This window comes from Struthio camelus, chromosome 16, assembly GCF_040807025.1.
Source record: "Struthio camelus isolate bStrCam1 chromosome 16, bStrCam1.hap1, whole genome shotgun sequence".
NCBI lineage: Eukaryota > Metazoa > Chordata > Aves > Struthioniformes > Struthionidae > Struthio > Struthio camelus.
Window position 1 is genome coordinate 9,789,230 of NC_090957.1, and position 138,810 is coordinate 9,928,039.

Here is a 138,810-nt window from a genome sequence, read left to right on the forward strand (position 1 = left end):
ACTGTCCTTTCTTGTAGTAATATCATTCATGCTTAATTTTCACAAATAGTACAATGAGAGAGGACCTTCTTTTGTGTCACTGTTTCCAGGGATGCTGGTTAACTTTTAAATGTGACGAGCTATCATGCTGTTAATATTTCTAATGCAACAAAGGATTCTGAAATAATCCTTCGGGGGTGGGGGGGGGGAAACTGGTCTCAACAATGGGACTAGCTTACCAGGTTCTGGTTGATTTTAGACCTCTGGCTGCTTTAAATTGAAGAGAGACTTTTAAAGGTTCTCTCCCTCACCCCCACAGCTTATAGGGAATCTTGCATCAAGATTCTGTCATTCTATATAGAGGAATACTGCCAAATGCCGGGAATGGAAGGGAAATGCACACCAATTAGCTCACACAAGTTATATGGAAATGCTACTTTGCCCACATATGCTGGGGGTCTGGCCCAGGAGGAATTCATGCACTGATCCAGCTATATGGTAGACAGTGAAACCATCCCAGCCCTAGGTACAGTCAAAGCTGATGATACAATTTCTCAGGTACAAGTGGTACAAACAAGTTAGTGAATAGTTATTGAAACCTCCCTAACAGCTCTCCTGAAAGGAATCATCAAGGGAGAAAAAGGGGGTGGTTGCTATACTGGGCATCTGAAGATTTGTTAGGAAAAAAGCACAAGTCCTCAGAGTAGAAGACCACGGTACAGTTTGCTTCATGTTCTGCCCTAGATTCCTATTTGCGAGAAGGTATATTTAATTCCTAACGTACCTTAATCAAGGGAAAAAGTAGCAAATAATAGCTAGGAAAGTTTTGTGCAAGAAGAATACACCGCAAACTAAAGAACGGGTCCAAACACAGCAGCACTAATATAGAGATTTTATTTGAACTGTATTGAGTGTACAGCACATTTTGTTTGTCACAATGCTATCGAACTGATTTCAGAGTTTTTGGCCAGCATATTGTGACGCTGAAACTCACAAGAGCTAAAAGCAGTTTGGACTAATGGCCTGAATTGAAGGGCCAGGAGTACCTAGTTTCTGGCTTCCTTATTGCTTGCAGTCACTCCAACATGCGCAAAACAGGGCCAAAGCCAAATTCTTCTTCCAGCCCAATGGTCACTCTTCCATGTCTGGCAATGACTGCAAGGTACAAGGCAGGAGAGAATGTGAAGCAAGGTGCCTTCTCTTCCCAAAGCCATATTGGTTGTTCCCAGTATGGAAAAGAAGCATAGTCCAAGTAAGTACAGGGTCTTCAGATGATGCTAGCTTTGCTTGCACTATTGGGATTTACAAAACCAGAGGCTGACATGTCAAAGTGCAGGAAAGGGTCATTATTCCATTCCCTCTGCTGGAGTTGTCAAACGATTTGCAAAAAATCCGGGAGATCTTAACGCTGTAAAGTAGTTTGCCTTGTTATTAGACTAAATGCCCTCGCAGGTCCTCTCCCCACATCGCAGTCTCCACTCATGAGGCACAGAATACATAGGACATTTTCATTTAGTTGGAAAGAAAACATACATTGCAATAAAGAAATGCCCCACATTCAAACTGTTCTTCCTCATTATAGCTGCAGATTTCTTAGAAAGGAGGCAGTATGGATACTCCCAGGGGGATCTAGGGACTAAGCAAAAGCTCACCTGAAGCCCACTTTCTTTCTAAATATTTCTTTCTTTCCACACCCTTTTTTCTTAGGATGAATTGGGATTCTTGCTCCCTACTTTAAGGAAGAAGTAGAGAGGCAGTTACAAGTTGGCAACTCTGAACTTTGACCACTGTACAGGAGACAAAAAAGGAAGTAAAATTCAAGATGAATTTTAAGTCGCATTGGGGGAAAAAATCAGAAAGATTGTTTCCATGACTGAACAGATGCCACATGTCATCTCTATCACTGTAGCCTGGTTGTACATCCTAAAGTGAAAAGCACAGACTGTAGTGTCTAGGTCAGCCAGTGTCCTTCCCCACCCTTATTTTGGTATCAATGCTTCATTCTCCCTTCTTCGGGTTACATTAAGTGCACAGAAATATATAGCAGCATTTGGACTGAAACCCTCACATACACCAGACAGCACATTCCAGGAGGTAAAACAACACATTATGGCCTATACCTTCAAGGTATCAAGTTTTCAGGATAAAGAGCAATAGGAAGTGGAGAGCTGAGGGCAGAAAGGGGAGGAGGAGCAACACAGGAACACAAGTTCTGTTTCCATGCCAGGAGAGGATCAGGGTGCCATTCCTGTGGTAGCACCAGGCTGTGACACTACTGCGGACAAAGCAGACGGGCAGAGCAGGAAGTGAAAAAGCCAATCTCCCATCTCCCCACAGAGTGTTGGGGGGCAGGGGCAAAGTCAAGTGCATTCACCAATCGTAGCAGAGCATGAAAACAGGCAAAATCTGCTTGGCCTGTTTTCAGCCAGAATGAATTTCTCTTCAACACTCAAGAGAATAAAATCAATTAGTGATGGCTAATGAGTCTTGTTCACCAAGCTGATCACAAATCACGCTCCATGGAAAGAGAATCTATAAAATTGCTCCAGACTGAGATCCTTCCAAAGTACGTGCTATTGCCTGGAGTCTGCCCTCCTCCTTTTTGTACAGAGCCTGCCTTTGTAGGGGGAGTTGGTTCTAAACATGCCTTTCTATTGCTTTGGGGTACTTTGCACAGGCAATATCTGTTAAAACACTGCTTTCCAGCCCACAGAAGAAAGAGGTCGCAGTCCCCTCTTTAGCCCTAGGTTGTCAGACTACAATGTACGGGCTCACCGGTACCAGAGTGGGGACGCACACCATACTCTCTAATCTGAGCTCCTCTGCTCCAGACCAATAATAAGACTGCTGAAGACAGTGCATTCAAGCTTGGTGTTCAAGTGTTGCACCAAAGGCCTTCACAATTACAGTGGAGGCAGAGTCACCCTTCAAACCCACAAGAGAAAAGGCTGGGCTTAGACAGGTCCCTTGTCTGGCATTCAGCTGGAAGCTGTGGCAATGGGTTTCTTCAGGTGTTGGCTCATGAGCTCCCTGGCACGAGACACTTGGATGTGGTCATAACAGGAGTTACAAACAAGGACAGGGTCGTATAACTGCTGATCAGGGATGGGCAGCTTCAGATGGCAGCAACCAGCGCAAAACACGTTTCCACAATTCCTGTCAAGGAGTAAGAAAAGCAGTCAGCAGAGCGAGCTGGGAACACCACAGCAAAATTTCAGTAAGCACAAAGGATCCAGTTCAGCAGTGAAGTCTCAGCCTTACTTATGCCCAGTCAACACGTTTCTTAAAAGTATTTAAGATGGTTTTCAGTGCCGTCTAACTGGCCAGCACTGAAAAGGGACTCATAGGCATTTACTACCCACTAGAAAGTTCAAAGACATTGGGAAAATGGAAACAAGAACAGCTTAGAAGACTAGAAATCTACCAGGAATTTACATAAAGGAAAGATCTGAAACTTTCTGCTGGGAGCTGAAGAAAACAAACATTGCAGAGATGGGTTTTGTGATGTTTGTGAGAAACAGGCAGGGAAGACTAGTGGAACTGCAGGGAAAATTTTGTTTACCTGCAGTGATGCCTCCGTTTGGCCAGCCAGAATTCACAGTCACAGTTAAAACAGTGCGAGGCCATGTGGTCTGGAACCCACCGTGTGACCTAGAGCAAAACACCAGTCCTCATGTTTAAGTTTGTACACCTCATTGACCAGTGTCTTAGGACCCAAGTGCAGGCTGAGATGTGGCTCTGGACCAAAACATACTAGCCCATACAGGATGTCCCACAGGTCATAGAACGACAGCCAAGAGCTCTGACATCCCATCCACTATATTGGACACAACGGGAACAGGAAGATGCTGAACCTCTTACACCTTGTCTTAAAGGACAAGGGTTGCTGCTCTCTGACTTGCTTCCAACCCACTCTCTGCTGCTGTCGCCAAAGTTAACTACCAAAAAGGAAACATTCTCTTATTCCGCATTTACATCTGTCTGACAGGACATGTACCTCAGTCTCCTTTTTATCAACAGGTTCCCAGCTTGCTTCTGACAAACAGTCTTCACTGTGATCAGAACAGAAGTCCTCAGTGTCACTGCCATCTGATTCCTTTAGACATGTCTGCAAAAAGAGCCAAAGTCACAAATTCCCTCAGCTGCCTCAGAGTCAAAGGTGTTCCCTGCCTCCAGCCATATTCACAGTGCTCATGAGGGGAATGTGGGCAGCTCTGCTATTCCCCAGATGGGGAGCAAAAGGCAGAATTCAGGACCATATAGGACCCATTGCTTGGCCCTCAAGAAGCAAAGGGAGAGCAGACTTATCTCTGCATAAAATGAGGACATGACATGTCAACAAGAGGGGAAAGGGGCCAAAGCAGCATAGGAACAGTCTTAAACATCCACTCCAAATATAAGAAAATGAGAATTGTGGGATGGGGAGGGCAGCATGAGGGAGAAGGTGCAAGGACCATCATTGGCCAGGAGCTTACTGCTGGAGCGGCAGAGGCAGTTACTTACAAAGTCATCCTCGTAGTCCATCGGTGGCTCAGCTGGAGGGGCGCAGAAGTGACGTATGTCCAGCCGCAGCTGCAGCTCTCGTACCTGCCTGCGCAACTGTTCAACCTCCTGCTTGTAGCTGGCCTCGATCTGTCGCAGCCTGTGCTGAATCACATCTGTGGGGAAGGGGAGCCCATCATCGTCCAGGTACAGAGGAGGCACAGGAGAAGGACATTTCGGTGGCACATGCTTGGGACCAGATGCTTGTTTCAGGTGGCAGGGTAGCCATGAACGGCTGGGCTTCCCTGCAGGGCCTGCAAAATGCGTGCCAACATGGCCAGAGCAGACTGAGGGTTTCACACCTTCTCTGGTAGACCACTGGCCACTGAGGCACAGGCCTGGCACCCTCAGCTGTTTGCTGTTCAACCTCTTACTACAACAGCCATAGGAGAGGAGATGTCTGGGTGCAGGCTCCCCATTGGGGACCAATGTCACCATTCCTTGAAAACTGTCCCAGTTGGATCCCAGGAAGGAGAACTCACTGCTTTGGCTCTGGGAAATGGTCTTGCGCCATTGCTCTAGTGGAACTCTCCCCAGTCGTCCAGGCTCCTCAAAGGGCCCACTCCTTCCGGTATCACCTTTGCAATTGTCTTCATCCAGGCAGGGGATGCCCAGGGCAGGGCCTGGGGTATCCTGCAGAGGGTTGCTTGGAGCTAGGGACTCCTGGCTGGGAATGTCTTGACAGGCATTGTTTTTCTTGGGAGAGGCTCCTCCATTGGATACCACGCCAGTAGCCTTCAAAGGTTCCTGGGGGCAGGTTTCCAACTGCTTTCCAGAACTGGTACAAATCCTGTCAAGATTTTCCTGTCCAGAAGGATTTGGAGCCGACTGTGCACCATCCAGGTCTTCTACATATGTTCCGTTTCCCTCTTCTGCCACCAGAGAGAAACTGCTTGCTGGCACAGAAGCCCAGCTGCTCGGCTGCTCGCTATGCCCTTGGTGCTCAGCATGGCCACTAGAACCGCTGCTGGCTTGCAGAGGGGCATTTTCCTCTTGCTCCTCTGCTTTCTGCTGTGTCTCTCCTGCAGCCACCACACTGCCTTCTCCCAAGCGCAGCTCAGCACTCTCAGCATTAGCATGCCTGGGTTCCAGGCCCACTCTGACTTCCTGACAGTGGTTATTCAGGTTTGGATCACTAGATGTGCGCGTCAGTGGGCTGCTGGAGTCGCAGGCTGAAAGCAGGTCATCCATAGATCTTGTCTTTGGCAACCTAGAACCCAAAACCAAAAGTAAATCTCAAAACAGAACTCCTAAAACTTCCCTCGTTTCAGTTGAGTCTGAGATGAGGGAAAGGAAGCAATCCTCATTACAGACGACTGGGGGTGAGAGGGGAGGGGAGGGCATGCAACAGGAGCTGAAACACGCAATGCTACAGTGTGGCCTCAGCAGTCCGCCTTTTCTGGTGCACTGGGAAGCTGTACACACTCTTCTCCAGGTGGGTGGGACAATGCTATAGAGCCCTTGCTCTCCAGATCAAAGATGACAGCTACCACAGGTAACACTGGGCAGAGAAAATATAGTAAGCAAGAAGGGGAAAAAAAGCCTGTGGGTAGGAAGGAACCTGGGTCTGGGCTCCAGTCTCTTACCTGTCCAAACATCTGCCACTAAACTCCTGGCTTTGAGATCCAGGGGGCAAGTAAATGTCCATATCATCCTGTCCTAGAGGATGAGGGGAGGAAGCAGGGAGATACACTGCTGTCCAGACATGCAGCGCTCGTACATGGCACACCGGATGCAGCACCTGCAACAACCATTATGTTCAGAGTTAAACACAAAAGAAAGCCTCTTCAGTCTCTCTTCCGTATTGTCCTTCACGCCTGGCCAGCAGAGAGCCTGGAGAGTTAGGCTAGGAACTTTACTTACCTGCTCAGAGCCTGGCATATAGAGAAGATTGTGGAAGTTCTTATTGCCAGCCCGCAGGAGGGACCATACAGAACAGGTACGCTTGTAAATGTTGTGCATCTCTCGCTCACATGGGCTGTTCCCAAGGAAGGTCCCGTACAGGCAGGAATATGTGTGCTGCACCAGCTTCACCTGCAGCATCAAAAGAAGAGCAATTGTCAGAGCTGTTGGAAAACAGCGTCTCCTGTCTTTAAGTGCAACATCTTCCGCTCCTCTGGGACAGCTCACGTACTTCCCATCCAGCTGGCTACCTCACTGCTGTCCTCTCCATCACACAGGGCAGGACAAAGACAGGATGGTAACAGGAGTCACTTAGATCAGTTGATTGATGCCTTCACTTTAATAACATATCCATCCCTCTATAACCATAACCCATATTATTTGATAAGCCAGAGATTAATAGCTATCACTCCCCTAGGTTTTTTTGTTTGTTTGTTTTGATTTTTTTTTTTTTAATATTTCAGACTTGTATCACTGAGATGCAAATCAGGCTTCTGATCAAACAGATCTACTGAAGCTATCTGAATTCACTGGGCTACAAGGGAACCTGGAGAAGATGTGATACAAAGAAACCAGAGAATATAAGGTTTTCATCACTATCCAACCTGCTAGGGATTCAGCCTGTAATATCCACTGGGAGAAGGCAGAAAGTACAAGCAGCTGAAGAGAAACAGACAGAAGCATCACACATACTAAGGCAGGTCAAAATACCACAACTAAACGGCAGAGCTGGACCTACACCAGTGATGTCATGTCAGGCATTCCAGCAGAAAGTCCAAAGCAGTACTCAAACACTTTCCTATTTTTACAGAATTCAATTTTTGTTTTCCTGCTATTGGAACAGCATAACATGACACGGCCTTCCCTCTACCTTTGCTCTTATCTGGCAAGGAATTGAGATGTTTACATGCATGTTTCTTACCAAAAAAGCTTCATTAAATTCAAAGAGGCAAGGAAATTGCTTCAGAAGTTGATGAACAGCATCCAGCCACTGGAGAAACACTGGACACTGCTCATTCTGATCTTCCACCTTCTCTTGGTGACCACAGCGATCACCAAACTTGTGACCAAAATCCAGCCAGTCTGATTCAACAAGCACTTGGAAGCCCTGTAAATAAAGGAGAAAGTTAACTGCAGGCAACCTTGCTGCAAGCACCTAGCAGGACAAGGCAAGTCCTATCTGTCAGCAGTGCAGGGCTGGAAAGGAGGCTACATTAGTGCTTGGCTTGAGAGCAAAGCTACCTGAAAGCCAGAAATTTCCAAATACAAAATAGCAGCTGTTATCTCTATGTCATAAACAGCTTTGGGCATATGCACAGGTAAGAGTAGAGAAATAGCTCAACCTTGAACACAACAGAATTTTACCTAAAGTACTTCAAGCTGGGCAAGGGTGTGAGCATGAGGTACAGTTCACAGAAAACAGACAGGAAGAGTACATAGAAAAACCCAACACCTACAATAGCAGCTCTGAAGTTCCACTAAGCTGCTGATCAGTCAAATGCAACTCTACTCACGTTCTTCCTCCAGAGACTCAAAAGACAAAAAGCTGCCTTTTAACAGACTCAGATTAACTGAGCAGCAGCACTTATACCTCCATGGTCCTGTAGTAAGGGTCCAGAAGAATCTTTGCCAAAGCTACAATCTGTGGAGTCCTGTCCCAGCCATCTGAGCAATGAACCAGCACTGGACGGCCTTCTCTGTCAACTGCACTGGAGACCAGAACTGCTGCCTTTAGCATGACAGAAAGGTGCTGCAGCCACTTGGTACTCTCCAGGGCTGAAAGCCAGCTAGAGAGTGTGCAAAAAGAAAGGAAACGGTTGCTTAGCTCTCCAGTGAAAAAAATATTTTATCTAAAGACTTTTTGGAGTCCTCAAATGAAAACCACCTCCAAAAGAGGAGTCAACCAGTTTGGGAATATGTACAAAGAATCCAATAGCTAATTTCAGTTTTTCCCAGATAACCACTTGAGGTCTTTTTTGAAACCCTCAGAAAAGGCACACGATCAAGTGATATTGGGTCTCCCAGGGATGCAATTCCTTCTGGATTACCAGGGACTAAAATGGGCAGCATGCAAGCACGACGGGCACCTTCCTATCCCTCCAATTTCTGAGGTGCAACTCTGGGACAGGAAAAAGGAACAGTGAGGTAAAAAATCTTCCAGGACTTTTAACAGATATGGCATCCCATTCAGCTAGAGAGAACAGAGAGAAGGGTCACTTACTTGCTGGGATCTGGCACCTGACTGCAGACAGCACGCAAATATTGAAAACTGTTCCGGATGGAGTGGATGTTGGCCATGCCCATGAACACAACTTCACAGTTTGGATAATACTCTGAATACAACAGAGACAGAGGAGGGGAGGCAAAAAAAAAAAAAAAAAAAAAATCAGAGTGCTGCTGCCATTGCAGCAAGTGCCTCCATACATGTGGTTTGGTGCCCCCCTTTCCCAGCACCGTTCCTAATCTCCAGCAGCAGGTAGGCACTTTTTCTAGAAAAGCCTTGCAGGCCAGCAGCAATATATCTGGGACACTGAACTTTGTAGTAGCGAGAAGGGGAATATGCTCCCAGAGGACGCATACCAAAGCCCACAGGACTTGGCCCAAACTGTGCTCCAAGATCCAATCAATAAAACAGGTTTAAGAGGAAGGTGTTCTGAAATTTGTTTAGCCCTACGTACCTTCACATTCACAGCCTCCTCCCTTTGCTCTGTTGGCAACAGCCGCAGTGTAGGACCTAGCATCAAGAATCAGCAGCTTCTGAGGAGTTCCAGCATTCTCCACACCTGAACACGCAGTCAGGGACGAGTCTGCAGAGATAGCCCAGACTGAGTTTGTGGCACCTCTGCCCCTCCTACGACAGCCTCTCTGCTGAGTATGGGCTCAAAGGCCTGCCCCACATATTACAGTCAATGGATGATATGGCCACGACTACCCGTCTGAATATTAAATCTTCCATTATAACAACCCCATATTCTGATGTCAGAAAAGCAAACACAGCTTTAACCATAGCCTGTTGCTAGCACTAAAATGGAGGAAGCACTGCATAATCCCTGCTTTGGGGAAAGAGGGAAAGGGAATATGCTCTCTCACCAAAGTCAGCGTCGCAGGCCTCACTGCCATCGCTGCTTCCATTGTGCAGCATGCCACCAGATACCTTTATTCCAGGATTCAAGGCACAGGCTTTGGCAATAGACGTCACAAGATACTCGTCATCAGCATTGCGCCAGCCCCACCAACTGATTTCAGGCTGGCTGCAGCGTGCAATCACAGCCCCATTGCGCACATGTCTGAAAAGGAAGCAAGAGCCGAATAAGGACCACTGAAGAGGTGAGGAACGGCCCCAAATTAATTTCCTCATTTATCTACATATAGTCAGCACTTGTGCAACCTTCCTCACTGCTTCATTTACTGCATCTGCCCTTGCAGCACAGCAGTGAAAAAGGGCAGAGCACTGCAAGTAAACATTATTCATAACAGCAGTGGCATGAAGCCCGTCTCTCAAATCACAGCAGTGAAGAACAGAAGATAGCTGTGAATAGAACAGGAGTGGCTAACAGAGCTGGAATGGCTAGCAAAACAAGACTGTAGATGAGCAGGTTGCTGGAGGGTTTGCAGGAGTGGCTGACAGGAACAGCAAGTACCCCTGGATGGTGGCAGCTCCTGGGTCAACCACAACTCGGACAAGTCTTGCTCCCTAGTGGGATTGATGGCCGCAGACCAGGTCTTGTCAACCACTAAAATGAATGGGGAGTTTCTGCAATAAGGGGGATGCTGCCAGTTGTTCTAGTAATTACCCAACTAAGGAATTAGAGAGGAAGAGAATTTTAAATAACTATGGTTATACTTTGGGCAAATCATAGTTATTTCTTGTCATACTATCCTGTTCTCCCATTATCTTTTTTTTTTTTTTTTTTTTTTAAAAACTCCCTTCAGGTAAGCACTGGTTGTTAAGCCATATGATTTATCGGTTGTAAGTTAGAAAGATTAGCTCACTGAGCACCAGACTGGCTAGTTTCTGGGTGGAGCTGCTGTTTATTAATAACCCCTAAAATGTGAACCCTACCCTAGTTGTTACTAATCAAGGCTTGAAGTAGGAATAGGTTTGAAGGTAGGAATAAATGTTCATTTTTCACATGAACATACTAGTCAAGTCATTCACAAATGGCCTAGAAAGAGAGTGGACGATTAGGTGACAAAGTTTGCTGGTGATACAAAGTTATCCAGGATAGTTAACACCTGACTGGAAAAGTTGCCAAGGATCTCATGATAGTAGGTAATAAAAATAGCATATAAAATTTAATATTGATAAATGGAAAGTATTTACAGATAAGCAAAAAGTATCCCTAGCTATGATATGAAGCAATTAGGTATAAATCAGCTGTCAAATCTCAAGACAAAGACTTTGAAGCCCCTGTGTAGTTCTCAAAAAGCCTCAGCTTGGTGCTCGAGAAAAGCAAAAAGGTTAAGAGCGTGTTAGGAGTTATTAAGAAAGGAATCAAGAGCAGAACAGAAAAAGTTATGACACCACATCTTATGCCTGCATCTTCAAAATTACATACATTTCTCACTAGCCCACCTCAAAAAGGAGGGCTAGTACTCAAGTGTAGTACTCAGTGTAGTACTCAAAACATCACCGAGTAGGGAGACAAGGACAATCAGAGGTGTAGGACAGCTTCGCTACAGGGAGAACCCAAAATGGCAATGACTTTCTACTACAGTAGAGGGACAAGAATGGATATGAGAGCATGAAATGTCAAGAACAATATGAGAAAAGTGAGATTAGTCTTATTTTTCCCCAATACAAACACAGAGGAGTACTGGAACGGTCACGCCAGAAGTTCAGAAACAGACAAAAAAATAATTTTCACCCACAATAGTCATACCGGATAGGAGACTCACTGTCAGGGTGATGCGGAAGCAAAGATGCATAAATTGGTTCCAAGGTGCATTAAATTCATGGAGGGTAGGTCCATGAAGTGACCATGAAACACAATCACATGTTCTCCTGGATGCCTCTTTTAGGAAATCTGTAAGCTACTGATTGCTCCAAAGATATACCAGGGCAGAACACCTGCATACTTGTCTCATTTGTTAAACTTCTTCCTTGAGCCTCTACTGCTGGTCCCTGGCCCTTCTCAGAGACAGGATAATAAACTGGATAGCCCCAACACCTCAGTTCTTCATAGTCACAATGCTTGCCTCTCCCTATCCTACAGGGCCTCCTGCAGCAGCTCACTGAAGACGAGCTTGGGTGAGAACATAAAGATGTAGACAGAGCATCTGGCAAACCTCTTCCAACCGTTTTTCTGCAGGTCAACACCTCTGAAAGTAAGTTGCATTATTGGCCAAAAAGGAGACATGAAGGTCTAAATTCTAAAACACAGTGGCACAAACTTCAACCCATCACTCATAGGTTGTTTAGCTGCCAATTACAGCTACTAGATACGCTAGTGAAAGTTTCATTTTCTCATGCTGCTGCCCTCTTAAAAGGGGCTCTGCCATTCCACAGTGGATGGCAGTGTCTGTTCACGTTATTTGCTGTAAGGTAGCGCACTAAGAAAATGCAGTGAGGCTTAGATATCTTTCCAAGAGTGGTATACAATCTCAACAGCAGCTACAACAGTTTGCAGAAATAGTTTTGCTTATAACTGTATTTCTCAAAGACAAAAGTCTCTTTATTCTCGTGAGGTTACTTACCAAAAACCGAGAAAATTTAACATTGCTCTGAACAGCTAGATAATAAAGACTCTGAACTGAAGACTTCCCAAGAAATACTCATGTTCAGCTACGTGGAAACACTATTGTCCTCCTTTTGGTGCCATCCACTGCTGCTGCTTTATTTCGCAAGGTGAACTATGGAGCTGTCACTCCCAGGAGATCTGTTACTGGCTTCAGGATTGTTGAAGGATGGTTTTCACACACAGCAGCAAAGGCTTTGTTTATAACAGTAAACGAAACAGAACCAAGGTGTGAACTTGAGCACTGGCCTGTGATCATCCAAGCTTGTTTGTTAGCACACCCACAATTTTTGACCTGTGCCAACTAGCACTTTCCCAGACAGTGCCCAAGCAATGCAGGTGCAGGTGCTGTGCTGGGGACTGCTCCCTATAGGCTCTTTGGATGTGATGGCACTGTTTTAGGGTGCAGAGAGAGGGTACAAGAGATAGAGAGAGGGTAGAGAGCTGTGTAGATGTGAACTGTGCAAGGCCACTTGAACACGGAGTCAGTACCAGTCTGTTTAATACAATACTATAGACATAGCCAAAAAATCATATTAAATTCAGAAGACTTCCTGGTACCACAAACTTCTGAACAGTGCAACAAATGCTGGGCAGGGGATGGTCTTGAGGTAGCCAATTTCATGAGACATGAGGGTATGCCAATAGAAAAAATAAAACATAGCCAGTATTGATGAGAATGAAGAGATGAGCAAACAGGAGTGAGCCAGCCAAAACTAAGCTAGTGATGTGCTTCCCAAGTCAGGGTAGTACCCACACCTTGACTCTACATTCTCTTGCAAGTCCCCAGCAGGGGCACATGAAGCATTTCAGTTCTCTTCTTACTCAGGACTTTTGTAGAGGTTTTCCCCAAAGAGTAATGCTCCTTTTTCTTGGAACTGGAAAGGTGGAAGGTGCCATAGCATTGTAACTTATGTTTAACTTATGTGGACATAATTATTCCTTAGGGAACCTCAGTTTAGCCTTGAGGACTCAAGACTGTTTCAGAATTCAAAGTTGGAGTATAAGGTGCTTCTACAGTCTATCAGTTGAGCTTTTACTCCCAGATCCATTCAGAACACACAGGCAGAGTACATTTGATATGTCAGTACATGCCATCTGACCTATAGCCATCATCCAAGAAGCAGTAACTAGTAACTTTTAAGTCCTCCCTCTGTTAATCTGGCCAGATGAGCGCTCCTCCACAATGGAAAGTCAAGCAGCTTAGCTTAAAACATGAAGAAAGAGCTGAGAGAGGGTTTATGAAGCTGCCGCCTCTCAGTTGTCACCTAAATGCATCTCAGTTGGAAACCTTTATGCAAGTGCTTTCAGGTTCCAAGTCTCTGGATTAAAGTCCTGGTCCACTCCTTCGTGACCAGAAGGCCTGAGACTGAGTGCTCAGCCATGGAGCTGGAACTCTGTCCGCTGTCTGCCTGCTGCTTCTCCGACACTCGCTGCAGCATGAACACGGGGAAAGGCGGTTTCTGAGCATCTGTGATGAACTGTCTTGCTAGCATAGTCTCAAGGTCTTATGAAAGTGGCTGTGCAGACGGAGTAATGAGGAGTGCCTGGCATATAATACTCATCACCCTTTGTAGTCAGCTAAATAATTAATTGCATCCTTTGCGCTGTTTTACAAATGGCCTGTGCCTGGAGGCTTCTGCTGTGCATCTCCACTGAGGACAGAAAGATAGAGACCTGTATTTCTACCATGCTTAAAAAGCAAAATTGTACTTTTTCCATACGGAAACTGATAACGTTATACCACGTATCTTATGATTTACAGAGCTGACTGTGAACCAGTGAATTTCGCCTTGTTTTCAAAAAATCTCTCAATTTTACCAGATAGTCCTGCAGTTACTGAGTCACTGAGCACTTTAGTGCTCTTGGGATGCATTCACACAAGTCCACTCGTCCACAGAGCTGAGTGCTAGACTGCTCATTTCTTCTCTTCTTCCTTCGTACAGAACAAGGACACTCCAGAAGCAGGCATGAACCTCATGGACTCTGCTGGCCAAAAGACTTCAATCTTGAAGGCAAAGGCTAAAGAATGCATGGAAATTACATATATACGGGCAAGCATGCATGACTTGTCCCATCTTGTAATGCAACTTGTCAGCATCTTGTAATCTGATCCACGGCTGCAAAGGGTTACAGCTCAGTCTATAAATTACTGGGTACCATTACAGAGATATTATAAGACTCTAAACATAATTATTCTAAGAGAATATCAAAAAAGTCATGTCTTTGCCCTCAGGTGGGGATGCAGAGTGGGTCAGTCTCCAGTGCCAGACCATTTTTAGTAAAAGAAGTCACAAATACAATTTACTGCTTAGCTGACTTGGCTACAAAGAAGGAAAGGCTTCACGTGATAACCAGAGTTCATTAATACTTCGCTGTAGAATTTGGCTCTTGCATAAGAACCGACTGTGTTTTTGCCAGCACCTAATAACAAATCATGTAACATGAAGATGTAGAGTTCGGGTACGTGTAAATTCATTGGTTTTGTTTCCTGGTTTTTGTACTTTTCCGCACTTTCCTTTGCGGTGCGACTCTCAAAGCTTTTTGTATTTGGATTTAATAATTGCTAACAGAGAGGCTAGGAACCATAGCGTAGGAATGCTAGGAATCATAGTGTACTTTACAACATGCACAGTGAGGTGCATGAGGAATCTCCCTGTCCACCTGTTCAACTAACCTTCCATTTCTTTCAGGCACGTCACTCTCCTAGAAGATGTTTAATAAGACATCACCCCCAAAAGCTTTGCTTTATTTTCCTGCACAGCCCCTTGCATTCTAAAGTAAATATATGTTATTTCTGGAAGGCTGCTCTGCTCAGGGAATAGGTACTGTGCACATTTACCAGCTAGAACAGAATCAGCACCTTCCAGCCATGTGCAAACATTTTGACCTACCTATTAACTAAGTGTTTCCAAACTCTCAGAACTCAGCTAAAACAAAAATGATTTCCAGTTGCGTATTAAAAGGTATATCCAGGCCCTAATATCTAGTAGACAGAAAAGCCATACAGCAGGCCAATTTTGGCTGAGACTTCTTCTAGAAGTAGCAGCTAGGCAAGTACCAATCCTGGAAAAAGTGTTGAAACTCACAGAAAGAGAACCATAATTCCAGATTCTTGTTGCATCTCCAATATGAATTAAGTCACCCACATCTTTATACGTGACTGAAAGCAGGAAAGAAGCAATAGTTCCTGGAACATTGTTTCTCCCCTCTGGAGAATATCCTGCATTACCATCACAGACCGAGCTCCTAGCAAGGCTCACGTGTGTGCTGGGAGGAAAAAGGGTCCTGACAGCAGGCATGTTTTCAGGTAGGTGGCTGCCTGTGGACTGAACGTAGCTATTACAGTCACCCTTCACTCCACAGCCCTGTACACACGCTCCACTAAGCCTGGCTTCACAACACTGAATACAAAAGACTTAAGGGAAAGGACAGCTATTGGGGGGTCAGTGGGGGAGAGTGTTGGTTTAGTTTTGTTTTTACCTGTATACAACAACAGGGATCCTTTTCCAAGATCTAAATGAAGCCACGTTCTCCAGCTCCTTGTCAGTAATCCAGACAGGAACGAGCAGCTTCTGGGGATAACTGGAGCAAAGCCTAGGAAAATGAAGGCAAAACAGCAAGATGAAAACTCAGCAACCAGAACCCTCACTGGATAAACCATGTAGAGACAGAAAGCAGGAGCTGCTCAGATTTCCCCAAACTCAGCTAAGAAACATGCAGGACTTTGGGTCACTTTTCCCATATTGAAACTTTACTGAAACAGACACAGCCAAAACACACTGAAGAATGAGCTGAGGGAAGATGACCTCCTTCCACCTCAGGCCTCATCCCTGGGACCACAGTAAGAAACCCAGTGCTTCCCAAGCATGCCTTTGGATTTAAGTTTATATGACATTTTAAGGGAACAGTCCTTAATTCACATGGGGGTTCTCAGTTTTCTTGCACCACTTAAAGCCAGAAACACACACAGCTTCTGGTAAATGAAATTCCGGCACTTTCTGCCTTGCAGAAAATAGATAAGATTACCACAGATAAGCTTTACTTACATCAAAGACTTAACTCTGCCCAGAAAGATGGGAATGGTGATTCAGTGAGTGCCATAATAAAATGATATGAGGGAAGTCTAAAAGAGTATCTTGTTATTTGGTAGGGTGTCAGAAATTAGATTCTTAGTATACATCTGAATACATGCCAGTAGTGAGAGGAATGTGAAGTCCCTACCAACCAGATCACCTGGGGAAATTCAAAGCGCATACAGCTAATCAGCAGAGGGGACTCAGCTCAAACAGACCTGCAATTCAAAGGGAGTCCCAGATCTGAATGAGTTAAACGTAAAGCAGTTTGGCCGAAATGAAAGTCCAGCTTAGGGGTGGGGATAGGGAGCAGGGGGATGGAAGAGGCCTCAAGATTTTGAACGTTTAAGTCAAGAAAAATGTTAAAAAAACCCAACTCCAAGTACATTAAGAGCAGGGCAAGAGGGGTGCCAAGGGAAAGAGGTGGAAAGCAAAGCAATATGCTGTGGAGGAGGGGAGAGAGCAATGCAAATAAAAATGAAGCACAGGTAGAAATTCAGGAGAGCAGGGGCTTCTGGTTACTGCTGCAACTGTTCTGCCCTGGGTTTGCAGCATGTGGCTGCATGCCAGGCGGGCAACTCATAGGCTTCAGAGACAAAGCGCTGCCTCAGTACCAGACCAGCTGAACTCCAGGAGCTCAGGCAGACAGGCATAAACTGACAAGGGACATCAAAGAGCAGTCTCAGCTCTAGGCTATCACCCATGTTGCTTAGAAGGAATGTTTCAGGGCAGAAGGGAAGCAAGCCAAAGAGGGGGAAACAACCCATCAGGCAAATTCCAGATGGGAGCCTGGTGTTCCCTTGAGTCTGGCTTATCCCTTCAGTGCAGTATCACAGCTGATGGCAACATGCAGGACGCAGCAGTTAGTGTTACTTGGTTTGTGATGCTAATGAGGACTTGCCTGCCATTTTAGAAGATGGCAGACTTCACGGGGTGTCTAGATAGCTTCTTGGAAAGCCCTGGGAAGACGACAATGGTGGTCCATGTGGTAAGAACAGAGTGCAGAGGGGGAATTTAGGGAGCAAAATTTAAGCTGTCAGGAAAGCAGCTGAAGACTAGGATGTCTGTGATAGCATTCCCAGAAATGCTTCTGATTCCACATGTAAAATTGGACAGGGAATCAGAGAATCCTAATTCCAATGTGTGTTTGAGAGTAATGGCATATGAAAGAGGGCTGGCATCTGTTAAGATCTCGAGGAAATTTCAGAATACTTGAAGTCTGTACAAAAAGAACGGGCTTCACCTAAATCAAAATGGAAGATTAAACATTACAGGAGCTGTCTGAAACTAAAAACTGAGCTGCTATAGCATATCTTTTAAGAGTTCAGTTACTAAAAGTCTGCATCCTTAAGAAAATGATAAGACAGAAGGCAATAATAGTCAGATAAGAAATGAAAGGACAGTCTCAAAAAGTTAATCCAAATGTAAGGAGGGTGCATAAGAACAGGCAACGAGATCAAGACAAATGCATCTGCGCTTCTAAGGCCAGAGTTCCAAGAAATAAAGTAGAGGAACTGAAGAGCCAGAACAAATGAGCTGCTGGATTGTCAGAATCTTATAAACTTGATACAGGGAAGATCATTAGTGATACTCTGAGTTTCAGAGCACGAGCTTTATAGGAAGACCAAAATATGTTGCGGAAGTGTACATGTGGTGCAACATGTTTAAAAAAATGTGAAGGTAAAGTGTGAGGCTAAAAGTCACCAGTATCAACAAGCAACATGTACATGGACTGTAATCCCCAAGCCTAAAGAGAAACAGGAAAGTATTAGGGTTACCCTACCAACCGTACCAGAGCATGACAGGAACTTCATCTGCAATAGGATGAAATTCAGAAAGGCTGTAAGGGCAGAAACTGCAGTAGAAAACTTGTGTTGCTTCCACATAAAATGTGAAAGCGTCATGACATGATACAACGACTGCATTTTTAGATGCCTTCAGCTGCTTCTTGGTGCCCCCAACTAAACAATATGAAAGAGACATAACTTAGTCCTTAGCATGTGCATAGCTGCTCCAAAATGGAAAAACTAGAAAAAAAAATCACTTTGTAACAACGACCATCACACAGTAAAATTCAACAATACTTTTAGAGTGGAAATCCTCCCCACTACAGAGGTAAATCAGCTTCAGAAAGGGGAACTACATAAAAAAGAAGCTTTTCCTGAGGAAATGAAAGGGGGGGGGGGAACTTGCAGGTGATGCTGCTGGTTGTTTAAATACACTATGCGGGGTAATGTAAAACTCAAAAACAAAAAAAAAAAAACAGAAGGAGCTGACAGACTTAAACAGGCAGTGAAAGACAGATTACAAATAAAAGGACGCACTTCAAAGAGGGGAAGCGTTTCTCAAGGACACAAACCTGAACAGCCAAATGTAAACCTAAACTAAAAATAGTAAAAAAGCAACAAGGCGTGTCATGCAGTTTTTGAGAAAAGACATGTTAGAAGATAAAAACTATGAAGACCTTTTGCAAGCATCTTGAAGGTAGTCTGCCTGCTACAGAATCTGAAGGTCTGATAGACGTGCAAGATCATAGCAAAGAAAGCAAAGCCATTTGCATTGGTATTCACCAGAAAAGCACATAAAGACGTTCCCATAACTACTCCTGTTTTACAAGGGACAAGCCAGAGGAAGAGAGTAATATGGGAACATCAGCAGAAGAAATTTTAGAACTAATTGCTAGAAATGAAGATTAACTTATCACCAGGACTAGATAATATTCACTCAACAGTTCTACAGCAACCCAAATGTGCCCCAGGTGAATGATTAACTGAGATGCGTAAGCTATTGCTTACATTGGCTTTAGTGCTTGAGGAATGAAAGGTGGCAAACACGCTATCAGTTTTTTAAAAAGTCTCTGGGGAGAACGTGGGAAAACACTCAAGTCTGACTTCTGCACAAAGCAACTGACTGTTGCAGTCAGTACAAGAGTAAATATGGTGCACTTGGGAAGAGTCAACATGGCTGTTGCGGAGGGAAGTCCCATGTCACATATCTAGAGTTCCCTGGATCCATCACTGAACAAGCAGATACAGCTCATGTGGCTGACAGTGGATTTGGGTTTTCAGAAATCTTTTCACAGGATGCTCAAAGACTCTTAAAACAACTAAAATCCATGAGATAAGAAGAAAGTTCCTCTTGTGAAACAATAACTCTTTAAAAGAAAAGAGGCACATAGGTATAGAAGTTAAATGATCATTTTTCACAACTCAGGAAGTCCTGAAGGGAGCCATATTTGGCCCTGTGTTGTTCAGTATGTTCGAATGTTAAGTGGAAAGAGATGAATGGTGAAGTGACACAGTTCATTGATGGGTGACAGGGCTGCAGCACCCCTGGGACCACACTGACCCACATCACCGAATGAAAAATTTTTTAAACCGTAAGGTCTGATCACAGAATAAGGCAGCCGTAAAACAACTGCATAAATCAACACAGAAAAGGACCAGCAAAGCCTCTTCTTACACAAATGGTAACAGTCATGCCAACAAAAGATTAATATGCAAGAAAACACCAGTTTTATCACTGCAGGTGCTAATGATCTTTGTGGACTTTTTTCCTACACAGTCATATGGAAAATAAAAGCAAGAACGCTAAGTATCACCCTTTTCATACAAGCAGAACAAAGTATTAAAATTTGTAGAAAATTGTAACAAAATAAGAGAAAATATGAATTAAGAGTGGTCACAGAAACGAGGAGATAATATCAACTGTCTCAAACAGTAACGCAGAACTCGGGGCAACTTTTTCTGCATGAAATCAACAATAAATAAAATAAATAAATCACGACTGTAAAGAGATCAAAGCTGAAAATGGATATTAACACTGAAAGCAGGATGAGTATTTTTTCTGTTTAAGGGAACTATGTGTACCCAAATCCCACTAGCTTTCTAACAGCCAGTAAGACAGTTTCTAGCTCAGACAACATGGGTTCATTGAATGGGGTATTTCTGAACATGTACAATTTTCTAGGTTCCCCAAATCACTGAAGTTGCAAGAGCCATGGAGAGATTATGTAATAATTTTATTATTACTGTATGCCGAAATAGAATACTTTTATCAAGACCGAAGGAGTGGTTATTATATGCCTATATGGCTCTAATTTTATGATGGCTGTCGCCAGGAAGAAGACAATAACTCCCAGATAAGAACATCTCAGAACAGACTTGAAAGAAAATGAACAGAGTCATTACCCTGGAGTATCCTGTCTCTAGCAACATTGTTTTGCCAGTGCTGGGAAATAAAAGATAAAAGAACTATAAACAGTTAAAAAGTAACCTGATTCCTGTGAACAGAGGCAGGTGGTAATGATCAAAAGCCAAAGCAGGATTTAAAGACACACTCCCTCAAGCTGAAAGACAGAGCTGGTTTCTGAGTTGCACAAGAAAATTACACCACCTTTAAGATCTTGGGATGTCTGCAGGAAGCTGAGACCAGCCAGGTTCCCCAGACAGCAACTCAGTAGACATTAGGAAAGTAAAAATAGGCCTGCATCTAGCTTGCTGCATCAAGTACTTTCTACCCCGTCTTGTTCAAAAATAAAACATCTGTCTTCAGACAGATTGCTACATTATTGGCCATAACTCCCAGGAAGATTAACCATCTGTGTTTGACTAAGTTGGACTTTCTGAAACATAGGGAATCACATCCCAAAATCTAGTAGTGGGGGAAATACCCGATTGCCTTCACAGACATGGAGTGACTCTAGCCAGGCCGGGGACAGGTTACGCACTCCAAAATTGAACAGTTTAGGAAAACAATTTTTATTTTATGTTCTTAGATAAACTGCATAAATATCATCAACAAAGTCACGTAACAGTCCAAAAGCAATGGGGTGGTCAGCACGTCCAAAAAGAAATTGTAAATCGAACCCCAAATATGGTGCTTGATGCTTGGATTTCTGAGGAAGCACATGAGAGGACAGAAGAGGCACAAAGTTTCCAAATTCCACCAAGGTTTCCCCAAGCCAGTGATCCTGAGGCTTCTCATGGACTCCCCAAAAAACTGGTGATCTGGAATAGTCTGACATACAAATGATGGGGATGCCTTTACTAACAGAAATAGAGAAAAGACTGAGGGATACAAGTCCTTTCAAGAAACGTGATGTAGGGCATTCAGAAATGCATATCAGTCAAAGCTTAATAAAATCCTGCTACTGTTGGCTTAATGCCACCTGCTGCAAAGAATGTGGAAGCACTTCTTCAAGAGCTCCTCTACTCTTAGAGTAGAAAACACAGGTTAGAATCACTGGAGTGCTGGTGGGAAGAACCTTCCAGAGATCTCCACTCCAACCTCGCTCTCACAGTGGGACCATCCCCAACACTAGATCAGGGCAGCCGTGGCTTTGTCTGGCCGACACTTGAAACCCTCCAACAATGGACGTTCCCCATCTCTCTGGGGACCTGTCCCAGGGCTGCATCACCTTCCTGGGGAAGGATTTTTTCCCTAGCGTCCTATCTGAGCCCCTTAAGCTGCAACTTGTGGCCATTGCCCCTTAATATATTATCTGCCACTGCCAGAAGAGCTTGGTTCCGTCACCTTTGTAACTGCCTTTCCAGCAGTTGTAGGCTGCAAGTAGATCACTGTTTAGCCTCTTCTTCGCTAGACTAAACAAGCCCAGCTCACTCCACCTCTCCTTATAGACTATGCTCCCTACACTTCTGAGCATCTTGATAGCCCTCCACTGGTTCATCCCCAGTTTCTCAGTATCCTTCCTCAATTAGGCTGAATGGCCACCCTCCTTGGGGGAAAAAATACCAAGTTTCCACAGTTTCAAACAGTGAGAATTTTAGAGAAAATGACTGATTAGAAAAGCAACCTCGTGATGGAGGAATTCTCCAAGATGCCAAAATGTCTTCGAGGATGAACCACGCCCACCACATTATAAACTGCACATCACAGCATTTACAGCAACTGATGCTAGCTCTGATATTCGGGGTGTATTCCTTCTCCAGTTCCCCGATTTGAAGGCAGGAAGGAAGGAAGGAGGACCTGGCTCATATGTTGATCTGCCTGAAGGTTATCAGGGCCACGGAGTATCAGCAAGTGTCTGATTCATTCACAGCTCTGCACAGGGATTGTGATGGGGAAGAAGAAAAGGAGAGGAGAACGAGGAGAGCCTGATAGCAAACTACTCACTTATAATTGTTGTTGATGTCAGACACTCGCCAGACATTCTGCAAGTCAAAGCCCATCCTCACCAGCTCCATCTCAAATCGGTATTTGACGTGGTCGCCTGGAAGAGCAGAGCATAGTGTAGTTACTGAGAGCTAAGCAGAACCAATGAAATTTAAACATATTAATTGCAGCTTCATAGCAACTGTCAGAGTTCTAGACAGAAACCACAGGCCACCTGGATGGCAGCGGTATTGCTTCAGATGCCAGAAAGATTCGTCCTTCACAGGGGTTCCTCTGCTTATTTTGCAGTGTTAGATCTCAACCTCAGAGCACAAAGCAGTGTGGAAACAGCCTTCCTATGTTATATCTCGATATAAATATTGAAAAGCTCTTGGCTTCATTCATACCCTGTGGCACCAATTGCCACAGGTAAATTTATTTAGGCTAGAGAATAATATTTTCTCTAAAGAAAAGACACCAAGTATCTCCTAATTTCTTGTGTCTGAGACAGGGAAAGAACATGGACTTTACCTTTCCTCTACTAGCTTCTTTTCAGTACTTCTCTTCTGCCATTCTATTCATCCCCCCTTCCCTCCATATCAGCCTGTGTATGGACATTTCATTTGTTTTTGCTCCTCTTATACCAGCACATTTCTCAGTTTAAAGCTAGGTTTATCGTTCATTTTAATCCCCTTTTATTCACGCTGAAACAGTTTAAAAGACAAATCAACTGTAAGTGAACAAGTGAACAAGTTCAAGAGAGGGCAAATTGTTGATCCACAGGAGGGCACCGTGACAATATTGGTATTATTTTTATGCGTTCAAATGTTTTACTTTTGCCTGTGTACGAACGAACCACTTCTCTGCAGACCTGATCGCAGGGATGTCATGGCATTTCTAGGTGTAGGAGAAGAGATGTAGACCGAATCATATTAATTATGCTGCCTCAAAGTTGATTACATTTACCATCCAGAGACAAGATTGCTTGATCTCTCATCATCATTACAATGAAAGTACTGATGTATGGGGTGTTTTCTTCATTCACAAAGAGAAAGGAACAGGAGGCTTATCTGTTGCTGGCTTAAGGGCTCCTTATTGCGATTAGTATTATTCTTTTTACTGTGCTTATTATCCAGCTACATCCAGACATCAGCTGAATATCTTGGTAATCTGGGGCCATTTACTGTATGCCCTTGAACAAGATGGACTTGGGCTATTGTCACAGCAGAATGTAATAGACAGCAATGACTTATGAACAATGGCTCAATTTATATATGCTGCTCTTCTGAACAGAGCAGCATGGTGACAGGCCACAAGGTTACCTGGACGGCAGAGATGTGCATGTTGATCCTCCTCATCAACACAGACTCCTAAGCACCACGCATGGTAGGCAAACGCAAAGAGGTCCTCAGGCTTAGCAGGGCGGGCAATGGCTCGAGTCAGCCTCTTCAGCCACTCCTGGCACTGCTTAAAGGTGGAAAAATGGCACCTGCAAACACATATGTATGCCATACTCAGCAAGTACATAAATCCAGCCAAGATACACAGACAGGGAGCTCTAGTCCGTGCAACAGGAAAAAGGAGTAAAACATTAAATCTTAGGAAAAAAAAAACCTCACACAACAAAAAATACCACACACACACACAGAGAGAGAGAGAGAGAGAGAAACCTTGGCCACAAACAGCTCTTTGAGGGCTTGATTCCAGTAGCAATGTAGGGGGAGATGCCAAAACTGATCACGGCAACTGGCTTGCAGTGGTCTGTACACTACAGCAATAAAACAGATACCTGATTACTTTGGAGTCCTTGCAGACAATGTGAAGCTGGAACATATCTCGGCACTCCACACTTTCCATCATCCTCAAAGGCACCTGCAATGGATAGATGTAGGTCATGACAAGTCATACCATGATAACAGTCATGTCAGCATTGCCCTTAGTTCCATTAGGCCCAGTCACGGCTCTATGAACAATCATCAGCGTCTAGTTAACACTAGAAATCCACTCCCAGGTTTATGAACCTTCATGATCCAGCCTTCTCCAAGAAGTACTACTCTGATTCCTCTTCTGTCCCTGGGCCATCTCTCATTATGGGCCAGTTGTTGACTAAATGACATCCACACAAGCAGAGGAAACCCCTAAACCAAACAAAGGCGGCAATAAAAGACAGCAAGCCAAGAAACAGTGAGAGAAAGCCTCAGATTCCTACTAGCTGACTCTCAAAAGGCTGGCCTCAGTGTAAAAGAAGTCCCACATAGGCTGGCCTCCAAGACACCTTAACAGTCTTAAAAACCCCAAGTTTAGCGCTTAAATGAAAAAAGAACCACAAGGGAAAGACCTGATTATCATCCACAGAACCACACCAGTACAGCAGTCTTCACGTCATGCAGCAGCAGGACAGCAGCTACATGGCCAGCAGTAACAAGCGAGAACATCAGGCTTGGCGTCTTTCAAGAGGCACAGCTCTTGTGCCACAGATCATGGAAGTAGGTTTTGGCCCACTGAGATACCCCAAGGGATTATGGTTCAAGCAGCAAGGAACAGGAGATCGAGACTTACATTGATCACAGAATCCTTAAATTTGATGTGAAGCCGGTAGTTGGAAATGGCGATCACAGCATCATTTGCATGGCCAAGATACTCCACTCCCTCACCCTGCAACACAGTGAACGGGACCTGGAAGAGAGACATCACTAATTCAAGACATATGCAGAGTATTTTGTGCACCGTAAATGCCAAGAGCCACTCTTCTTATTGCCTCTGCAACACACCTTCGGTGGGAGATCAGTAACAGTAATGTGCTTTTTGTGCCCTGCTAAGAGCAGACAACAGCACAAAAGCAGACGGGTACCCGCTCTCCAGTCTCACGTGACAAATCTTCCACAGGTGCCTCAGGAAATACTGAGCAACTACTGAGACTCAGATGATTACCTGCAGAGGAAAGGTGTACAGCGCAAACGCCGTGTATGTTGTCTGCAGGCATTTGGCAGTGAGGGTATCGCGTGGCGGGAGAGGAAGTTATGGTCCCTTTTAGGCAGGGCAAGCACAACTGCCACAAGCAGCGTGACAAAGGATATCAACCTCGGATACAGCTCAGGCCTAGAAAGAGCCCTCTTTGGGAGGTGCTCTGTACAGCTCCAGACAGCACCTGATGAAATCAGAATAATTTGCCTCAAGGCAGAGTCACATGATCCCGCTGTGACATTTAAATTAATGAGACTACTAGCAGCATCATGAGACCCACTGGTCCAAGCCAAGGCAAATAAACGAATCAAAGTTTTGCCCAATGTCTGCTAGCAAGGCTGTGATGGAATCTCTATACGTAGTTATTTGTATGACTGTGATGGAGTTATTGGCGTTAGCAAAAATAACTAAAAAAAAAAATCTATATAACAGATACACCAAGTGTCTGTCTGTCTTTTCCCTATCAGCCAGGACATGCTCTAGCTATTTTTAAAACAGGAGATCCTGGTAGACAGCCAAGTTTAATGGTTTTTTTTTTTCTTGTATTAAAAAGAAGGCAGACCAGGCTAAAATTCATCCAGTCTCTTTTCCTTTCCATCCTTCTTTTGTGCCCCCTTTTCCTTAACTAAGTAAAGTTAAAGTTAAAGTTTCCTTAGCTAAGCAAAGTAAAGCTAGCTAAAGAAAGCTAAGCTTCATTGTTCCCTGGATGCCACCTACACTAGGTGATTTCAGTAACCAATTAGCAAAAATGTCACAAAGATTTATCATTTCAGCCAAAGCCTCTTACTTGCCAGACGGGTCATTTGATGAAACAATTCATTATACTGTAATTAGAACAAGTCTGACCATGTTGCCATTTCTAAGCTATTTCTATGGCTTTGGTATAGGCTGCCTAAAACCAGAATTTCCTGGATTCCAGATTTTATGCGGCAATCATACTAACAATTTCTCCCTTCCTAAGTTACTTGTAGATGTTAATAACCCTCAAGTGGCACCTGTCTGAAAACTGTTTAGAAATTTTAATTATCTGACATTAAGAAACTGTATTCTCTTTATTTCTGCAGTTTACTTTGCATGCTTGCCAACACCGTTTTTAGTTGGCCTGGTTCTTGTGCTCATGCGCCTCTTTCACACAGAAACAGAAGGGAGAGAGATTCTTTAAAAAATAGCATGGTAAAATTGACAGAGGGAAATCCTGGAATAAACTTGCAGATGCCTGAACACAGTTTGTTACCAAGTCAATGGTGTCTTTTTAGATTTCACTTCATATTAAGATAGTAACAATTTATTGAATGTAAATTCCCATTTGGGAGGGGTCAACTTTGAGGTCCTTCATGCAGAAGACCGAAGCAGGTTATGCTCTTTTCCAGGTGGTCTCAGCTCAGAATCATCTTAGAGAATTTGCCTTTCAAAAACTATAGAGCTGCAGCCTTGACTCCGTGCTTCTGTGCCCCTTCGCAGTCTGCGGGCACTTGGCATGTTTCCTCCACAGTCAATCCTCCAGTTGCCACACTTCAGTTCTTGCTTTTATCCGGATCACCATTTACCAAGATGCTGCCAGTCACAGAGCAAACTCAAATACTGCAGCAACCATAAGACCACACAGCGTGAGCTTGGCTAGAGCCACAGGAGGAGGAGAATGAGCACTGGGACAAGATGGCAGTAGACGATGTTAAAGGAAGTAAGAAACACCAGGAGGTTTCAGCTCCCACAATCCAGACTACTATCGTTGCCGCACAACAGCAACTGTACCCGGGTCTTTTTGAAGGGCTTTTTGCAGCAGGAGGCTGGCACCATAAGGAGGTTTCTCTTTCCAACAGCTCTGCAGCAGGAAAATGCTAGGAGCAACGTATATTCGGGCTAGATCAGCTGTTACAATATGGCATGCTATTGCCATACAGAGCACAATCTAGCTCCAATATTCTACCTGTCCCAGAGAGGGCTTATCTCTGCAGCAGTGTCACACAGTGCCACACAGTGTCATAATTTCTCGTTGTCAGCACAGGCAGAGGACAGGGAGTACCCAGAAAAGCTCTGTGCTGCATCATATTTTGCCATACTTCCAAGCGTCAGAGGCAATGCTGTACAAATCACAGCATCCTCGCAGGGCTGGAAAGGCAGCGCCAGGAAGAGGAACAGTACAGCCGTCAGCAGCCTCCATACACGCACCAGGAGCCATCAACCTGAATGTGACCTATAGCACTGATGAACCTGCGGCCTCCAGAACATATCTTAGACTGGAAGCGCTCTCAGGTTTCACGCTACGAAAAAATTAAGCCTGCTGCATCCCAAAGCGGTTGGTTTCAGTTTTCTTACTTCCTTACCTGCAATGACTCTTCCTCTTTCACAAGCTCTTTCGGAGGGAACAAGTCCTTGGCCTGGATATACTCCAAACTGGGAGGGCCTTCCTCACCCTGCATGGCAAATAAAATAAACATTGAGAGACTGGCCCCAGCCTCCACTTCAGTACATGAGATGAAAAAAAGCAAAATCCAGGCTCCTGGATCCTCCTGGCACCCTGATACACTCCCTGAAATGCCTGTTCTGCCTTAGGACAGGACCCCTCTGACACTGCAGGACCCCAGTAATTTTTCCTGTTGTTGCAAATAGCCTGACACAATGATAAATCTTAAGCAGCTAAGTCAAGGCTCTTCCAACAGCCAAACAGCTATACCTCAATGATGCACAAGGGCTCAGCACATCAGATTGATATGACAGTATTTTCTTCAGTCACGTCAAAGGTTACCCCGATTACCTTTATTGTGGAATCACAGCAGAATCTCCGTAACACAGAGGGTTTCCATCTATATTCTGACTTCTACCTACTCTTTTCCCCTGTTACTTTCATAAAGAACTCTGTTATGGGAGTTTTTGTTTTTGCTCTTAGCCAAAGAAATCTGGGAAGCTTTCTGAAGCTTCTTGAAGCTTTCTGAAGAGATTACAAAATGTGAAATGTAACCCCACAACCATTGCATATAAGCACATCCAATTCACAACATGCACTACTGATTGTTGACAACCCCAAAGTAGGGTATTTTTCCTCAGGGCAGCTGAAAACGTCTAACCTTGCTGAGATGGAAACTCTGGAAATCCCATAAAAGCCTCAAAGAAGTGGTCTAGGAGGACATGGAGCTGGGAGGCAAGCACTACAGAACAATGTTGGGAAATGAACTGCCAGGGGAGCATAGGTAGAATTTCCTTTATGAGTCTAACACTAATGTGAGAGAAGTAACACGATTTGGGCTTCCTCCACGTTTGGCAGCCAATCTACCGGTCTCCTAATTTCAAAAAGTAATGACCCGCTATCCCTGGAAAAGTGGACAACAGCATCTCAATTTGGGCCTTGTGACTCTTCAGGCACTTCTGAAATCCCAGTCCTAATGTTTAGCTGACTCTCATCCATATTCTGCCAAACTACCAACTCGTTCCACAAATAAGCAGCTATCCAGACACTTAACGCAGACGTCCATTGCTGAGGATCAAGAACGGTATTGATTTGACATGTTGAAGTATGTCAGTGTAGGAACACTTTCTTCAGAATCCCTCTTAAAAGCTAGTTCCTTCTACAATCTCCCAAGTCTATTCTAATTACAGATCCACTACAAGATCTAGCATTTATTAGGAAAATGCCCAGTTCTGTAAGCATTGAACAACAAACATTTGAAATAAAATACCTTTCCACAGCTAAGTCATTTGGGCTAGAATCCCAAATTTTGATCCGAGGACCCTACCCTTCTGGCTTGCTTACATTTAAAATGATGCCAAATCACCTCATGTTTTCATTGGAGATTAAAAAGAAACTGATTCCAGCATTCCCTTGCACGGTCAGTATTGAACGTTAGACTCGGAAGTATCCTCCTCTTCTGAAGGCTCAGACTGTGGCCCCAAATGCTCCACAAAAGCAGAGCGCTTCTAGCGGATCCATCGTCCTGGGACAATGATTGGACCTATCAGCAGCACGCATCTGTGGAGGCCCGGATGGGTCAAGGCTGACAGACACTCACACCTCATTGCCCACTAGCACAACCCAGTCTGAAGCAGTCCCTGGATATCAAATGTGGAGTGGCGAGAACCTCAGCCTGCCTCCTTGGGAGCTGCTGCAAACACACAGTGGGTTCCAAAGAGGTACCTGCGCACATGCTGTCTGTCTAGCAAGTATGAAACGCATCATCAATCCCCGCTGTAAGCAAAGTCACTTACCCACTTCCTTACCCACTCACCAGGCACCCATGCACAGCTAAGAAGGGTGCAGGGAGATGCATCCGCTCCACTAGCTACTGGTTACGTGCAGTGGAAGCTCTCTGGAGACCACAGGGGAATCAGGGGCCTTGCATACCGCTGGCTAGCTCAGATATCGAGCTAGGAGTCCAGGAGAGCACAAAGGAAAGGTGGAGTGCTGTGAGCTGGTGTATCAGTGCACACAAGCAGCCAAGGAGCAGAGAGAGCCTCTTCTCCAGTCACCACTTTGCAGCTCACAAAGAAATCCCCGCCAGCAGCAGTAACTGGAACAGAGCAGCCCGTGATCTCTCCACTGGTGTCCTTCACGTCTTTCCAGCATGCAGCCTTAGATAGGCAGGGAGCTCAGCGTCTCATCCTGCCACAATCCCTTCCTGGGGAATCAACAGGGTGGGGATCTCAGGACCCCTCTCCTTTCACAACCCTGTGAATCCTTCATGCCCAAACTAATCCTTTTGGCCACAAGACCTTCTGAGGAGCTTTCTGTGGGAAGAGGTCTCTGATCTCCTCTGAGCATAACTCCTTTTCCAGAAGGTATCAAAGGCAGGGAGCTCAGGACCCACTCCTACTGTTAAGCCTTCCCAGCAGTGTCAGTATGGCAGAGCGTCTTGCATACTCTTTCATATTCCTTTCTTGGATGGTGCAGTTAGGGTAAGAGCACAGAGATCCCCTGGGGTCTGCTGCTCTCACATGGTAATTTTCCAGCTACAGGCAGGGACCAGCTGGAGCCTACGTGGCACAGCACACTCATTTGGGCCTTCCGGCTGATTCAAACCACCGGGCCAGTCACTGCTGTGCCCTTGGGCCCAGGCAGGGGAGCAGCACAGGAATGACGGGGACCATGGCTTCTCCCAGGAGCATGTGGATTCAAAGAGGAGAGGATTCCCCCTTCACAAAGGGCAGGCCACCAGGACACAGCAGCACATCAAGCCAGGCAGATCCAGAGCAGGGAGGATCTGCAGGGAGCCGAGCCTCAAGGACAGGCCAGATCTGGGGCAGCTGGCTCAACCTGGGAGCTGATGAGAAAAGCTGGCTTACAGCCCTGCTTGCAGACAAGGAGCAGACAGGCTGCAGGGAAGAGAGAAGAGAAAAAGCACTTACAAAGCAGTTGAGCATGGAGCAGGAGACACGGCCTGGCAGACTCATGTTCATTTCCAGAGGCGGCAGCTGGGCCGGGCACACACAAGCAGCATCTCCTTTCGCCGGCCCTTTGCTGCTGCCTGCAGCGGCTCCGAAACAGTCACACACTGATCAGCGCAGCTTACCCACTCCTCCGCGAAGGGCAGGAGCATCCCTGCTGCAAGCGGCCGGAGCAGGTGCGCCCGCTGCTTCGGCTGCTGCTGACAATGGAGGGAGGGAGGGCGGAGGACGGCCAGACTCCACCTACCTCCGAAGGAAGCAGAGTACTGCTCTGCCATCTAAGTGTCTCCCTGCCAGACTAGACAGAAAATGGAGAAACCGACAGAGCCAGCCTGAAGGGATCACCCCTCCTCTCCCCCTCCCGTGCGGAGCTGGCATCCTGCTGACACGCGGATCCCAAAGACACACACCCCCTTTTCGCAGGGCTGCGAGCAGAGAAGCTTGCTGGGAGATGCAGTCCGGCGTGCAGCGCTCCTCCCCAGCAGCACCTGCCACACGCCTTGTGCCGCACTGATGGCGCGTGCAGGAATGTGCAGAACAATAGCAGCAAAGCAGCTTTGTGCACCAGCAGCAAGCCTTCCTCCCCAGCATGCACTTGGGGCTCAGGTGCTGGCTGCTGCTTTCGGACATCCAGCCCTAGAAGCCGGGTCCCCTGCTGCAAATCATTGCTTATTATCCTCCTGGCAGCACGGCAGCTCCTTCAAGTCCTTTCCACAGGGTCAGGAAAGGAAGGACAAAGAGACTGTTGTCCCACTTCCACAACCTGCAGGCTTTGCTAAAATATTCCTGAGCCTTTAAGTTATTCCTCCCCAGGAGCTCCTGTGTATACAATGGGATTAGCTGGATGTTTTCAGCTCCTGCCAGCACTAGAACACCTGTGCTCATGTGCTGGTGTAGACTAGACTTCATGGGGCCGCCAGCAGCCCTTTCCTATCACTTGGACAGTTAGCTCCAATGGGAAGTTTCACTAAATCCAGTTTAGCAACGCTTGCGGACAATAAGGAAATGCCTTTGCTGCAGGAAACGCTGTGGGGCTGAACGCATAGCTCCTTGCTCTGGTCCCTCAAGAGCTGTTGTTAGTCAAGGCCATGAGCAAACAGCAAGTTCCCTAGCTCACAGCTGAGTCCATCTCAGAAACCATACTGAGCGCAGCCTCTCAGAAAATATGACATCTCCATCTCTATTACCAGCTGCGATTCTGCCCTCTACGTCCTACTGTTGAGGAGGCAGCTGGGATTATCTTGGTTCTTCTACCTTAACACCTCAGTTCAGGCATCAGCAGCTCCTGACAGAGAAAACTGACAGTGAATAGGATCCCTGTTCCAGACGATTTTCCTGGCGGCTGCACTGGAAGCCAAAGGGTAAGAATCAGAGCCCTAGGGCGTTCTATACAGTTTGGTGACAGAGATCAACATGCATAAGACAGAAATAAGGACGAAAAGTGAGAATTTTTTGCTCAAAAAGCAAAAGAAAAAAGCCTAGCCCTTCATTAATCCTCAGAAGGCCAGGCCCAATCATACTAGCTCTTCCACTCTGAGACAACAGCACCCCATCAAAACAGAACACCACCTGCAGCCATTAAGCTCCTCACATACCTGGTGGCCCCACAGTCACCAACAGACAGCTCTAATTAGCAATACCAAGAGCATCTCAAGAGGTCTTCTCAAGTCAGATAAAGGATTCGGGCATTTCTCCACAGAAAACTGAAAGGTTAAATTACTCTGAGCTGCCTTGCTCAAGAGACAGCTTTGCAATACCCAGGACTGCTGCCTTTTGTCACTGCAGGGCACCAATGCCCAGGCAAAAGCTGTTCAGAAACCAAAAATACAGACTACCCCAAAGTCCACAAAGTCACGCAGGCTATGCTGTTGAGATGCTGAAGGAGAAAAGTCTTAAAAGAAAATGCTACCATGCCTGGTAGCATGCTCCCCACCCTGGCTCCACCATTTATGTGGTGGCTGTTACCTGGGTGGACGGCACACGCTACCCAGCCCCAGGGGCACTCGACTCCAGCCGGTACCCACAGGCTCTTCTGTGATACAATTGCTGAGCCCTACACAGGAGACACGTACAGCCCTGCATGTATTTGCATTACACAGAAAGTCAACATATAATGAGAACAGAGGTTTGTTGTCAAGGTTACTGATTTGTAACTTGTTATACTTGGCCAAATCTGAGCACCAGGAGTGGTGTCTTGCTTCCCTCAGGTCCTCCTTGCAGGCAAATGCCAGCAGTCTGCTAAAAAACAGAAGTAGAAGGTGGTAGAAATCTTTCGCTCTAGAAAAAAAGTGTAGCTATAAAAGCTCCAAAACAGACTTTTTCTGACATATATCAGGAGAAAAAGTAAGAAAGTCAATAATAGCTGAAACACAGAAGTATCTTAGGTAGAGTCAGAGCATACATTGCTTTTTAATATCTTGAGCGTATACAGCATGAGCGGTGTTTCTAACACATGAGAGAGAAAAAAAAAAAAAACTGGACAAGTAGGAGATCTGCTCTGACCTCTGGTGAGGTTTTTAGGACTGGCTGGTCAAGATGGCATGTGCAATTCAGGGCCTGTCACAGGACTGACTGTTACCAGCTAGGGTTGCTAAGGGACCTTGACAGCTCCAAGTTGCAGCTGGGCACAGTTAAAAGGTTGATGGCTCTCACCTGCGCTGCTCCTCCCTTCCCTCCATGCGTCTCTGCTTGCACGCTGCAGGCCTCAGAGCCCTGCAGGTAAACCTCTTTAAGGTCCCGGGAGGGATTTGGAAGCTCTGAAATAGCATGCTGCTTGGTAAAGACAGGATTGGTGCTTGAGGGGCCATCCTGCAGCCTCCAGGGGAGAAGATATTCCCTAAGTGGACGTGCCTGCATGCACCAGGAACCTGGTCTACAAAAGGGGAATTCACAAGGGCAAACGGCCATTTGCTCCCACACATCTAGGGAATCTTTACTCAGAGCAGCCACCAAGATGCTAAAATCTCTCGTGGCCTGGAGCCAGTCAACCCACTGAATTATATTCTTTTGTCAAAGGCAAGGCTCATTCTTCCACAAGACAGGTGAAAAGCACGGTTCGAAGAGCAGCTAGCACCTGCACTGCACAGTCACCTCTTAGCAACCTGTCCTCCTTTGTGGGTCTACAGCACAATCTCCTGTCCTCACAAATGACAAGCCATCCCAGCAAAGATCTTCAGTGCCCCACAAAGCTTGAATGAAATGCACACATACTGAAGGGGCCCTAATGCCTGGCGAAACACAGGTGCCAGCATGTATCACTAACAGTAAGGTGGAAGCAAGCAGCCAAAAGATGCCACTGCAGAAAAGATCTTTGGTGCCACTGCCACCATCCTGGACTCAAGTTTTTGAATAAAACCATACCCTCCCCAATCCTAATATATCTTTATCCTCCATTTATTTTTGGTACCACAAATAAATTTGCTGTAAATACTCCTCCACTAGACAGAGGGCACCACTTCTATCACTTTTGCATATTAACAGTGCACTTTCAGCACAGTATTGCACTATGAGAGAGTTCCCTTTAGAGAGAAAGGAGGGAAAGCAAGGGGTTATGGAAATGGATGGCAGGGATATGAATCCACAGGCTTGTCCCTGGTAGCGCGTCTGTCATACAGGCTGCCCTGTATGACAGAGAAAAAAAAAAAAAAAAACACACAGGAAAGTCAGCAGAAGGAACCAGCTTTCTCGAGCAGAGGCTCCCATGACATCCAGCAGCAAAAGGATGGGAGCAGGGACAGCCTAACAGCCTATGGCTCCAGAGGTCATGGAGCCTTTGCTGCTGAAGGCTGAGACGCTCCCAGAAGCAGCGGTATTATCCGGGTAGTCTAGCTTATGTCTGTCCAGGCCTGAATATTTTCCGTGAAGATTGAGGTAGGAACTGGGTATCTAGATCTTTTTACAGGTGTGTTGGGAGAAGGAGATGAACTTAAATACAATTTATCTCATCCTGAAAGTTAAAATTTATCCTTCTCTTGCTTAGTGTAGATACTTATATCAGGGTGAGATGAATTGCACCCCGAAGCACGTATTTCTCTCCATTGCCTATATGGGAAACCTAGACAAGCAGATGCAGACAGCTGACTACCTATGGCCAACAGAACTTCTTGTTCTGCCTTCTCTACTTCCGTTCTGGGAAGGGCACCTTTGCTTCAGGTGTTTCTACAAAAATAGTTCATCTCCTCAAAGCCTAAGGAGGTTCTTAGTGAACCGAAAGACTGCTGAGCCACTCGTGTGGCCTCCCAGAAATAAACCCCTAAACTAGTGTGAGGGGGGAGAGAAGCTATTTTATACATAGTGAATCAGGTCCAGGGTGGCAAGCGTCATTTTTTGATCTTTACAGGATCACAGAAGTTACAGATCTAAGAATATTGCGCATTTACTATTTCATCAGAAAGCTGCCCAGAGGCGAGCACATAACAGAAGTATAGAACAAGAATCTTTTGGGAAGAGAGGATGAAAGGATGCAAGTCAAGCGCTAGCAACTTCCACATTCCAGCAAGACAGGAAAAGGGATGGCTAAACTGCAAAACCCCCTCTAGGCTAAAAGTCCTGGTTCCCTCTGAAGGGTGAGAGTCATCATGTAAGTCTACATATCTACAAGTCCCAATATCCACAGCAGCTGTGGAGAACAGGGAATGCTACAGCGGTAGCCATTTGGTGCAGGATAAGAGCTGAGCCCTGAATGTCAGCAGAGTAGAACAGTTTGCACTAACTTACCTACTGGATTAGTTTTAAGTAACATATAAAGGTGCTGGCTGCTTGTTAGAACTTCCATTAGCCAGATTTAAGGATTAAGCCACCACTAGTGCTGTCTTTAAGGACGTTTTCAGCAGCAGCTAGCTTTTGGAGGAAAAAAAATGAGGAGAGTCTGACTACCAAAGCAAAGCTTTTAACTGATGCTAGACTAAGCCTCTGTAGTAACAGAAAGGGCAGAGCAGCTGGTGATCTGTGTTTGGGGTGCTGCTGAGTAAGGTTTTGGGGCATGCCCTTGCAAACTACAAGAAAAAAAAAAGCAAATATTTGGAAAGGAATGGAGAACAAAACAAGAAGTATGGTATAAACTCCAAAGTGGACACAAACCTTGAGTGTTGTTTGATGTTCCAGTCAAAGCATCTCAAAAGGGATACAGTTAAGCTGGAATCGGTCCCGAGAAGGGTGACAAGAACTAAAGATATCAGCCAGCTTCTGTACAGAGAACAGTTCAACAGACTAGAGCTCTTCAAACATCTAAGGGAGGTATGACAGCAATCTACAAAATCAAAGGGCATGGAGAAACTTACAGGCAACACCGCAGTTCACCGTTACTTCCAACATAGGAACTAGGGAGTATGAGATGAAGTGATTAGGGGTAGGTTCACAAACAAAACAAAAGGAGCTACTTCGTGCAATTCAGTAGCACAACTCTTTGCCACAACGTATTGGAACTGTGAACATTAACCTGATTTCAACAAGCAGTTAGGCGAATTCCACAGAAGAAAAAAACCATCAAGGGCTAATAAAACATCAAGAAATTACTGCTGGATTATAAGATTCCCTGAACTGCAATTCCTGACAGGTTGGGAGAGTACACCAGAGACGTTTCACAAAGCTCTCCCACAGGTATTCGCTGCTGGCCCCAATCAGACATGGTATTCAGCTAGATAGGCCTTTAACAGACCCAGCATGGTCTTTTGAATGTTACCTGGAGGGTTTTCTGATATCACGTATATTCACTTCCCATCCTCCCTGCCCTCTCCCAGAGATTCGTGGACTACAGGATCTCAAAGAGCCATAGACCAGGTCTGCTGTTATCCGTTCATCATCTACAGATATTTTATGGCATTCTGAACATTTGTTCCCCTGGGACAGAGGTGAGCACAGTAAGTTCTTTCCACTTCAGTTACTGTGAAACGCAAGAGGTTTTAGCCCTGAGAGCATGAAGCACGACCTTTCTAATTCTGCAAAGGACACTCAGGGAACCAAGTTCTATACGAAACCAAGATTGTTCCGTTGGGCACAGACATCGGCCTCCAGCCTACAGGCAGCTCTGCCTCAACACTGGGAAATTGGAGTATGTTTCCCAATTTCCCATCCCCTCTCTAACCTGGGTATGAAAAGGCATGGCCAGAACCAGCAGGCCTCAGGACAATCTCCAGCTTTAGTCAATTCTCAGTCATGAGCATGCTTGTCTTCAGAAGTTTTGAAATGGACAAATTTTGAGGAGCTGATTGCTTTTGCAGGGATTCAATATGACGAAAAAGCATGGTCCAGACACTTCCAAGATCCCCTGGACTGCTACTGAGTTGTTCCGTTAGAGATGCAAAAGAAAAGGAACACGGTTATCCAGAAGTTAGTTAGCTTCTTCAGTGCTGCCACAACATCTGGAGTGTTCATGTTACATTACAGTAGGAAAGTTTTCTTAAAATAATCTAATTCTATGCAAAGGAAATGGCTATTTTTTTCAGTCATATCCGGATACATTTGCATCAATTTAATCTCTGTCCCATGCAGAGAAATTATTGGGTCTTTAGCACTTTCAACCTGAAATCAGGATCATTCCAAATTGAAGCACAAGAGACATTATCAGGTAATAAAAAGGGTATACTTTCATCTCTCTACTCCAAAACGTGTTATTCTACTTAAAGCATGGCAAAAAGTGCTTTCAAAAGAAAGTCGTTCTTGAAACCAAATCAGGGAGTATGAGAATAGGGGGCTACATCAGAAATGCTGTGTGCACAACTAGTGGAGCTGACAGTTCAGTTAATTTATACAGCAAATTTCACCTTTCTAATCCAGTTGTTAAAAGATCACATGAGGGACAAACACACAGGATTCCCGTTCCTCACTGCTTTTTTGAGCAGTCTGAGGTTCTTTTTGTTTTTGCTTTTTTGTTTTTTTTTTGTTTTTAAGTTTAATATAAATTTTCATATCCTCAGATTGAATTTCCACCTTTTAATTGTTTCCGCTGATCTTCTCTGCACTACTTCCAACTCAGTGATCTGCTTCTGATGGCAGTGAGTGCAAAGCTGATCATACTACTATATTACTGCATTAACGCACAGATTCACTGCCTGCCTACTTTAAAATATAAAGATTGCCACGTCTTGTGTTCAAATTCCTGCTCAGTTTACAACCCTACAGACACTTTTATCACATCTTTCCACATTACTGGTCTCAAGCCTTCTTCTTCTCATCAGATGTGTGTGCATTTTGGATTATTTCTTGCTGGAAGCAAGAGACACATTTTATTGAGGCTTATCAGCAATCTGGCTATTTCAACTGTGTTTCAGTCTCTCCAGACTCTTGTATACCATGCTTTTCTGTCTCAAATTATTTTGAAGTTTCTGCTACTTTGGCATCACTGAAGCATGTTACTAAGATGGTGTTTAATTTTTCATTGAGAGGTGATAAATGAACAGAAGGAAAAAACCCAGCATTAAGTTTTAAAACAAATATAAACTGATTAACCAAGAGAAACTGGCTGGCTATCTCAATAGCCCAAGGAGGCAGAAGAAGATTTAGAAAATTCCAGTCTTATTAAAATATATTGGAAATCAAAACAAATCACAAATCTAAAGATTAATTCATACTACCAACAGCATCTTGTCTGGAGTAATACTTCAGAGTTTTTTATATTATTACATACAATACAGAATACTATAGCACTCCTGTTTCCCATTCTTGTATTCATTCCCACTTCTTGTACCCTGATCTCCTCCACATGGCTCAGTCTCTACTTTGGAAAAAGAAAGAGTTCACGTTAGCAAAGCTTATCATTTCTCACGTTTCAAAACATGCTCTGAAAAACCTGAAAGAACCTGAAAGTATTAGCCTTTATTCTAGAGAGCTGAAGAACGAACTGTAGTACCATTTCATGTCTGTAACTAGGTTCTGGAATCTGAATAAGCATCTCAGGCTGACTAATATCACCATCCCCCATATGGAAAAGCCTACACCAAGCTGAGCTAGCCATGACCTAACACTCTGCCTCTAGACTTGAAACAGTAAAAAAAATCTCCTTTCTTACAATCCATTAATCAATTTTTGATACAGGGAACACCACAAATGATTACACACATGCTACTGAAATCACCCTGCCTCTTTCATTTCAGTCCTTCTCTAAAACCACATAGGCTGGGGTGGGGGGGGAGAGGGATTTAAAAAAAAAAAAAAAAAAGTAAATCAACATGTGTTCTTACCTACATGCAGCACTCCCAGAGTTATTCTTTCATGTACACTCACCTTAACACATAGCCACGCAGTGCAGTGCCACATCCATACTGGGCATCCCCAAAGCTAGATTCCCTCCCATCCATCCAGCCTTGAGGCTTCTCAGCCTGTGCTTGCCAACAAACAGTTACAACACTACCTCCTCTACCTCTTAGCAAGCAATGCTACATGCTTTTTTTTTTTTTTGGTGTAGATCCCTTTCTCCTATTTAGATCACTCCCTTTTTCCCAACCAACCTTCAGTTATGTTCCCCAGTTCAGCTAATGTGAGTGCAGTTCTCAACTCCTCATGAATACATTTAGCAGCAGCACAAGACTCAGAGACACAAAGAACAAAAGACACAAAAGACAGAGAAATTAAAATATGTACTCACCATCCTCAAATACTCTCCAAAGATCTTAGTTCAAGCACAGCTCAGTTTCTTCTTGTTGATCCACTAGACTCACCTAGAGCAAGCAAAAGAGAAGTAAGAGTAGAAGCTTAGGTCAACAGTGACGATACTGCAGTATAAATACATTAAAAAAAAAAAAAAAGAGAGAAGAGAAAGAAAAAAAGGACTGCTTTGCATGATACTACCAAGAACCCAATATCCTCCACTTATCATTGCTAACCTCTATCTAGCGCCCTTTTGAGGAGCTGCTGGAAACCAGGTGCACCATCATGTGGAGACACCAAATTCTTTTGGTCAGTTAGCATATATAGAACATGCAGGACTTGTTACCCATTAAAATATGCTGGCCAGCACACCTTGGGAGCAGGAACAGAGCTTTGGAAGAAGTAATTGTGTGAGAGAGACACAGATGAAGAGACTGGAGTAGATAAGGCTTCTTCCCCATACTCCTCTTTATTTTATTTCCATGGACACTCAAGAAATTAAGCGGCATGCACCTCCAAATCTAGCAAAGGGCAAATCTCAGAAATAACAGTTGGAAAGCTTGTTAACAAGGGAGAAGTATTTCTTTTCATCTTTATGTTACCCAAGAGCAAGAAAAAAGGAACCAGGAAGAAACATTCTTCTTCTAGACAACAGAACAGATGCTCAACTACTGCCTCAAATAGGGGCACCTCATCGAAAGAGAAAAAGCCTTAAAGCTTTCTATAGAAGAACATGCACTGAGGGAGTTGAAGGAAGAAAGACTTGGTCACTTTGGTTCAAGGACTTGGGGAGGATCCTTCTTGATAAGGAATTTGGGTGCTTGGAGAACATCACTGGTATCTGGGGGGGAGGGGAGGGAGAAGGGGAATATCACCTCTAAAATAAATCTCAGCTACCTAGAAAGTGGGGCAGGAAGCAAGCACTCAAAGCACCAGGCAAAAACTAAAACCTACCCTTCTGCTAGCTCACCCCATAGCAACCAGCAGGAGTGCTCACAGAAGGTGTTTTGTAGGGAGAAAAAAGCAACGGGCAGGGTCCTCGTCTGAGATGCTCTCCAAAAGACACTGGAAGGTCCTACAGGTGTTCATGGGATTTGCAGAGAAGAAAAGAGCCTTCCCTTAAATTCTGCCAAGATTCTCCTGGACAGGATCAGTTGCTTAACGACTTCTCTTGTTCATCCAAATTCTGCCTTTGCTGTGCTCTTTCAGCCCCCGCCACAGGACTGGTTGAGTAATTAAACCTTGCAATTGGAAATAAGTTGATCATCCTGTCGCCGTTACATGCGTTGCCTTCTACTGGTGCTGTTCACACAGCTGTGCCAGCTCTTCATCGCGAACATAAGCACCATTCAGATCTGCAAACTTGAATCTCAATAGTTTTTAAGAATAATGTTTTATGAGGGCAGGGGGGAGAGCATTGACCATTTAAGTGTGGGCTAAAGATGGCTTAGACCTCAGTTAAATCCAGGTTCTGACAATTACCAGCAATCAGCAGTATGCCAAAGCGCCACAAATACTCAATGGCTTTGATAGGTTTTGCCACCATTTGGCATAAAGTTTTTTTTCCTCCTTAGACCAAAGACAAATGTCAACAAGAGTAGATTTAAAGAAAAGTAACTAAATATCTCACACAACGTACGGCAGCTGAGGATTACTCCTCCTTCTGCCACTGAGGAATCTGATCAACTGCAAAAAGATTTTCTGAACATCTACTCCGTGCTTTCTTTCCACTCGGGGATTTCTTTCCCACCAGGGAATTAAGTGAGGTTTGGTACCTACATGTCAGAAGGTCAAGCTGAACATCCAGAAGAAATAGTCATTTTTGAAAATCAATTTTTACTGTGAGCAAGAAGCATGCAAATCTTTCAACATTTCTACGGGATGCTGGAGGGAGTTCTCCCCCTATTCCTCTACTTCTTTTCAAAGGCTGCAGCAGTGCCATCAGGTAAGATTAATTACCTTATACTGTCAGTTTGTTTCTCATGGAAGGACAGAGGTAAAGAACAGAAATTTAGAAAGGCTTCACACTTGCACGCTGTGGTTCCCTACATTTAAAAATAGGTTAAGAAATTTCAGGAAAATGTGAAAAAATACAATGGGATCAACCTTTTTCCAAGAAAACAGAAAAGCCAAATACTGCAATATCCCTTTTCAAATCTAGCCTCTTTTCAAATATAAGAATGTTTTTTCTTTCCACTGTTTAGCAACGTGACCATATAGATCAAACTTTATATGAAAAAAAATCTAGCAACTTACAATTTCACTAGGAAGCTTCGCTGAAACTAGTGACTTCCAGATTAGCTGAAAAGTATAACTGGCAAGGGAAGTAAAATGTTAAGCAGGCTTTGTTCATTAATTTGAAGATATCTAAATTATTGATAATACTGAATGACATACGAGTACTTTTTCTGCAGTACACTTTGTACCAATTTATTAAATCTTTGCTAATGGCTACTTCAATTTTTCACTTCCTCTCCTATACAAAAGGAAGCTGATAGTTGTTACAAACTGCAATTCTCTTTCACTACATCATGTTTGAGGATGTTCTTCCTCTCTCTCCCATCCCCCAAGCTATTCTTGAAAGCAAGTTGCCCAAGAGGAAACCAGTTCATTGCGGACGAGACTCTCGTAACTGCATTAGCTAAGCACGCAGGAATGCCGCGTCTCCTCCGCCCCCAAGGGTTTCCTAGTCCCTCGTTCCAAGACGAGCCAGAACAGCAACGCAGCCAAAGGGGTTCCTGAGGATTTATGAGGCGATGGGAACAAGGAGATACCACAAAAATCCAAGCGCTACTCACACTGACAAGGAAAGCCTAGGGCCTCTTGCACTACCAGAACTACATCTGGCCCAGTTAAGCGTCTTCACTCAGTTAAAAGACCCATCTGCTAACCATGCTCTGGTGAAGCTCTAGCAGGTAACTTTACTCAAGTACTTTTGCAGATTCGTATTTCCCTCCACTGATATCCCAAACATATTCCCATTTAAGTTCTCCCTACTTCAGGGCTTACTGTGGTGCTCTTTCTTAAAGAGGCGCCACATTCAACTGGTTCCCCACTCGGCTGTTAAGAGTTTCAAGGCAAGTGGCCTCCAGGCCTCACGCAGAACACGGCAGCTGCCTAGGACTGCTCAGCAATCCCCAGCTCACCAGATCTCCAGGCTGGGCTGGGACACCTACCATCTCTCATTTGAAAGTCAAACATTCAATATTGCAACTGCTCAAGCAACAGTTTCCCATGCAAGATGTTAGATTCCCCCAAAATCCTGCTTATGTGAACAAGACCAGAAACCTCCCTAAAATCTAAGTCATAGGACTCTACCTCTGGTGAAGCCCAGCCAGTGTGAAGGCTGAAGCTGCTGAATTCAAGCAAAGAGGGGACGAGAGACAGGGACAAGGACAAGGATGGGGAGGGAGGGGGAGAGGAAGGAATAAAGCTGGAAAGAAGTTAAAAGAGCACAAACCCCTTTCATGCATGGACTGAAACCAACACCCAGAGTCTCATACTATTCTGCTGTCAGCACACACTTGTGAATCTGGCAAAGCATGGGTTTCGCACCCCACGAGTGGTGGCCCACCTAAGACGACAGCCCACTGCTGCTGTCCATTGCTCAGCTGAAGAGAAGAGCAGGATGGGGCTGACAGTGCTGGTCCTGCTGAAGGACCCAGAGGGTAGCAGGCTGGTGCTGCGTGACAGAACTGGGCTGGGGGAAAGAGAGAAAAGAATCCACTTCGCTTTAATATTTTTATAGCATGTGTCTTGCCCTAGAATTATTAATTGCAGAGCCAAACCATCATATGATAAAGCAGCATCAGAACTGAGATTAAAAAATTGGAATTTGCTCTCCTCTTAGCTCTGTTGTCCATGATTCACACAAACATTTAGTTACACAACAGTGTTATTTCCTCAAGGGATCTTTGCCTTAGTGCAAAGCATGGACAGAGCATCAAGGCCAAAGCACAGTAGGACAGGGAAAGACCATTGTTTTGAAAACCTCTGCCCCCATTTGCTGCAGATGGTAGAAGTGCTGCAGCAAACACAAGCCGGTTGCAAGAGAAGAGCCTTGACAGAGGAACTGAGCTCTGCCTGGAGAACCAGTCCCACCCTCCTCAGCTACGGCTCTCCTCCGGGATGCTCAGCCAGACTTTCCCAGACGATCGTGGGCTATTCTCCATTTTCTGAATTCCAGCTTAAGACCCAAACATCTGATTTGCAAAGTCTGAGTGCTCAGTTAAGTGAAGTGCTACATAAAGTGTACGTGCTCTGGAAAAAACAAAAAAACAAGAAAAAAAACACCAAAGAAAATCCAGACTGTAAAAGCAACTAGGATGTCAAAAATCAGAAAGAAAACACACCTATTCTCTTCTTAGCATCTTCCTGCCTCACAGAGATACTCTGAAAACATAACTGCTTCATAAGCATGTATTTACAGCAGCATCACAGACAAAAAAGCTCATGAAAAGCTTAATAGTTCTGTCTCCAGTATGGCTTGATTAACTATGATGAATTAGGCTTAGGAAACACTGAATAATAAAGAAACGTACAGCCACTCCCTATGAGCGCCTGCTGTTTGCACGCTATGTGCAATAAGGGTCCTTTGGGAGAGGGAAGTAACGCCTGCTGAAGAGCTGCGCCCGCCTGCCTAGGCGCAGGAACCTTTCAGCTGCACACACACAGTTTTGAGAAGGTAGGAAACGCTACAACCGCTGCGTACAACGTTACAACCTCATTAGCACGGCTGTAATACAATTCTTGGCATGCACCGCAGATGAAGCGGGTGGCCCCCCTCTGGCAGTAGGCTGCTCCACACTTCCCATTAGGAGACCTGGTTTTAATTGCTTATAAAACTTTGCCAATTGTTTATAGTTGGAATGAAGCTCTCCACGCTCGGTGCCTGCCTCGGGCAGAGATTTTTTTTTTTTTTTTGATTTCAGCTAAAACAGTTTTATTATTTCTAGGGAATTTAATGGGAAAAACTGTCCCAATATTAAAAAGAGAAGGTTAGAAGAAACAACCAGGAAGCCGATTAGCCTTATTTTGATCCCAAATAAAATAGAACAGTCATCTCAGGACTCTCAACTAATTAGAGACTAAAAATATAATTAATGTCAGACCACGTAGTTGCATGCAAAGCAGATTGTATGGGATGACCTTTGGTATTTTAGGCGAAACTACACATCCAAGCGCTGTTTCTAATGAAGGCCACTAACAGCTGGTCTTTGAGCAGATACTGTTTTTCTTATTATTATTATTTACTTTTAGCACTGATGAATAAGTATTGTTCAGGGTAGCAAGATTTAGGAACGTCATAGTAATGCTAAAGTCTGAAGGGAAGTTAGCCAAAGTATTCAGATTGCTCTGCAACAGTAAGTGATCAGAATTTAACTACCTGAATATTGGGTACAACCAGAGACAAGGCATGAATTCAAAGAATAAGAAATATCTAGAAGAAGGACTGCCGGAGAACAACAATTCATATGCTTTAGAGATCCTTACAGTCAGCTCAGCATGAGCTGCCAGATCAAGGTGCTGGCAAAAAACAAAAACAAAAACTACTGCAATATTATGTAAAAGCAGTTACCAAGTAGAGGCAGTGAACTGACTGTATCTCTAGACACAGCATCATTTGGGCCATGGCTAGAACTCTGCCTCCAGGTGGCCAAACCTAAGACAGCAAGTTCAAAGCAGAAAGACAAAAACGATCCAATGAACAGAAGCAAACACAACCTTACGCATGCAGCTTTCTAAAAGAAAACTTAAAGATATGACTTGCCCAATATGTTTAAGTATTGATGCAAAATATACTCAGCCCCAGGCAACTCTGCTGACAAGGATATAAACACAATCCAAATGCTGGCAGACAAAGTTTAAGAATTGGACAAATTCCATCAAGCTTATGGGAAGAGCTAGTCTTATTGCTGCTTAGAGTATTTAAAATGCAGCACATACTTTTTTTCAGGTTTGAGTTTATGAATCTCCTACAGGCCTCAGAACAAGCAGAGCAGCCTGCGATGCCCTCAGCATACTCCAACTCCAGCTGCTCTCACCTAGCAGAATGACGATTTGAGATTTACAGATGTTATTGCACATTCAGAGTCAACCTAACTGTGAGATCTGGGGCACATAAGAAATATTTTCCCAGGCGAGGAGGACTCTTGCCATGCCTCCGTAGGAGGCACTGAGCATGGACTACCCATCCTGAGTACCAGGGAACTGTCCCACCTAATCAATTTTCAGACATATAAGGGACAAGACGCACATTGACAACATCTCGCTTAGCCCGTGGCACAGAACGTACGCCTGAAAGCTGGAATACTCCAGCTTAACTAAAGCCATTGTGGCAGCTGGAAGAATACAATGGCTTGCAATCCCCTTTTTGGCCTCCCAATCTAAGAGTCAGTAGATGACTGAAATGCCTTGAAGCTGTTTCCCCTTGCGTTAACAAAAAAAAAAAAATCCACCCAATACAAATAAAAACTTACACACACACACATTCTGAGACATCTTTGAAAAATGATTGGGCTCCTCCTGCTTCAAAAGCAGCAACATCTAAAATTTCGAGCAAGGTAATTGCACCCAAGCAATTACAACATGACACTTAAATCTGCTCTTTGCAGAAGGACCGCAGAGAGACACAGGGGAAAACTGCCACAGCCAGAAATGTTTCTTTCTGTGCAGCACCATCCTAAGGCAGAACTTTGCCTTTTGGCCCTTAAAAACATACCAAGGGGCTTGGACAGTGAAGGTGATGAACGCAACAGCCTCTGTGAGGACGCAGAAGAAATAGCGTATTGTTGACTCCACAGGAGAACAGTGCAGGAACGAAGCCAGGAGACCACAAGGATTTTGTTAGGAATTTCAGCTGTGCTGGTGGGCTGAAGAGGCCAGGCTAGGAGCAGAAATGAGAGGCAGGAGGCCAGCGCTGTTATTGAACGTAAATGTAGGTAACATCAAGAGAGACTACCATATGTATTTTAGCCAAGTTGAGTTTGACTGAAGGCTAGATGTTCAGGAGGAGAGAAACAGTATACCCATGCCTTAGCTGCAAAGGAGGGTAGTTGAACGTGTGCATATGGGTAATATTACTTGGAGTGCAGAGGAATAAGAGGACGGAAAACAGAGCCATGTGAAAGCCTCAGCGAGCAAATCCCTAAAGGAAGTCCTGAAGGAGCAACAGAGAGCCAGGAAGAAACCTGGAAGAGGAAGTTCAGGGAAGAGATTTCAGGAGCAAAACTGCAGAGGAGTCAGATATCTTGACAGGTCAAAAGGATGAGAAACAAAAAATCCAAGATTTTACCAAGTTTAAGATTTTTGCACCAGCAGTCCTGGTACAGCGGGTAAAACTTAGATTGAAGAGACGAGGGACTTCAGTCTGAACACACTAAATTCAACAGGCTTGTGAGGAAAGGAAGAAAAATCATAGCAGGGGTGAGTAAGAACAGAAGTGAGCTCTGTTTTTGAGAAGAGAAACTAAGTTTCAGAGTAGAGTGAGAAGTTAAGCATAAGGATGGGGAGGAGAGCAGCGTAAGGGAGAAGAAGAGACAGCACAGGGTAAGAGGCAGGAAGAAGGATTAGAGGAGAATGTGTGTCAACGGTAGGAAAAGGAAAAGAGTGCTGCAGGAAATGCAGTGAGACAGAAGGGGATGTTGATACAGTATTTTGTCTTTTTTCTCCTGGAAGAAACAAAGTTCTCTGCAGAAAAAGGAAAGGGGGAAAGGAAAATGGGGGGTTTTGAAAGTCAGAGGTGTTCAGGAAGCAGTCAAGAACATGAGTTTCGAGCTCAACAAAAGCCAAAAGCTTGTTTAGTGAAGAACAGAGCAGAGCTGAACAAGAGACTCAAGCATGTAACGCAGCAGACAAGCCTGGTCACAGGAGTGCTACAACAGACGCTCCACAGCTAAAGCGAGAACAAGCGCGAGAAGTTTTGGCATTGCAAATACATGACAGGAGAAATGGGTCAGAGATAGCAGAGCTTGGGAAGAACAAGCAGAAACCCCAGAAGGCAGAGATGCTGGCGGGCAGAGGGGACAGAAGGTCCTCCATGAGGTGAGCTGGGGTGAATGACACCAGGGCAGGGAGCTGCACTAGGGCAGAAGCAGTTTCTGGATTTGTGCTGGTGAAAGCTGTAGAAGTGAGGACTGCCAAGGGCAGAAGAAATGGAGCAGAAAAGAGCCAGCCATTGAAGGAAAGAAGGTACGATGCTGGAACGTAGAAAAGGGAGTGGAAAAAGCTGGAGAGGGAAGCAGACAGACAAGATTAGGGCTAAAGGGAGGGAAAAACACCAGAATTTGAAAAATGCCTTACTTGATATGCTTGGCCCAAGATATGCACTTAGCGAAGACTTTCTACCAATTTCTCCATGCTTCAGGCCCAAAGGATAGCTTAGCTTGGGAATACTATCAAAGCAATCTCATGACGACTTAATTTCTGAAAGAATGAAAATAAGGATGAGACAGGAGAGAAAAAGATCCTTACAGCACACCCAGGCTGCGGGAGAGCTCAAGCCCAGTTTTTCCTCCAGCACCATTATGCTTGTCCCAGCCTTTCCTCTGCCAAGGTCACCCTGCAACACCTCACTGATGCCAGGAGTCAAGAAAGATGGATACACAGAGAAGCCAGTAAGCAATTCACTTACTTACCATGTGCAAGGCTGCTATGCAACGGCAGAGCTTGACAGACTCCAGCTCTGAGGGTATCTCAGGAGAGAAGAGTACAGCACTGCCACCCAGGAATGATAAAGGTGTGCATGATTACAGGGGGAAAAGACAGAGCCCAGGGCTTTGTCAGACCCCTAACAAGCACTACTATCCACTGCTACAATAATCCTAAGTGCATTTAATTTCAGCAGCATGCCTGCCTGCTAGCCGACTCCTCTGTTTACATTAATGACAATGAAATTCCAGTCTCGGAGAGAGACTTTTAACTGCAAAGAAAGCCCCAATTACCAAGAGCGAAGATAGCTTGTGTACCTTTCTTAAGGCCATGTCCTTACTTTTAGGAGTGGCAGGGGGAAGGGGAGGGGGATGGGGGACAGCAGTGGCACCAGGTGGCAGCAGCACACCAGGGATGCTCCCCTGCCAGGTCAGCCTCTGCCTCCTACTTAATCTTCTCGGACAGACAACAGGGCCTGGCAAAGGCTCTGTGCGATGCCACACACACTGTCACCGTTGCCCAGATTCACTTCCAGTCGCAACCAGGCGAGAAGCTGAGACACCAGCAGAGTGAGACTGGGCCCTCATTCATTTCAACGGGACATGAAGGAATCAAGGTCTTATCATCTAAATCATGACAACCATTTTTCTATCAAGAATCCCATCTCTCCTTTGCCACCCCCACCCTCCAAACCTTCAATCCAGATCAGGCAGAGCAGGGATTTGAATCCAAAGCTCTACTTCCAAGCTGAAGTTCGTAACCACTAGACTAAAGACGACAGGAAGTACAGCTTTGGCAAGCTTTTCTAAACCCCTGCGGTAACTCTAGGCCGTTGTTCTCCAGTTTTGTTTGCTTTTCTTTAAAAAGCAGTTGGGACACTTCAAGTTACAATTAAGCCTTTATTCAACTACAAACAATTGCCTGGTCCCTACCCAAAGCAGCACAGATGGACGCATCCCAGCTGTAATCCAGGCTCCAGATCCTTCGCCTGCAGCCCTGAAGAGAGGTGCCTGGACTCCTAGTCCTCTGACCCCAATTTGCTCAAGGCAGAAAGGAGGGATCCTGCTACAGGAGCACTGCTGCTACCCTTGGGCTGTTAATGTGGAGGACCCAAGGTGGTTCCTCATGGGTGGGCTGCGAGGAACAGACAGGCCAGCTGCCTGCAAAACAAAAGTTGCTCTCAAAATGACCAAGAGAAGAGTGAGGAAATACTTTGTCCCGCAGGGAGAAAATGGCTGGGCTCCTTGACACCCAGTCTTTGGCAGCAGTGTTATCTCCCTCCATACTGCTCCATGTTTGGATTTTAGCTCAATCTCAGGAAGGAAGCAGCAATAGCTTCAAGGAAATCGTGTCTGCACTACTGAGGTCACATCCTAAGTTTCCAGGCTGGAGAAACACTGTTTAAGCAGGTCTCCAGACAAACATTCATCTCTTCTTAAGCATCAGAACTGTGAGCATTTTAATTTCCCTTAATTTGTGGAGTCCTCGATAACTGCAGTTTTCTTTGAAAGACGGTCTTTGTGATTGCAGGGGGGGGAGAAGCCTGAAATATGTAACCCAAATGCACCAGAAGGCTCAGAAATCAAAAGAGAGAAAGACCTGAAACGTGTCGTTTCCTCCTCGCCCACTATCACCCTCAACTTTAAGTTGATCCCATGATTTTGGAGCACCTGAACTGCAACATGCTCATAGCAACCTTCTGGATTCCTTTAGAATTCCAACCAAACAGCAGCACAACTATTACAAATATAACTTCTAATATTCTTTCACGCAGGGGAGCGATCGAGGTGCATGAACATACCTATCCAGTGTTATTTTAGAAATCTTAAGGTATCTAAGGCATCTGCCTGAAGCCAGAAGATAGGGGACAGGACCAATGGGGCAACCACACCCCTTGGAAATGATATGAGGAGGCCAGGAAGGATATCTAAGGCAGCTAGACTGGTATTAGAATAAACTCATACATGCTTTTTGGCATGTAAATCCCACTTGCAATAGACAGCCTGTAGAAACAATATCTGAAAGAAAAAAAATACAGCCTTTATTCCAAGTGATCACATGCCCTGTAACAGTCTGCAACATCACTGGGTTTCACAGACCTAAGACGGTCACGCTTCTAGCTCTAGCTGCATCTCCTCAGGCTTATTCTACACATGCTGCTAATCAGAAGTAGACTCCAGGCCAAAACCTGTGCAGTATCATTAGCATACAAAATTTCTAGGAAAGTCTGTTTTCTCCAAGGGTAATTGCTTCTGTGGGAAGAAAATGAACATTTTTTAGCTAGCTGCATAAACACATACATGCAAAAGCTACTAATGAATTCAGAAGAGCTCAGAAAGGACAACAGAACATCAAGATTTCTTCTCTCGATTCGCCCAACAGTCCAAGTCACCCAAACCAAGCTCAGTTTCCCTGGCAGCATTCTCACAACCAGATGTACCAACAAGGAAAGGGAGATCCCGTGCTGGTATCTGAAATGCTGAAGCAAAGTCAAGCAGCTCTGAATGAAGTAGGTAACATGCATTTCTGCTGAATGCTTCTCTGCTCACTGTGGAAACCTAACTCCTCTCTAAAATTTGCAATAATCACATCGTTTTCAAATTAAATTTACAACTCCACCTTCTATAGGAAGAATGCTCAAACTACTATCATCCACTCAGGATTGCTACCGTCAAGCTACAGCAAGGCAGATGATCACAAGACGAGGGGAAAACCCCTGACAACTGTTTCTAAGAAGTTAAGAGCTCGTTTTGGTGACATGTTCCAAAGTCTTGTGCTTTTTGATGAACGTGATTGATTAGGCCAATAGCGTTTCTGCATGAACTGACAGGTTTGGCTGGGTTGGTCAACAACTTCCCTGGACATGTGTCACGACAACAGCCTTGCTGTTTGCTTTCTCTGTGACACTGCAAAGAGCAGCCTCTCTGCTTCACATCCTCACTGATTCTATTGCTAATGCACATAAGGAATCAACTTGGAAACCTTTGACTCTTGAGGCTTTTTCTGTGGTCGATAGCCCGCTGCTCCCTTCCACTACCAAGCAACACCTAACTTATCCTTTAACAATTCCTTCCCACCCCAAATCTCTGGTTTAAGAGGATTACATTAGAATCTCTGGTCTTCTTTCATATCTAGGCATCTGGATCCTTCAAAAAAGTTTTCCACTTCAGCAATGGAAAACCATGTCAAGGAACTATCTTGCACAGTAACCTGCTTTCATTAATAAACTTACCTCAAGCTATGCAGGCAAAACAGCAAATACAGATGAGCTTAATTGCTACTATCTCTGCTCTCTAAGATGAGTTCAATCATTTCTAAAAATAGTTTTGTCCATGATGCCCTCTTAAAAGACTCTTGGAAAGGGAAATCCCCAGCCAATCAATAAAAGGAAAGGGAAGGCAATTTGATATACATATATATAGAAAGTCCCCTGCTTATCTACCAGTAAGAGTTGCAAAAATTCACACCCACTGTCCTTTCCCCACTGCCAACTTCCACTAGGACATGGTATGAGGACAGCCACGTGACAAGCTCAACACTAAAAGCAACCTAAAGCATTTACACTCATTTGCTGCAATCCACACAAGCTTTTTTTTTTTTTTTTTAATGCTAGGAACAGAGACTTGGATTTATCACCTTAAATAACTGAGTGTATTAAAACTCATTAAGGTTCAAATTCCTGCCTCTAAGAGGTTTAGTACAGAAAGTGAAATACATCAGACTTACTATATCTAAACACAAAGAAACTCCTCAGAAGGCAATGGGATTTATATCCTCTTTGCTTGAATACGAGGTAGTCACCTCTTTCCTGTCTCTGCATCGCTGACAGAAGAAATTCCATGCCTGCTGAAATCAGCAGCAGATCCATAATTTCAACTGAAGCCAGATTTCCCCCAGTGCTGCTTATTCATTTCAACACATGCACTGCAACACAAGGCCAGAACACAGGGCTGCAATACAATAGCTCTGGATACCAGTAGTAATGAGAAACAGGCAAAACAGAAGGCTATTTCTTTGAAAGGAGTCTGATTCATATCACTCAAGGAGGCATCGTGCTTTCCATATTCTGCTGCTCCAGCAACAACCCTTTGCTCTACAAATGGGTATCTGCAATTCAAGCGCACTGGTATCCTGCGTGCTGGGTTCCGTGCACTCCAAGGAACTCCAACAGATAAAGGAGGTGCCAGTTCAAGCTCTGCTCTTGCCTGCTTCATCATGAGCAAAACATGCTGAAAATCTGACTTCCTCTTTTTATGAGGATCAGACCTACTGAACCTTTTCTGACAAGTTGAAGTCACTTCCTCTCATATTTCGATAAAAGAATGCAAGCCCACAGACTGCACTGTGGGCATACTTCCGCAAATTCCCCTAGTAAAAATAGCTATGGAAAAAGAAGGAAAGACACAATGGAAAACAAGATGAAGAAAGTATGACAGAAGGTTTTACATTTCATTAAGTTTCTGTTATATAAAACTAAACTGTTAGTCCAATTTACCTCTTTCATCTCATTTTGTGACAGCAACAAAAGCTTTGCACTGCTTTCTAATCAGTTGGGTCTGCACAGAACCTCTGTGCTGAACAGCAGTTTTATCCATTAAAATAACCTCCATTTACTCTCCTCACTGCACAAAGCTGGCTCTATCTAGGATTATCTTAACCAACATCCAAAGGCATCCCCTTTCTGATGGGGAAGCAGAGGACAGGCAATAGCAAGGTATCTGTCTTCCCTCTGGCATGCTAGGAGGCATGACGCTCCCAGCCCCCAGGAAAGGAAAGGCAGAGAGCAGAGGTAGCAGACAGAATATATTAACTTTTAAAATCAGAGGAAGGGGAGAGGGCAAAGAACGGAGTAGGTAAGAAATTATCTTGTGTCAGCCCAAGAAAGTGCAAAGAACAGGAGGAAGAAGTATGAGTCATTTGCATGCTGGCACATATCACCCCTGGCATCAGCTCCCTCTGTCTCTCTGCATTCAGTGTGTGCTGGCTGCGTGCCGGTACCCTGGCATTCCCTTCAGCAGCTGCCTGCAATATGTCTCCAGGCCTCCCTAAAACGAGCACAATACCTTGGATGCTAGAAACTACCAGGAATGGTCAGTGATGCAAGTTAGCCAAGGGCAAGAGTAAGGAGGACAATTACCAATTCTTCACGCAAAAGCACTGCTCATTCAACTCGCCTTCTGATCATTTATTTGCCCTAAAGTACTGCAGGGGCTTCCATGTGTGCCCAGCTCTTCCGTAAGTCCATTCTCAAACATCAGACATGCACTCCTACTGCAACTCCATTGAAATATCGCTTCGTGCGCCAAATCTGATCCCTCACATCTTCTGCAAGCAGAAAAGCCAAAATTTCCCTCCAGCGCAGTTCCTCATCCTACCAACCAGCTGTGCCACAAAAAAAAAGTATCTGCTCTTTTCAGGGGTTGGCACCCTGATACTCAGAATATCACGACACCATACAACAACACAGAGACAACATCAGTGCTTAACGTTTAAGGAAAAGATCAATGTTGCCCAGGTCAAACCTCCAAAAGCCAGTGCCTCCTCAATGCTTCCGCTTGGTATTCTTACCAAACACTGCAGAAACCTATTTAAAGGATCGCAACTGCTGGGCTGGTCCACAGAAATGAGGCTGTCACAACAGGTGGGCTACCATCTCCAGAAGGATCACAGCAAAGCTCTTGCAGCAACAACCTTGTTTAAAGAACTGCTTTCGCTGTAGGCGGAGGAGTATTTCACATTGCCCTATAACATGGTGTGATCTGGTAAAATTACAGGGAAAGTCTGGGACTTCCTCTTAGGTCCCCTCGGGGATTTCTCACATGGCCTCCAATACCCATGACCCTCCCACCACAGCCCCTATAGGACCTCAGATAAGAAAAGAATCATGCACCCTTGCTGAATTCCCTCTGTACGTGCCCTTTAATTACAACTGCCACTACAATGATGCATTAAAGGCTCAAAACCCCCAGAAAAATAGGGATTTCACAGCTTAAACAAGCACTTCTCCTTTGAAATCAAGGGACTTTCTTGTTCCATAGGCAGCTGGATCCAAACATGAAAGCCCAGAGTACATCAATGACACACATTCGGATCTCAGTATCCTTTTCACGGCCTGAGTTAGGGGCAATAAGGTCATTAAAGGAGCACTAGTGTGGAAGCTGGAGCAGGAGAAAGTAAAGGATATACAGGACCCTCAGTATTGGGTTAGCCCAGTGATGATAAACCTCTTTGATATCTGGTAACAACATTATTTTATAAAGGCACTGTATCTGGTAATAAAATTATTTTATAAAGGCACTGTATCACATGAGCACTAGTACCAACCCAAATCTCACAGTGTCTGAGCTGGAACCCTTACCAAAATCCACCAACACCTGGTTGACAGACTCAACTAGGTCTGCAACTTTTACATGATGGAACAGGTAATAACTCTCACTGATCTGAGCCCTGTCCCCCTCCCTGGACAGTCTTAGCATGGTGTTATTCCCACTTCCTGCACGACCCTGCTGACAAAATGGGAAGAGGCGGCACACAGAGAGCCCATGGTACATTCCTCCATGTATGGAGGAATTTTTTTGCTGCAAGTAAGATGAGACTTCTCTTTGTTCAGATCCCTTCTCTATATCCACGCTTACTTGCTGGGTTGGCATACACATCCTTGGCCAAATCATCAGTTTTCTGGAGAAGGTATACAGAGAACAGGGGGCACTGGTAGCTTTCCTTTCCTAGAGTGGGTGCCTCTGTCAGTTGTTTGCAAAGGCTGTACCTGCCTATGAAAATGTAAGCCAGTAGCTCCACTGACAAAAACAATATTAAGCATTTGCTTACTTTCCAGAACCAAAGGATCTCCTCCTGCTTGCCAGGCAGGATATGAATGGCTTTGTGCAGGTGAGAGATGCTTGCAGAAAGGACCTAGAAGAATAAGGCACATTGTCTAGAAGCACACAGGATTCAAATATGCAACAAGAAAAACTGATACCCCAGAAGCAGGAAATAAGAATTAAGGCATCTGCAGGGATCTCAGCTGTCTAACCCTTTCGGACCGTAGGGAAATGGCTGCCAGGAGCAGAGCAAATATACCAGCAGGCAGGTCATACACTAATCATACCAGAATCATACCACAATTTAGCAACGGCTCTCCAAGACATGATGGCCTCTGTTTTAAGAAAAAAAAAAAAATGCAGCACTGAGCTATAACATCAAAGGCAACAATTCTCATATACAAAAGACATAAAGGTATCGGGCTACGCCAAACTTTAGAGTTGCATCACTTCTCATAGTGAAGGAGCATCACAGAAATAATGAGGCGCTTTCAAGGCCCCAGACCTATCAAAAGGAGCAGAAATGTTGACAACAGAACTCCAAAAGCTTGAACAAGAATCATACGCCAGTACAGTTAGAGGAAAAAAACCTGTAACGCCCCAGGTCACTAGTGAGGTATAGCAGACACAGCATCTCTGCCTTCTGCAGTATGTAAAGCATCTTAAACTTCTGATGCGTCCAGAGGAGCTCACTGAATCCTACTTTCCCATGCATCTTCCCACCAAACCTCCAATATATAAGTTATAGCTATACTTCCCCCCAACTAAATATAGCTTTTTGCCCCCCGAGGCACAGACTACTGCATTTAGGGGACAGATACTTGTCTGACTCCAGCTCCCCAACAGCCTGCCACACTTTCCCAAGTACCTTCATTGAAGTGTTCTCATTTAGGAGGTATCTGCACCCAGTTTTGAGACACTAAACAAGACAGTGGTTTCTCTGTTTCACATTAAGCAGTTATACCAACAACTACCTGGTTCTGTCAAGCTGTGCTCTGGTAGCGCTGAGTGCTGCACGCCAGTCATGCTCCAGTGATAAAGCATACTCCTGCAGATTACTTTAACAGATTAAAACAATTACTGTATATCCAGGCTGTACAGCTTAAAGAGAGGCAATTGAATAGACTTATGCTGGATTGCCACAAGGCACTCATCGAGTTTGAGAAAGCTGGCTACTTTAACAGGTTTACAGAACAAAACAAAAAAATTCTTAAGCTTTCAAAAGAAACAACACAAACTGTATCCCTTGCTCAGGCCAGTTCTCATTTTCAAAAGAAAACATCAGAGAAAGACTGGCAAAGGTCTAAGCAACTGGAGCTGATTTTAAAATACAGAAGTGCCTTACCATAAAGCTACCACTCACAAGCAAGTACCGTGACCAGGCAAGTTCTGCTAAAATGAACAATTCCACAATTTCATTTTACAATGGAGAACTGGACAGGTTGAAAAAGGAGCAACAAGTCCACTTTCTGGTAAACACTTTTTGAGCCATGCAAGAGAAGAAAGCTAAGCTCTAGAGAACACATTGCTGCGAATGTGGGTTTAAGTTCAGATATAAGACTTTGCCCCCAAGCAGATAAGTAGCGAGCCGTTTCTACCTGCATCTCTGCTGCCAGGACGGGATCCTCCAAAGAGGGGTGGAGCTCATAGTAGTTAACAACAAACTATTGCTGCAAAAAATCACCAGAAGTGGCTTCTTGCTAAGTCTCGGGAAGAAGTGCCCAACATATGGCCTGTACTTTGCTATCAAGAGTCTCATCAAGCTCATTCCTAGCTAACCTCTTTCCCAAGGAAAAGACTGTGCCAGTCCTTCACAGCGCAACCAAACCTGCACCCTTGCAAGAGAGAATGCAGTATTTTTTTCACAGAAAAGCAAATACTGGCAAAAGCAAACCTCTGTGGTGCATGTCAAGTACAGCTGACCTTCATGGGGTTTGTAGTGCATGAGATCAGCTGTATCAAACATGCTGTTGAGCAAACACTCCACCTAGAAGGTAAGTGATACAATCCACGAGGGAAGGACGATTTGGTACTGTTCTAAATCAGAGGCTCAAAGGAATAAGACACTTAGAAATAAACACAAAAAGGAAGCCTCTGAAGGTGGTAACTTAATATGTGTTGAAACAGAATATACAGACATGTAACTCTCCTCTCTAGAGATACGCCCTGGACAGGATTCTCACTGTTGAACAAGAAGGTCGAGAGATGTCCTGAAATGAGAAAGAGCAGCAAAGTTGAAACAAAAAGCAACAGTACAGTTACAGCACTGTTAGGAACAGGAACCATCTGTTTAGTTTTGTTTTGCTGTGTCCCATTAATGTTGTTATCTCCCTTAGGAAAGGCAAGGCACTGCTTTCAAATATGCAATACACACATCATCCAGGTCTGCAGAAAGATGCTGCAAAACAAATCCCACGCAAAACCATTAACTACTTCCTATGAGTTGATCACAATCCCCAGTGAAGCACAGCTCCCTGGGGAAGGGGAAGGTGTTCCTCTAGCTCAGAAGCAAACCCAAGAGCAGAAAGGGAGGTTCCTTGCTAAAACATTAGTCAAAGGAAGGTCGAATATAAATACACAGGAAAAGCTGCCTTTTAGGGAACTGTGCTGGAAATTACTCACACACAGGTTAGTCAAGGAATCTCAACAGACCCTAAACCTCCCCGTGTATCACATCCCTCACGGCAGCAATAAGACTGGCCAAACCAGAGATAAACGAAGCAAGCTGGAGAGAAACAGATACAGGTAAGATATGGGAGGAGGCTGTTGCTCCACAAAGGACTCCAAGAACTTATTTTTTCAGGTTTAAAGAGAAGGGCTTCCCTGGCACTAGCACAAGTTTTCTGACAGGAAAAGAAGCTCATTAGAAATGGAATTCAACCACTGAACACGTTTCAGTTTTATTTTGAAATCATATCCCCAGTTAGTCGCATTAATTTTCCTGCACAGACAAAGGATCTTGCACCTCCTTGGTGTGTAATCATAGCACAGTGTAGTAGCAACGAGCACCAGGACTGTTTCCTTTCTCAAAGGCTCTGAAGCTCACTGAAATTCATTATCTTTGATGAAAAGTACACCTTATTTTCTTGGGCTTGGCTCTGCACCTCGAGGTGCCAGATGAGGTTATATTTGTTGTGAAGGCAGAGCAGCAGTGCAGAGAGCAAGACAGAAACCAAACAACATGCACTCTAAAGTAGCTTATAAATAGTAAATGCCGGTTCAGGCCTAATCATCTGATCCCTCCTAAGGGAAATCCTATCCTTTCAGACTGTTGAGAGAGTACGTAACTGTACAGTCTCCATAGGATTGCTAGGAAGGAACAGAAGGGAATCAATTATACCAGAGTCGGGCGCATTCAAAGAGCACGGATAGAATTCCTGCTTGCTTAGTGCAAGCACAGGCATCTTCCTGAAGACGGAGCCAGAGATTATGAACAGGGATTAATTTGTCATGCTAATTTACTAAAAAGTAAAGTAATTTTTTTTAAACAGCTTTCTTTTCCATTCATCGTCATCTAGAAAGGACTCCAATCTAGTTCTACAAATGTTGACATTTTCCTGCAAACAGTGATATACAAAAGTCTCATGATAACAGGCTGCATCAAAAGCCAGAATCACTTAAACAGAAAATGATTACTGAATGAACCTACATTGGAGGGTGGGCAAGTGAAGATGGAGGAGAAAGGTACGAATTTTCCTAATTACTTGGTAGTTATTAATTTCTTGGGAAACATTCATATCCTGGAAAATTGAGCATGATGTGCAAGTATACGGCGCTAGTAGTTTTCTCCCATTCAGCTTTTCCCCAGACAAAAATAATTCCAGGTAATACCAGGCTATTACCGAGCACACCATCCCCCCTCAGACGACAATAGCATCTAAAGACCCGCTAGAGATACAGAATAGAAGCGAAAGTAGCTCCGTCTTAAAAAGCGGGAAGAAGCCCCACTCACAATGGTACATGAGGAATCCTCACGTGTAACGTGGACAAGAGTCATCCAGGTCTGGTGCCAACCTTCACACAAGCAAAGCTCAGCAAGATGCAGGAAAGCATCACTGCACACATCATCCCATTCACTTCTACCAGAGCTGGTACAAGGGCCACTTTGAAAAGCCCCACATGAACAAAAAACAAAAGCAAGCCAGTGAATATCTTGGCAGATGGGGACAACAATAAAAGCTGACACAGCAACATCCTCCAAAGCCTCCACATCATAGTAAGATCTAGTCCTAATGTTTCTCTTGAATCTGGGAGTTTTTTTTCTTCTAAAAAAAGATTGCTGAAGACAGATTGGACAGCTAACTAAGGAAGCCTCAGCAGGACAGAAGGACTGGAAGGATATTGTCACATAATAGCAATGACACAACTGAGGAAATTTCCTTGTTCAGGCTTTCAGAAAAAAAAAAAAATTAAATAATTTTTACTGCCAGAGTAGTCACATTTCTGCGTTCTTGCAGCAAAGGAAAGGGGAAAGCAGATATTCCTAGAAACTAATAAACATCAGCAGAAACTTCAAATATTTTTCCCAGTCTTTACCTTAGCTTGTTTACTTAGATAGCCTCCCTCCAGTGAAGGCCCTGAAAAACATTACGACCACCTAACACCCTCCTGAGCAGAGCAGACCGTCGGACTTCCCTGGCTGCCAGCCCGAGTGCAATACTTGGCATTGCAGTGTGTGTACGCACGAGTGTACATACACACGTAGATACATGGCATATATATATATATATATATATATATAATTTTTTTTTCCCTGAATAGTCTGCATTCTCTATTACTAGATTCAAGGCCTTATATCAGCCACACCAAAAATATAGATTGTTTGAGCCAAACTAACCAAATTATCCAAGCCACTGTATTGTATCCCCATCTCTTATTTTCCACTCCTCTAATCTTTCAGTCAGCACATACATATGACAACTTTTTCTCACCTTTTATCCAGTTAACCTAACCCTCATAGATTGTCTCTGAACATCCATTGGCCTTCACAAAACACATATACACCAAACCTGGGTATAGTAGGGCAGAAGCATTTGCACCAGTGCATAAGCAGAGGTAACATATCTTCTCTTACGTCTCCACAGTCACAGTTAAGTATCTAAAGATCACATTATCGTGCCTGGCAACAGTCCTGCTCTCGGTGCTCGTGTTCCTCACATTCTGGAACCAAATCTAGTTCCATGCAAAAGTTACTGCTTCCTAAGACAGGTCTTACTCCTCCCTTGCTTCTCTATTCTTATAACAGACTATGTTTTCCCGAATCGTCGGCGTTCTCTATGGCTTGATACAAGGCCTCATATCAGCCACACCAAAAATATAGATTTTTTTCAGCCAAACTAACCAAACTATCCAGACTACTGTATTGTATCCCCATCTCTTATTTTCTGCTCTACTCTTTGAGCTGCTTGTGCACTTTATTAGTTTTAACTGTATCCTTCAGGTCATTGACAAAAACAGAGTAATACTACCAAAACCTGACCCTTATTAGTCCATTAACATAATATCCCCAATAACAATCCTTCATTCTGAGAGCTATGAATTTAACATACTTTAGTATGGGCTCTTTGGGGTTTGCACTCTTTCAGTTCATTCTGCATGAAAACACAAAGGCAGTCTGTCAAGTACCTGACAGAAATATACATTTACAGTGCATATGTATGTATACGTTTTTATATGTAAATGACAACCCGCCACAACACTGCCTCCAACCAAGTCACAAAACTTTAGTCATGAGCAGTTTCAACCATCCGCTTGCTCTGGAAAAATCAGAGAAAGCTTCTCCAGCAACCACAGGCTTCTAACCAACAAGCAAGAGACACACTTTCCTCAAAAACAGCAACACTAGATCAGCAAGCTCAGATGGGAGCACAGAGTGAATCCCACAAGAGCAACGCACCATGAGATGCATCACGGTCAAAATAGCCAACTCCAAGCCATGACCACGATACACACAGCTCGAGGAGCTCCCACCAGCAAGGTGCTTCCAGGAGGGACCTTTACACAAATTGCTTCACTGGCTTTAAAGCTAGGTCCCAGCAAGGGCCATCAGAGAAGCGTATCAGAAATGGAAGAATAGCAGCAGAAATATTTCCCTCCCACAGCAGGGTACGTGCACAGACAGCACAGTGCAAGCACCCTCTGCTCTCTGAGCACATCTTCATATTGACCTTTCAGCTCCAACCTATTGGCTGTATTCAGACAAGGTTTTTTGCAGCTTGGAAATTCTCCTTTCCTGCAGCGGGGTACACAGAGGTTACAAAGGGGCTCACAAAGGGCTGCAAAAGGCTCAAGGCAACAACGCAAGTCACTGTTGCCACACTGTTTATAGTCGTTGGCTACAAAACCAAACCAGAGCCTGAACGTGGGCTGACACCACGGCAAGGTGCCTCCTCCCCGCGTCCCACTCCCAGCTCCGCTCCGGAAGACCCTCCACTCAGCAAGCCAGACCCTCTTTCTGATCCGGCAGAACCCCCCCCCCCCTTTTTTTTTTTAAATTAAATAAAAAACAAAAGTAAAAGCGATTTTATTTTCCGGCTGCACTCAGCCGGCTGCCCGCCCGGCCCTTCCTGCCGTCCCTCCCGCCCGGGCACCCCGAGCTGCAACGGGGCGCAGCCGAGGCCGGCCCGGCCAGAAGCGGGGCCCGCAGCAGCAGCGGGCAGGCTCCGGCCGGGCAACGCGGGCCCCCCGCCGCCGGCTCAGCCCCGCCCCCGCGCCGCGGCAGGCCGCTGCGCGCCCCCCGGGAGACGGCGCCCGCTGCCAGGCCCGAGGGGCGGCCCCACTCACCGGGCGGCGGCGGCGAGGCGGCGCGGGGCCGGGCCCGGCGGCGGCCGCCGGGGCGGGGGGGGGGGGGAGGAGGACGGCGCGGGGCCAGGCCCGGCCGCGCGGAACGGAGGGCGCCGGCCGCGGAGGTCTCACCTGGCTCCGTCCCCGCCGCTCCCGCCTCTGCCGCGTGCAGCTCCCCGCCCTGCCCCCACCGGCCGCGCGGCACCGCCAATCGGCGGCCGCCGCCGCCGGCACCGCCGGCCAATGAGCAGGGCGAACGCGTCCCCGCCCCGGGCCGCCGGCCGCCCGGACACACCCTTCTCCTGTCCCGCAAGCGTATCCCGTGACCCAGCTCAACGCACGGCGAGGGGCGGGACGCGGCGCGCGGCACCCAATGAGAAATCACAGCGCGTCCCGGCGCAGCCAATCCTTGGCCTGTCAACCCTTCACCTCAGAAAGGCCGTTCGGAGGCGGGGGGGAGAGGTCCTCGCGGCGCCCTGCGGAGCGGGGGGGGGGGGCAGGAGGGATTGCAGCCACCCTCCGGGCCGGCCGCGGGGCGGGAGGCGCCTGCGCAACCCTCCGTTACCCTCAGCCCCCCCCCCCGGTAACCGTCCCCCCTTCCCCCGACCTTCGCGGCTCTGAGCACAGGGAAGCGGCGGCCCCGGGCCGGTGGCGGAGGAGGCCGCGGGGCGGACACGGCTGCTCCTGGGACGCGGGGCCCGAGGCGGGAGGGGACGCTGCTGCTGCTGCGCCGGAGGGGGCTCAGCCGTTGGAACCGGAGCCTTTGGGCCCGGCTCGGCCCCGTGCTGGGCTGCTGCTCCTGTTACCGGGGGCAGCAGGGACCGTGCCCTGCGCTCCTCTCCTGGCCTTCGCCTCGCCACGGCGTCGCAGTCCTCCCTAACAGGCCTGAATAAGGAGGAGCGCATCCACATGGATATTTCCAATTATATTATTTAGAGTTTATTTAGACTAATTAAAATACATTACATGTTCCCAAAGTAACTTAATGCCTCCTTGTTCTATCGCTAAACACTGCTCTGTGCAGCCTTTAACAGCTTGCGTGATGCATATTTAGCTGCTGTTTGCAGCTTTTACGCTTCCAAAGGGGCTGGATGTCAGGTCCCTTTTCCCCACAACGCTTCCCTATGTTTTCCCATCCGCAACGTTATTTCTGCGCTTTGCACTGAGGTCTCACTGTATGCTTCACCTGTCCACGACTAAACGGCCGGAGTCACGCAAATAACGTATCGCTTCTGACCTCAGTGACCATCCGTTCTCACGACTCTCACCCCCGCTCCGCTAATTCACTCACGGGGCAACCTCAGGCTTTCTTACAGAGCGGACGCTGCGTCTCGGGCGGGCTCCTCTCCAGCCCGAGGACCCGCAGGATGCATGGGGCCGCCCCGCAGCAGGAGGGGGGCTGACCTACCCTCGGGCAGATGAAGCTGAAGAGTGCCTTCTCGCCGCAGACACCTGGACAGCGCGGCGCGAGGAAGGGAAGAGCCTCACTCAGCCCCAGGCAGGTTTGGAGGGTTGCTGCTCCAGCCTGGCGGTGGCGGAGGAGGCCGCGGTGCAAAGGTGTGTGCAAAGGGGAGGTTGGTCCTTGGCCGAGAGGATGGCTGCATCTGCCTGGCCCTGGGGCCAGGAGCTGAGATCGCAGCTGCTTCTGCCTGTACAGCCAGCCCCCTGCCAAAGGCCGGACTTGAGCAGCTCTTAGCGGCTCTCCTGCTGTTGGTGTCTGCCGCCTGGGTGCTCCAGCACCTGCCCTGTCCCACTGCTGACCGGCATGGGACAGCGCGTCGAGGCCACCTGCCCCTCTGACCTGCCCCATGCCCATCTCTGAAAGAGGCAGGGAGGGCTGGGAGCCTCCCCCTTAGCCAGTGGGTAAGCGCTGGGTGGCACAGTGCCAGAGCAAGTTAAACACGTTAGTTGTGCCCCGGGAGTGGAAGAAACATGCTGAGAATGTGCAGGATGAAATCAGTGTTGCTGCCTGGCTGCAAAGGGCCACAGGGCTCATGGGCACATGCTAGATCAAGCAGGACCCACAGGGGTTTGGATGGTGTACCGCAACGGGCCCAGGAGTAGGGCCCAAGCGGGGAGGCAGGAAGTGAGCATATTATTAACTTACTTCCGTTTTTCCTTGCAGGGGAAACGGCAGCTCAGGCCATCGTCGGAGGGCTGTCCTTTGGGTGGTGCACACTGAGGAGTGATGGCGGGTAAGTGCACGCTCAGTAGCAGAACCGGGGCCTGCTGGGGTCCTGCTCGCCCTGGCCAGCCCGACGCGTGGGGTGAGGCAGGGGCAGGGCAGGGCAGGGCAGGGCAGGGCAGGGCTAGCCTCGGAGTCCCAGGCACTCGGGGACATGTCCCCTCGGGGAACTTTCTGCTGGTGTGTGGGAAAAGAGAAGGTGGGCAACGGGGGGAGAAGCACCTGGGGTGGAAGATGAGGGAGGGGAGCACCCAGGGGAGCACTTGGGCTGAGTGATTGGGGGAGGGAGAGCACCCAGAGTTCGTGACAGGGAAGGGGGAGCACCCAGGGTGGGTGATGGTGCAGCAGCACCTGGGGTGGGCGATGGGGAAGGGAGATCACCCAGGGGAGCAGCCGGAGTGGGTGATGGGGGTGGGTAGCAGCACCTGGCGTGGGCAACGGGGCAGCCGGAGCTGTGGCGTGGGCGGGTCCCCGCACTGATGGGGCTGTCCTGCAGACAAGCAGCTCCTGGAGGTGCGGAAGGCCTTCGTGGAGCGTGTGGGGAAGCATGTGATTCCCGGGCTCCTGGACGACCTGCTAGCCCAGCGGGTGCTGAGCTCCGAGGAGGTGGACGTGGTGCAGGACAACTACACACTGCGTGCTGACAAGGCCCGCTGCCTCATTGACAGCGTGCGCCTGAAGGGCCACAAGGCCAGCAAGATCCTTATTGACAGCCTCAGGCAGCGCGATGGCCTCTTGGCAGAAGAGCTGGGTCTGGACGCTGACTCAGGTGAGCGATGCAGGGTCGCAGCTTACCCTGGGTCTTCCTGCTGGGATTTGCCAGGCCCTGGACATGCTGAGGCTCCTTCTGCTGCCCGCTGGGGTCCCAGAGGGAGGCTTGGCCTTGGTGGGGCTGTTGGGAGTCCCCAGTGTTACTGTACTGTGGCACTGTGTCCTCCTTGCCACGCTGCAGGGACAGGACTCCCTGGGGTGACAATCCCCCCAGTGCAGCTGAATAAGGACCCCTGAGGGACAGAGCGCAGCTCCACTTGCCTGTGCACAAGGGACAGTCCCTTTCTGCTGCAGCCGCTTCCTGGTGTAACTGCAGGACTTTGTGCTTCCAGGGCCCCCTTGCATGCAGCTAGCCTGCCCCAACACTGAGGTCACCCCCGGACCCTCTGCCACCATCCAGGGCCAGCAGTGGATCCAGCAGTGCTCCCTGAGCGAGTACCAACGCATCTGTGAGAAGGAGGGAAATCAGGTGCTGTGGGTGCAGGAGAGGAGGTCTGCGAGCACAGCCCTACCACCCACCAGAGCAGGCAGGGGCTGCTAAGGGGAGCCAGGACCCTCGCTGTCCTGGGAGCAGGGCAAAAACTTTGGGGAGATGCCCTGGGGGCACAGAGGTGTGGGTGCTAGGCTATTAGCTGCCTCCCAAGAAACCCCCTGCACCCACCCACAGCTGAGCCCAACCTCTCTCTCTACTTACAGATCTATCCCATATACCTGCCGCTGGAAACGCGAACCCGCAGGGCCCTGCTCATCTGCAACATTGAGTTTGAGTACTTGAGAAAGCGGTATGGGGCTGAAAAAGATATAGAGGGGATGACTAAGCTGCTGGAAGGACTGGGCTACAAGGTGGAAATCCACTGCAACTTAACTTCCCAGGTATTGCACAAAGCAGCCAGCACCTGGCCCAGGAGTGATGCAGAGACCCTTGCCTGTGTTGGTGGCAGGGGGGCTCAGGAGGGATCTGCTAGCGGGCAATCTCAGACACCACAGGAACACCTCTGTCCCCAGGGCAGTGGCTCCTGGTCACAGCTGGCGGCTGGATCTCTGCATAGCTGGCTGCAGGTCACTGATGCTCCTACCTCCTGGTTGTTTGTAGGAGATGGCTAAGGTCTTGAAGGATTTTGCCAGTTGCAAGGAGCACCAGACGTCTGACAGCACCTTCCTGGTGCTCATGTCCCATGGGGTCAGGGCTGGGATCTGCGGGACCAAGAGCAGAGACAAGACCACAGACATCCTTTCCCTCGACACCATCTATGAGACCTTCAACAACAAGCACTGCCAGGTGCTGCTGGGCAAACCCAAAGTGCTCATCATCCAGGCTTGCCGTGGAGGTGAGTCCCAAGCATAAGGGGGATGTGAAGTGAATGAGCAGGCTGGGCTCTTCAAGGGCAGGTGAGCCCTTAGTGTGGGGTGGGAATGGGAGGCCCCATCACTGACAGGCAGTCCTGCTTCCCTAGAGAAGGCTGGGTCTGTGCTGGTGAGAGACTTCAACAACCCTGAGACGACCGGTCCGAGCTTGACTCCCGTGACCACTTCAGGGCTGGAAGATGATGCAATCCGTCAAGTACACCTGGAGAGTGATTTTGCCTGTTTACATTCCTGCACCCCTGGTAACCAGTTCCCAGAGATGGGTTCCAGCTGAGGGGGGCAAGTTGGGCGTATGAGACCCCTATTCCTGACTTCATGGGCCTCCTGCACACACCTCCTCCTCAGGGCAGGTTGGCCGGGTTTCCCTTCTGTGTGATGCTCTGGCACGTGCCGTTCAGGCATCGCTCCAGTGACAGCTGGAGAAGGCAGTGTCCCCTCAGTGCCACATTGCACAGCTGCTCCAGGATGCTCGCAGATCCCTCTCAGGGTCAGCAGCACTACATCCAGGCTTTTGTGCCCTCCTGATGCTGCCTTAGCTCGGGGCTATTCTTCCACATGCATTGGAGCACCCTCCCACCACAGTGCTCCCCAAAGAGGAAACCTGCCCTGCCTCCTTTCCTTGCCCCCGTCACAGACCTCCCCACTGGCTCTACCTGGACTCCTTTCCAAGTAGATTTATCTTAACACAGTGGTTGGCAGGGAGGGAGTAATCTCCCATAGTGATCAGCTGGGTTGCGGATGGCTCCAAGCCATGTCAGTCTGGCACTTGGCATGCACCAGGAAAGTGGGTGGGAGCAGGGAGAGGACAGATAGGTGGAGAAAATTGCATATCGCATCTAGCTTCCCTAGGATCCCCTAACCCATCCTTTTCCCGCTCTTTGGCCTGTGGTTCAGATGAACCAAACATAACGATCTCCAAGAAAGTTCCCAAGTCTGCTGCTGTAGCCCCGTGTCCTGTCCAGAGCCCTTGTAGCCTCTGTGCTCGTGGCAACAGTCCCATCTCTTAGGCCCTCCTCAGCCTGTGATTCCCTCAGCACTATCAATCCCCCTTCCTTCCCACAGCCCCAGACTTAGTGGGAGCCCTCCTCTACCTCGGTCCAGGTGCTCAGAGCAAGGTGAAATCACTGTACTGCTCTGCCTCCGCAGCGTTAGTCACTGTTGCAGCGGGGGATACCACTGCATATACCTAACACCTTCTCTCTCCTCAGATACTGTCACCTGGAGAAGCCCCCAAACTGGCTCTTTTTTCATCCAAAAGGTGATAGAGCAATTTAGAAGCTGTGCCTATAAGAGCGACTTGCGTGAAATCTTCCGAAAGGTGAGATTTTGTTAAACGTATGTATGTGCCAGGAGACGCAGCCATGCTAATGGTCAGAATTACTGCTCTGGGAAGAGAGCCCTGCTCAAAGCAGAGCTCTAGCCAGGGCAGGCCATTTCTCTGCAGGCCCCTAAGGAGCAAGCTCTGTCAGAAAGAGGTCCAGGTCCTCCAGTTTGGCCTGGAAAATCAGCTTGATCTCCAGAGGCATCAGAGTCCTGCCACATGGTGGGCACACAAGGGCTTGGCGTGTAACTGTGGCAGCCCACAGCATCCCTCCCACCACCAGACAGGGTCCTGGGGATGCTCTGTACCTGATTCCAAGTGCTGGGCATGTAGCTGCTCTCATTTTCCCCACTGTTTCTCTCACCTCAGGTCCAAAGTTCCTTTGAAAAATTTCCTCTGCAGTTGCCAGCAGAAGAACGAACTACACTGATCAAAAAGTTCTATCTCTTCCCAGGCCACTGATCTCCTCCCGGTGGTGAGTATCTTTATCTGACACCTCTGTAGATGCCTTTTGTCTGTGCCCCAAACCCATCATCCTTGCTAGAGGGGATAAGCTGGGGGGAAATTCTCCAGACCACATGGCTCTGGCTGTATATCCAAAGGGCTTGTGTGCTTTTAGCAGGGACCAAGCAGTGGCCTGACTCTCTCCCCATCTCCAAGCTGGGTGTTTAAAAGACAGGTGCTCAGGGAAGGGTTTCAGTAGCCCCGAACTCAGCAGTTTCTCTAATAGTCTTAACAGCTGAAAAATAAGACACTCACGAGAGAAAGTGTTTGAATTTGGTCGTAACAGAGTGGAAGACATACGCTCAAGGTGAACACAGCCCTGCTCCAGAGAGATGCAATTTTCAGAGAAGTGGCAAGAAGAAAGGCCAAAACCAGCTTCGCATCCACAAAGTTCAGCCCCCAGCAATGTGCTATATAGAACAGTCTATCTTCTCTACAGAAACATAGTGAATTGCCAAACCAACTGCTTTTGCCCCTTCTGCTAGATGACAAGAATATCCCTGAAATAAAATTGTCTGTAGTCGCCTCACTTCCTTTCGTGGCTTCTAAACAACCGCAAACGGTACACACTCTTGTTAGAGAACAGCAAAGATAACTGGCACCAGAACACTAAATGCAAAGCTGGTTAACCTGTCTGTTAACCATCCCAAAACAGAGCTTCCAATGTGACCACGTCCCCAAGTGTGACAGATATTATCCATCGCCCCCAGTGCCACTTTCTCCTTGTCTCTAACTTTACCTATTGTCTAATAAAGGGATTTTCACAGCAGATTGCACCTCCCCTCAACCATTAGTGAGTTGGTGATCATTACAGCTGGCAGTAGTTGCTGTTATGTCACCTTCTCCTGGGACACTGGGCAGGAGGTGTGAAATCAGAGAAAGCTTGAGGAGGAGGGGACTGTGTTTGGGGCTGGATGAGCAGACATGCTCCCTGGGGCTGGGCTCCTGGAGACAGACTGCTCAGTGCATGTCTGCTTCCCCTGCACATTGGCAGAGCAACATCTCCTCTTGTTTGCTCCGTTTTCTCCAATGCCTGATTCATCCAAGTGCACAGCTGCCAGAGGAGAGACCAGGCAGCCAGGTCCTCTCCCAAAGTTGTGTGTGATTTAGGGTTTGTCCATTCTGGCTCAGAGGGCAGCAGAGATGTCTCTTACCCTCCTTTCCCTCTGCATTTCCAGTCTTTGTCCTGGATCTACATGCTCTCCATGTCTGCATCCCCTTAGGCTAAGCCTGCTGTCTATGGCTGCTCTCACTGCATGGTAATAAGCCTGTTATGTAAAAAGTCTGTATGTCCTACCCATGCAGCTGGTTTTGGAAAGAACAAAAAGGCAAAACCTGCCCTCAGGCAGTCACCCCAATGGATTTCTGAGCACAGGCCCCAAGCCCAAAGCAGCAGGTTGGGTGTCCATGTTCCAGCTGTTCTCTCCTGCAACATCCCCTCGCAGTCTCAAAATATCTCCCTGCTCAGGAGGCAGCTTCCACCAGTCCCCAATCATCCCTCTGCCTTGGACAGTAAGACTCACAGCATTAGTGCCTTGGCTGCTGCTAGCTTGAGACACCCCTTGCTCTCTCGCACCACAGGCTTCACCCTATCTTTCCAAGCAGCCCAGGGCCAGAGACTGATTCTCCTGTTCCTCGTGTCCTACATACAGATCAGACAAAAAAAACAAACTCCATGCAACGACTCTGAAGCGGGGGGGAAAGACCCCTCTGGTTTCCCTGGTAACAGTGCACAGCTGCTTTCCTCCATGAATTTGTCCACCCCAAGTGGCTGGTCCCTGGAGTCAGCTCCAAGACGGGAGTGTGCCATCAACCAGGCTTCTCACTCTGGAGTGAGACACTGATTCCCCTTCCTCTCCTGAGGCATCATCAACACTGGCTTTATCATTTAACCTCTGAACTAGCATGTGCTTTATTAGTTGCAGACTGCACACCTCCTCTCGCTTTCTCCTCAGTTCTGTCCTTTGATGCACCCGTGGCCAGGGTCTGCCCTTGACCATTGCACTCGATCCTGGCAGGCTTCAGGCAGCCAGGTGGGCCCCCACTTACACTTCATCCTGCACTTCCCCCGGCTGCGGAACATGGCCCCCTCCTGCCACATTTGCCTTTGGCTGGTGGCTGAGCGGAGGCATGTCCAGTGTGCACAGGTACACGCAAAGGGTGCAGAAAGCCCCAGGCTTGCACTTCCTTCCCTGGAGATGTCACTGTGGCTCCTTCCGAAACCTGGGCAAAGCAAGGTCACAGCGCTGGGCTTTGATCCCCAGAAGAACAGAGGAGGGTCTCTCTATGCTACATCCTCTGCCACAGGAGGAGATGCTTCATAGGAAGGCATAGGAAAGGGTGTGTTTCCCTCTGGGAGCCATGAAAGATCCTTAAATTTGCATCTTACATGTGATGCTCCTCGAGCTTGGTGTGTTATGGGCCCAGTGCAGCTCTAGCCTCCCACCAGTGTCCCCTCAGATAAACAAGAACCCATTTCCTGTGCCTGCTAGCACCTTCTTTATCCTCCATGACCACATTCAGACTGTTTTCTGCCTCAGCATCGATTCAGCTTTATTGCAAGTTCTGCACAGTCACAGGCAGCTCTGCAACTGGGTGGTCCAGAAGCAGAAAAACATTCTGGGCCCAATGCAAAAGGGCAAAGCCACCCCGACAGACCGGAGCACCCTCCCTGAGGGCTCTCCTGCCCCCTTATAACATTTGAGACACTTGAGTGCAGCCCCTGGGACAGGGGCTCAAGAAGGACAGTGTCCTGGGCTAGTGACACCCTGCATCCCCGCGAGGCGGCAGGGAGAAGTCAGAGGGCTGGGCAAGGGAGGGCATTTCAGCTCCAGTTCTATCCAGCCTGGGGTGGAAGATGGCCCTGCAGGCAGGATCACACTGCAAAGGGGGTGACAGGGCGGAGGGTTCTTCTCACACTGCCCAGGAGCCCTGCTTCATCTCCCAAAACTACTCAGGTCCCATGTGGTGCTCACGGAAGCCCTGGTCCCTGGCTCTGTGGTGCTGGCAGGAAATTGAGGATGGCAGTGATGAATTCTTCAAATTTATCTTGATGGACTATGTGACCCGCACCTTCAATGAACTGGATATCTGCCTTTGGGAAGAGGCGCTGGATCTCCGGGTAGTCTTTGGGGCTGAATGACAAGAGAACACACCATGGGAAGCATGGTCAGAGGTCCAACCAGGTGTCTTCCCTCACACTCCCCAGGCAAGGAATCCTAGGTCTGACCACATCTCCCTTCCTTGCAAATGAAGCCCAGGACTCCCCCTAGACTCCCCTTGCCCTCTAGAGTGTTGGTGGCACTAGCTGTTGGAGGCACAGAGCTCGTTCAAGGACCTTCCCCATCTCTGGAGCTTCCTCCCACCCTTGGCAGCTCTCTGCTCTCTCTGCAGAAGCAGAGAGCAAGGAGTCAAACTACAGCCTCTGAGAGGCCTCTCTCCAGTCTCACCTGATATAGGGTGAGTTGGACCCTCCCAAGAAAAGTGTGGGGCCTGGATACGGCTTGTGGAAGACAGGGAAGTCCATGATATCTGAGAAGTGATGGGAAATAGCCTCCAGGTTTACTCGCCAGACATAGCGGCCCTCCACCTCCACCAGGTTGGTGAGAAGGAACTGTCTCAGCTGTGCCATCTGCCACAAATGGAGAACATGCCAGCAGATTGTACGCTCTTCAGTAGAAGCAACAAGCCCTCAAGGTGCGCCAGCACTCTCCATCCTCCCTTCCATGCCAGGCACCCCATTCTGCTGGATATGCGTGCTGCGTGTCGGTCACGTTATTCAGCACCACTGTAGGCCTGGTGACTTAGCAGAGCTGTTAAGTGAGCAGGGGTGGAAAGAGTACAGCTGGGCCCATGGCCCTAGAGGTGTGTGCTCTGGTCCCAGGGACAGGATCTGAGAGGAAACCCCATCCAAGCAGAGGAATCTCCTACCTGGACAACAGGACGCAGCTGATCATCAGCCAGCTGACGGGCTGCAGAGCGTGGCAGACCATAGGGGATGTTCACTGACTTCATGGCAGAAATGTAGGCAGAAAATTCAGACACAGCTGCGGTGGAGCTGGGACTAACATCTACGGAGATCAGGCGCTCCACCAGGTCTGGCTGGGGACACAAGCAGAGCAGCTGGAAGTGAGTTTAGATCTCTCTGCCCTGCTCTGAGCAGCAGGACAGCGCACAGGGCTCCGCCCGCAGCCAGACCCCCCAGAAGGCCTTTAGTTCCCTCCTGCCTCGCCCACCAAAGAGCTGTGACAGAGGGCAGCACAAGCAGCAAAACTTCACATGCACTTCCTTGAATTTCTATTTCCTCATGTCTTGGTGCATGAAATCTCTAATGCAATCAGTGCAACAGGGAGCTGCCAGGACAGGGCACAGCACGGGCCGATGGTCTCCATAGGGATGGAGACGTCTTGCTGTTTCTAGCGCCTACCCTGAAGCACTGAGGGGGGCAGCATGACAGACCCGTAATGGAGAAAAGTCATCCTCTCTGGGCTTCCGGGACATGACAGCACTGGTGAAAAGCACCTGTAGGTGCCAACCCCATACGTATGGCATCCTAGGAGTCCTGCAAAAGGAGCAGCCGGCTGTGCTCTGTGAGCAGCCACCCTGTAGTCCTGCTCAGGACCACCCTGAGCCCACTCCCACCAGCAGGCCCTGGGGGGCCAACAGGCCATGCTGGTGGGCACACCAACCCGCTGCAAGGCCAGCGTCATGGCTGTCTTGCCCCCCATGCTGTGTCCCAGGAGGATGCACTTGGTGATGCCCAGGCGGGCCAGGAGGTGCTGCACATCCAAACTCATTGCTTCGTAGGTCATGAGCGGGCTGTGGGGGCTGCTTCCATGGTTCCGGGCGTCCAGCGTCACCACCTAGCTGGGCAAGGGGGTACTGCGTCACCCGAGAATGATTGCCAGTGGCATGTTGCCTCCCCAGGGGCTGCAATGGCCACCAGCACACTGGCTGGTGGCACGCTGCATCCCTCATGACGGCCCACGGCATGATGGGTGGGTGCCTGGTACCACAACAGCCAGCGGCACGGCACGGCACGTCCCTGCGCCACGATGGCCAGGGGCAGCGCCCACACGCTGAGCGTGGGGCAGCGCCTGGGGAGGTGGCAGCCCCGGCCCCCGGGCACACCTTGCCCCACAGCCCTCCTCGCCGCGGCCCGGCCGGCCTGCTCACGGCCTCACCTTGCTGCTGCCGCTGCGCCGCGCCACTGCCTTGGCCACGCTCTGGAAGTTGCTGTGGCTGCCGAAGAGCCCGTGGAGGAGCACCAGGGGCGGCCGGGCCCCGCTGCCCTCCAGCACCTCGTGGGCCAGCGGCACCGCCCTGCGGGCAAAGGGGTGGGGCAGTGTGGGGCGGGGCCGTGTCAGGGGCGGGGCCATAGTCTGGGGGGTGGTGCCAGTGGCTGTGCCCAGTGGCTGGGGGGAGGGTGGCCGATTTGGGGGCGGGGCTATGGCGTGGGGGCGGGGCCAGCAGCACCACCTGTAGACAAGCGGGAGCCGCAGCTTGGGGGCAAGGCCAAGGCCGGGGGCGGGGACAAGGCCGGGGGCGGGGACAAGGCCGGGGGCGGGGACAAGGCCGGGGGCGGGGCCGGGGGGGGGTCCTCGGCCCCCGTTGGGGGCGGGGCTGACCTTATTTCCTGTGAGCCCCGCGCGGGGGGAGGGGCCGCTCCCCAGCAGAGCCCCCCCCCACCGCCCCGCGCGGGGGGGCCTCTTACGTCATCACGGCGCGGGCGGCCGCAGGCGGCAGCGGGGTCCCGGCTCGGCCGCGGGGCGGGCGGGCGGCCGGTGCCGGGGCGCGGGCACAGCGGAGGAGGCGGCGCAGCATGCCGGCGGCGCCAGGCGGGCGGCAGGGCGAGCGGGGGCGCCGGAGGACCGGGCCGGGCCGGGCCGCGGCGCGCAGCCCGTGACGCGACCGAGCGGCTCCGCCTCCGCTGCCGGGGGCGGGGGGAGGCGCGGGCGCCCCCTGGCGGCCGGAGCGAGGAGCCGGCGGCCCCCCCCCCGCAGGCCCGACCGGCCTGGGGGCGGCCCCGCCCCGCCCCGCCCCGCCCCCAGCGGCGGAGCCGGCCGGGAGCGGCCGCTGCGGGGCAGCCCGCGCCGGTACCCGCCGGCCGCGCGCCGGGCCCGCCACCGCCGTCTTTATGGGGCCGTAAAGCCATAAAGGCGCCGGGTCAAGGCCCGGCCGCGATAAGGCCGCGGCGGGAACAGGGTGAGGCCGCCCCCGCCCTGCGCGCTGCGGGCCCGGCGCCCTCGGAGCAGCGGAGACGAAGCGGCTGCGGAGCCCCTGCGGTGGGCGCCGGGCGCTGCCGCCCCGGCAGAGCGGGCCGGGCCGGCCCCCCCCCCCCCCGGGCCGGGCCGGCCCCCGCCCCCCGCCCCCCCGGGCCGCCGCGCCTCGAGGCCCGCAGAGGGCGAAGGGAGCGTCGCCTCCCCCCGCCCCGCCCCGCGGCTTCCAGCCCCGGCCGGAGGCTCCCGGGCGCGGAGCGCGGAGGGGCCTGCTGGGCCGCCTGCGGCGAGCGCCGCCGGGCGCTCCCCGGTGCTGAGCGTTTCCTCTGTCGCAGCGCGCTGGTGCCTTGAGTCACCTCGCAGGAATCGGCCGGAGCGCGAGTTCCTCGTTTATGAGCTCAGTCACCCTGGGGAGGTATCGGCCTGATTCTCTGTTTGTGCAGAAACGTTCCCGGTTTTGCTGGCTGTATCACCACGCGCTCGTCTTCTAGGTCACACGAAACCGAAGGCGGGTGCTCTGCCTGGCGCAGGTTGTCGAAGGCAGTGACGGTAGCCTGGGAGCCCTGTGGGGTTTCAGCCCGGAGGAAGCCTTTTCCGCTTAGGAAGGAGTGCGCCGGGACCTGCGGCTGTGCAGCCGGGCAGCGTGCTGCACCTCCTCCGGCTTTGCCGAAATGGCGAGTGTTTGTGCTGCGGCGGTGCACGGCAGACACGTGCACACACATGCCGCGTGCACGGCGAAATCGCCGTGTACCCACATGTTTGGCAGATGTCTGCAGGTGTGTCCCCAGGGGAAGCAAGCGTGCGTGTGCGCTCGCCTGTTTTGGGCGAGTGCCCAGTCAGCTTTCGCTGTGGGTCAGGTGTGCGCACACGCGTGTACCGAAATGCCGAGTGCCCTTCTGGAGGGTCAAACACACCTGGGGGAATCGCAGGCGCACGTGGCTGCCTGCCTGCGTTTTGGAGGTGGGTGCGCCTGTGGTGTAGGTGCTGTGTGTCTGGGAAGCGTGGCTCAGTGTTTCGGGGCGGGGAGCATCTCCAGTGGTGTGTGGACACGTGCAGATGCTGGGCAGTGCCTGCAGAAGCACCAGGCTAAGCGCTTGCTTCTGTGCTGTTTTCGGGCCTGCCTAATCCAGCGCAGGCACTTTCTCCTCCTCTTAGCAGGAGAAAGCAGGTAGGAAGTTGCTGTTTGCTGGCTGGCATCTCCTAAAGGAAGGGGCTCTGCTCTCAGCACTTCTACACCTGTATGTGGAGCCATCAGCTGTTTTTGCCTGGTCATTTGCTTCACAGTCCTCAGTGCATTTTGGGGAGCTTCCCAGCAGCTCAGATCCCTGTTTCCCTTGACAGCTAACGCAGGCCTTGCCATGGCTGGCGGACAGCTGGGAGATCTGACAGTTCAACGCCGTTCAGGATGTGCAGGAGCAGCATGGTGTGCCCAAGCTTAGCTCCTGCTGTTGGCTGATTTGCTGTCTTCCCTCGCCAAACCCCCTCCTTTCCCCTCCTCTCCGGGGGTTCAGATTGTAGGGCAGTCTCAGTAGAATACCCGGGCCCCTCCAGGAGACCCGTCAAGGCAAAATACTTCCTGGAGATGGGCACCCAGATCCCTTCCTTGGTCTGCCAAAAACTGCTTGCCTTGCAGGAAGCCAGCCTTTCTCTGTTTCTGTGAGCCCAGTTGCAGCACCGATTCCCTAAGGGGAGCAGCCCTTGAGCCAGCCGAGACCTGGGGTGCCTGCTGCGTCCAGCTGCGCGACCCAGGGCTGGCCCCACAGCTACAGCACTGGAAAAGGAAAAGGTGACTACAGTGAAGAGGGGCCTGCTGCCTGTGTGGCCCCACATCACTTTGCCTGGCGGGGAGTGGGGGCTTGGCTGGTGGAGCTGTGTGCCTTGTGATCCCGTGTGGCGCTGCCCCCGGTTCCCCTGCCCGGCTGTCGCCTGGCTCCGAGGTCGCAGCAGCACACGTCAGGCTGAGCAAGGGACTTGCCAGGGCTGCCCGCTGTTGGGCTTGAATTTCCCTTTCCCTGCCTCCTGGCGGCAGCCTGCTGGGCTGGGGGGAGCCCCAGCACCCCAGGAAGGGCAGTCTCAGCGCCCTGGGGCAGTAGGGTGGTCAGGCACGGTGCTGTCAGGATCTTGCTAGCCAGTTGCAGCACAGCTGGAGAAGGATGTGCATTTGCTGCCGCCAAACCTCCACTGAGCTCTATCATCTGCCCTCATGTGCCTCCCCAGGGACTTGCTGGGAGGCTGCATGCTGCCCCTAAGCTTTGCAGGCACCCAGAAGTTTGGGCGCAGGTGTGTTCAGGCTGGTGCTGGCAGCTCAGCTTTGAGGAAGTTCCTATGATGGATGATCCAGGAAGAGTCAGAGGTTTGAATTCCTGCGTATAAGGAAAGGCTCAGGAAATCTCCCCAGGACTTGCAGAGCCTCTCGAGGAGATGTTAGGTGGTTCCCTATCAAGTCCTTGTTATTCCTTCTGCAAATTGTCATGGACTAAGGGGTGCACCTGTTGCTATAGGTCCCAGATGCTAAACCATGACAGAGGACAGGGCCGTCAGCGGCCTGTACATAGCCTCTTAATTTGCAACCATGTTCTTGGGACATTGTTAAATGAATGGGAACAAATGTCTTGGAGCATGATGGACTGGAAAACAGCACGGGGAATTTCAGCAATTTCAGCTGACCTGTCTGTCTTTGTTGAAGAGCCAGAAAGGAGAGAGCTGAGATCCAACGGCTGGACTCGGGGTGGGGGGTGGGGGGGAGCCGCGGGGCCGGCCACATCCCCTAAAAGGCCTCCTTGTGCTCGGTGTCAGGTTCAGCCTGCAGCAGTTGCCAGACTCTTGGCAGCAAGGTCGCTGCCTGCCTGTACTCTGCCTTCCAGGCAGAGAAAAGGATTGACGTCCCTGTGTGCCAGCACCCAGGCATCCTGGGGGGCCCCTGGCCCACGCCGGCTGAGCGGCTGCCCAGAAGAGCCCCAGGCCAGCCAGTCTCAGGCTGGTTTGTCTTGACAATGAGCTGCCGATCCTTATCGGAGCTGCTGCAGAGGCGAGCCAGCCAGGCGTGCAGGGAGAGCAGGGCTAGGTGGGGCCCAGGGAATTTGAGCCGGGCAGATCACCTGCCTGAGAGCAGGGTAGCCTGGGCTCCAGCGGAGACAAAGCCCGGAGCCGCCTGCCCCCCTGCCTGGCGCATGGGGGCCCAGACAGACTCCAGCTGGTTACGCCTGCCCGCGGGTGCACCTAAGGCCGAGATCGGCAGAGCCTCCTGCTCGCTCTCACCCGCCTTTCGGCTGCGTTTCTTCCCAAACCTGCTGCTAGCCCCTGAGATGGGAGCTCCTTGCGAAAGCAGGCTGTGCAGCCCACAGAAGGCTCCAGGTAGCTGGGGAGCTGGTAGCTCCTCGTTGTCTACTCTGCCCTGGGCCTGCTGCCTCGCCGGGGAGCGCGGGAAGCTGGCGATCCACCTCCCTGCGCCAGGACTCGTCCCCGCGTTTGTCCCTGCTTGCTGGAGCGTGGTGGGGAAGGCGGGGACCGTCCAGCGCCGAGCCATGCCGCCTGGCTGGGAACAGGCGGTACAAGCGGTTGTGCAACGCGGCCTCGCCCCAGCAACTGCTGGGGGAGAAGAGCTCGGTTCCCCCTCTGGAGAGCCAGACTTTGAACCGTGCGGGCAGGGAGTGTCAGCAGGAGGATTTGAGCTGCTGCTCCGGTATCTCGGCCTGTCAGCTCGCAGGCAGAAGTCGATGGCAGAAAGTCACCGATCACCCCAAATGGGGAGCGCGGAGACCAGCCTTCCCCTTCCCCTGAACAGCGAGACCCTGGGGAAGGGCAGGCCAGTGGGCCCGTGTGCTGGGGGGAAGCTAACGGGGAAAGAGAGGGCGAAGAGGGGCTAGGGCTGCCGCCGGAAGGCCCTTGGAGACCTGCATCCTCAAAGCTGGTGCCGTGGGATGCTGCCACCCGACCCACGACTCGGCCACCATCTCCGGCATCAGCGGGCAGGGAGGGGAGCGCGTCCCACGTGCTGCTCCGTGGGGTGCGTCACCAGCCTGGCTGTGTGGAGCACCTCTCAGGGGGTCTGTGGCTAGAGGCGTAGGGTGGCTCCTTGAGGGGTGACAGCTCTGGGGTCCTGTCCCTGCTCAGACAGGACAGAGGGTCTTTCCCAGCGTGGGCTGGCAGCGGGTGGGTTCCCATCGAGGCTCCAGGGTGGAGGGTAGATTGGCGTTTTCTTTGCTAGTTGGACTACTTGGTGTCCCATCGTGTTCTTGGGGGGGCCTGAAGCCATGGTGCCCCAGTCCCTGGACGGATCCTGCCCCTCACGTCGCCCCGTCCCCCCCCGGTCCTGGCGAGGGGAGCTGGCGTTGCCGCGCAGCTCCAAGGACACGCCGCTGCACCAGCTATGAAAACAGGACACGTTTATTGACAAATGTAACTCGTACAGACCACGCGTAACAGGGTGAGACCGTTCCCCTGCCCGGCCGCGGCCAGGCGGGAGGGCTGGGCGGCTGCAGGCCCCGGCCCGGCCCGGCCGAGCGGGCAGGGGGCACGCGGGGCGCAACTTCCTCCGCGTCTCACTCATGCGAAGAGCTCTCCTGGCAACCCGAAACTGGCTCTGTTTACACGAAACTGTCTGTATTTACACAGCCGCCCGCATGGCTCCTGCTGGCGCAGCCCAGCCCTGACCCCGAAGACCTTTCCTAGCCCCAGGTCTGCCCAGATCCCCTCTTTCGCCTCCCCCGCCCCCACCCCGCTCTGCCTGCTCGCTCCACCCTGCCTGGGCTCACCGGCTACGACGGGCCCCGTTGGGGTCCTCCTGGGCGCCGGGCCTCCCGCTCAGCCAGCTCAGAGCCCCCCGGGCTGCCCTGTCCCCGGTCCTGCTCGAGCTCAGCCTGCCCTGTGCCGGCGGGTGGGGTACGGCAGGGGAAGCCTTAGCACCCTCTTGTCTTTGGATAACCCCCCCAAGGGTGCTGGGGGAATTAGCCTCTGCAAAGGGCCGAGGGCCGGGCACCACCCTCCCTCCCACCTTGAGCTCAGCCCCTGTGCCCCCCACGCACCCCAAACACCCGCTGGGGCACAAGTCATGGCTAAGCTGAAGGCATCGTCTAGCTTGGAGGACCTCGTCCTCCTGGGCCTCGGGAGAGAGGGTCCCTGGGAAGGGGGTACCTCGGAGCCGGGGTGCAATAGGTCAAAGAGAAAACTCCACCAGATGGAAATGAAAGTCCGAACTAAAGTGGCCGTTCCCCTCATCAGAGCCCTCCGAGCCAGGCAGCTGCGTTCCTCCTCTGTCCCGTGCTGGGAAGGAGGGTGAGCACGGGAAGGCAGTCCTGCGGGACGGAGAGCAGCCGAAGAGGCGGCAGTCAGCAGGCTCAGGCAGACGGAGAGGAGCAGGGAGGGCGAGGGGCTGCTCAGCTCCTCACACATAGTTCCTCTTGTCGTAGCTGGTCACGGCAGAGCGCGGGGCGGAATAGGCCACCTTGCTGCGCGCGTACCTCTCGTCTTTGGGGGGGCAAGAGCAGCAGAGGAGAGACCCCCCAAACAGCAGGAGCGCGGATGCCGCCCAGCCCACGTAGAGAGATGTGCCCAGCTCTCGCTTCTGAGGGTCGAGCACCAGCGGGTTGTAGAAATCCCGGATGATGGTGTTGGCCGACCAGGAGACGGGGATGAGGGTCATGATGCCGGAGAGCAGGAAGATGACGCCGGAGACGATGGTGATCTTGGCCTTGGTCGTCTCGTCCTCCACGCAGCGGGTGCACTGCGCCCCCACGATGGCGACCATCAGGCCCAGCACGGCCAGCACGATGGCCACCACGAGGAGGGCGCGGGCGGCCTGCAGGTCCTGGGGCAGCGCCAGCATGGAGTCGTACACCTTGCACTGCATCTGCCCCGTGCTCTGCACCACGCAGTTCATCCACAGCCCTTCCCAGATGATCTGGGCCGTCACGATGTTGTTGCCGATGAAGGCCGTCACCCGCCACATGGGCAGCGCGCAGCAGATGATGCTGCACAGCCAGCCCAGCACGGACAGGGCCACCCCCCCGATCTCCAGCCCCATAGACATGGTGTCCGGCTCCGAGCGCGCTCCGAGGCGATGGCGGAGAGGAATCCACTGGCCGATACCCGCCCCGGGGCTTCTTCGCCGCTGTGCAGCCTGCGGGAGATCAGCTTACACCTGGATGCACCTGCGCCTCTGCCCGGGCTTATAAGAGCCGGCAGAGCCGGGGCCGGGCTGCATTACCTCAGCGCTCGCGCGGGGTGGGGTTTCGCTGCTGGACGCTCCTTTTCACTGGCTCTTTTGCCTGCATCCCGCACCCTCCCCTTTGTTTGCGGAGATGGTGCTGGTGCAAGGGAGGGAGGGGAAGAGGTCACCTGTGATGGCCACCACGGGGGGGGGGGGTGCTGGCAGCGGGCGGGTGGAGGGGTGCTGGCGTGCGGATGCCCGGGACGCCGCAGGCTCCGAGTGGGGGGTCCGGGGCTGGCCGGGCCCCAGGCTGCACACCGAAGCCCATAAGCCCCGGGGCGGTGCCAGGAAACCTGGCTCTGGTGCCAAAGAACAACATGTAGCAGGAAACGCCTGCTGCGCTGGCGGCCGAGCTGCCTCGCGCCCCCCGGCAGCCCCTCCAGGGAAACCTGCGGCCACCTCTGCCCTGTCCAAACCCTCCGCTGGGTGCTGGCAAGCAGCCCAAAGGGCTGCTCTCGGCTCCAAAGCAGCAGCCGCGCCTGGAAGTCCCTCGGCTTTGTGCTGCTCCCGGGGCCTCGCGAACACGCGGGAGCCCGGGAAAGCTGGGGCGGGAGCGCGGCCGCGCCGCCCCGGCCCGGGGCTCTCCGAGTGGGGCAGCGGAGCAGGAGTGTAAGCTGGGGTGGGGGGGAACCTGGTTATCGCGGCAGGCCTGGCCGCTCCGGCAGCGATGCTGTAGGTCACAGTTTGTTTTATTTCTGTACCTCTTTATCAGATCTCACGTTTAACATACTGTCCAAAAGGAAGGCAGTTTATTTAAGATTACAGCGTTGTCGGCTTTTTTATCCGCTCAGATTGCTCCTTATCGGCCCGTGGCCCCGCAAACGCCGGGAACACTCAGGCACCTTTGCATTGCTGTGCAAAGTGCAGCGTGAGCTCGCGGCGCAGCTGCGCGCTCTGCTCGTCCGGGCCGAGAGCCCCAAGGCGCTCCGCACCGGCCACCCCTCGGAGAGACCGAGCTCCCCCTTTCTGCCCCTCCAAGCCGTGCTTTCGCCTGCCGCCCGCCCTGGGAGACACGGGGCATGCTGAACCTCCTGCATGGGTGCGCCATGGGGATCCCCAGCCAGGCAATAAATGGCTTTGCTCATCCTGCTCGAATGTTTTGTCCTTGAGTTTAAAGGAAAGAGATAGCGCACGTAATTGCTCGGGCAGCGTCACCCTCGTGAACCCGCCAGCTTCGACGGTGCGGCCGGCCGTGAAGGAAAAACAACGCGTGTGTCGGGAAGGCTGGCTGGGCGCTGAGTTCGAGTCCCCAGCGCTGAGCCACGCGCAAAGCCCCGCACCGCCCACCGGCTGCCGGGCCAGGCAGCAGCGGGGCGACCGCCTGGTGCCCATTGCCTCCTCGAGAGCGGGCCGGACCCCGGGGCAGCAGCCTTGCCGGGCTGCGGGGTGCGCGCAGCTCCCTTTAGCCCCCGCCCGGCCGGGCCTCCTGCCCAGCTCTGGGGCCCAGCTGCCCTCCAGGCGCGCGCAGCTCCCTCCCGGCCTCCCGACACGCACAGTTGCATCTCGGTCCAGGTATTTGCAGCTCCCCCACCCCAGGAATGTGCTCGCCGTCTCCATCCCCCTCCACAAGCAGCAGGACACGCTGAGCTGGTGCCTGCAGGCTTGCTCTGGCCTGTCCCCTGCCTTCTCAAAAGCCTCCCCTACAACTTATTAACTACGCAAGCGTGCGGTGCTCAGCGGGCTCCTGGCAGCCCGTCCCGCAGCCGGAGTCCTCCCTGCGCTGGGCATGAGGCTCCCCGCCGGGGAGAGCGGGGCAGGTCTCGGCGTGCACCCAGCCTCCTGCCGGGTCGGTCTCCGCCGCCCCACGGCACCCCGACACCCTGCAGCCAGCCAGGTCAGCCTCCGACACCTCGCGGCACCCCACAGCCATCCCGGCTGGTCTCTGCCACCGCACAGCACCCTGCAGCCAGCCGGGTCAGTCTCTGCCTCCCTGCAGCGCCCCGCCACCCTGCAGCCCTCTCAGTTGGTCTCTTGTGCCCCCCAGCACCTCCCTGCGCACAGAGGTGCAGACACACACGCGCGGTACATCCACGTGCACATACGCACAAATGCACGCATGTGTGCACACCCACACACACAGAGGTGCACACTCGCACTGCCTTCAGGCAGCATACATATGTATACGTGCAAGCAGGTGAAGATAAGGCTCACAGGTGCATAAACACATGCGCGCGCACGCACACACACACAAGGCGTGGGGTACACACATGTACACACATGAGATGCACTAGATGCGCACACTCAGAAACTCACACGTACACGCATACACCGGCACACATGCTCACAAATGCATGTGTGCGTGCACCCACCCACACGCACCCCCCCCCACTCACCGGTGCACGCTCCTGGGCACACATGCAGGCGCCTACATAGGTGCACACAAGTACGTGTATACACAGGGGTGCAGAGATGCACAAAGGTGTGCATATCCTGGTGCACTCTCACAAGTGCAGATTCGCACTGGTGCACCGACACAAACAGAGTTATGGCTACAGCTACACATGTGCACAGATATAGATACACACACGGAGAATCACCCCCCCCCCCCCCCACAGGTGCACACACACTCAAATACCCATACAGGTACACACATACACACGTATACAAACAGCAGGACAGAAATATGTGCCAATTCACGCATACACAGGAGCACACAGGCAGGCACACAAATACACACAGAGGTGCACACACCAAGGGGTGCACACAGGTGCCCAAACTCACAGGTGCATGTACCCCCACAGAGGTATGCGTGCACACTTGGGTGCACACCCAGGCGCATGCACACACTCAGGTGCAAATGTGTAAGCAGGGGCACACACAGGTGCGCCTGGGTGCACCCATAGACGCAGCGGCGCTTGCACAAGCAGGTGCACCCACCGGTGCATTCATAAACGTGCACGGAGCTGCAAAGCACACGGACGCTCACAGGTGTGTGGGGGCACGCGCACGAGCAGCGGCCCTCAAAGACACGCATAGGCCGGCGCACAGAAGCAGGGGGGCACACGGGTGCACGCAGGCATGGGCACCGCAGAGGCACCCGGGGCACGCACAGGCGGCCAGCGGTGCCCACGGGTGCGGGCAGCTGCAAACATACGCCCACACGGGAAGGGGGATGAGCCCTGGGATAGGGGTGTGGGGTGGGAGGTAGGGATAATCCCAGGGGATGTGGGGCAGGGGAGGGGGATAACCGTGGGGGATGTGGGGCAGGGCAGGGGGATAACTGCGGGGGATGTGGGGCAGGAGAGGGGGATAACCACGGGGGATGTGGGGCAGGCAGGGGGATAACTGTGGGGGATGTGGGGCAGGGGAGGGGGATAACCATGGGGGATGTGGGGCAGGGCAGGGGGATACCCGCGGGGGATGTGGGGCAGGGGAGGGGGATAACACTGGGGGGATGTGGGGCAGGCAGGGGGATAACACTGGGGGGATGTGGGGCAGGGGAGGGGGATAACACTGGGGGGATGTGGGGCAGGGCAGGGGGATAACCGCGGGGGATGTGGGGCAGGGGAGGGGGATAACACTGGGGGATGTGGGGCAGGGCAGGGGGATAACACTGGGGGATGTGGGGCAGGCAGGGGGATAACTGTGGGGGATGTGGGGCAGGGGAGGGGGATACCCGCGGGGGATGTGGGGCAGGGCAGGGGGATAACCGCGGGGGATGTGGGGCAGGGGAGGGGGATAACACTGGGGGGATGTGGGGCAGGGGAGGGGGATAACTGTGGGGGATGTGGGGCAGGGGAGGGGGATAACCGTGGGGGATGTGGGGCAGGGCAGGGGGATAACACTGGGGGATGTGGGGCAGGGCAGGGGGATAACACTGGGGGGATGTGGGGCAGGGCAGGGGGATAACCGTGGGGGATGTGGGGCAGGGCAGGGGGATAACACTGGGGGATGTGGGGCAGGGGAGGGGATAACACTGGGGGGATGTGGGGCAGGGCAGGGGGATAACCGTGGGGGATGTGGGGCAGGGGAGGGGGATAACTGTGGGGGGATGTGGGGCAGGGCAGGGGGATAACTGTGGGGGATGTGGGGCAGGGCAGGGGGATAACTGTGGGGGGATGTGGGGCAGGGGAGGGGGATAACACTGGGGGGATGTGGGGCAGGGCAGGGGGATAATGTGGGGGGATGTGGGGCAGGGGAGGGGGATAATGTGGGGGGATGTGGGGCAGGGGAGGGGGATAACACTGGGGGGATGTGGGGCAGGGCAGGGGGATAATGTGGGGGGATGTGGGGCAGGGGAGGGGGATAACACTGGGGGGATGTGGGGCAGGGCAGGGGGATAATGTGGGGGGATGTGGGGCAGGGGAGGGGGATACCCGTGGGGGATGTGGGGCAGGGCAGGAGGATAACACTGGGGGATGTGGGGCAGGGGAGGGGGATAACACTGGGGGATGTGGGGCAGGGGAGGGGGATAACCGCGGGGGATGTGGGGCAGGGCAGGGGGATAACACTGGGGGATGTGGGGCAGGGGAGGGGATAACACTGGGGGGATGTGGGGCAGGGCAGGGGGATAACCGTGGGGGATGTGGGGCAGGGGAGGGGGATAACTGTGGGGGGATGTGGGGCAGGGCAGGGGGATAACTGTGGGGGATGTGGGGCAGGGCAGGGGGATAACTGTGGGGGGATGTGGGGCAGGGGAGGGGGATAACACTGGGGGGATGTGGGGCAGGGCAGGGGGATAATGTGGGGGGATGTGGGGCAGGGGAGGGGGATAATGTGGGGGGATGTGGGGCAGGGGAGGGGGATAACACTGGGGGGATGTGGGGCAGGGCAGGGGGATAATGTGGGGGGATGTGGGGCAGGGGAGGGGGATAACACTGGGGGGATGTGGGGCAGGGCAGGGGGATAATGTGGGGGGATGTGGGGCAGGGGAGGGGGATAACACTGGGGGGATGTGGGGCAGGGCAGGGGGATAATGTGGGGGGATGTGGGGCAGGGGAGGGGGATAACACTGGGGGGATGTGGGGCAGGCAGGGGGATAATGTGGGGGGATGTGGGGCAGGGGAGGGGGATAACACTGGGGGGATGTGGGGCAGGGCAGGGGGATAATGTGGGGGGATGTGGGGCAGGGGAGGGGGATAACACTGGGGGGATGTGGGGCAGGCAGGGGGATACCCGCGGGGGATGTGGGGCAGGGCAGCGCCCCGGGGCCGGGAGGCAGCGCCCTGGCAGGACGAGCAGAGCCGCAGCCGGGGGGGCCCTGGCACCTGCTCGGGCCGCCGGAGGGGGAGGACGGTGCCAGAAGAAGCGACATTTTCCCTACGTCTCTGCGGCAGCAGGAGCGCTCGGCCCGGCCGGCCCAGCCCTGCCCCGACTGCTCGGCAGGTAGGGCCGGCCGCCTGGGCCGAGGGGGGGACGGGACCGGAGGGGAGGGGGCGGCCGCGGAGCCCCGGGGGGCGCCGCGGGGTGCGGAGGGCTCGGCCGCCCCGGAGGAGCGCCCTGCTCCGCAGGCCGCCTGCCGTGCCCCCCGCCCTGCCCCCCGGCCGTGCACCCCCCAGCCGTGCCCCCCGGCTGCACCCCCCGGCCGTGCCCCCCGGCTGCACCCCGTGGCCGTGCCCCCCTTGGCTGTGCCCCCCAGCCGTGCCCCCTGGCTGCACCCCGTGGCCGTGCCCCCTGGCCGTGCCCCCCAGCTGCACCCCCCGGCCGTGCCCCCCTTGGCTGTGCCCCCCAGCCACGCCCCCCAGCTGCACCCCCCAGCCACGCCCCCCAGCTGCACCCCCCGGCCGTGCCCCCCTTGGCTGTGCCCCCCAGCCATGCCCCCCAGCTGTGCCCTCCCAGCTGCACCCCCCGGGCGTGCCCCCCAGCTGTTCCCCCCCAGCTGCACCCCCCGGCCGTGCCCCCCGGCCGTGCCCCCCCCGGCCGTGCCCCCCAGCTGTGCCCTCCCAGCTGTGCCCCCCGGCCGTGCCCCCCAGCTGCACCCCCCGGCCGTGCCCCCCAGCTGTTCCCCCCCAGCTGCACCCCCCGGCCGTGCCCCCCGGCCGTGCCCCCCCCGGCCGTGCCCCCCAGCTGCGCCCTCCCAGCTGTGCCCCCCGGCCGTGTCCCCCAGCTGCACCCCCCGGCCGTGCCCCCCAGCTGTGCCCCCCAGCTGCACCCCCCGGCCGTGCCCCCCAGCTGTTCCCCCCCAGCTGCACCCCCCGGCCGTGCCCCCCGGCCGTGCCCCCCGGCCGTGCCCCGCTCCCGCCACGCGTCAGCCCCCGGTTGCTCCAAGCGCAGGTTGTGGCGGCCGGCGGCGCCCGGCCCGGCGGCTCGGGGGCAGTTTCTGGGCGACGCGCGCTGCTCGCGGGCTGACTCGGTTGGGAGGGAGGGTCACATCACAGTGGTCTAGAGAGGCGCCGGCGCTCGGACCCGCGTCGCGCCTTCTCGTGGTGAGGAAACCAGGCTGCCGAAAACAGCGTCCGCCGCCGGGGCGAGGAGGGGTGCGAGGAACGTGCCCATCGCCGTGCCCCGCGCCCGCTCCAGCCTCCCCGGCCCTCCCGCTGCTGCTCCCCGGGGCGCCGGCCGCCGCCGGGCGTCTCGCCGGCGTCCGACCCCGGTCGCGGGGCCGGGCGAAGCCCCTCGGTTCTTCTGGGGCGGTCGGGAAGGGACGGGGAGCTTGGCTAGCAGCGGGCCACCGGCACCGAAGGGGGGCCTGCGGGGCGCCGCGGGCCGGTTCGCTCAGTGCTCGGCCCCCGGCTCGTGTGGGCCGAGGGTCGGACGCCGGCGAGGGTCGATCCCCGAGGGCGCGGGAGCATCTCGGCTGTGGTGGCGTGCTGCTCCGGCCCTGGCCCTTCTCCACCGCCCCCGCCCTGGCCGCCGTGCTGCAGGAAAGACCTCTGGGCCCTTGAAGACGGGGCGGCGCGGGCAAGCGCTGCCGAGCCCGGCTGCGTGTTGTCCCGTCGCTCGGGAGACCCGCTTCTCCCCAGGCAAACGCCAACGACGGCAGGAGGCCACGGCAGAAACCGCCCCGAGCGCCGCGGGGCTGCGCGTCCTGCTCACGTGCGCTTGGTGGCCAGCAGAAGGCTTGGGGTGTTCCCTCCCTTTGTGGTCTTGGGAATGATGGTGCGTTTCATCCCCCGAGGATCTGGGCCGGGACGGTAAATGCCACCTTGTGTGCTTATATTACAGGAGCAGGGCTGCTGGATCTGCCCCGGCCAGGGCACACAGACGTCCCATTGTTGAAGCCCCTTCCTTGACGACAGGTAGCAGGTAAGTCGGCTCGCGGCATCAATGGCAGCTCTGTCTTGGTCAGGCGAGCAGCCGGGACAGGGCGTTGACAGGGGCTGCTCGCCTGCCAGGAGAGTGAGCACTGAGGCTCCCGCCTGGCTCAGGGCACACGGCACTGCCACGTCCTTCCCCCGGTGCGTGGGGACCCCCGCGGCCCCAGCTCCTGCGCGCCGTGGGCACCGCTGCCCTCCCGAGCCGGGCAGGGAGCAGCGGGAGATGGTCCGGGGGGACCTTGCGCAAGGTTGGCACGCGGCATCCCGGGCGTCCCGGTCCCCCACGGAGGGATGGCATGAACGGTTCCTCTGCTGCGATTCCTCCTGGGCTTTGATGCAAGCTCTGGGGTGACCGCACAGCCCGCGGGAGCCTCCCACCCCACCGAGCGTCGCTCGCCGAGGGCTGCAGCTGAGCGCCGAAACCTCAGCAGGGATATGGCCTGGAGGCGCCTCTGCGGGGAGGCCCCGAGCACGGCACCGCCGCTCAGAGTGACCTTGCCGTCCCCCCGGGCAGCCGCTGCCGCTCGCAGCGCCCTGCTTACAAAGTTCGTGTCGCTTTGGAGGTTTTCTCCCTTCCCAGGGATGCGGCTCGGCTTGCACGTCCCGTTGGCTAAAAGGCTCAACAGCAGTTGAATGTGTTTTGCCAGTTCTGAACCACCTCTTTTTGCTCAGGAGGTTGATAGGTTTTTTTTTTCTTTTTTTCTATGTGAGTTTAGGCTGAAACTCCAGCTCTCCCAGTAATGCTTGTCGCATGGAACAAATACTACAGATTTTAGTGTAAAGGTTTCTTGAGTGTCGGCACTCTTAGCTGACTTGATAAAACTGCTTTGGGTTTAGACAGCTGAAAATAACCTTACTGTGCACGTTTGAGCCGGTCAGAGAGTTTTATGTCGGGAAAGAACTTTTTGGGAACATTCAGTTTCTCCTAAGCATGTCAGTATGCGGGTAAATAATCCGTCAGTCGAGCTGTTTGGTGGTTTATGTCTGCCGGGAGGGAGAGGCTGTACAGCTCAGCTTCACTGGATCAGTCACGACGGCTCGAAACGCAGAGCGGGAGAGTTCATGACGGTGACTCATTTGGTAGAGGTGAATCTGGGGAGCTCGGCTGCTCTCCAGTTTCTCTGAAGGCTCTCCCACAGGTTTGGGATGTCAAGGAAGTCAGGAAATCCGGAGCTGTGAGTCTGTGACCCAGCCTCTGCATGCCCGGGGACGGCTGGGCACTTGGCACAAGGCTGAGCAGCCCCTTGCCTGAGCTAACCAGGAGTAATCAGAGGGAAAAGGGAAAGGTGGAAATGCCACCCCTGTCATAGGCAGACACGTGCTTTAGGTCCTCTTGCACCGAGATCCCTGCCCAGCATAGGGATCCTTGCAGACGTCCTTTGCCCTTGCACAAGGTCGGTGGCAGTCCAGCATGCCTTTTGTGCAGCACCTCCATGGGCTCTGAGCAGCGCAGGAGCAGCACCTCCATGGGCTCCTTCTACCTGACACAGATCCCCCCACAGAGGGTCTTACAGCCCAGCTATGGGGCCATATGGGGCTGGAGCATTTCCCCTTCTCCTGGTGAAGTGGTTCTCATTTGCGGAGTGCAGTTGTGCATTTTCTGAGCTGCGGGGATGGGGTGAGGGGCTGGTGGCTGAGACAGGAGCCTTGCCCTCTCAGACCTGGTGTGATGCTTTGCGTCGGTGCGTGGTGGAGCAGGGACTGGAGCTCCGCAAACTTTCTGCAAACTTTTTCTTTCCTGCAGATGCCTTGAATTCAGAGCAGTACACTCACCTCCCAGGTGGATGCTGGTGGAGGTGCAAAGCAGCGAAGGCCCAGGATGGGGTGAGCATCCCATTTTGGTGGGGAGGAGCTGCCAGTTGAACAGACAGTCCATTGCCCCATGCTAGCTGCTGGGGCAGGTTGGAAAGGTCCCACTAGGGTGAGCTGTGTCCCTTCTTCAGGTCTGGAGAGAGGTGGGCGTCTTCTTTCAATCTCTTTGTAGTTCAGGGTCTGGAAAACTCTGGTTGCTTTGCATAATGTATCTTTATGCACGGGTATGGGCAAGACCCTTTGGGTGCTCTTGAAGAGCTGCCCTTGCTGGGGTGGTGCAGGTTGGTGCTCTGCATGGCAGTGGTGTGCTGTGGCATGGACTGGGGCCTGTGCTGAGCCAGCAGCTCACCAGCAGAGCCGGGGTGAGCCAGAGGGGAGGAGAGCACTCCAGGTGCTGTGGTCCCTGGGTAAGTGCTGGGATCAGGGCTGCACATGTACTCCTGGACGGAGCGCTGCTCGAAGCCAGATCTTAGTTAGATGCACCTTGGCATCCCTGTTGTGGGCAGCTGGGACCGGGCTGTGTTGCTGTGGTGTGGCGTCCACGCAGTGATTGCCTCATAGAGCGTGTGCTAAGCTATTCAGAGGTGCCTAGGTCTCGCTTGTGCTTCACTAACATCCTCTGGCCAGGGCTTGATGTTCATCAAGGATGGGATGCTGCTGCGAGAGTCAGCTGCTGCTCTTCTGCTCCCTGTCCAGCCGCTCGGCTTGCATCTGCACATCCTAATGGCTGTGCTTGCTCCAAGCACCTCCGTAGCGGTGCCGGGGGCTGGCCCACAGCACTGATCCAGCTGCAGGAAAACCCAGACTGAGTCTGTTCCCTGGTGCAGGTTTCTGGCTAGCTGAACAGCACTTGTGTTTGCTCGGTGAATGAGCTGCTGGGGAATGTGGGGAAGGGCATGAGGGGTGTTTCTTGGTGGCAGACACCAATTTAAACATGTCACGTTCTGGCCTTAATTACAGGAATCAGTTGTCAGTGAGCCTTTCTGGCGCCTGCTTTGGCTCTCCAGGCTCCATGGGTGAGCGTGAACTGCCCGGCTCAGGCGTTTGAAGTTCTGCATGTGGAGGAGTCCCTCTCCCCACCTTGCCATCTATCCCCAGCCCGGAGGCATGTCTCCATGTGCCTAGGGAGTTGCAGCCCACAGGAGGCAGCCAGAGTTTTCGTATGTAGATGTGTGCACGCGTGTGTGCATTCCTGTCTCCAACCCCAAATAACTCAGTGGTTAGAGCAGCAGTCTGGGAGGCAAGAGCAACATTCAGCCTCAGGCAGAGTTAAGTCCCGATGTCGCGTCCCTTGAAAAGTGCCCCAGCCAGAGGATGCTCTGGAGTGGGGCGGATCAGTCCTTGCTGCTCCCCTGCAGATTAAAGGGAACCTGACCACTGGGCTCCACTCTCTTTGGCTCAAGGGACAAGCTGGTGTTCCAACAATGTGGGTGCTCCAGCAGTGGAGATGGACTGAGGAGCATCTCAGGGTAAACAGAGTCTGGGTGGGGACCAAATCTGTCCTCCACGCAGGCAGCACAGGGATCTGGGCTGGTCTTCTATGTCCTTCCCCGCTCAGCTCCCCCTGCTCTGAGCTGTGCATGCACGTGGCAGAGCTGGGAAGACACCGGCTTGTTCCTCGTGAGGGTTCCTGGGCCATGACCTGGAGCTAGACCCAGGTGCCCTCATCCCTGGGCACCCACGAGCTGCCTCTCCCTTGCACTCGTCTCCTGCCTGTTGGCTCCTGCCTCAGCCAGATGTGAAGAGCCTGAGCCCAGGTGCTGGCTGGGATCCTTGCAGCACCGACTCACTGCAGCCTGTGCTGGTGCACGGCTGCAGTAGCTGTACTGCCATCCTTGGTGAGTGCAGTACCGGTGTGATCAGCCTCATGGGCATGGACATGGCTCATTCTGCTGCCTAGGATGAGAGCCTCAAAGTTTGGCTGTTCCTACCCCATCATCCTTGGTACCCACGGACAGGGGCAGCTCTGCCCACAAACCTTTGTCAAGGTTGTTTCCTTCTACTGAAGGTCTTCTCTGCTTGCACATACATCACTTGGTGTGGATGGCCAGAGACATCCAAGGCACACTACAGTCAGAGTTGGCTCAAGAGATTGTTGTGCTGAACAATTAGCCCAAGTAATTATGTCCTGTCAGTAATCTTCCATCCCACTTCCTCAGCAGGAGTTCAGCCTGGTGAGTGACACTCCAGGGAGCAGCCCGGACCAGCCTTCCCCCACAGCCAAACTCGGCACCTGGGAGGGCTGGGCTCCCCACACCCCCAGTTCACAAACCCGACTCAGTTGTGGTGCTCACCTGCAACCCACAACTCAGTCTGGCCCCACAAAAGGTTTCCTAATAACTTATCTACCCGGCACTTGAGTGTTCAGAAAAACTAAAACAGTCTCAGGCCATGTTATCTATCCCAAAGTCTCACAATTAAGCTGGAGTGGTAACTGTGCATGTCTGTCTGTCTGTCCATCCTTGAGGTCTGTCTGGCCTCATCCTGCGCCAGCGGTGGAGACACTTCAGAGGCCACCCTAGGGAGCAGGAGATGCAAAGAGGAGGTGTGTGGGCTCATAGATTAAAGAAGGAGAGGTCTGGCAGAGCCTCAAAGCTCCCAAACAGCATCTGCAGAGCTTAGGCCAGTGGGTATGGCCAGCTGTGCCATGCGTGCCGAAATGCCGAACGACACTGTCAGCACCATGTGGCCACAGCATCCCTGCTGCCCTGAGGGCACTGAGCACCTGGCTCCTGCTCATGCTAGCAAGCTCAGGGCGCTTCACAGCACCACGATGCCTCGATGCTGGTGCTGAAAGATTCCTGCGATGCTGGTGGTGTCACCTACACCTTGTGTAGAGACGTTTGCTGGCTCTCTCTTCTAGGCCAGGTATTGGGTGTGCTGAACCCTTTCCCTGTTTTGTGAACCAGATCTCTTGGGTCAGGACCAGGAGATAAGGGAAGACCACAGTAGTTGCCTCATTTTGCGCCTGTTACCTTTTGGGAAGCAGAAACTCTGGTGCACACGAACGGTTCACCTGGGAACACGCTGCGTGTGTGCCTTGGGAGCCTGCATGTCCTGAGCAGCAACAGGAAAACCAGGAAGCAAAATGCTTGGCTGCAAGGCGGCTGTGCAAGTGGTTGGGAAGCAGCTGCTTAACATCCCGGCTGCTTGCTTTCCCTATGCATGTTTCTGTTGTTTCCCAGGCCTGAACCGCCCTAAGCCAGATTACGTTGCCCTTGCTCTGCTCCCACCGCTGGGAGTGACTCTGCTGCTCGCCTTGGGGTCCCCGTAGGGTTCCCCACTTGTCTTCCACCTGCCTGCCTGCCCCACACTCCTCACGCTCCTGCAAAGTGAGGCCAAGCCATATGCTGGGCCTGTGTTGCAATAAGTCCTTCCCTGGGCAGCTCTTTCCTCCCGCAAGCTATGAGCGGAGCTGATGGACTCTTCCTGCCCAGCTTCAGTTTTGGGTTGTTGCCCTTTGCAGCCCACGTGGCTCAAGGCCAGACCCCCGTGCCTGCCCCGTGCAGCCCCGATGAGCCCCCCCATCACTGCACCCCATCCCCAGCTGGCTGGCTGGGAGTGTGGGGAACAGGGTGGTGGGACGCCCGCAGCTGGCTATGTTGGGAAAGAGGGCTGTCATGTGAACTCAGGCTTCACAGAGAAGCGAAAGGTGGGGTGGTTTGTGGGGTCTGCCGCCTCCCCTCGCCCCAGGCAGCGCCATCTCTCCTCCCCAGCAAGCCTGCAGCAGCTCCAACCGGTTTGTGGGTCTCCGTGGCGGGTGGCGACACCTCCTGCCTGAGGCCTAATTGAGGGATGAGAAGCGATTGTCAGACGCCAAGGAACAAACAAGAGCCGCTTGTGCCCTGGGAGGGAATGGAGCCGAGCAGGATGGGCTGAGAGCTTCTGTGGCACGCCGGTGGGGAGAGACGTGCTGCTTCCCTCTGCATGGGAGGAGCTCAGTACCCCGGCGGGGACACATCGCCACTGGGTCGGTGGTGAGCAGCCGGCCTGCATAGGACTGCAGCAGGAACAGCCGCCCCATGAGCTGGGGGGAATCTGAGGCACAAAAGTCTGAGGTGACTCCATCCAGGTCTTGAAGCTGGAGGCACCTGGGAGGACAGCAGAAAATCCTGATCCCTGGACGCCTGCTCTTTCTCTTCAGCATCCCACGACCCCAGGGCTTTTCAAGCTGAGCCTCAGAGTCTGCTCCTGTCCCATCTGGGCACCTGCCTGCGTGCCAAACGGCAGGCAGAAGGAAGCATTCCTGCTGGGCTCTCCCCATGCCAGGCTAGCCTGATCCCAGTCCCCTGCATCCTTCTTTGGGAGCAGCAGGAATATTAAGTGTCATTGCTGTGGGCAGAAATATGAGTGGAGGAATCTCGGGAAACTGGTTTTACCCCTTCGTCCTGTGCCGACTGGATGGAGCAAGGGGACTGGAGCTCCTCCCTCGGCGAAGGCATATAATGCCTCCAATGGTCCCGGGAGCCAGCACTGCATTGCGGGAGCCAGGCACGCGTGTCGGTGCGGGCCGAGCGTCGGGCAGTGAGCAATGGCTTCCATGGGGCTGCAGGTGCTGGGCATTGCCCTCTCCGTCATCGGCTGGCTGGGCACCATCCTGTGCTGCGCGCTGCCCATGTGGCGGGTGACGGCCTTCATCGGCAACAACATCGTGGTGGCCCAGATCATCTGGGAAGGGCTGTGGATGAACTGCGTGGTGCAGAGCACGGGGCAGATGCAGTGCAGGGTGTACGACTCCATGCTGGCGCTGCCCCAGGACCTGCAGGCTGCTCGCGCCCTTGTGGTCATCGCCATCGTGCTGGCCGTGCTGGGCACCGTGCTTGCCATTGCTGGAGGGAAGTGCACCAACTGCGTGGAGGACGACACTGCCAAGGCCAAGGTCATGATCATCTCTGGTATCATCTTCATCATTGCCGGCATCATGATACTCATCCCCATCTCCTGGTCGGCCAACACCATCATCCGGGACTTCTACAACCCACTGGTCACAGAGTCCCAGAAGCGGGACCTAGGGTCCTCCCTGTATGTCGGCTGGGCGGCCTCTGCCCTGCTCCTCACTGGCGGGGGGATCCTCTGCTGCACCTGCCCCCGGCGGAGTGAGAAACCCTACTCTGCCAAGTACACGGCGTCTCGCTCAGTGCCAGCCAGCAACTACGTGTAGGAACTGCTCCGTGCACCGCAGGGCTGCTCCCCCCGCAGCCTGGTGGCTTGGCACATAACCCAGACGCCTCTCTCCTGTGCAGACCGCCACCGCGACCAGGCTCCTGCTGCCCTGCTTGAGCTGCAGCACCCGCTGAGCTCAGCTCACCGCTCTGCACCTGCCGTAGGGATGTACCCACTCGGGGCTCCCCACAGCTCCCATGCTGCAGGGCAGCTTGCGGACTGGCATTGCTCCCCGCAGCCAGGCCACCGGGGTGGCTGCCTGCCTGTCCCCAGGGAGCCAGGGCCAGCAACAGCTGTGGGGCTATGTGGTCCCCAGTGCTAAGCATCTAGCACTGCTTCTCGTTTTGCTGGAGCAGAGAAAAACCTTCAAGGTCCTGCGGCAAGCCCAGCCTGGCCTGCTGACCCTCCTTGCCGGTGGGTTCGAGGCTGCCCTGGGCCTGTGCATGCACTGCTTGTGCAGCATCCAGGGACGCAGCGCTCGCGGGACGGGGAGGAAAGGGTGCTGAGGCAGCACGGAGAGGCAGGCGTGCGAGGGAGAGCAGACAGACCTGCCTTTGTTCGCCTGGTGATTGAAGCTGGATCTTTAATCTCAGCCGAGACAGAGAACAGAGAAGTCCTGTCCTGGCTGCCCTCCCCCTGCAACCTGCTGGACGTGGGGCCCCCGCTTCCCGGGCTGGCAGCCCCCGTCTCTGCTGCCGGCACACGCTGCCCCGGGCACAGCTGGTGTCTCCAGGAGGGGAAACCCAGCTGCGTCCCTGTGAGAGCACCATCTTTGGAAACACCCCAGGGCTCTGACTGCTGGTATCGAGGTGCGCCGTGCTGTGTCACGGCTCTGAGTGCCCCCAGGTGCCTGTCCCCGTGGGTGGCACGGGGCTCCATCCCCATCGCCTCTCTGCGTCCCCTGGCTGGTTTGCCCAAGCCCTGCTGCAGAAGCCACTACGCTGGGTAAACCAACTTGCAACACCTCGAGCGTGTGTCCGTCGGAGCAGGTGGTGGGGCTGGCGGGGACCGGGCAGGGGCGCGAGCAGTGATGACAAACCTTTCCCGTGTGGCTCAGCCTCACATTGCCCCAGGGCACATGGTGGCTTGGGAAACCCTGGCATGGTCTGCAGGGGGGCTGGGAGCTCTCATCCCATTCTGCCCTGAGTTTTTACTTTGACCTACTTTTGGGGCTTCTATTTGTGTCGCTGTACATATTTATTATTCCTCTCGGCAGCTCTCCGGGGCGGGGGTATCATTATCCTGGGAGTGGGACCACAGCGGCTAAGCTGGGAGAACCGGTTGGGGTGGCAGGAGCAGAGCTGAGCAGGTGAGCAGGGGCTGCACACAGGTGTTTCTGTTGGTGGCCCTAGCGTGGAGGAGACCAGCTCCTGAGACCTGACCCTGCGGCATGGGGCACATAGAGCCCCATGGCCCGCCTCGCCGCCAGCAGAGTTGCTGATAGGCACCCCAGGCTGGATGCAACTTTCCAAGAAGCCAGCAGGTGTGCGGGGTGCCCAGGCCAGCCCTTTCCTGGCTACCGGGCATGAATCCAGGCAGGATAGGGTGACTCGTGTTGCCGTCTGTGCCTGCCAGCCGTGGTGCCATCTGCCCGCTGTGGCACAGACATCCCACATTAAATGGTAGCTGCTCAGACCCCACTGTGCTTCGTTTTCTTTATCCTCTCCAATATTGGCCTCAGTCACAGGACAGCGAGGGCCTGCTGTGTCCTGTGCCTCAGACACCCATGTCCTGGGAACACCAGCCTGAAATACCCCCAAATTTTCTACTTTCCGGAGCATCCCACAATCCCAGCCTCTGCCCTGGCCTCCACTCTTCATCCCCATTCTGGCCTCCGTGGCCTTGTCCCAGCCCTGGCACCTGGCACCCACATTCGCCCTGCTCCTCTGCGGCCGCGCTCTCCTCCCAGTGTGCCAGGCGAACCCTGGGATCCAGCTGCCCGGTCCCCACTGGGGGCAAGACGCCTGCACGGTGCCAGGTGTGGTGGGTGGGTGGATGGTCAGAGTCGCCCCACGCCTGGCCTGGCACTGTTACAGGGCCCCAGGCGTCTGGGGCTGGCACCCTCGTGTCGCCGCACTCCATCCCAGACTGGCGGGCTGACCGCACCAGTCTGGGTGCTAGGTGCCGCTGAGGAAGGGGCGAAGCTGGGGAGGTGCGTGCTGACATGGCCCCGCGCCCCAGGGCTGGGAGCACTGTGGGGCTGCGTTCTGGTAGGCGTGGGTAAAGCCAGATATTTTTCCTATTTTGCTTCCAGCAGTGCAAATCAAGCCCATAGCCAGCCTGGTGCGTAATCTGGCCCCAGGACTTCCTTCCCTCGAGTCTCATGGTGCAGGAGCGCTGAAGGGTGCTTAGGAGCAGCATGGCCCAGGCAGCCTGTGCTGCTGGTGGCCCTGGCTCTGCAGGGGCTCCCTCGCCCGCCTCTGCAGTGGGCTGTGCATGGGTCACCCGTGGCAGTGCCGATGGCACCCTCGCGCTACACTTGCCCCATAGCAGATCTCCCACGCTGCACGTGCAAGGCTCGTGGTGTCTCATCCAGGTCTGGAGCCTTGAGGGCTCACAATTTCCATCCTTCTCTTTGCTAGGAGTGGGAATTCTGGAAATGGACATCCCAAAATGCTCCCATAGTCCTGTTGTGCCAGGAATGGGCAAAAGAGCAAGGCGAGACTGCGGGATTTGCTTATCCTAGCAAATAAGGATTTGCTAGGTCACTACTTGCTCCTGACCCATCTACAATGCTGGCTTCTCCATGCGAGCTGGTGACAGAGACAGTCGTGGGTCCATTTTTTTTTTTTTTTTTAGGTGTCTCTTCCAGCCAGGGGAGCCACACTGGAGCAGGTCTGGGCTGTCTGGAAAGGACACCCCCAGGGTAACTCCTGCTGGAAGTGCCTACATCGATCCTGCCATAGCTCAGGCCTCTTTTGTGGCCCTGCTCCCCTTGGTCCCTGCTGGCACTGCAGACCTTGGGGCTCTTCACCTGCGAGGAACAGGGCTTTGCCCACAGTTTTTCCCTGGGGATGCTGATACGTGAAAGGTGCCTGTAAAGAAGTGAGAAGGCAGTCAGGAAGGAGAGGCCGCAGAAACCGAAACCAGGGACGGAGAACCAAGGCGAAACCTCATGCAGGTGCCGCAGGGTGTGTCGGACACGTACATGGCACTGCCGATTCCCCGGCGCTGCTCTGGCTCCATAAAACCCAGCCTCACTATGCAGCACTTGCTCTCAGGTCCCGGCCCCTTGTAGATGGCGCTGGCTGCAGGAAGGCGCTTTCCAACCACTCACGCTACTGGCCATTGCATGGGCACGTGGCACTAGGCCATGGTGACATGCAAGCACCCTGTTAAGTGCCAGCGCCCGGCTCCTGGTGGGATCTGTGCCACGGGAGCATGGAGGCTCTGCTCCTCATGGGACTGAGCAATGATTTGGGCTGTGCATGGGGGGCAACTTGGCCGTATCCAGCCAAGCACAGACCATCTGGCTCTGGTCACTTAACCTCTTCCCCAGGGGCTGACCAGCTTTGATTTGCCTTCAGGATGGCTCTTTGTGCTGTTCCTAATGAGAAAGAAGAGCTTGTATCACTGAAAGTGCTGAGCACTAAAGTCAGTATCAGAGAAAGACTTGAGCTCTGACCTGCTTCCAGCGCCCCACAGAGGAAGTCCTGGGTCCAAAGGGCACTGCAATGCAGCAGGCAAGGGCAAAGCAAAACCTACCCTTGAACTGAGAGTGACAAGTGTCACGGTGAGGGCAGGGGGCTGCCTCACAGGGTGGTGCCTAGCTCAGATGCCCTCTGCAATGTACTTTCCCTAGGCACCAGGAGCTTGGGAGGGAAATTAAGCTGAATCACCTGTGATGGACCAGGACACAGGGTGACCCTTCTGGGTTGGCCACTGCGGCCACACTGAGCCCACGCAGTGGAGGCAGGACTCGGGTTGATCATGGGGCTGGCGGGGGCAGGGGAGGGTCGGAGAGGGGAGGGGGCCTGTGCTTTGCAGCTTGCCCAGATGGGCACAGCAAACCCCTTACCCACATTGCACAGCCCCACTCCCCAAAATCCCTCCCATCCTTTTCCCATGCTGTGCACGGGCACGGCCTAGGATGGGGCAGTTGTGGAGAACTGCCTCGTGCTGTGCTCAGGCACACTGGGTATATTTTGGGTGGGCACAGCTCATCCAGTCTCTTGCAGCTCAGCCTCCACAGGACCTTGTTGCTCAATGCACCACATCGCGTGCTTGCCTGCAGCAATGCTCAGTGCAACCCATGGTCCTGCATGGCCTGCAGCTGTTCCCATACAGACGGGGAACCGGATGCACCTAGCATTAAGGCAACGCTCCCCCAAACCCAGTCAGAGCAGGCTGGGCTGGGGGCCATGTGTGACTACTGTGCCCTCTCCCAGCAGGCCCTGCTCATGGCGACGGTGATGATGCAGTTGAGCGGCTTGGTACTGGCCATGCTGGGCTGGCTGGGCACTATCCTCACTTGCGCACTGCCCATGTGGAAGGTGACAGCCTTCATCGGCTCCAACATCGTGGTGGCCCAGGTCTTCTGGGAAGGGCTGTGGATGAACTGCGTGTATGAGAGCACGGGGCAGATGCAGTGCAAGGTGTACGACTCACTGCTGGACCTCTCCTCCGACCTGCAAGCGGCCCGTGCCCTTGTGATCACCTCTATCATTGTGGCCTTCTTTGCCTTCCTCACCGCCATCATGGGTGCCGACTGCACCCGCTGCGTGGATGACAAGGGGGCCAAGATGAGGATCTCCATCGTGGCAGGTGCTATCTTCATCGTGGCTGGCATTGTGCTGCTCATCCCTGTGTCCTGGTCTGCCAACACCATCGTCAGCAACTTCTACAACCCCATGGTACCTGCGGCGCTCAAGAGAGAGCTGGGGGCTGCCCTGTACATAGGCTGGGCCTCCAGTGCCCTCCTGCTCTTCGGTGGAGGTATCCTGTGCTGCTCCTGGCCCCCGGCCCAGCAGGATCCCTACCCCAAGAAGTACAGAGCAGTGAAGACCTGCTCAGACCCTATGAGCTATCCCATGAAAGACTACGTGTGAGATGCCCTTCCTGGGCAAAGCTGTTCCCCGCCCAGCCCTCCCACTCAGTTGCAGGGCCCCAGGGCTGCCAGTTCAAAGGAAAACACCACTGAGCCTGGGGGTGGTGGTTTATTGGGTTCCCATTCCACCCCAGAGCTCCCATCTCCCCATGTCCCTCCAGCCCCCTTCCTACCATGCACAGCCTCCTCCTGCCCCATCCCACTCTCAACCCCACCGACGGTTATGCCATCGCCCTCCTGCCCCGCTCTGCCACATGCAGGCCCCTATTTCCCTGCAGGGTGAGGGGGCAGCCAGATCCTGCTCACTCTCTGCTATCCCCATGGCAGCGCCACTGCGGCCCCCCATGGGACACAGCCACACGTGGGCAGGCGGCTGCTCTCCTCGGATACTGCTGGCTGCTCCTGGCTCATTTATAAACATCTTGGTGCCCCTGAGGCTGTCTAGGCTTATTTCAAACGGGTGGAGGAGGGAGGATGGTGATATTTCCTACTGTTTTTCCAGCTCCAGGACACCTGCTGCTAGCTTGGGAGCTGGCCCAACACACGGCATGCCACATCACGGGCGAGTGATTCACATGCACGCACATCCTCATTGGCCTTGAGCTCGTGCCTGATGAGGATCTATGGCAAGCCAGGGCACTCCCCCTCCACATGCAGTTCCCTCACTGTGCACTCTAGCCTTGTGGGCAGGTGATGCCTCCAGCTGGCCTGAGGAGCAGGGAAACTGAGGCAGGAAGCGGGCAAGGGGAAGCCAGAAGGCAGGACGCCAGGCAGCCCCATCACAGCCTCCCCCAGCTGCAACAGGCTCAAGGGCTGGCCCTGGCAGGATCACAGCTCCCTGCCACACAGAGCTCAGCATCACAGCTTGCTCCAGTCATCCTGACTCCAGGAGCTGGGAAGTGATCAATCCTGCTAGCTGAGATAACTAGACCAGAAAAGGCCCAGCAGGTGCCCAGGGCCCAGAGAAAGGCTGAGACTAACAGAGTTCCTAGCCCCCTTCCCGTCCCCACGCCACAGCATGCAGGAGAGCCGGCGGCCCCAGTGCTCAGAGAGCAGTAGATCCAGGCAGACAGCAGAGACAGAGCATTTATTTGACAAGCCAAGCATGGGACTGGGACAACCACATCTCCCAACCACCTGCCTGACTTGATGCCTAGAGGATAGTGTCCAGGTAATATAAGAAGAAGAAAAAAAAAAAAAAAAAGAAGGTCAAGGAAAGCAGAGCAGGGCAAGCAGCTGCCTGCAGGGCAGTGGGGGCTGCCACCAACCACCACAGCATGCCTCAGCCCCAAGCTGGTGGCAGGCACAGCTGTGCCAGCAGCACCCACACGTGGCACTGCACTGGGAAACCCTGGGCACAGGACTGGAACCAGCCAGCTAGAAAGGACCTGAGGGTTACATGCCATCTGCTCCTGTTTGGGCTGGGATCTGCAACTACTGGAGAATACAGGGAAGGCTGAGCATGCCTCTGACATGGGCCTGGCTTCAGCTGGAGACACGGCAATGCCCAGGACACACACAGCCCCAGAAGCATTCAGGTACTTTTAAGGCTGAGGGACAGACTTGAGGGCTTTCTGGGCTGAGCTCCCAAGGGGTTTCAGCTGTACCAGGGTAGAAGCAGAGTGAACACAAACTGCTAGACGCTACCGAGAAAAAAATGGAGCAGCTCAGCCTGAACTGCAGAGATACACAACTATCATCTGCAACTGGGAAAGATCTTAGAGGAAGGAGATAACCTGTTCTCCATGTCCATGGGAACAGGACAAGCAGTAACAGGCCTAAAAACCAACCAAACAAAAAATCCCAGAAAGAGATTTGAGTACAAAACTTCCCAAGAAAGCACTCAAAGAGGAGGGAGTGGAAGCACCACCACCGGGGGCTTGGGGAACAGGCCAGGCAAGCAAGGAGATGGGCACGGCCTGGCAGAGCCGGCTCTTGGGTAGGGAGCAGCCACCAACCTCCTGAGGTTTCCTCCAGCCTTATTTTTCCATACAGACCAGAAACTGCCAAGTTGTAGGAAAATGAGAGCTTAGGCAGCTATTGAGGGGGATGAAAGACTGGATGTGGTGCTTTGAAAGCTGCTTTAGGCTGGGTGTTCCACTGGCATAACCAGTCCTGGTTCAGACTCCAAGGCCTCCTGCCCTTCAGGGTATGTCCCACTGTAGTCACTAGCTTAGTTCTTGGTGGAGATGAGGGCCCAGGGAGGACGAGGAAGAAGACTGCAGCATGTGGTGATGGGGACACACCAGCAATGGTACCCAGCTGGGGCTCAAGAGGGGATAGGGTGGGAAAATGAAGAAGGATCCAGAGTTTGACCACAGCCATATGGGAGGGCTGAGAAGTAGACAACACGGTGAAGACAGAACCCAGACAGGAGACAGCTCTACGCAGCCAGACAGATCTGAGAGATGTCACAGCAAGGATGGGAACCAAGGTGCTGCAGAAGACACATGAACATCAGAGCTAAAGCCTAGGATACCCAGTGAAACTTGGAGAGCCTCCCCAAGCTGAGGAGCAGTCAATGTCCCCAAGGCTCTGACCCCATGGAAGGAGCCAGTGAAGGTGAACAAGGGAAGTTTTGGCAGTGAGCAGTTCCTCAGGAGTCAACAGGAACCATTTCAGGGCTATGAGCTGGGCAGAGTTCAGATGAGCTACAGAAGAGGCTCTAGCAAAGGAGCACATCTGCAAGCTGGGGAAGAAGGGGACAGACCTCCAAGAACAAAGCGCTCAGACAGGCAGGCGATGTGAGGAAGTGCTGAATGCAGGAGGTTCAAAGTTCTGATGGCACCCCAGAAATATCATCCCCCCCACAGCTGAGGCCTTGCTCTGGGAAGGGGTTGCTTGGCTGAGTAGGGTGGAAGGCACACAAAACAGTGTGAGATGTTACAAGGGCCAAATGCTCAACCTCCCTTCCCCAAGCCATTTCGGACCCTTAATCCTCCTCGACAGGCGTGACCGGACGCTTTCGATAGACATAGACCACCCCAGAGATGTAGCCTGTGCCCTGAGTGCTCTCCTCCTTAGATGTGGCCCTCTCCCACTGGTCTACTTCCCGGGCCGAGACCTTCTCCCACGCGCCTTGCTGCTCCAGGCTGTCCAGCACTCCCTGCAGCTCAGCCTTGTACCGCAGGTTTGAAACATTGCTCCTCGTTGTCAGGCACAAAAAACCTCCTGCCAAGAGAGAAGCAGGTCAGGCAGGGAAGGGTCTGGTGTATGCTGGTGCCCAGGCACAGCCGCTCTCCTACCTGGGGCACGAGTGCACCTTGGGGAGGGGGGCTTGATACCCCACAGAGGTGTCCCCTGGAAAGGGGGCATGGGGGGGGGGGCAGGAGGGCACAGGGCAAGCGGCCAAGCAGCACCCAAGCTGGGGCACCACAGCCAGCAGGGCATGAGGCCAGCAGGCAGGCAACAGGCAGGACATCGCTCCCAAACCAGGCCCCAGCCAGCAAGTAGGGACAGAGCTGCCACCAGGCAAGGATCAGGGTGCCAACACACACCCCTGCACAGGCCTTGAGACAGGGACAAGGCCACAGGCTGGCCCCATACCAGATACACTGCACAGGACCAGGTGCCCCATCCCACCCTGCTGCAGGCATGACCCACCCCACAGGGCAGGGCAACCCCTCAGCAGATCCCCCAGGGGACCAGGAGCCTCACCTGGCTTGGTGACACGGAGCAGCTCCGGCACAGCAGAGCAGGGCACCTGCCCCTCGCCAAGCGCTCCCACCACCATCACGGCATCGTAGTGGTCTGTGGGGACAGCAGCACGGGTCACCGGGGCCGAGGGGCAGCCCATCCCTGGGGGGCTCACACAGGCCCCAGCCCAGGGCTCCCCAGCAGCCTCCCGTTACCTGCAGGCCCGGGCAGAGACTCCCTGCCCAGGACACAGCACCGCAGCTCCCGGTAGAGGCCGGTGGCCCGCGCCCACTCCAGCATGCCCGCACTGCCATCCACGCCGTGCAGCTGGCAGAAGCCCCAGCCCTGCAGCTGCGGGGACGCACAGCACCCTTAGCTCCCGTTAGCTCGCACCAGCGCCCACCCCAGCCCGCCCGGTACCTCCTGGGCTACGAGCCCGGTGCCGCAGGCCACGTCGAGGACGAGCGCCTCGGAGGGCGGCGCGGGGAAGGCGAAGGCGAGGGAGGCGGCGGCCAGGCGCGGCGCCCGGTACTCCAGCGCGGCCACATCCTGCGGAGAGAGGCGGTCAGCGGCCGCGGGGCGACGGCAGGCAGGCAGGCAGGCAGCCAGGGCCCGCCCGGCCCGGCCCGGCCCGGCCCGCGGCACCTGCTCGTAGCGGGCGGCCCAGGCGTCGTAGAGGCGGAGGCGGTCGGGCAGCGCCGCGCCCCGGTGCGCGGCCGAGACGCGCTCCCGCAGCCCCGGCGACAGCTGCATGGCTCCCGCCCCGCCGCCCCATTGGCTCCGCGCCACGCCCCGGCCCCGCCCCTCGCGCCTCATTGGCCCCCTGCTCACCGCGCCGGCCCGCCCAGCCGGGTGACCTGCGGCTGTGTCGGCGGGACCAAGTGCCCCGAAGGGAGAAGCGAGGGCGCGACCAAGTGCCCCGGGGCGGAGGGGGGGGCGAGGGCGCGACCAAGTGCCCCGGGGAGGTGTGAGGGTGCAGCCCGGTGCCCCAAGGGGGGATGTGAGGGTGCGACCAAATATTCTAAAAGGGGGGTGAGGGAGTGACCAAGTGCCCCCGGGGACTTCGGGATGCCACCTGGGCCCAGAGGTGTCCTCAGCCCCTGCCTGGGCTCTGGCACATCTGTGGCCCAGGCCCGGCCTTGCCAAGGAGCCTGGAGCCCTGGGGAAAGCGGTGGAGCCCCCAGGGCCCCCGCTGGGCCTCCGTGGGAGCCCAGCAGCCGGCAGTGTTAATGGGGCCCAGCCTCAGGCTGCCCAGCCGGGACGGTTGCCACGGCGCCTGCTGGGGTCTGGCATCCCCGCGGTGACGGCCAAGGTGGCCGTGGCAGGTCTGGCACTGGTCCCCAGGGCGCTCAGCCCCTGGTGAGGTCGCAGCTGTCCCTCCCAAACTGCCTGCCAGACCCTCCTCGTCCTCCTGCCCCCGCAGCCCTGTGTCGGACGCGTCCCCCCGGTCGCCCCTCTCCTGTGGCTCCCTGATGGGGCGGCCGGTGGCTGGCACGCGTGAGGGGCCAGGGCAGGCCTGCCTGAGCCCGCTGGCTGCGTGCCTCAGCCTGCTCGCCCGCTGCCGGAAAATACCGTGGGACGTGGTCGACGGCCTCCGGCTCTGCCTGGAGCTGGGGGCCAACATGCTCTTCTGCTTGGCCCGCAAGGCGCTGCTGGGCGTCATGGTGCTGCTGCTGCTGGGCTGGCAGCTGTTTGGGAAGGGGCAGCGCTGGGCCCAGATGCAGTGGCAGGATGGCTCGGTGAGCAGGGATAGGGACTGGGTGCAATCCCTGGGGTGGGATCTTGCCTTCCCAGCTCCTGGCCTGCCCCTGGGAGCCCTCTCTGCCGAGTGGCCCCTCTCTCCCCACCCCAGGGTGGCATAGAGCTGGGAAGGGCTCCTGAACCATTTGGTGGTTAGCTGAGACGGCCTGTCCTCCCGGTTGGCTCCTTGCTCTGCAACACTCCTGGCTCTCTTCTGGCTCCCTGAGACACCAGGCTGGGCCATCACCTCCCTCATCTTCCTTTGGCTCTGTCAGGACGCTCTGCGGAGACAGCTCATCAAGGCACGGCGACTTCTGAGGACCTACTGCTGGCACCTGCAGGGCCTGCTGATGGGGCTCACCTGGGGCCCTGCTAATGCTCTCATCTGCCTTGTGTCCTGGCTCTTGCAAGCTGCCTTGGAGCTCATGGGCAGGGTGGCCAGCGAGGAAGAGGAAGGGGAGGAGGAGGATGTGGAAATGGAGCTGCTGAAGAGCTGGAAGGAACTGAGGCCTCATGTAGTGAGGGAGAAGGAGGAAGGCAATTGAGTGCACTTTCCTAGCATCATTAATAAAGCTGCTGGAAGGCTTTTGCTTTTTGTGCCTCTTCTGTCCAGAGAAAAGAGAGGAAAGTGGGTCTGGCCACACGCTGAGAAGTCCCTCTGTAAGGCAAGCAGTCAGAGAGCTGATGTCAGCCATGGCAGAGCACATGTCCAAGGAGCATTGTGCCTCTTGGCACATGGGGCCAGGGAGAGGGTGAGCAACTCCTCTTCCTGGGCATGGTACCACTGTCCAGGGGGCACAGTCACTGTCCTGCTGCAGAATGTCCTTCATTTCAGAGATCTCAAAGGGCACCTTGTTATGCATTTAACCTCAGCTTGAGGCATCATCAGGCTGCCTTACTATATTCAGTGGGCTCCAGAGGAGGCTTTCACACTCCTCATGGACCAGTACATGAGGAATAGAGGGAATGCTGCTCGCTGAATTGGTCTAGCCTCTTGGCTCGGGCTTGGTTGCCAGCAGAACTTCTTGTGACAGGACCTCAGGTGCTGGGTGCTCAGCCTCTGCAAAGACCTCTGAACAGCTGAGGGAGGAAGGACTTGTTCTTGGGGTGCCCATGGACATCCCAGAGCTTTCTGTCTGTCACTACTGGCCCTTGTTACCCTAGCCAGAAGTGGGGGCCTGAGCCCTGCCGGAGCCCTCTTCATCTGTAGAGGTCACTGGGGTTGGCCTATCTCCTGCTCCGGTCTATCTAGCGTCTGGTGCTGAGGGTTTGGGGGCAACTATGCCCCTAGTGGTTAAGGCACTGAGTAAATACTGCATGCGTGCTTCAGCAGAGACCCTGCAGACTTCTGAAGTTCTGCTGTTGGACAGGTCACCTCCAGCTCCACTTGCACAAGCCACCCTGCCCTACTGCTCTTATAGAGCACTTCCAGTGTATAATCTGGGTGTCATGGTTAGGTACACACCTGCTCCACAGCTCCAGCATGTTGCTGATAGCAATACGATGTTGTACCACTTCCATGGGTAACATCCTGTCCCAGGGCTCGAAAGGATCTTGTCCTACCTTGTCACTTGGACCAGTGATCTCCTTCCCTGCAGTGTTTCCAGGCCCTGTCCCATCCCACTTCTGATAAAGATCTGCTGCACTATTGTTTTTGCAGATCAGGTACTGCCTTATTGTTGCCTTAGGTCACTGATGTTAAATGCATGGTTACTGTGCTGTCTGGGCAGGTCATCTCCTGTCCTGCCTCTTGTCCCAGCCTGACAGTGCCCCTAGTGCATAATGACAAAGCTGTGCTGTCATTATGCCACTCGTACTCACCACCCTGATCTCCCCTGCCACCACCTGAACAGGTCCTGCCCCACAACATGTAAAAGTAATATATCATACTAATGTTGAACAGCTCTCTCAGCCCCAGAGGAAGAAGGCATCTGCCGCTTGTGCAAATCACTTCATGTCCTGACACATGTTCAGATCTCCAACTATCTGCCACTTCTATGGGTCAGTCATCCACCGTGCTGGCCCTTGCACATGCTTGCAGTTGAAAAACAGCACCAGAAGAATTTGGGGTCAGAAGGCAGAGTATCACGTTTGGGTTTTGCTCACTGGAAGCAGGACAAGAATTATGTAGAGTGCCAACATAATGGACAAGAATTTGGTAAGATACCTTATCCTTTGATCTGAGTGCCTTACATTTGTTATATACTGTATCTGACCGATTAATGAAGGAAATCCATTATTTTGTAGATATAGAGGGTCCCATTTGGAGCTGTTCTCTAAGAGAAGTTGCATGCTTACTGCTTAGAGAGTCCCTGATGTGCTATGAGCGTGACACTCGTTTTTGCTGGAGCTACCTTTGACTTTAGTAGTGAAGATAGTTCACTTAGACTCAGGCTTATGCGATCACCCTCATCTATTGCAACCAGTAACTTGGCTTGCAGCTTTGTTACAGGAGAAAGCTGCACCCTAGTGACAGAAAAAACCTGAGACCATTGAGAGATTCAGCGGGTCCCCCAAGACCGTTCTGGTAGCTCACGTCAGCACTTGCTCTGCAGCTCAGATAGGTTGCTATTGCTCTTCCTGTTACAGTGTCGTGCTGACCACCTCCCCAGATGCTAGTCAATTTGTCTGTTCCTCTGCTGACATCTAGCTGCTCTCCAGCCCCTGATGCATGGTGTCTGGGAACCCCAGACAAATGGGCTGCTTGTGCAGGTGGGTGACTATGGTCAGGGCACGTGGCTTATGCTGACCTTTGGCTGGGCGTATGAACAACTAAGGCACAACACCTTCCTCTGGAAGACCTACCTACTTGGGCTGCATGTCCCAAGCCAGGCAGGAGCCTTTCTGTGCTTCTCCTGGACAGGTGAAGGTGGGTCTGCCCAAGGGTGGACATTTCGGGGGCTGCACAGGTGCAGGGTGGCTGAGGCAGTAATGACTGTGGGCCTCGAGAGGGAGCCCTCCACCCGTGCTCAGAGGCCTTGGACTCGGCACCTGCCACTCCAGCCTGCCTGGGAGCAAACTGGGATGCACTGGCTCTGTGGCATGTCTGAGCCCTGCCAGCCACCCCAGCCCTCATGAGTCTTGCCAGCACCTTGCCCACAGCCCAGGGAGTTGTGCTGTGCCTGGCTGGGATGCTCTACCCCATGCTGCCCCATACCTGCCTTCTGCCCTCTTGTGGGTCCCTTCCTCATGCACTCAGGGCACCAGCTTGTGGGTGAGATGGGCTTGCAAGCAACTGAGTGGGGTGAGACTGGGACCCGCTGGTTTGCCCGGTCTCCCAGCATCGCCTGCTGCTGGCAGGGCTGGCCTGCCAGCTCCAGCTGCAGCCCTTCCCACTGCAGCATGGGCTTCAGTGCCTGTCTGCAAACACCAGCCCAGGCTGGGCTGACCTCAGCTGACTCAGAGGCTGCTGAGTGCTTTCCGGTGATGGCCTTGGAGCATCTCTTGGAGGGGTAGCAGAAGGACTGTGTGGGTCTGAGGTACACAGCAGGGGCACATGGGAGAAATCAGACTCTGGCTGAGCTAGGAACTGGTGAGAGAAGGTCCCTTCCCCCTGGATGGGAAGGTGAGCGCAGGTCTCTTCCCCATCTTGCCTGGATGTCCAGGCACCCAGATGGTTCCCGGGAGGGAGCTCCAATGGGCTGCCCTGTGACAGCTGGTGCCAGATCTATACACTTGTGCTTTGTACCCTCTCCAGACACTGGTGCAGGTCTGATCCTGCCTGCCTGACCCCTGTGGCATGGGGGTAGATCTCTCTCTTGCTGGCACTGTCGTGACCGGAGACAGTTTTGTGGCTGAGCCTATAATAGCCCATTTCACACTCTGAACATCATTTCTACTGCTAATCGAAGCTTGGCCTTCATTCGCAAGGTAAACAAGAGGCAGAGTATGTTTGCCAGCTTCCTTCCCCTGCTTATTTGCCCGCCCCTGGCTCCGCTTCCAGCCCGACTCTCCTATACTTGGCCCCTTCAGGCTGCAGCTGGGCTGCGTGTTCCCCGAGACTCGACTTGCATAGATCAATTCTCAAATTAGTCGGTGCTTTTCTAAACATCATGTTCCCGGGGCTGGCTCGCTCCAGCATGCTGTGCACAGCTGTACAAACAGCTTCTCTCTGCACCCCATGTCACAGCAGCTTTGGGCTGGCCTGGACCCAGCCCTGGCGAGCCAGGTTATGGACTGTACCCTGTGCCAATGTTGAAGGACCCAACCGTGCTATCCCCTGAGGCTGCGCAGGGTCGCAGGACTGATGGGGACCCTGCAAGGAGCAGCAGCAGGTTTCAGCAATCTGGAGTTTCTGCATGGCAAAGTGTGATCATGCTGAAGCTGGACTTTCTCCTGGCACATGGCCCTTCACTGGCAGGCTCCAGTTATGTCCACTCATGCTGCTGTGATGGGGTTCCCTGGGGTCCAGGTGCTCTCCTTGGCAATGGGGCAGCAGCAGGCCCCCAGACTGTCTGCCTTGGGACAGGAGGGTCTTTCTGTGCCCAAGGAGAACAGAGAAGACCAGACATCTCCAGAGCACTGTTCCCTGGGTACCTGAGCGGTGGGCAGGCTCTGGATTTGCTCCTTGCCTTGTGGACTGTTGCTTTCAACACCGTTAAAGGCAGGAAATCCCTTCACTGTCCTAGCTGCATGAGGCCCATTGCTGTGTTGTGCTGGGGCACAGGTAGCACGCCCCAAAACCAGGTCCTCCTGAGACCTTCTATAAGGCTAGAGCTGGGGCCAGGCCATGTCAGTGCAACCACTTCAACAAGTGGTGGGGTGTCCCTGTCACCCATGAGCATGGTGGAGTCTTACAGGAGGGTCATGTTCCCAAGACAGAGGCATGCCTGACCACTGAGCCCAGAGTTGGCAGATAGCTGGCCTAAACTGGCCTGCCCTCCCTCACCAAGATGGAGGCACAGAGGTGGAAGGGTGGCTTGGCCTGGACACGGCCATTCCCTCACCCTTGAACCTGCAGCTGGGCCGGGATGGGCGTTGAGAAAGACTAGGTTTGAGATGGGATTGGATCCTCTATGGGGCATCTCAAGGGTCTCCAGTGGGGGGCTGGGCTCTGCCAGCTCTAGCAATAAGTCATCTGCCTCCTAACCCATCTGCAGGTCCCACAGTTAAGCTCGTCCTAGGCTCCTGGGCTCAAACGTGCAGTGGCAGTTGGTACACCCAGCAGGCAGGCTTGCATTTCCCGGGGACTGTGTGGGGCATCCCTGGCACAGTTTTGGTTCTTTGGGTGGGACTAATGCTGCCTCCTGGACAAAGAGATGTCAGAGGGAAGTCCCACCTTGCAGAGGGACTGCAGGTTGTCAGGATGGATTGGCTGTGATGCCTGGGCAGTAGCCAGCCAGGCTAACCAGTAGGCCAGAAATCACTCTGGAGAAGCAGCTCCAGTCACCCTGGCTGATCCAGCACCTTCAGAGTGTGCCATGGCTGTGTGCGCCCTGAAGGCTTGCTGGGCTGCCCACATGGCTATGCATAAGCCCAACCAGCAGCTCTGTCATTAGCGATGGACAGCCAGTCACCTGGAATGTGTGTGCATGAGGCTTGAGGAATCCTCACACATTCCTCACACATTGAGGAATGTGTGAGCTGGGAGCAGGAGGCTGCTCTGATGAGCATGGTGGTTCAGATTCCAGAAACTACCACTGCAACATTCCACCCCAGCTACTCGAGCTCCCCGGGGAGGGAACATGGGTCACACGTGTACCCCTGCCTCTCCGGGTTGTGAGTGTCCCGTGAGGACTCTGCCTGGCAGAGGAGAAATGGGATGGGGGACAGATGCTGCCGTGAGCATCCCTGCTAGTTAGTCCCTGCGCTGAGCATGTCCCTCGGAGGAGCCAGCGCCCTGTGCGTGTCCAGCTCCTGCTTCCCGATTGCCTTTGGCACCCTTGTTCATCTCTTCTCCTGACATCTCCTCCTAGAACTCATGGAACAATCAAACCCCTTCAATCTGCATTTTCCCAGTCTATCCAGGTGCCTCCCCCCTGCTTTCTCTGACCCAGGATCAGAGGCCAGTGCATTGCCCTGCACCAGAGGTACTCTGCCCTGCACAGCCCTGTAGGACAACAGCCCTGCAGGTTCTAGAACTGGCCAAAAGACTCCCCAGAGCAGCATGATACTGCCTTCATCAGCTGGCTGAGCTTCTCTGTGTAGCCTTCAGATATGACAAATAGGTGCAGATGATGTGCTGTGTGGGCTGGGGCATGCTACATGCACCATGTAGGTGGCTCTGGGCGGTTCAGGGATTTGCACGTGCCAAAAGTTCTCTATCCTCCTGCTATGGTCCCAAACAGCCCATATGGCCCCAGGCTCCTTGGCTCGTTTGCATTGCTGGGTGCTCAGAGCCTGGTGCTTGGGGTGTTTGGACCCTAGTCTGTACCCAGGGAGAAACCAGGAGGGCCAGGCAGCAGGAAGGAAGGGCAAGCGCACAGTCAGCAGCCAGTCTGAGTCTGGCCAGCTGGGGGAGGGTTTCACAGCAGCCAGGCCCCAGACTGGCTCTGCAGCGAGGTGTGAGCCTGTGGGTGTTGCCCTGAGCATGGTGGGACATAGGCAGGCACCAAGCGGGTCTGTCTCCTCTGGAGACGTGGACTGCAAGCTCTCGGCCCCAGGGATTTTAATGCTGGTCATCATGACTGAATGGGGCTACTAACTGCATATTTTGACTCTGTATTCCCCTCTCTATTCCACGCCCTCCTTGGTGGTGCATGGAGGATCCCAGAGTCAGGAAATGTCCTCAGCAGACCCTAAAACCATGCGCAGCTCTGAAAAGGGACCCCTCATGATCCTCTGAGCTCTCTGATGCCTATTCTGGGCCTTGGTGAGCAAGGACAACCATCCTGCAGGCATTTCAGCCCTGCACAGTGCAGGACTTGCCCTGCTGAAATGGTGTGGATGGGTCCACAGACCAGAGCGGGGCCACGGAGGCAGGGCAGGGCAGAAACACCTTATGCAGTGACAGCCAGGTAGGGCCTAGAGAGCCCATGTGGAGAAGGCAGAGACAGGACAGCCCATTTCCCTGTGACAGCAGATGGCAAACAGCAGGACTGATGCGATGGATGGTGGGATTTCACACATCAGCACTGCCTTGGTCTAGGCCAGCTCTCTGTGTGCATGCTGGAGGGCCCAGTGTTTTCTTTTCCCAGCATCCAAATGTAGCCAGAATCCGTCAGCCCTGGACTGTCCAGTCCTTCCTTAAAACCCAGCCTTTTGGTGTCCGGAGACAAGTAGATTTTGCCCCCTAACAAACACCACTCAGCACCATGAGCCCCCCGGGAACACTGGGACCCTGCCCGACTTCTCAGTTCGTAAATCCACGCGTTCCTGTGATTGATTGTGGCCAGGGCTGCTGTCACTAAACCATCTGCACTGGCCCCTAACGCCCACATGGCTCATGACCAGGTAGCAAGAAAAGGCTGAGATATAAATCAGCATGGAACTGCGCAGAGCTGGCCGGAGATCAGACCAGCAGAGCAGGCAGGCAGTCTGGGGGAGCAGCTCACATAACTGATTCATGACTGTTCACATGGCCGGGAAGGCCTGTCCTCCCACCAGCGAGCCACACTGTCTGCGCCACACGCAGCCCTGGGGACCCAACACATATCCTGACTATGGCCTGCCACCCCTGTGCTGACCTCAGCAGAGCTCTGACCACTGCTGCTCCCAGGTGCGTGCTCACACCGGGAACTTCCCCGTCATGCTAAGCACTTCTCCAGGGCACAGTGCTCCCACACCAGGCACATGTTCAGTTCACAGCACTCCATGCCACCTACATCCCACTCCACCTACATCCCCAAGGCATGGTGCTCCCACCCCACCTGCGCTCCCAGAACATGGTGCCCCACCCCACCTGTATCCCCAATGCATGGGGATCCCACCTCTCCTGCACCCCAATGCATGGTTGTCCAATCCCTCCTGCACCTCCAGGACACAGCACTCCCACCGACAGTTCATCACAGGAGTGCAGTGCTCCCAAACTGGTGACATTCCCATTGATCACTGTCCCTATCTAAAATGCCAGGGCCTCTACTGAGGATATGCATCCTATCTGCAGCCCTCCTAGAAGTGTAGCCTTCAGCCATGTCTGAACATCCACTGCCCAGCTCAACCATTTCCTCACCACTGAGCAATCCCACACAGACCACGTCCCCATGACTTCTCCACATACCCAGGCAATGGAACACCACTCACAAGCCCTCTCCAAGTTTCCAGGTGCACTTTCCCCCATGCTCCTCTGCTCTCTCTCCTCTATCCCCATTGCCAGCAGATCTCTCTCATGACCAGGGACTTCCAGTTCCCACCCTGGCCATGTTCAACTCACGTTGCGAACTTGCTCCTCCTCCACGTTCAGCTCCCTGCCCCACATCTACTCCTGCCTGCTCTGTCCCACCCCGTGATCTCCCTTCTGCTGCCTACATGCATCCCTCCCCACCTCTTGCAACCATTCCCCCAGCCACCCACCCCATGCCACTCCCCTGGCCTCACCACTCACTGCTCCCTACCAATGCACATTACCATCATACCACTATCATTTTACACCCCCACAGTCCTCAGCCCTGTGACTCAGCACATCTCATTGGACAGCATCCTCATGACTCAGCATCACTCCCCAGTCACACCCCAGTGACTCCGGGTAGCTCCGCAGATCAGTGATCCTATCCCTGCAACTCAATGTAAATCCTAGATGACATCCCTGTGACTCCAGGTAACACTCCAGATCACATCCCTATGGCTCTGTGCAAATCCCTAGACCACACCCCCTACAACTCCTCCTAACTCGTCTGATTACATCCATGAGACCCAGCCCACCTCCTGGATCACATCCCCATGACTCTGCATAACTCTCCTGTTCATGTCTGCTCTATTTTGCATCCTGGAAAGTGACTCTATAGTTGCTCCCTGGAAAGTGCTCTATAGTTGCACCCTGGAAAGTGACTGTCATCCACTGGGAAGTATTAGGGACAGGCAGGATGAGATCCAGTGGGTGGAAGCTGGAGTCAGGAAGTCCAGCTCAGTAGTAAGGTGCAAAGTTTCACCAGAACAGGAATTAATGAATGGATCAGTGATAGTAAAAAAAGCAATAGATTTCTTGTGACTTGGTAAAGATGTTTTTGTTAAGGCTGTGTGTAGCCTAGGTAGGCAGTGCTGTGGGCCCTGGGTAAGAAGATAGGTTCTTGTCTGTTGAGGATCATCCGGATGATCTTAAAGCACTTCTGGACTTAGGGTGAGGTCATCTAAATTCTGTCTACACTGGGACTTGAGTGGCACTTGGGAATCAGTCTCAAAAATTTACAGCTCCCTCCATCAGCACCTACTTGTACAGATATTCAGAAGGTAGGATGGGCTGCTGCTCCCTCTTCCCCTTGTTCTTCTTGTATTTTATCCTCAGGCCCTTGAATTAGCCCCTGGAGACCATGCCTTCCTTTTCTAGGGGCACCTGTGAATCTTAGCTCTTCTTTGAGCCCAGTGGCTCCACTTTTGTAGGAAGGATGGAGGGTCTCCTGGTTCCTTCAGACCCTGCTCAAATGGAAATTGAGGGATTCCTTGGAGGAGTGGAGCCAAATGGGAAATGGATCAAACCATTATTTTTTCCTGAACAGGAGCTGAACTTGGGCTGAGCTTTGTTAGTTCCAACCAGAACCAAATCACTGGACGTGGACCGTAAACATACTGAGGGAGTATAGAAGATAGAGAAACAAGTGGGTTTGATTCTGGGTTTGACCAGCTCAGGGCTGAGAAGGTGATAATGGTTTGGGTGACAGTGACCATGGAGTGAGAGCTCGTCCTTCCTAGGGCTTGATTACACATTCTCCTGTGGTTGAAACTGTCAACCAAGCACTCCTGGCTGTTGATTCTTGCCCTCCCTTTGCCAGAGATCATTGTATCTTTGGATTTCCTGACTTGATTGCTTATCTGAATGCTCTCCAATCCATGTTGATCCAAATGACCTGGTTAGGCCATTTAGTGGTAGGTCTATCCTAACTCACAGTTGCAGCTGGAAGAGGATGTGCAATTAATGTCTTGGAAAAGGAAGGAGAGAGAACAGCAAAATGAAGAGTATGCACTCTGAAAACTGCTACGTAATAACTCCTGGGAAGCACATGTAAGGGAAAATACTGCAGGGCAGCTGTCTGGTCCTTAAAGAAACAACTTAAGGGAGTAAGTTCAGAGAGAGGCTAGGAATCTGGCAAAATTGAAATCTCTGCAATTATCTCAAGAACAAGGAGGAGGGGCCCAGACAGCGGAAACAACATTAAATCATTAGAGACAGGATAACATGAGCACATGGACGGATGCAGAATGACCTAGGTGGAGATTGCTGATATACTTCCAAGGGCCAACAGGGAAGGAGAAGGTAGTCTGTGGAGCCCAGCACTCCGGGGGAGAGGTGTCTGCTGCTGGCTCTGAGATGGCTGCATTGTTACATTCCTTTTTGCTTTGGTGGTCAGTTGGTAGCACAGCTAATTCATTCCAAGACTGTAGAGAGCTCAGCCTAGAACAGGTTGGTGATCTGGGTAGAAGGCACTTGGATAAATCCATTATTTTCAGATTGGCTGAGGCTTTTCGCTTATGGCACTTTGAAAACTGGCTGAAGAAATCTGTTCAATGGATTATCTTTGAGAACAAGTAAACTAAGAGCTCATATGGATTCAAAGGAGGAGCAGAGGTTCAGCTCAGGTTCATGGAAGAAAAATCCATGAAGGATTACCACATAAAAAGGCTCAACTCTGGCTCAGGAAGTCCATGAACTGCAAACTGCTGTAAGTTGGGAAAGTATTTGAGGATCTGTCACCCTGTGTGGGCTTTTCTCTTTCTGCTCCTTTCCAGGTGACTGCTATTTACATCTGTTGACAGAGATATACAGGAATGTACAGAGCTCAGGGCACTGCGCTAACCTTTGAAAACAGAGGGAAGGCAACAAAACTCCTTCTACAGCAAAGGCAGGTGGAAAAGCCACATGCCATATCCTTAACTGCAAGAAGCCTTTTGATGCTATTTCACAACACTGGTCTGAGCATAGTCAGAAGCGAGAATTACCTGGAAATATTATAACCTATATGCAAATATGGTTCTCAGAGAGCAATCCTCAGTGCTTCACCCTTGAATGCAGAGCAGGCTAGTCTGCAGACTCCACAGCCCTGCAAGAAGTTATAAGCATCCTGAAGGACTGACTCAGAATTCAAAATAATCTTGACATATTGAAGAAATGATCTTGCTAAAAGAAAAAATCTCATTTCATTAAAGGACACACTATAAAGTGAAACAATCAGGCAGGAAGAATCAACCATTTTGGTCCATGCTGGAAAGTATGGGTCTGGCTACACCTCTGCCACACAGACCTAGGGTCAAACCTGATCACAATCTCGGCATGTGTTGACAAGGTCATGCAGCTGGATGAACGTCAGGGCATCATGTGAGATGCAGAAAGGGCTATCTGCTCTCTGCAGCATAGACAGGCCTTACCTACGACTCTGGGCCCAGAATGGGCTGTAAAGAAAGGAGTGGGCGAATGGGAGAGTGGAGGAACATGGGGTGAATGTGAGCAGGGTCTGGAGAACAGAGTCAGGAGGGATCTGGCTTCTTTGGCTTTAGCAAGAGAAGAACCATTATTCTGCTTGTAGGACTGGGATTTAGGGGTTGAGATGGCAGCAATGGCGATGTTGTGAAGTACCAGTCCTGGAGGAGACTGCTGTGTCCAAAGCCCCAGGACAGTCACGTGAGGTTCTTCCCATCCCTGCTTTGGAGGGCTGGTCTCTCACAGCCTACTTGGTGTCATGTGAAATGTGCTCTGCTCAGCCAAGCTGGGGACAGCTTTCCTTCTCCATACTGAGCTGTACTCGTGACTGCTCTCCACTGCAGCTTTCCTCACCACGAGGCTGCTGACGGAGCAGTGAGCGTTCTAGTTCACTCCTTGCCGTCACAGCCAGGTTCTCTCCACCAGTTCTGGTGTGCTGGCAGTAAGGCAACAGATGTTTTGCCATGGGGTGTCCTGGATGGATGGAGGAGCCTAATGTATCTTGGCTCTGGGACAGGGGAGAAATGACAACAGTGCTGGGTGGAAGACCTCTGGAGGTCTCTAGTCTGATGTCCTGCTCAGAGCAGGGCTACTGCTGCATCACAGTCCAGCCTCATGCCTGGCCTCGTGCTGGGGCTTGGTGGGCTCTGGGCAGTCCTTCCTCAATACAGGAGCGGTAAATTGCTCTGCAGTGCTGTCCCAGCTCCCTGACTGTGAAGAGAGGAATCACAAGTACTCCGCATCTCCTGCTTTGGGCCTTTCTCCTGTAGTCCCCATGGGCTGTGGAGGAGCCTTGTCCCTACCTGGACTTGGTGTCAGCAGATAAACCTGTTGCTAGGGAAGTGAGGGTGTGTCTGAACCTGGCCTGAAGGTAGGAGGGTGACCGGGCTGTGTGTGCTCCATTGTAGCTCACTGAAAACCCATGCTGCCCAGCACTTTGTTGCCTGTGCACAGAGCTCACTCACCCTTTTCACCTCAAGCCACCCCTCACATGCTGGCTGTTTGCCACTGACTCCTGAAGTATTGGCCATACTTGGGTTCCTCGCTGTGACCCACTGCCCTCTGTCAGGCATGGAGATACACACACAGCCCCGGATGCTTGCAAGCTGTGTGCAACAAATACACTCTGGGTGATGCCAGATCTTCTATGTTTCTTGGCCTGCAGTTCTTCAGCCATCTCGCCAGGTATGTAACTATCCCAGCTATTTCCTGCTGTACTGGAAAAAAAAAAAAAGAAAACCTTCCCCCGTCCGATATAAATACACACTACAGCTGCCCAGCCCCCTGGCTGGACAAGCAGCATTGCAGACGGATTGCGTCTCCCAGCAGCACAGCCAGCACCCCTCTGCCCTGCTTGTTCCCTTTGGCAACAGGAGCAGAAAGGGCTGCCATTGTCAGGGCCCAGACCCAGCTCCCATCACAGCTGGAGCGATTTATGGTCTGCTTTCCTCCTCCTGATGAGTGCATCCTGGGCTGGTGCACTTCTGCAACAAGCTGGCTGGAAAGAAGGGAGCCCATGGCCATCTGCAGCCAACTGTGCCCTGTGGAGCTACCCCTTCCCCTTGCAGGGGAAAGCTCATGAGCAAAGCGAAAGCCCCCAGGCTGAGGCAGCCTCCTACCAGCTTAGGTGCCTCAGGAGTCAGGTATGATGACAGACTCCACCTCTCCACATTTTTTCCCAGGGACTAGTTTATGTTTCCTCTCCCATGATGACAAGATGACAGAGGTAGCTGAGAATTACACCCTGTATTCCCAAGATCACAGCCCTTCGCTGCCCTGTTCCCAGGCTGGTGCAATGGGTGCTTCCTAGCCCAGCACAGAAATTTGCCCAGACAGTGCCTTGATAAATTGGTGTCATCAGGGAAACCCACTGCTGACATGCAGCTTTCTGGGGGGATCTGCCAGTGCTAGGTCTGGGCAAGAGCTCACTTTGCTAAAGGACCTTTTCTAATTGGGTGTGAGCAGTTTTGCTTGGGAAAGCTGTTTTTTCCTCATGTGTTCCTGGTGTATGCCAGCTTGGAGAAGCCTGTTTTACCCCTCTGCCATGCAGGAAGTGTGGTCCTGCCGTCCTTGATTACACTGAGTCAGAGACAGCCATCTGCTCTGCCTGCAAAGGCCTGGATTTGCCAGCATGGTCTGCAGGCAGCCAACCAGTCCCTGTGATGAAGGGATTTCATTCTCTTTGCATGCCTTCCCTTGACCAGTTCTCCAAATGCACAGTGGATGCACTGTGTGTGTGTGGTGCTCAGCACAGAAGGACGTAGGCTCCAGGCTCAGCCTAGCTCCCTTCACTCTGGCAGGGCTAGGACAGCTCACCTTCCATTGGGCATGGGGCACAGGCTGGTCCAGGTGTATGACACAAAGACCACTCTCCTGGGGATGCCAGCTTGATGAGCAGGGATGCACAGCTGTGAACTGTATATCATAAGAGCCTGAAAATGCTGGCAATATACAGCTAAAGGCAATGTATCCACAACAGATGCTTTACTTCTTTCTGAGTGCTCACAAGGGTGAGTGATATGAAGGGCGGTGGTGGCAGAATGGGTTAGTGATGAGACTTGGCATAGGGACTGGGGTGGAGGGCAAGACCTGGAGACCTGCTTGTGCCTGTGTTGCTGGTATTTTGCTCTCTCTGATGGGGTTGTGGGTGGGGACAGCCTGGTTTTCCATGACTCTACCAAACATCCATCCTGGCTTGAGGCAATGGGAGGACCAAGATAGAGGGGAGAGTCTTGTGGAGCTCAGGGCTGCATCCCTGGGTGCTTTGAGGCCAAGGTTGGGCTGGCGGACAGTCTCTCTCCTCCATGTGCTCCTACCCAGCTCCTACCCAGCCAGCCCTGAACCTCTTGTTCCCTTGGTCCTGCTTCATTCAGGCTGACATGCAGGCTTAGCATGCTGGCTCTCACCTGCCTGGGAAGGCCCTATTTGGCCCTCAGCCTGCAACTTATGCAGGAGGATTTGTATAGATGGTGATTTGTATAGATGTTGGGTGCGACCTCGAAGGGGGACTTGCCTCATTTCAGCCGTGGCCAGGGCTGAAAAGCACTGAAGAAATGTGTGTCCCTGGCAAGGCTCAGACTCCAGGACTGGCAGATGGTTTTTGTAAAAAATCGTAATCATTAATCAGAAAAAGGAGGTTCTGGGCACCATTTGTGGCCCAGCTCGAGAACTGGCTGTGCTTGTTCAGCCCTTCTCAGAGGTGCCACCCCTGGGTGCTGCCTGTCATGAACCCATCTCTGGAACCCTCTGCAAGTAGGAGGGGAGCGGAAGGCAGGGCACGGCGGCCCCCAGACAAGCTGAAGCAGCCTTTGGGAGGGTCAGGAGCCCATCCCCTGAGGATGAGCAGGCACTGGCTGGAGGGTGGCTGTGTCTGGGCTGCTTGGGGGTCTCCATCTGCTGAGCTGTGTGCCCTATGAGAAGTAATGTTGCCTTCTTTCAGAGACACCTCTGGGCTCCTGCAGGCATTCAGAACACCCAGAGACTGGCTGCTCATCCTGCATGATCTCAGACCCAGGGGCCAGCAGGCAAAACCCCCAGGCAATGCAGAAGGGCTGGGGAACTCACCTGGCTATGGGGCTAGTGGTGTTCCTCAGAGGTCAGATACCAGGAGGAATCCCCAGAGGGTGTCCCTGGATGCCACTAGGCCCCAGATGACTGTGGACATGGTCTCTCTCCTTCTGCTTCTGTTGACCGCAAGCTCTCTGTGGCAGTGCCTAGCACTTAGGAGCCAATGCCCAGGGCTCCCTGGGCTTATGTGTGTGTGGTAGGTCTTTTGTTATTTTGTCTGCTCTTTTCCCAGCTGAGTTCAAGTAAGTTATGGTTTGAATTCCAATTTTACTGTAATTGTTCTGTTATCTCTCCGCCAGGGTCTGGTTTCACTCATGCTTTGAGTTGTTGTCTGCAATGAATGGATTTCTCCGTTCTTAAGGGCTGTTCCAAAGCTTTCCCTCCCTCTGTTTGTGTCTGGCCTTTTCCACTTCCAGCTCTGCCCTTGCAGACCTCTGCAGTCCCCTTGGCCCTGAGCCCACTTGTGCTTAAGCCCTGCAGTGCAAGCTGTAACACAGACAGTGCAAGGGTACACAGAAAGGATGGCACCTGCAAACCTGGCATTATCAAGAGGGCAAACATCCCCACCAGCCAGCCATTCCCTTACCAAGGGCATGGGACTGCTTCAGTCAGGAGATTGTGGTCACTGAGATGTAGCAGGACTCCCAAGGTGAGGAGGAGAAAGGGAGCAGTGTGGGAAGGGGTGCTAGATGCTGCACCGTTCTCTGTTCCACTGCTGGTCCCTCTGGTAAACTTGGCTTTCTGAGGGGCAGATAAATGACAAAAGATGATGGACACAAATTGCATCATGGGAAATCCTGATTGGAATTTTTCTCTTGGAAAATTTTTTTCCGCATGAGGGTGGTCAAACACTGGGACAGAGCCCTGGAGAGGCTGTGGGACATCCATCCTTGAAGATATTCAGAACTTGGCAAGACCCTGATCAACTAGGACAAGTTGGACATGCTCTGTTGGTGGAGGGGAGGGGGCTTGGCCAGAGGCCTCCACAGGCCCCTTCCAACTGCATTTATTCTGTGATTTTCTGATAACACACAGGGATGCTTCCCCAGTGGTGTGACCCCTGGAGCATTTGAGTCATAAGGAGCCCAAGGGCCAAATGGGCTAAGAGAGGGCACTGAAGGGGGCTTTCTGAGAGAGGGAAAGCCACAAAGATTGCAGAAAAGGAGTGGAGAGGATGCAGGATGGGGGCTACTCCCTGTAGGCACCCCAGAACCCTGGTCTAGTTACCTAGTTTAGGGCTGTCCATTGCAGCCTCTTGTGCAAACTCTTCTTCCAGCAAACTCATCAGAGATGTGACTCTCCTCCTGACTCCAGCTATCCTTGTTCTTTCATTCTGAGCTTGTGCCACAAGGTTCTTTCCTGCCTGGCAGTATTGTCTGCCCTCTAGTTGCTTTGCGATGGATTGATGCCGAGCCCATGGGGAAGATGAGGCAGTGACCCTTCATGCCTCACCCGGATGGAGACATTGTACCGAGTCCCCTCTTTGAGATGTCACAGCTGTGTATGGCTGCATACGGCTGCTTCCTTCCCGCCTCCTGTCTCTCACCATCACACTGCTTATGCCTCTGACCAGGTTAGGTCTGCTGCTCCCAAACATTTTCTCTCCCCTTCAATCTCCCGGCTCCCCATGCCTTCTCCCTCTCACATGAGCTGGGTGCCAGTGATCAGCCAGCATCACCAGCTTACACCTTGGCTCCTTGGCCCTCCTCTCTGGCCAGGGGCCTCTTTTGTTTCTCGTCATCCAAGCAGTCTCAACCCATCAGCATCGTTCTGCTGATGGGTGTTGAAGCGGCTCACCCTCTTCTAGGTACCAGAACAGGGTCGTGGGCATGATATGATGGGCTGCTCCCAAATACAGTGCCTCTGACACTGTCTCCCATCACATCCTCATAGAAGTGTGGGCTGGATGAGTGGACAGTGAGGTGGATTGAGAACTGGCTGAATGGCCGAGCTCAGAGCGTTGTGATCAGTGGTGCAGAGTCAAGTTGGAGGCCTGTGGCTAGTAGTGTCCCCCAGGGGTCAGTCCTGGGTCCAGTGTTGTTCAACTTAATTATCAATGACCTGGATGAAGGGACAGAGTGCACCCTCAGCAAGTTTGCTGATGGTCCAAAACTGGGAGCAGTAGCTGACACACCAGAGGTCTGTGCTGCCATTCAGAGGGACCTGGAGAGGCTGGAGAGGTGGGCGGAGAGGAACCTCCTGAAGTTCAACAACGGCAAGTGCAGGGTCCTGCATCTAGGGAGGAATAATTCCATGCAGCATTACAGGCTGGGGGTTGAGCTGCTGGAAAGCAGCTCTGCCGAGAAGGACCTGGGAGTGCTGGTGGACAACAAGTTGACCATGAGCCAGCAATGTGCTGTAATGGCCAAGAAGGCCAATGGTATGCTGGGGGTGCATTAGGCAGAGCTTTGCCAGCAGGTTGAGGGAGGTGATCCTGCCCCTCTCCTCAGCCCTGGTGAGGCCTCTCGTGCACTACTGTGTCCAGTTCTGGGCTCCCCAGTCCAAGAGAGACATGGCACTACTGGAGAGAGTCCAGCGGAGGGCTACGAAGATGATGTAGCACCAGGGGACTGGAGCACCTCTCCTATGAAGAAAGACTGAGAGAGCTGGGCCTGTTCAGCCTGGAGAAGAGAAGGCAGAGAGGCGATCTGATCAATGTGTACAAGTATCTGAAGGGAGGGTGTCAAGAGGATGGGGCCAGACTCTTCTGCGTGGTGCCCAGCAACAGGACAAGAGGCAATGGGCAGAAACTGAACCACAGGAAGTTCCATCTGAATCTGAGGAAAAACTTCTTTACTGGGAGGGTGAGAGAGCACTGGCACAGGTTGCCCAGAGAGGTAGTGGAGTCTCCTTCGCTGGAGATATTCAAAACCCGTCTGGATGTGAACCTGTGCAATGTGCTCTAAATGACCCTGCTTGAGCAGGGAGGTTGGACTAGATGATCTCCAGAAGTCCCTTGCAGCCTCGGCCATTCTGTGATTCTGTGAACACAAACCCAGGATCCCAGGGCTGGTTCTGCTGCCTTATCACATTACAACACCGTTTTTCTTTTCTGTCCTCTCTGCTCTCAATGGCCATTGTCCATATTATGGTTTCCAGTTTCCTGCTTCCTGAAGAATCACTTTCAGAGGGTCTCCCACATGGATTAGCTGTGACTTTTTGGAGTTCAAGATCTTTGTTTTGCTGGCCTCATTTTCTACTATGCTTCATGCCTGTCTGTACAATGGTGGTCTCAGACCCTCTGGAGGTACAGGTGTTCCTATTCCTTTCAGGAATGGACCATGTATCCCCCTCTCCTAGGGCTGCTGGTAGGTATGCAAGCCAGGACACAGCTCATTGCCCCTCATCACTTCCCAAGTGTTGATCCATACACTCACCTGGAGCCAGTGTGTCATTGTGTGAGCTTCAGAGATGCGTGTGGGTGCTAATCTTTAGGGCCATCAGAGCAGGCACTGAACCAAAATCCAGCTCTAAGTTGCCTCGTCCAATAATTCTTCCTGACAAAACAATTAAGTTTCTCAGGCAAGAGATGTTCTTTGCAAACAGTCTGTGCCAGATGCTTTCACTTTTTTTTATCTGAGGTATTTTAGGATCTTTTCTTAATACTCACTCATTATTTTATGAGGCACAGGCCGGTTCTGCCTACCCTTTTGAGGCTTAGTATCACACTCATGTTCGTTTGTTGTCTCAGGGCTTCCCTAGCTCTACGTGAGTTTTTTTTTTCTTTAAATAAACATTCTTGCTTTGTAAAGGGCTGGGCCCTGCGAGACAGGGCAGGGAACAGGACTGGCTTCAGTCCTGCAGAGGCTATGTGTACTACAGCAGGATTGAGGTCAAAGCTGGAAAAACTTGCAAGACCACATTGCAGGGAAGGCTCAAGTCCAGCAAGAGTCTGGCTTACAAATTGGCTTATAAAGGGGATGGTGGCATGTGACCAGGAGTAGTCAGCATGGATTCACCAAAGGGAAATCATGCTTGACCAATCTGATAGCCTTCTCTGCTGGAATGACTGGCTGGGTAGGTGAGGGCAGAGCAGTGGATGCTGTCTACCTGGACTTCAGCAAGGCTTTTGACACTGTCTCCCATCACATCCTCCTAGGGAAGCTCGGGAAGTGTGGGCTAGATGAGTGGACAGTGAGGTGGATTGAGAACTGGCTGAATGGCCGAGCTCAGAGCGTTGTGATCAGTGGTGCAGAGTCAAGTTGGAGGCCTGTGGCTAGCGGTGTCCCCCAGGGGTCAGTCCTGGGTCCAGTGTTGTTCAACTTAATTATCAATGACCTGGATGAAGGGACAGAGTGCACCCTCAGCAAGTTTGCTGATGGTCCAAAACTGGGAGCAGTAGCTGACACACCAGAGGTCTGTGCTGCCATTCAGAGGGACCTGGAGAGGCTGGAGAGGTGGGCGGAGAGGAACCTCCTGAAGTTCAACAACGGCAAGTGCAGGGTCCTGCATCTAGGGAGGAATAATTCCATGCAGCATTACAGGCTGGGGGTTGAGCTGCTGGAAAGCAGCTCTGCCGAGAAGGACCTGGGAGTGCTGGTGGACAACAAGTTGACCATGAGCCAGCAATGTGCTGTAATGGCCAAGAAGGCCAATGGTATGCTGGGGGTGCATTAGGCAGAGCTTTGCCAGCAGGTTGAGGGAGGTGATCCTGCCCCTCTCCTCAGCCCTGGTGAGGCCTCTCGTGCACTACTGTGTCCAGTTCTGGGCTCCCCAGTCCAAGAGAGACATGGCACTACTGGAGAGAGTCCAGCGGAGGGCTACGAAGATGATGTAGCACCAGGGGACTGGAGCACCTCTCCTATGAAGAAAGACTGAGAGAGCTGGGCCTGTTCAGCCTGGAGAAGAGAAGGCAGAGAGGCGATCTGATCAATGTGTACAAGTATCTGAAGGGGGAGTGTCAAGAGGATGAGGCCAGCCTCTTCTGCGTGGTGCCCAGCAACAGGACAAGAGGCAATGGGCAGAAACTGAACCACAGGAAGTTCCGTCTGAATCTGAGGAAAAACTTCTTTTACTGGGAGGGTGAGAGAGCACTGGCACAGGTTGCCCAGAGAGGTAGTGGAGTCTCCTTCCCTGGAGATTTTCAAAACCCGTCTGGATGTGAACCTGTGCAATGTGCTCTAGAGGCCCCTGCTTGAGCAGGGAGGTTGGACTAGATGATCTCCAGAGGTCCCTTGCAACCTAAACGATTCTGTGATTCTGTGATTCTATGTGGAAAACGTGAGCTAGGAATGGCTGTAATCAGTGGGGTTGGGCAACTAGGATTTCTGGGTGTCTGTGACCAAGCATGGCTGCACACTGCAGGTCATGCCTACTGTAACGTGCTGTCCTCTCTGGTGCTTTGTCCTTGCTTGCGTACCAGTGCTGGGGTGCCTTGCCCCCCCTGCAACACCCCAGGAGCTGCAGGCTGCTGGGTGCAGAGCCTGTGTCCAAGGCTGCCCTGAGGAAAACATGGGCAATCAAGCCAGTGAGGGGGGAAGGTGATTTCATTTCACCGTCAAGCTAATTTTACTCAAGCTCTCATAGCTCATGCTCATGAGCACCAAGACACGTGTCTCCAGGTGGGCTCCCCATATTACTTGCAGTGATAGGGGATAAGGGATGCTGTATACTGGATCCTCATGTGTCTCTTGGGTTCTTTGTAGCTTGCTGAAGGGGACCCTGTATGAGCTGACTGACTGTAACTTTTTGTCTCTCCATCCTCTGCCACCTCTAGAAGTCATTAGACAATGCTGATGATTGACTATCTTTTGTCTCCTAACCGGGGAGTTTATGACTCCCGTCCTGTCCTTTATCTTTCTGCCGTTGACTTTTAGTGGCTTCAGTATGTCCTTTGGTGTAGGCTGCCCTTTGTTTTCCTAGCCTGGGTTGCATAAGAGTGCAGCTGATTGTGCCTGGATCCTGATGACCTGCTAATCTAAGTGCTACCAACACCTGCCCTTCTTAGGGACCTTCTTACATTCTTTGTTGCCTCTGGTGCTTCCACACCTAACCCCTCCCCCCCATTCCCGCCACATTTGACATACGTATCAGGTGTACCAGTCTCCACACTACTATTTCATATCTCTGTGAGTGGAAAGGAAGGACAAGCCTGAGGGATGCACACATGGTATCCTTGGGGAATACCCACGCTCCCCAGAAAGGGATGCAAAGGCTTACAACTCTTGGAAGTGGTTTGTTAGCAGAGTCAAACAAAGCCTCTGGACGGAATGTGCTACAGAGTGAAACCTACTGGGTTTTGGAGTGAATCTGTGCTGGCTGTGCAGGTTTCTGCAGGGCTGTTGGGGTGCTAGCATTGCATGTGCTTTGTCTGCCTCCTAGTGTCTCTGATGTCTTGTCCAGTGACTGTGGCCTTGCTGGCTATTTGTTGCAGAAGATCCAGGATGGCATGGGTGCTGTTTGACCAGAGTAGCTGATGAACCAAGTATTACCTTGCTTGGTTTTTATTAGAGCCTTAAAACAAGGCTGAAACCGGGAAAGTAGCAAAGATGTCTGCTCCTGGGGATTCCCTTGGAGGATTTACAGCAGTGCCCAGTGCCCTGGGCTCAGCAGAGGCCCAGTCTGCCAGCTTATGCCTGGTGGTGTTGCTCTATACACTACAGGGTTGAGATGAAGAAGGCTAGGAGCAGGAATTCAGTCCATGCTTGTGTCTGTTTCAGTCCATGCTTGTGTCTGTGTGCCCTGGGTCTGGCTCCTGCTGGCTCACCTGTTGCATGTCCTGTGTTCTGCTGGACCATGTGGGCTGTGCTTTGGGAACATGGGCAAGGCACAGTGGGGAAACTTGGCTGACTGCATCTGTGAGTGGGCTTTGGTGTGCTGCAGGGATGTGGAGCCAAGGGGCATGGGGAAGGACCAGGGAAGGTAAGGGAGTGAGGATGTGGGTAAGGAGGCTGCCTAAAGAGAGGTGCAGCCACCGTGCAAGGTGTAGAGTTGACACAAGCATCCTGACATGGCAGTCCCATGCCAGGCCCTCTCTCACGTTAGGAATGCTTTCCTCTGGTCAGAGGGAAGCAGCCTTGAGGGAAGGGATGACTGCATCCCTCACCTATGTACTGGGTATCTCCCTTGTTCCTAGCCTGAGAGGCAGTGCTGGAGGGAAGTGAAGCTGGAGTAACAGCACACAGCGCCTGCCCAAGTGATGTGTCTAGCGCTGGCTCCAGGCCAGGGCTTTTTTCTCAGTGTATCTGTGGCTGACGATGCATGCTGTCTAGTACCTGGGGCCCTCTCCAGAAGGTGCCAGAGCCAGATGAGCTCACACAGCCTCTGCCCTCCTCGCAGTGGGGAGGAGAGCTGTCCCTGCACCTCCTTCCCTGGGGTCAGCTGGGCACAGCTTGAGCCCCCAACCCAGGCATCCCTTCTCCATCCTGGGGCTCTTGTGTCATGCTGCTGCTGGGTTCAGAGTGGAGTGTCCTGGGCCTACTTGCAGAAAGCGGGCTCTCACGTGCTTGGCTTGCTACGCAGGTGAGTGACCTGGCATTGTCTGAAACATGCCATTTTCCAAGTGTGTTCAGGAAGTTATTCCCTTTCTCGCTGGCTCTGTCTCCCAGGGCCATGTGCATGACAGGTGCTTCTGTGGCTTGGGCTGACCTTTCCCAGTTGGCTCTGGCCCAAGGATTCAGTCACTCCATAAATCTCCTTTCCTCTGTGGCGCAGACCACAATGAGGCAGCCCTGATTTAAGACTGGGAGTGTCCATCTGTGGACACTATCTCAGTGGAGGAGGCCATGTGTGGAGATGCCAGCATTTCCAAGTGAGAGACAATTGTGCTTTATTTCCCCACTGCATAGGAAAAATAATAAACATTCCTTGGGTTTGTTTTCAGCCTGCTTTGTGGAATAAATCTCAGACTGTGTTTTTGTCTCCCTCAGCTCTCCGGTCCCACAGAACTGTGTGTTCTCACTCCATGAGTCACCGCTTGTGCTACAGTAGAGCTGCTGATAGAGTGCATCTGAAATGCGATGAGAAGGCCCAGGGACTGCTATGTGTTGGATGCTCTGCGGATACCTGAACTGAGCTTCTCTGCATCCATATGAAGCACCCACACAGCACCTGCCCCCACAGCAGGACAGCAGCATCCATCAGGATGAATGAACCCTCCTGGACATCTCTCTGCTACCGACAGCAGCCTGGACAGCCCTTGTGACCCTGTCCCTGAAGCTTTCCTCTGGACCAGGGTTATGCCTTTCAACTCCCAGCAGTGACCTGAGTCTGACAGCATGAAACACTGTAGATCTTCAAGGTGAAGGGTCTGCCTTGTGGGATGAGGGCTCTCCCAGCGGAGGTGAGGGTGTTATGCTGGAGCAAACTGCCTTTCCTATCCCCTCTTTCTGAGTGGGAAGATGTCTCATGAGAGCCCAAGGGATGCTGTGGCTGCTATATTTTGGGCTGTGGGAACACCCTTCAGCAGCACTTGTGCTGCTCAGGCTTTTCCTGGTCCTGGCCATGTGGGGGCAGCTGGTTCCCTCCTGCATGGTGCATTGTGCTTGGCCTGAAGTAGGCCTTCACACTGGAGATGTGGATTCAAGTGGGAGGAGGTGACAGTACTACTACCCTTGTTGATCCCATAGAGGCATCTGGACACCACAGGAGGTACGTTGAGGGGGATCCGCGTAGGCAATATCCTGGAGCCAGGGTCATGCCTCTGTTCCTGGAGCACACTTGCCATCGGGAGACAGGAGGGTGAGAAATACCAGGCAGTGTTGGAGGAGTGCTTCATACCAGATGGACTGAGCAGTGGTTTTTGGTGTGGCTAATAAGCAAGCACTACCTGCATCTTCTCCAACAACTATCAAAGTGTGCCCAGTGTGGAGACCTCATAAACTTGGTGTCCAAGTTTTGCCAGCATTCCTCGTGCAAATGGGCCGACCGCCTGAGAGATAAAGGAGGCCCTGGGAGCCCAATCTGGACCATCTGTGAGTGAGGGGGGCCTGGTGAGCACAGGACCCAGGGCCAGCTGCTGCTGGATGGTGCCTGCCATGAGTGACCTGTGCTGACAGACTTTGGTGCAGATTCGGGAAACCTGGAAGAGAGCAGGTCCCACAACCTGGGGGTAGGGGCAGAAGAGTCTCGAGAAAGTCAGTCTGTGTGCATGGCTGGATGGCTGCATGGCTGGATGGCTGAATTCAGATGCATTATTGCTATGAATGGGTCCCCAAAAGAGCCAGTTTTAGAAACATGGAGTCTTCTTGTGCTATTACCCAACACAAATATAGTGATACAAATATAGTGGCAGCAGTCGGTCTAGTGAAACTACCGGCGGAAAGAGTGTGAGTTACAGCAAACAAAGCAGCTCTTAGGAATGAAGGCAGCTGGGAGGGACTCAGTCAGTCCTCAGGACTACCAATTACGTGGCAGAAGACTAGTCTGACTTTAGAGCAACTGAGAGTGTTTACAAAGATGTCTATGGGGAATAACGGCAAGAAAAACAAAGGTAAAGTGTTTTACTGTCTCACAGAGGGGGGAAATAAGGGGATGAGAAATGAATGAACCTCTGCTGCCAGGAGTGATTCTTCAAACACTAGAATAGCTGATAAAAATGTTTGATGAGTACTGTGACCCCAGACGCGGATCAGCTGCGGGGAGATACACTTTTAACTGAAACCAAGGAGCAGGAGAGGGAACAGAAACAGTCACTGCAGAGCCGATAACTCTGGCATCCACATGAAACTCTGGAGACAGCAGAGCTTCTTTTATTAGAGACAGGATCGTTTAGGGGAAATATGATTCCAGCTTACAGGAAAGACTTGCAGAGGGAAAGAGATCTTTCCCTAGAGACACTGGGTAAACTCTTAACGGATGTCTCATGCAGCCAATAATGTAACTTCTTGAGAGTTTCTAAAAATCACAGATAAGAACTGGTCATTACAAAAAGCTCTGGATACTGTCATGGGTAATGAATGAGTGGAATTTGTTCTGCTAACGACAGGCTAATTGCTGTTTTCAGACGCAGGGGATCTGTAGGCACCAGAGTGCAGCGTGGCTGCGCTCACGTTGGACATGAATGAACAAAATGTTTACTTAGACGTCTAAAAGGTCAATTTTCTAAAACTTAAAACAATTGTTGGCATGACCGACTGGGACTGTAAATTTGGAGTGGGAAGTGTTAGCAAAAACTGGGACTCGTTCAAGGACATCCCAACAGTGCCCCAAAAGCCATGATTTCATAGACCAAAATAATTCTCCCAGGCAAGAAGCTGTCAAAGGCTGTTTGGACATGTAACTGAGGTGGCCTGCAGCCGGAGGGGAAGGATTGCTGTGCCCTGAGTGATCCAGAAGATGGGAATGAGGAGCAAGCACAGCCGGTGACTGGGGGAGATGGAAGGAAGCTGAATGAAGGCTAAGGTGCATCATCTGTTTTGTCATTGCTCCAAAGGGGACAGATCACCTTTCCCTCTTCCTTTCCCTCTTTCTCCTGTTTCTGCTCTGCATTTTGGTGGGGTGACCCATGCTCAGCAGCCACAGTCAGCTGACGGGAGAACCAGTAGTGTGGAGCAGAGTGACCATCAGATGGGAAAACAGACCTTGGTGGCACCTCCTGGCCCTGCAGGACGATGTCAGCTGATAAAGAGCTCAGAAAGGGGTCTCTGCTTAGACACAAAAGCTTGGCCCCACCAGAAAGGTGCAATTAGATGAGGAGCTCAGATGTGACTCGAGCTGTCTTCTGCCTTGGAAACAGCTCTGGCAGGCTCATTGCGAACAGATGCTAGGGGTGTCAGTCCCCTGGGTGTTCCTGAGCACTTAAATGGTACAAGTCTCAAGCTTCTGATTGGAGGCTTATGACCCTGATGGGTAAGCATTTGAACAAAGACCTTTGGAAACTGGACATGGCCCAGCTGTTGCCCAGAAAAAGGTTGTAGGTGTGGTGATAAAATACACAGAGTTAGTATTTTGAGCAGAGTCCACCTGGTCTGTGGGATGCTCCCATTTGGCTTGCCACCTTTCGTGCAGAGGAGAAAGGAAACATCTCTTCCTGCTCAGAGAAGGGCTTCCTGCTGCCAGCCTGACTCTGCTGCTCCATACAAATGGGATACATCAGAAACCAAGATCCAACCCATGGGTTGGAGAAGTTGGAGCACTCTGAAAGAGTGGGGAAAAGGGAGGACTGCAATGATTTAAAGAATTGCTGGTTAAAGTATGCAGGTGGTAAAAAGGAAAGCCAAAGAAATCAATGAGCTGTTGCTGGCTAATGGCAGTGAGAAGTCTTTGAAAATATACATTATAGATGATGTTTCTCCACTCCCTAGAAACAGCCTACCAAACCAATCCCCAGTCCCTGACCTGTGCAAAACTAACAGAGTCAAATTGTCAAAAGCATGTAGAAAAAAAGCAGAAGTACTTAATAGATGACTGCAGTCTGCATTTGGGTCAAAACATAAAGACGTGTTCACCCCCCTATGGTGTTAAGCGATTAACATCTGTAACAGAGGAGGCTGTGCAACTGCAGACTGACAGGTCCAGTTAACTTACAGCCTTGAGCCGGAAATGAGCTGCCGGAAGAGTTCCTGAAGTGCTGATGTTGACATTGAACAAGTCTTAGAAAGATAGGACAGTACAGAGGACTTGGAGACCTTCCAGGAGCCAGAGTTTGAAGGCTCAGTGAGGGCAACTGCAACCATACTTGGTGTCCACTCATCATGGACCAGCAATCTCATGGACTGGAAAATGAACTGCACAGTGCGAGGCTCCACTTATCCCACTCACTAAGAGAAGGCTGGGAGATGACATGATCATTTTTATAGTACTTACCCATAGGGATGCTTCCTGGTGGGGGAGGCTTTCAGGAGCGCTGACAAATGCATGCTAAGATCCATGGGCTGGAAGCCTAATTTAAACAAACTCAACCTAGAAACAAGCTACAGTTTCCTACTCCTAGAGAGCCACCAGGCACTGGAAGAGCTTTTTGCATGCCAGGTGGATTGACCATTGCCTGGAGCTTTGGCTCTGTGATGCAGTGTCTTCCTACAGGCTTTGGGTCAACTTGTAGGAGAAATTCTCCAGGTAACTTTGTTGATAGGATTGGATCTCTGGGTTCATCCCATTCCTTCCCAGGCCTTGGGGAATAACACACTGGCTTGTTTGCACTGCAGTATGTTCACAGTGTGCACAGCTTCATCTTAAAAGATTTCAAATTTCCTTCAGGGTTTCAGGCAGTGAGCACAGCACCAAGGTCAGAGACGATGGAGACAACAGTAGGGTTGAACTGGAGGATTGGCGACCACGTCGCGGCTTCCACAACTGGGAGGACACCTATCTGTGACCCAGATCCATGAGAGAGAGTGACATAGGTCATTGCCTTTTTCCTATCATGGAAAGGAGATCTATGCACATGAGCTACTGGAGTGTCAGCTCCGGTACTTGACCTAGAGAGTTGTACTAGAAATGGAGTTCCTTAGCCAGGCAGTGCATGCAAGGCCAGAAGCTACAGAGGAAAGAAGGAGGCTTGATATGCTGAGCAGGACGGGGTATCTGCTCACATGCCATAGCACTGTCATATTGCTGAGAGCTGCTCCAGGTAGTCCAACAGACCAGCAATGCACGAGCAAGGGATCCCACGTGGCTGTGCTGGGCATGGCAGCGTTTGCTCAGAGGGATGGGAGCCTGGAGAATCGGCTCTGCAGGAGGACGCCCTACAGCACCAGCACCACCTCACAGGAGGATGGCGGAGGATGGAGAAGCTGCACGAGGAGCCAGTGAGAAGGGCAGCACAGCCAGAGATGGAGATGAGAGCTGGAGCCATGACACCCTGGAGAGCAAGTTTAGGTTTAGCAGCAAAGATCTGCACAGGCCAAACAAGGAGCCACAGGCCATGCACAGAGGATCGTAAGACGAGGACTGCAGTGGAGATGGGACCAGTGGCAGTGGAGGGGCATGGGCGCAGCCAGGGTGCTGCACTTATGTGGCCTGGGACACCATGAGAATAAGAGCCACCAGCTGGCCTAATGGGCAAGAGTCAGCAAAAATGATACAGCAAACAACACACTGCGAAGTAACGGAGGATGTTACAGGGTATTGAGTTATAAACCACCAAATATGATAATGTGGACAAGTAGCAGACAAGTCTGGGAATGAAGGTACATGAGGATCAGTGTAACCAAAGAGGCCCTGTGGGCAAACAGAAAAAGCTGTGTCTCCAGGATTGGCCTTGTACTAGATGTCTCCAGCTGTGAAAATCAGGAAATATTTGTACAAATTCAAATTCTGGACAAGAAAGAGCAAAGATGCTTCTGACTGGAGGCAGCTGCATCCCTCCAAGCCCTGAGTGGAGAAGACATGAGGAAGGGGAGGGGGATTGGAGACTGAATTAACCAGGCTTTATGGGAAGGCAACCCAGAGGTGCGCCTGCTCCCTTGCAGGAAGAGGCCACTCATGGCTGTGCCACATGGCTATGCGGACAGATCAGCCATTCAAAGCCTTTGCGCTACAATTGTGCAGTCACCCGGCTCCTGGAGAGGGGAGCAAGTGGGGAGCAAAATGCCTGTGTTGAACAAGAGGATGCTTAGCAATGTGGGACTGGGAGGTGTGCAGGGGAAACAGGATCCTGGTGCACCAGGGCACTGGCTGGTGCTCATGGGATGCCAGTGATGAGAAATGTCCTCCCATCCACATGCCATCACCCAGGAAAGGTACCAGAATGATGGCACAGGCAGGCTCAGGTGTTGGGTACAGGTCTCTTCCCATCATCATCCCCTCAGATGCCTGAGATACTCAGCTGCTTGGTGCTGTGTTGCCTATCTGCTCACTCAGCCTATGGGCATCCTTGCTGTCCCACCTCAGCCTGCTCCTTGTTCTGCTCTGTCCTGCAGCCCAACCTAAGAAAATTGGGGAATTTTCTGGTTCTTTGCATCACCTTGGCTGTGCCTCTAAGCATGCAGGTCCCTGCTGGCAGGGGTAATAGGTTACCTCTATCCCCTGTAGATGACCCTTCTTCCATGAGCTCTGGGGAAGGAGAAGGCTTTGACCAGTCTCTGCAAAGCCTATTTCAATGCCAGCACAATGTTGGGCATTTGGCCCTATGCCATTTGCACAGCTGGTGCTTTGGCCAGTCCCCAGGGGCATCCAGTGCTCTGTTACTGTGGCACTACTTCAACAGGCAGGAAAGAACGACTAAAATAGATGCTGAGAGAAGAAGAGAAGAGACCGCATCCTGTACAAGAGGGGACGTGGTCACAGCAATGCACCTGAGTCCTGCCTGGCACTGGTAGGACTTTGTTAAGTGGTTGCTCACAGTGCTGGATTCCTGGCTGGCACCAAATTCCCTTAGTAGTCTCCCTCCAAGACAGGGTCAGACAAGGCTCAGCTGCCAGGGGCTGGTACCGGCTGCTTTGAACCTCTGCTTGGCTCCTGAGCCAACGGTGAGGGAAAGGCCCAACAGTGGGGGAAAGGCTGGAGAGTTGGAATTTGGGTGCGAGAGGGCAGCAGGGCCGCCACGGGGTGAGCAGAGCCAGACAGCCCTAATAAGCAGTGGGGACAGACATGACGCCTTGGAAAGGGAGTCTGTAAAGGGCATCTCCAGGCAGGAGTGGGCTTGGGGCTGAAGGGCAGGAGGTCACCAGCCTGGGCTCCCCTGACTGCGTGCATTGCCTGACTGGGCTGCTTGCCTTGTAACATCTGTGCAAGGACTGAGGGCTGGTAGTGGATCTGAGTGATGAGCTGGGCAGCCGCAAGGCTGTTACAGACTTTTCCCTCCAGGCCCTGGAGACTACAATACCTGCCTGCCTCCACAGTCTTTGGTGGGGACATTGACCCCACAGAGACCACCTCCTGCGCTGTCTCGTGTGGGCCCTGTGCTTCAGCTGTTCTGGGTGGCGGAGCAGAGCCCGCTCTCTTCATTCCTATGAGGGCCATGTGGGCACCAGGGACATGTGTCAGGGACACTTGCTTTCCCTGGTGCTGCTCACAACCTTTCAGCAGGGCTGAGAAAGGGCTCCCAGGAGGGCTGGGGTGGATGTTGTAGCCAGGTTGTGCCAACAGAGCTTCCAGTAGTGCCTGTGTCCTGGCTGAGAGGGCTGTGCTACTCCTGACACACACCAGTTGGCCTCTGATGGGACCTGGGGGAGTCAGGTGGGAAACACCTCTTAGCTTACCCTTCTGAGACAGCCCTTTGTGGCTCCCTGGGGCTTGGGCCAAGAGGTTCCCGCAGCCAGGCTGCCTGCCCAGCTAGGCTGCTCTCAGCTCAGTCCACCTTATCCTCCCTGGGGAACTAGCTCCACAGCTCCCATCTGCCTACAGCCCAGCCCTGGGGAGATGTGGCCATTGCCTACTCTGTCTCACTGTCTGGGAATTTCTCCTGAGACTTTGCCTGCATTTTGTTGTCCTTCTTTGCACCTCTTGAAGCTCATTTATATCCCTGTGTCATTTTCTGTCCTTCTTGGTGCATCTCCTTCCCTCTGCTACCTGCAAGGCTGGCCTAGCTTTTAAGCCTAGACCTCTTTTTGTGGTTCTGAGGAGGCCAGTGTCCAGCACCAGTGCTGCTGGAGAGAAGGACCACTACCTCTCCCCACTGACCCCCAGCTCCATGACTAGTCTCTAGACTCCTAGGGCTTCCTCCTCTCTTAGCCATTTCCACCCTGCCTTGCTGTGAGCTGGCCTCCAGGTCCCCCATACTACTAGCTCATGCCTGGCTCTGCTTGCAAGCCATGGTTTTTAGCCTGCTGCTTATTTTTTGTTTGATTCTGACCTGAGGCTGGAGCCAGCTTGGTACCTGCACTTCCATGCTAGGTGCAGTCTGTACATGATTGCCTTTTTCTCAGCCCTTCTGTGCAGTTCGGAGATAATGCAACACATCTGGACTCCTTGCATTCATTCTCCGTCTGATGTGCCACATCTGGATTCCTTGCATACAATCCCTGTCTAACAGGCTGTATCTGGCTTCCCAACATGCGATTCCTAGATAACAAGTCACTCCTGGATTTCCTACATGTGATTCTTGGATAACATGGCATATCTAGATTCCTTACATTCAATTCCTGGACAACATGGCACATAAGCTCTCTGGCCAAGGCTGGAGCTGGAACAAGACTTTTTCTTTACAGTTTAAAGTTTTTTTTTTTTTTCTGGAGAAGATGAAGCTTTGACCTGAATTGCTGGCTGCCTCACAAAATCTCCCTTCTACCTCGGCTTTGGCTGCTCTTGGCTAGGAGCCTGGCTTGAAAACAAAGATCCTATCTCCCCCCCCCACCCCCTGGGCTTTGGGATTGCTGGCGGTGGACACACCGCCCCTCGCCAATCACTGCTTACAATAATATTTTTCTCTAGGATTGAGCTTGGAATAACTTTGTTTTGACATAATCTGAACTAATGTCTCCCCGGCAATGACAGTAAACACTCGACAATAAGTCACAGTGCAGCCCTGGAGCTCTGCAAAAGGGGCTACAGCATTCAGACGCAAGGGAGATGGCGTGGGCCACAGCTACAGTAAGGGGTCATGGTGATAGCAGGGTGCGTCCCAACCTTAGAGGCCTGGTTTGAACACCTTCCCCTCCAGCCATATCCCTCACCCACTCTGCAGAAGGTGGTGGAAAATACAGCATGGGGCCATTGCTAATCAGTATCTTGGGCATGAAGAGTTATTGTGTCTGCAGCGGTGGCAGCTCCAACTTAAACACTGTCTCTGCACTATTAATGGTCCTGGCACTTGCTGACTTGAGAGCTCAGCCTGAGATCTAGGAGTGCCAACTTCTGTGCAGTCCAAAAAGAGCCGCTGAGCTTCAGCCTGCCTCTTGTTGTGCCGGCTGTGCCCTGCTTTTTCCCCGCGCTGTCTGTGTAAGCTGGCGTGCCCAGGTTGCCTTGTGCTGGCACTAGCTGATGTTGGTGTTGCACATCACACCAAGCCACGACTCGCTCTCTATCCTGTCCCTCCCCAGGGAGGAAGATCCTCCAGGAGACCTGTGGAGGGGCCATGCCTTGCCCAGGCAGTCTTGCCTTCATGGGGTCAAATTGCACCCACCAAAACAGCTGGAAAAAGGCATTGCAGCCACACAGCATCCCCTGGAGATCAACTCACTGCATCAGGAGAGGTGGCCATCATGGGGGAAAGACAAGTGGCAGGGGGCTGGCCTCTCAGGGTAGCAAGCCAAAGGGGAGAGCACGGCCTGCTGGTGTCCTGGTTTGCTGCTATCAAAGGGGAGATAGCAGATAAGGGCAGGACCCCCTGGCTCCTCTAGAGAGGATGTGAGAGGGAGAAGGGGTGGGGAAAGGTTTCCTGCCAGGATCCTCCTCCTGCCCCAGCGTCAGCCAGCCCCGAGGGCAAGCTCTGCCCTGTGCCTCTCTTCGAGCAGGACCTGCTGTCCAGCCACACAGCAAGTAATAGCTGGACCTGGACCCAGTGTTAGCCCTGGGGTCACACACAGGGCAGTGCAGAACCTATACACCTCGACTGGCGAGAGGAGAGCTGCATCCTGTGTGTCTGAGATTTCCATGTGCCCAAGACCCTCCAGCTGTTCAGGGTGATGTTCTGCTGCTGCTGATCTCCTTTCAGCTCTTTTCCCCACACTGGTTCTCATGATCCTGTGAGCCTCCCATGGTAGACTCCCATGGAATTTTCCAGATAACACTGTTCCTCAACTGACAGCTCTCTTATGCCCAGTCTGATTTCTTTTATGAACCTGCAAAGTCTATCCAAAGGCTGAAGCTCTCAAAAGGGCCGGTCTCCCTCATTCACCTGGAGAACTCTGCTCCCCTCCTGCTTCCCATCTCCCAGCTCATCTGCTTGCCCAATCACACACTGAGCCAGTGCAGGGTGAAAACTAGCCCTGATAGCAAACAGCTCCCTGCAGGTTCAACTCCACGATTCAGCTCAACGTAGCAGGAGTGACCTGTGTGGCAGCAGCTAGTCCTTAAGATGCTGACAGTGCCTTAACACAGCGGAGGTCCATATATCGCAGATGAGCAAGTTGTGCCCATGCACGGCTTCTTCCTCTCCCCACAAAGGCAGTGTTTGCTATGGGAAGCGCAGAACTGTTTCTGTCTCCATGGTCAATGCCTGGCTGCAGTGCTCCTACCTGCCTGCACATAGGAATCAAGGGGTTAATCTCCCCTCATGCTTCTCTTCTTTTGGGAACCAGACACCTTTCACTCACTGTGAGCCTGATCCTCGAGGCATTGAACAGCAGCTCTGAACTTCAAAGCACTGCAGTGGCTTCCAGATCCAGGGCTAAGGACACCTGAGAGTAGGTGACACCAAGTGGACCCTTCTCTGTCTCAGTGCAGCATTTGGGCTCTGCAGGAAAAGATAGGGCTGCAGATGGGAGGTCCATCAGGGGAGGCAGAACTTCAGGCTGCCAAAGGTGGCTTTCCCAGAGATCTGCAGCACTGTCACTGCTCCTTCCTGGGGATAATGAGGGTTTCCACAGCACAGGAACTAGAGGGTTATCACTGCCTGGAAACTCACCATTGCAATATGTAGTTGATAGGTCAGTCCTGAGCATAGTTGTGCCAGGTAGGTGAGCCACTCTCAGCATCCTCCAGTGGGGTCTTTGGGTATAGCTGGAATTGACACTCTGGTTATTCTGGAAGACCACAAGTTTCCTTCATTTTTTGGATGGATGAAACCATGTGCTTGGTAATGGGTCAGGAAAAGGGAGCTGTGGAACAATATCTCGGTGACTTCAGGATGTCAATGGAGTGAGCATTGGAAGACTGGGAGATAGATGGACATGTCTGATGACTTGTGCCCAAGATAGTAAGAAAGATCTGCCCTGGGCTGCCTATTTCATGCTCCTTGGGAAACAAAAAAGAGAGTTCCTTGGAGAGGATGCAAAGAGGATAGGATGAGGCACATTTAATAGCTGCAGAACCATTAACTGCTCCAAGTGGTCGAGGCAAAGTTCAGGGAATTAAGGAGTAATGTCCCTGCTTTGTAGAAATGAGCTCTTTAGAGATGAAGGTGCAGTGAATGCCTTATCTAACTGCATATTTCAGAGAAGAACAGTGGGGACAGGCAGACTGTGACAGTCTCACAGAGTGGGTACTGAGATACCCACTCCTGAAAAGGATAGTGGACTCCCAGAAAAGCCTAGGCCCCGTCTTTGTGGTCTTATTTATCCC

General features: G+C 52.2%; 7 protein-coding genes across 34 annotated transcripts; 3 read left to right on the forward strand and 4 right to left on the reverse strand.

Annotated features, from left to right (window-relative positions):
* Nucleotides 1-857: 857 nt before the first annotated feature.
* On the reverse strand, nucleotides 858-61,742 carry MTMR4 (myotubularin related protein 4). Of its 10 annotated transcripts, none has more exons than XM_068909441.1 (22): nucleotides 61,660-61,710; nucleotides 47,576-47,698; nucleotides 45,996-46,160; nucleotides 42,849-42,974; nucleotides 39,273-39,345; nucleotides 27,640-27,729; nucleotides 24,911-25,027; nucleotides 24,141-24,223; nucleotides 23,674-23,840; nucleotides 22,373-22,469; nucleotides 15,645-15,758; nucleotides 9,514-9,710; nucleotides 9,102-9,230; nucleotides 8,645-8,756; nucleotides 8,015-8,210; nucleotides 7,346-7,531; nucleotides 6,385-6,555; nucleotides 6,108-6,262; nucleotides 4,483-5,731; nucleotides 3,977-4,087; nucleotides 3,542-3,630; nucleotides 858-3,135 (listed from the first exon to the last, which is right to left on the reverse strand). In XM_068909441.1, the coding sequence occupies exons 5-22, from the start codon at nucleotides 39,273-39,275 to the stop codon at nucleotides 2,958-2,960; spliced, it is 3,444 nt and encodes a 1,147-aa protein (XP_068765542.1). In that variant the 5' UTR covers nucleotides 39,276-39,345; nucleotides 42,849-42,974; nucleotides 45,996-46,160; nucleotides 47,576-47,698; nucleotides 61,660-61,710; the 3' UTR covers nucleotides 858-2,957. The 10 variants fall into 10 exon arrangements, with proteins under 10 accessions (XP_068765542.1, XP_068765536.1, XP_068765539.1 ...); XM_068909435.1 differs by lacking the exon at nucleotides 42,849-42,974 and adding an exon at nucleotides 36,774-36,964 and having other exon boundaries at nucleotides 61,660-61,686; XM_068909438.1 differs by lacking the exon at nucleotides 42,849-42,974 and having other exon boundaries at nucleotides 61,660-61,716.
* Nucleotides 61,743-61,972: 230 nt separating this feature from the next.
* Nucleotides 61,973-68,202, forward strand: LOC104146224 (caspase-1). 7 transcript variants are annotated; one of them, XM_068909612.1, is made up of 11 exons: nucleotides 61,973-62,110; nucleotides 62,844-63,084; nucleotides 63,653-63,722; nucleotides 64,209-64,481; nucleotides 64,816-64,952; nucleotides 65,180-65,356; nucleotides 65,577-65,811; nucleotides 65,938-66,090; nucleotides 67,057-67,166; nucleotides 67,539-67,644; nucleotides 67,960-68,202. In XM_068909612.1, exons 3-10 carry the CDS (start codon nucleotides 63,716-63,718, stop codon nucleotides 67,629-67,631), a joined length of 1,185 nt encoding a protein of 394 aa, XP_068765713.1. In that variant the 5' UTR covers nucleotides 61,973-62,110; nucleotides 62,844-63,084; nucleotides 63,653-63,715; the 3' UTR covers nucleotides 67,632-67,644; nucleotides 67,960-68,202. The 7 variants fall into 7 exon arrangements, with proteins under 7 accessions (XP_068765713.1, XP_068765715.1, XP_068765714.1 ...); XM_068909614.1 differs by having other exon boundaries at nucleotides 61,979-62,110; nucleotides 62,844-63,025; XM_068909613.1 differs by having other exon boundaries at nucleotides 62,017-62,195.
* A 2,329-nt stretch (nucleotides 68,203-70,531) lies between these two features.
* ABHD11 (abhydrolase domain containing 11) lies at nucleotides 70,532-73,463 on the reverse strand. 6 transcript variants are annotated; one of them, XM_068909621.1, is made up of 6 exons: nucleotides 73,387-73,463; nucleotides 72,857-72,995; nucleotides 72,362-72,535; nucleotides 71,604-71,795; nucleotides 71,123-71,304; nucleotides 70,532-70,807 (listed from the first exon to the last, which is right to left on the reverse strand). In XM_068909621.1, the coding sequence occupies exons 1-6, from the start codon at nucleotides 73,389-73,391 to the stop codon at nucleotides 70,645-70,647; spliced, it is 855 nt and encodes a 284-aa protein (XP_068765722.1). In that variant the 5' UTR covers nucleotides 73,392-73,463; the 3' UTR covers nucleotides 70,532-70,644. The 6 variants fall into 6 exon arrangements, with proteins under 6 accessions (XP_068765722.1, XP_068765725.1, XP_068765721.1 ...); XM_068909624.1 differs by lacking the exon at nucleotides 73,387-73,463 and having other exon boundaries at nucleotides 72,857-73,163; XM_068909620.1 differs by lacking the exon at nucleotides 73,387-73,463 and having other exon boundaries at nucleotides 71,604-71,770; nucleotides 72,362-72,539; nucleotides 72,857-73,104.
* A 4,796-nt stretch (nucleotides 73,464-78,259) lies between these two features.
* CLDN3 (claudin 3) lies at nucleotides 78,260-80,110 on the reverse strand. The gene has a single exon (XM_009678170.2). The coding sequence runs from the start codon at nucleotides 79,917-79,919 to the stop codon at nucleotides 79,275-79,277; it is 645 nt and encodes a 214-aa protein (XP_009676465.2). The 5' UTR covers nucleotides 79,920-80,110; the 3' UTR covers nucleotides 78,260-79,274.
* Nucleotides 80,111-81,785: 1,675 nt separating this feature from the next.
* LOC104146221 (claudin-4-like) lies at nucleotides 81,786-99,751 on the forward strand. Of its 8 annotated transcripts, XM_068909814.1 has the most exons (5): nucleotides 81,828-81,933; nucleotides 85,376-85,424; nucleotides 87,204-87,284; nucleotides 89,040-89,119; nucleotides 98,662-99,751. In XM_068909814.1, exon 5 carries the CDS (start codon nucleotides 98,671-98,673, stop codon nucleotides 99,316-99,318), a length of 648 nt encoding a protein of 215 aa, XP_068765915.1. In that variant the 5' UTR covers nucleotides 81,828-81,933; nucleotides 85,376-85,424; nucleotides 87,204-87,284; nucleotides 89,040-89,119; nucleotides 98,662-98,670; the 3' UTR covers nucleotides 99,319-99,751. The 8 variants fall into 8 exon arrangements, with proteins under 8 accessions (XP_068765918.1, XP_068765919.1, XP_068765914.1 ...); XM_068909818.1 differs by lacking the exon at nucleotides 89,040-89,119 and having other exon boundaries at nucleotides 81,794-81,933; nucleotides 85,379-85,424; nucleotides 98,659-99,751; XM_068909813.1 differs by lacking the exon at nucleotides 89,040-89,119 and having other exon boundaries at nucleotides 81,796-81,933; nucleotides 85,379-85,424.
* Nucleotides 92,911-95,903, forward strand: LOC104146222 (claudin-4). Its single transcript, XM_068909819.1, has one exon. The coding sequence runs from the start codon at nucleotides 93,639-93,641 to the stop codon at nucleotides 94,266-94,268; it is 630 nt and encodes a 209-aa protein (XP_068765920.1). The 5' UTR covers nucleotides 92,911-93,638; the 3' UTR covers nucleotides 94,269-95,903.
* A 638-nt stretch (nucleotides 99,752-100,389) lies between the features above and the next one.
* On the reverse strand, nucleotides 100,390-103,747 carry METTL27 (methyltransferase like 27). The gene is made up of 5 exons (XM_068909809.1): nucleotides 103,599-103,747; nucleotides 103,374-103,502; nucleotides 103,169-103,304; nucleotides 102,975-103,067; nucleotides 100,390-102,488 (listed from the first exon to the last, which is right to left on the reverse strand). The coding sequence occupies exons 1-5, from the start codon at nucleotides 103,704-103,706 to the stop codon at nucleotides 102,250-102,252; spliced, it is 705 nt and encodes a 234-aa protein (XP_068765910.1). The 5' UTR covers nucleotides 103,707-103,747; the 3' UTR covers nucleotides 100,390-102,249.
* Nucleotides 103,748-138,810: the final 35,063 nt, after the last annotated feature.

Coding starts and splice junctions, on each gene's coding strand:
- MTMR4 (XM_009678176.2), bottom strand. CDS start 30,703: ATGAACATGAGTCTGCCAGGCCGTGTCTCCTGCTCCATGCTCAACTGC. Junction 27,730..30,652: donor GCTCCATGCTCAACTGCTTT/GTAAGTGCTTTT, acceptor TTTGCCATGCAG/GGTGAGGAAGGCCCTCCCAG. Junction 25,028..27,639: donor AAGAGGAAGAGTCATTGCAG/GTAAGGAAGTAA, acceptor TCTCTCTTCCAG/GTCCCGTTCACTGTGTTGCA.
- LOC104146224 (XM_068909612.1), top strand. Junction 64,482..64,815: donor GGGTCTGGACGCTGACTCAG/GTGAGCGATGCA, acceptor TTGTGCTTCCAG/GGCCCCCTTGCATGCAGCTA. Junction 65,357..65,576: donor ACTGCAACTTAACTTCCCAG/GTATTGCACAAA, acceptor GGTTGTTTGTAG/GAGATGGCTAAGGTCTTGAA.
- ABHD11 (XM_068909624.1), bottom strand. CDS start 73,051: ATGGCCCCGCCCCTGACACGGCCCCGCCCCACACTGCCCCACCCCTTT. Junction 72,536..72,856: donor GGCGCAGCGGCAGCAGCAAG/GTGAGGCCGTGA, acceptor TTGCCCAGCTAG/GTGGTGACGCTGGACGCCCG. Junction 71,796..72,361: donor TGACGCTGGCCTTGCAGCGG/GTTGGTGTGCCC, acceptor ACTCACTTCCAG/CTGCTCTGCTTGTGTCCCCA.
- CLDN3 (XM_009678170.2), bottom strand. CDS start 79,919: ATGTCTATGGGGCTGGAGATCGGGGGGGTGGCCCTGTCCGTGCTGGGC.
- LOC104146222 (XM_068909819.1), top strand. CDS start 93,639: ATGGCTTCCATGGGGCTGCAGGTGCTGGGCATTGCCCTCTCCGTCATC.
- LOC104146221 (XM_068909817.1), top strand. CDS start 98,671: ATGGCGACGGTGATGATGCAGTTGAGCGGCTTGGTACTGGCCATGCTG.
- METTL27 (XM_068909809.1), bottom strand. CDS start 103,706: ATGCAGCTGTCGCCGGGGCTGCGGGAGCGCGTCTCGGCCGCGCACCGG. Junction 103,503..103,598: donor GGGCCGCCCGCTACGAGCAG/GTGCCGCGGGCC, acceptor CTCTCTCCGCAG/GATGTGGCCGCGCTGGAGTA. Junction 103,305..103,373: donor CCGGGCTCGTAGCCCAGGAG/GTACCGGGCGGG, acceptor GCGTCCCCGCAG/CTGCAGGGCTGGGGCTTCTG.